We start from the raw sequence: 144,179 nt of genomic DNA on the forward strand, positions 1-144,179 counted from the left end.
TCATTCATCCTGAGACTCGAGATGGGGACAGAAGAAGGCTTCCTCCAGGGAGGGCTCTTCCTCCTGCAGGATGTTTAAATATAAACCCGGGATGAGATAGAGATACATATTTATATATTTCAGCCTCGTTTAAGTATAAAACCAGGGCGTGCACATCCAACCCTCACGATTCTTCCTGCGTCCGACATATTCAACATCTTCTGCCTTTGATTCCAGCCCTGCAGACCTTGTCCTTCACCTGCCTGCCCTCTGTTCCATGGTAGCCATTGCTCTCGGCATCCTAAGTATTACTGTGGTCAAGGAGAATGTTGCAGAAGCCCCACTGAGCCTCAACCGATTGACCCTTGATCTGTGTTTGGGCTGCACCCATTTCAGCTCAGAGTCCTCATATTGGCTCTCATATCCCACCTGGATCTGGCAGCTTCAGCATCAGCCACTCTGGGAGAGAGTACAAGAGCGTCTCATCAGGTGGACCCCGTGGGCGGAAGTGCTAGACCACGCATGGACCTCATGCGCCTGTGTGGCGCAGATAGGAAGAGCGTTGAGAGTAGCACCTGGGGCAGGTGAAGAACTTGGTGACTATGCTGGTGGCTTGTGGCGATGGCCACGTGATGACCCAGAAGACCCCAAGTGCTCTCAGTCTCAGATTTCCATTTTATGTCCAGGATATAAGTCTATGGAAGATCCTTTGCAGCTTTGGGTTGATGTTGGCAAGTGTCTTAGTCCGGGTTGACTAGAGACACAAATCCAGAGACACGCATATGTGTGTAAGAGAGAGTTTTATATCAAAGAGTAATTGTATATTGAGAAAACATCCCAGCCCAGTCCAGATCAAGTCCATAAGTCCAATCTTAGACCATATGTCTGATACCAGTCTATAGATTCCTCTTCAGACTCACGCAACACATGCAATGATGCCGAATGCAGGAAGATCACAGGCCAGTGGGTGGAGAGTCTTGTGGATCCAGTGGTGGAGGAAGTATCTCACACATGGTTCCTCCGGCTCTCTGAGTGTCTCAATAGTTGGAAAGGGAAAGCAGAGAGGGTCTAGCCTCCAGTGAGCTATTTATCTCCAAGGTGCCTCCAAATGAGGTCGTCAGGCTGCAACCTGATTGACAGGCTAGATTCCATCCCTTCGCTCAATTTGACAGCAGATTATGTAACTGCCACAGCAAGGGCGAACACTGCCCTCTCTCAAACTGAGGGTTCTAGAAATGGGGTGGATTTTTCCAGGATCAGGTGGAGTTTTCCAAACCCTATACTCCCCACTAAAGTGAGGAGCCCTGGTGGTGCTGTGAGTTAAGTGTTGGGCTGCTAACAGCAAGGTCAGCTGTTCAAACTCACCAGCCGCTTCATGGGAGAAAGATGAGGCTGTCTGCTTGGGTGAGGACCAATAGTCTCTGAGAGTCAGGACTGGCCCTGTTGCTGTGGAGTTAGTTTGGTTTGCGTTGAGTCCCCGAGAGGGCCACTGGTCCTGCTGTGTTCTGTTTCAGAAAGAGAGGAGCAGGGCGTGGGGAAGCCTGAGACAGAGGAAGAGTCCCCATGCTCCTCTGCCCTTCGCCAGCCCCTAGGGGTGCCCACAGTGTCAACTCCTTCGCCCTCCCCCCCCACTGCTGCCTTGCTTACCCACTGTATTAGTCTTTAGAGAAACAAATACACAGAAACTCATGTATAAGAGAGCTTTATATGAAGGTTAAATGCACATCAAGAAAACATCCCAACCCAGTGCTGCCCAAGCCCACAAGTCCAACCCATATGTCCGACACCAATCCACAAAGTCCTCCTCCATCTCACAAAACACACGCAATGATGCCGACTTCAGGAGGAAAGCCGAGTCAGTGAATGTGTAAGCATCTCAGGGCTGGCAGGGGTCTCCACAGGGCTGCTTCAGTACCCAGGGCTGCATCAGGGTAGGTCCATGTGGCTTCTTCTCAGGGATGTCTTGCAGGAAGTAAGCCTTGCCAGCTGAAGCAGGGAACTGACTAAGGCAGCTGCACCTGGTCCGACCATCAGAAAGCAAGAGACCCAAGAACTGGAAAGGCGAGGCTCACTCAGCCATTTATCTCTCTGCCCTTCAATTAACCCCACATGTGTTTATCGGCCAGGTTGACCCAATAAACTAAATACCTCACGCACCCACCCTCCACGCCTCCCCTTCTGTTATTAGGATGGCTTGTGTGTAAAGACCTAGCCCAGGCTTCCCAAAGCGGGGTCTCAGTGGACCCACCACCAAAAAAATGGAGAGGGATGTAGGGTTATGTGTCAGTCATTGCAATCGGCTCACCTTTTCTCCCTTCCTCTCCCCACTGCTTACCCCAACCCTTCTGGTATCTCTATTCCCACTCCTGTTCCTAGATTCCATGTGTCGTGAGCCCCATCTCTTTTCTATACCTGTGTACATGCTCTGGTCTAGTCTGAATTGAGAAGCAGCAGTGGGGTCATGATAGTGGGGGGTGAGGACACCTCAAGGAACCAGAGGAACGTTGTGTTTCATCAACGCCAAGCACATTTTTAACATGAAATCTTTATGGAAGCAGGTTGACTCCCTCCTGGGGGAGCGGTGGGAGTGGGGTCGCTGGTGGGGTCGTTTGGCCTGCCAGCCTTGCTGTGGTCAGCAGCTGGGTGCTTGACCCACCACACCACCAAGATGCCGGGGAACTCCAAGAAGGGCTTCTCTTCCTTTTTCAGTTACGGCGTTTTCAGATGATTTGGAAGCCAGGAGGAGGCTGGTGACAGAGGCCGTCCTTTGCTCCCTGCAGAGGGTGGGTCCCCCTCAGCTCACGGGGACAGGCCTCAGGGAGCCAGACAGGCAAGGTCGGTTCCCAGCCAAACCCACCGCCATCAAGTCGATGCCAACTCAGGGTGACCCAGTCGGACAGGGTGGAGCCGCCCCTGTGGGTTTCCCAGACTGGAACGCTTCCCGGGAGTAGAAAGCCTGTCTTGGTCTCAAGGACCGGCTGGTGATTCCAAACCACTGACCTTGCAGTTAGCAGCTCAACGCATTACCACAACGCCACCACAGCTCGTCAGGTGAGTCCAGGGGTGAAGAGCACATGGGAAAGGGGGCGCGGTGGGGCAGGGCAGAGACTGTGGTCCCCACGGAGTCTCGGCATCTCTGTCTTTAGGTTTTGCTTGCCTAAGTCTAACGTAAGGGCCGTCCCGAGCCCCCTGGAGAGTGCAGATGTTGACCCTGCTGGGCTGCTACCTGAGAGACCGCAGGTTTCAGCCCACTGGGAGGCACTGCTGAAGAAAGGCCTGGCACCCTGTTACAGAAAACCAGCTGTAGGGATGCAAATGCTGTCACATCGACACCGATCCACAGTGACCCTGCAGGGCCAAGCGGAACTGCCCCTTCCAGTGTCTGCGGCTGTAGCTATTTCAGAGGAGTCCTCGTGGCTCAGTGGTTAGTGCTGGGCTGGCAACCACAGGCCAACAGTTAGTACCCATCAGCCGCTCCTCGAGAGAAAGACGAGGCTTTCTGCTCCCACTCAGAGTTACAGCCTCGTCCACCCACAGGGCCAGTTCTAGCCTGTCCTGTATGGGCCGTCAGGAGTCCATATTGACTCGACGCCAAGTGAGTATTTGAGAACTCTTTATGGGAGTAGAAAGCTGCATCTTCCTCCCGAGGAGCAGCTGGTGGTTTTGAACAACCAACCCTGCACTCAGCAGCCCCATGCCTCACCCAGCTGAGAAGCCACTGCCCTGCTGGCCAACCAGATCCACTGGTCCTATTGCAGGAAGCCCAGCAGCATCTCTGGCAGGCAGCACCGGCCACACAGGCAGCAAGTGCATAAGGGTTGGGGGTGGGGGGTGTCCAATGCAGTGACACGGGAGCCCCTTTGTTAGAGGTCTAAGGGACACTGGTGGCATAATACTGGGTTACACATCGAACTGCTGGCCCCAACATCAGTGTTTGAATCCGCCACTCGGGAGAAAGGTGAGGCTGTCTGCTCCTGTAAAGATCCTCGGTGTCGGAAACCACAGGGCAGCTCTCCTCTGTCTTGTCCGGTGGCTATGAGTCAGCATCAACTTGATGGCAGTGCTTTTGGGGTGCCATTTGGCTGTAGTTGTTAAAAGTCCCTAAGGGATCGAGATGTTTGTTGTAAAGCATTCAAGCAATCGGGGGAGCCCTCTAGAGAGGGGGGTCATGTGGGATTCCTCTGACTGTCCAGATGGTAGCAAAGCCCCGGGAAGGCTGAGGCCAGCACTGGGGCCTCTGTGAAGTTCACAGGGGGCAGCTGCCACCTCTGAGCGCTGGGGGAACTGGGGGTGGGGTGGGGAGGCTGTTCTGGGCAGGCAGCCTCTTTTGTCCTTCCACCCCCCCCACCCCCCTGAGCGACACGTGGCCTTCTGTGAGGCCCCTGTGCTTGCAAGAGAAAATGGAAGCCCTCCTAATTTATATTTTTATGGGGGCCGAATGGAACATGTTCCTTCACCCCAGAAGTCTCCATGAGGCAGCCATCTGAAAACTGCAGGGCCCACGATCACCGTGCTGAGACCACTGATCAGACCAGGTGGTCGTCCAGCCCCTCCCCTTAGTCTATTGGAGCATCCTACGGAGGAGGGAACCCTTTATTCCGTCACAGCTACACCTTCGTTGTGCACAGACCTGGGCATAGAGCCTGAGCTCTCCTCTCCTTCCACTGCAATACGGAAAATCTCTTCTCAACTGCATTGTGTGGCAGCAAGATCGTGGCTCAGGAAGCCAGAGATTCAGGGTTCAAAACCCAGCTCTGCCACTTACTGGCAAATTTTATATCCACTGTCTTTGACCTCAGAGCCCTGGTGGCATAGTGATTTTGTGTTGGGCTGCTAACCATTAAAAACCACCAGCTCCTCTGCATTGTCTACCCCGTAAAGATCCACAGCCTCAGAAACCCACTGGGGATAGCCCGGCCTGCCCTGTAAGGTCAGGGATGAGTTGGAATCAACTTGATGGTAGTGAGTGAGTCATTGTCTCCATTGCAATTCATAACCACCCTATAGGACAGAGTGGAGCTGCTCCTTATGGTTTCCAAGAATGCAAATATTTAGGGGAGCAGACAGCCTCATCTTTCTCCCGAGGAGCAGCCGGTAGATGTGAACTGCCAAACTCTGGGTTAGCAGTCCAATGCTTGACCCACGATGCTAAGTTTCGGGATGGTCATTTAAACCCCTAGTCCCCAATTTCTAATCTCTAAGATAAAGATAATGGCACCATTCAAAGGATAGTTGTAAAGAATAAAATAAAATAACGCACTCAATAGTACACTCGGCTTTCAGATGCTCCATGTTCTTGTCAACACAGGGCTAGAATCTGATTTTTGGTGTATTCGCCACGTTGGACAGGAGTGTCTGGGGCATAAGGTGCAGCTATAAATTACCAAGACTGGTCAACAAACCATCCTGAGTTTCCGATGCACATCATTCACTTCCAAGCTATCCTTGGATGGTCAATTTATTATCCCAACCATGTTGCTGTGGCTACTCAAATTGAAATGCTATACATTGGATTTGACTCTACAGTTGGGTTATTCTTGCCGGTGGAAAATCTTTACTCATCGGTTGGATGGCGCTTTGGTTGTAGGGCGGCGAAGGTGGGGGAAGAACACAAGATAGACTTGTAGAGCTACAGCTGTGACGAGGGAATATTCACTGGAGCTGACTCGATTGGGCTTCCCAAGCCAAACTCACTACCGTGGAGTTGATGCCAACTCATAGCAACCCTAGAGGACAGCGTAGAACTGTCCCTGTGGGCTTCCAAGACTGTGAGTCTTTAATGGGACTAGAAAGCCTCCTCATTGCCCCTTGGAGCTGCTGATGGTCTTGAACTGGTGAGTTTGTGGATAGCAGCCCAATGTATCCAGTACACCACCAGAGAGCCTCATATGTGCTTAGGAGAACCTTCGGGAGGTTCAGAAGATCTCAATTGGGATGTGACCTTCTGTGACCTCCCTCACCAAACTCCTCTTTCAGGAAAGAACATCTTCAAACATCTCGGCTTTCACCAGGGACTGGTCACTCCTGACAACATGTCCAAAGTATGTGTGATGAAGCCTTGCCTCTAAGGAGCACTCTGGACACACTTCCTCCACGACAGAGCAGTTTGGCCTTCTGGCCGTCCAGGGCACTTTCCATCTTCTTCTCCAGCACGCCAATTCACATGCTTCGAGTCCTCGTCAGTCTTCCTGACGCAATGTCCAACATTCACATGCATCCGAGGCCACGGGAAAGCCCATGGCTGGGGTGGACCGAGATATCAGGTTGGAACAAAAGGCAACTCAACATGTTGATGAAGCAAGACTTTAGCTTCCACCGAAGGTGCTGGCCAACACTAGACATGAGCTGACGAATACACGTTGCCCCGTGTGCCGACTCGGTGTGTTGACAAGAGTTGCCTGGAGCTTCCCGATGAGCAGGCTCAGCAGAAAGGGCTGGTTGGTTCCTGACTCAGCGTGGTGCTCAGGGAAGCAAGAAGGGGAGTGGCCGCCTGCCGGAGGGATGAGTTTGTCTGGTGGACTCTGGTGTCAGGTGAGGCGGTCAAGTTCTAAACACCTAAGGTTCCGTCGCATCCACCTGAATTCAGAACGGAACCAAGGGGTGACCCAGGGGCTAGAAGAACCCTCTTAGGCTCAGGATCTCCCTATAGCACCTGGCGGTCTGCTTCTGCCCTCGGTAGGCAGCCATCTCCTCTCAAGATATTGGCGTCCTTCCACTCCTGGCCAGAGGGCTAGCTCACCCAGCGTGGCACCTCCCAAACTCCTCAAAGCCTGGAGAGTCTCGAGTCTTTGCTCCACACTTGGCTCCAAAGCAAGTACACTTCCTACAGGATCAAGGTCAAGTTCCTCGGCAGAGCTGGGCGACCCTAAGGAGCTGGAGCTTAACCCTCAGCAACATCATCACCTTGGGGAACAGCCCCACCTGGCCCTTCCCATAGCCTCTACCCCCTTCTCGTCTGTGTGCGGTGCCCCGGTGGCCTCACTTCTCAGTGACATACAAGCGACAAATGCCACTTAGCTTTCTCTCTGTTTTTCTTACCCTCCCCAGAGAGCCACAGCTCCCTGTGCGCAAGACTGGAGGTTAATTTTGATTTTCATAAAGGAGTTTGAACTCTGACAGACTCATTTGGGGTTTCAGAACATTTGAATCTCTCTTTATTGTACCAGGCTCACCACCAGTCAGTCGGTTACAGTTCATAGCGACCCTATTAGAAGACATGAGTGGAACTTCTGTGGGTTTCCGAGGCTGTAAATCTTTATGAGGACAGAACGTGTCTGCCACCTTTCTCTTAGGGAGCAGCTCACTAGCTGACCTGTGGTTCACAGTCAAACGCGTGACCCACTACACCACCAGAGCTGCTTATGTATTGTACAATAGCTCTTATTTCTGGCCCTTCTCTAAGATAACAAATTGGAACTGCCTGCTCTTTAGCTCCGAATAAAGATGAAGTATTACTTGGTGACCATTCCAAGTTCATGTAATTTGCACTGTTATATCTTTGGGTCAGGGACACCAGGTGAAGTGTAACTTGACCTAAATATCTAGTACAACTACCGTATATACTTGAGTATAAGCTGACCCGAAGATCAGCCGAGGCACCTAATTTTATCACACAAACTGCATTAAAAATGTGCTGAAAAAAAACCTGGCTTATACACGAGTATATATGATACTTTAAGCCAAGCGGGCGTGTATTTTACCTCCTCCACCTCAGGCTAGCTCACACTCCGTTAAAATGTGCTGATTTCTTCATGGGTGCGCAGAGTGAAGAGAGGTGTATGGCATACGTTCTGTTTCTCAGAAACCAGAGGTGATGGAGGAAACTGGTGCCGTTTTTGGAACCAGCAGGTCCAACAGACCCAACGAACAAGTCTAAATGTTTGAGGCACCAAATGTGATCGGCCACTGATAATCAGCCCGAGTCAGGAACCTCCTGCTCACTCATCCTGAGCCCCAGCAGAGCCTACCTCTTCCACAGGAATCCCTAAGCCCATTAGAAATGCAAGCAAGAGGAAGAAGGAAGGACAGAACCTAGGAAGCTCTGTCTTTGTTGTCAGGTGCAGTAGAGTTGCTTCCAACTCACAGCGAGCCTAGCACAGAACAAAACACCGCCCGGCCTCCAGCTTCAGACTCATCGAGAACACGTGCTTTCAGAAGGTCGCCGGGGCTCCAGCGAGTCTTTGTTTCTGGTAAGTTTTAAAACATAGGTCTTTGGGAGAAGAGGATTTGAGCTCAGCCACAGAGCGCTTGGATTCAAATGCCACTGGGGGTGGGATGGGGTGGTGGTTTGGGACGGGGCCTGATTCCCCAGTCACTCTCTGCAGTAGGGACTGTTAGACTCCTCAGGTGGAAATGCCTCAGTCCTTGCTTCTCACTAGAAGGAATTCACGCCAGAGCCTGGTTTGTGATCCAAGTGAGTGTTTATCAAGGATAGAAGTTTCAGGTTTGACACAGACCCCCTCGGGGCACTTCACCCCCACACGTGGACACCTGAGGCCTGAGAAGCCACAGCATGACCGGGAAGCAGCCAGAAAGAGGGCAGTGGGCTCCTGACTCTGACTTGCAGGGCCCTCCGCTGGGAGGCGTGGTCGTCGGTACTGGTTGACCCCATTGGCTGAATTAAGCCCACCTGGCCTCGATTGGGGCCCTGCCAGGTGTGCTGGCTTCCAGTCTCAAAGACCTGAATTTGTGCATGCCCTTTAACCTTGATCAGCTTCCAACTTCCTGGAAAGGGGGAAGGGAAGCCCTAGCATATTCAGCAGTGGTTCTCAACCTGGGGGTCGAATGACCCTTTCACAGGGGTCACCCGATTCATCACAGTAGCAAAATGACAGTGATGAAGTAGCAAGGAAATAATGTTATGGTTGGGGGGTCACCACCACATGAGGAGCTGTATGAAAGGGTCACGGCAGGAGGAAGGCTGAGAACCCCTTGAGACAGAGGGCCAGCCCCTGGCTCTGCCTCTAGCTCTCTAACAAAACCTTTTGACTTCCTCTGGTGGAAAGGTGCCATCACTGACATGGCCGTGACTTACTGACGTAGGCTTGCTTGCATCTTTCTAATCACACGGGCAGCTTCCCCGAGAGCTGTGAAATGCCACAGAGGACTTCTGGAAAGTTCTCGGATCGCCATTTAGTTCCACGGTGATGAATGTAAGCTGAATGATGAAGGCAAGCTGTCAACATCCCCGCTGTGTGACACATTTGCTTTCATCAAATCAGACGATACCTTCACATGTGGGTGAAAGGATGGGTGAAGGGAGACATCGGACAGTGTAAGACATGAAAAAAGAATGATAAATTATCAAGGGTTCGTGAGGGAGGGAGGGGGGAAATGAGTTGATACCAAGAGCTCAAGTAGAAAGAAAATGTTTTGAAAATGATGGCAACAAATGTGCAAATGTGCTCGACACAATGTGTCCATGGAGTGTGATGAGTTGTATGAGCACCCAATAAAATGATTTTTTTTAAATGTGACTGAAGGACAAACTCAGAATGACAAGTACCCCACGGCAGAAGAGCCCCTAATATCCATGAGCACATGCCATTCGTATTACAACCAAACAAACCCATCGCTAGGGAGTCAATTCCATAGGACCGAGTAGAGCTTCCCTTTCGAGTTTTCAAGGCTGCAACTCTTCACGGAAGCAGACAGCCTCATCTTTTCCTCATGGAGCAGCGGGTGGGATCAAACCACCAACCTTCCAGTTAGCGGTCAAGCACTTAACCACTGTGTCACCAGGGACTATACGTCCTGTTAGGTCCTCAGGTGGTTCAAACCATTCAGACTCCACTACTGAAACGGAGCCCTGGTGGTGTAGTGGTTTCACACAGGGCTGCGAACCACGAGGCTAGCAGTTCAAAACCAGCAGGAACTTGGGGGGAAAAGGATGAGGCTTTCTACTACCGTAGAGTTCCAGTCTCAGAAAGGCACAGGGGCAGTTCTACTCTGTCCTTTAGGGTGCCTCTGAGTCAGAATCGACTTGACGGCAGTGAGTTTGGTTTGGGGTTCACTAATCTGCACACATGGAAGCAGCCGTCAAGAGATCACACAATGCACTGCATTGGGTCCATCTGCTGCACAAGACCTCTTGAAAGTGTTGAACAGCAAGGAGGTGACTCTGAGGGCCAAGGTGTGCTTGAGCCAAGCCATGGTGTTTTCAGTGGGCTCAGATGCAAGTGAGAGCTGGACGTTGAATCAGGAAGACCGCCGAAGAAGCGATGCATTTGAACGAGGGGGCTGGGGAAGACGACTGAATGTACCCTGCCGAAAGGACCGCCAATCTGGCTTGGAGGAAGTACAGCCGTGGAAGCAGGACGGTAAGACTTCCTCTCGCGGACTTTGGACATGTTGTCAGGAGAGACCAGTCCCTGGAGGACCTCATGCTTGATAGAGCTGCGGAAATGAAGATGACCCTGGACAAGACGGATTGACCCCGTGGCTCCATCAATGGCTCCCACATAAATACAATTGTGAGGCTGGCACTGGACGGGGCGATGCGCCATTCTGTCGTGCGTAAGGTAGCTATGGGTCGGAGCTGACTCTAGGGCACGTCACAACACTAACTGAATGGTTGGCAGTTCAAGCACAAGCAGGGGTCGTGTGGATGAAAGGCCCGGTAGTTCACAGCCGTGGAGGACGCTATGGCGTGCAGTCCACCCGGATGCCCATGGCCTCTCCGGGAGTTGGTATGTCTCTGTGGCATCTGGTTTGGTTTGGGCTTCGTCAGGATTTCAAACCACTCTCCTCACGTTCGAGGGCCCAGAGAGAGTGACATCGGAAAACCCGACTTGACACTGACTAGCGTCAACAAAAGGAGCCTTGGTGGCGCAGAGGGCTAGGTGCTGGGCTGCTAGCCACAGGGATGTTGGTTCAAGCCCACCAGCTGCTCTGCAGGAGAAAGGTGAGGCTCTCTGCTCTTGTGAAGACTGACAACTGCAGAACACTCTGGACCAGGGCGGGCAGACTTCTGAGACTGAAGAGCCAATCCTGCCCCTCACAATAATTTAAAAATTACTCGAGAGCCAAAAACCCAGCTTGACAAATGACATCATCACCGCTGAGTAACATCCCATTCAATGTAACTGCAGAGTCACGTGTACGTACCGAAAGAGCCGCAAGGGGCTCCAAAGCTGGTGTGCCGATCCCGGTTCGATGACACTCATGTTCCCCAAAGTGGGGATGCCACCCCTGGGGCCAGTGCAGGAACGGTCCAGGGGGGCCGCAAAAGCAGATACCCACCCACACGGTATCCTGGATTATGAGCTATTGTACGAAAATGTTTAATTGCCAGGAAGGTGCTAATTTTTCATTTTTCCCTGAAAAGGAATAAGTAGATCGAATGAATTTGGGAAGCGAGGAGCTAGAATTGATTCGGTGGCAGTGGGTTTGGGGGGGAGGAGGGGTTGTTTGTTTCAGGCAAAAAGGGGGAAACACTAGTGACCAGAGTGACACAACACAAGGACTCGTTTTCTCACCAGACACATAACTACAAAGGTCAGGGAACAATTTTATTCACAACTTACCAAAAAGGGGCCTTACAAAAATGAGTTCTCTAAGAAAACGGTAATTTACAGATGACGGAACACAAAATCCAGTCTGCAAACCAGCACCGACAACACCGAAATCGGCTCGAGCCAGCACCCTTACAGCCACGACCGAGTTCTCTCCTCCCCTACTTGTTCGTTTTTTTTTTTTTTGTCCCCAACAATCACAGACAAGAAATGCAGAGCGGCGGAGGGAGTATCAATAGGGACACTGTCTCTAGGGCAGAAAAACCTATATTCAGAAAACACATTCCATGTACACAAAGATCAGGAACCCCCAGGGCTTCCTGAAGTTGGTTTTCCCAATCGTGCATCTGCGTCCTTTGCGGCTACGCCTCAGGGAGGTCCTGATCTACTGCGAGGACAAGCACTGAGTCTCTCATTCTCTAATGGTCACATCCCGCTCTGGTGCCCTAGCAGCTGGTCCCTTGAGTGCTGCAGGACATCCCGAGAGCCTGGCGGCCTGGTGGGTTATGCCACTGGGAAGCTAACCGCCAGGTCAGCGGTTTGAAGCCACCAGTTGCTCTGTGGAGAAAGAAGAGACTTTCGACTCTCAGAGTTACATTTCTTGGAAACCCACAGGGGCAGTTTGACCCTGTCCTGTCAGGTCATCAGGAGTCGGAATGGCAGCGATGACAGGATGTCCCAACGTCATCCCGTGTCTCTGTAGTAAGACGTGGGAATGGTCTTCTCTTGATAAAAATCGATGGAATTGGCTTTCAACCCTAAGGATCTTTCCATTGATCACAGTGATGCCTGGGGAAGGCAGCATTCTCAGCCCCTTGATCTCTCTGTCCTCAGCAAGTGCCGTCTTCCAAGTCAACCAGGACTCTTTGTGCGGGGACAACATCCAGGTTACACAGAACAAGGCAGAACTGCCCCTGTGGGTTTCTGAGACTGCAGCCGTTCACAGGAATAGAAAGGTCCTGAGGAGCAGCTGGTGGCTTTCAAACTGCTGACCTTGTGGATCCCAGACCAACAGGTAACCACTAGGTCACTATGATTGGAACTGATTTGCCAGCGGTGGGTTTTGGGGGCTCAGGGTCCTGTAAAAGTCAGAAAACCGCCGGGCAGCCAGTGAGACAGTGAACCCAAGTGACTGCACATGGTTGGCTTCAATGCTGGGCGAGAGACGCTGGTTTGGGAATGGGGAGGAAGCCTCAAGCCAAATGCCTAAGTGCCTTCCGATGACGTTCACAGAGCTGCCTGCGGGGACCCCAGAGGCTCATGGGAAGGCGGACTGACACGTGAGCAGTATTTCCACATGGTAAGTGTAGCCAGTTTGAGGGGGCTGCTAATTGCCAGCTGAAGAGAAGGGGCCAGATCTGGTGGTCGGTTTAAGCCGGAGACAAAACCCAACAGCTCCCGCTGACTGAATCTTTCTCCAGGGGATAAGGATTAGGAGCATGGACGGAACCGGGCCCATTCCTTCAGGGCCCTGGGGATGAGCACCAAGCCAGGCGGGATGCGGAGTGCTAACACGGGCACCCGGCTCTCAAATCCAGCATGGTCCAGCTCAGGCAGGGCATCGGGGAGACAGCGGAGTTTAAGGCCCAATGGAAGACTCCACAGGCCATCCACCCAAATGCCTCTTCTTCTGGTTGTGGCTGGGGCAGGCTCTTGGGAGGCAGGCCACATGGTGTCTCCAGGACTCCCGTTCATCTGGGGAATCTGGTACCCGATCCTCTCTCTAGACCTTTCTTCTGGGGCCACTGTAGTCTGAACCACCCATTTTTCAGTGAACAGTTGAGTGGCACCCCAAAACCATGCAGCTCACCACCACCTGGGTAGATACCGACTCACAGCAACCATGTAGCACGGGGCCAAATGGCCCCTGTGGGTTTCAGAGGGCACCACTCTTGACGGGAGTAGAAAGCCTTGTCTTTCTCCCGAGGAGTGGCTGGTGGTTTCGAACCGCTGCACCTGCGGCGAGCAGCCCCTAGACGTAACCTACTAGGCCACCAGGTCTCCCAGCAAGTGTCGCCTGGGGGGCCCTTATTAAAAGATACAAAGAAATACCATTTTTCTAAGGAGAAGACGCCTGGTGTTTATAACTCATTCTCCCGGGTGGCCCTGGGAAAGGCTTGCACCATCCGTGGATTTTCACATCAATGGGCTCTTCCTTGTACACGCATCTCTAGGGTACCTACTCGGAGTGGTTTTGTTTAACCTGGGGCGGGGGTGGGATGCCTTTTCCTGGCTCGATGCCTCATTCAGCCCCTTCACCATCGGCAGCGGCGAGCAGGGAGATGGAGGTTGGGGGAGAAGTGGTTTCTGGAACAGTGGTGTCCCCTCCTCAGTCAGTTTCATCTCATCAACCCAGGGTGTCGCAGGCAGTACCAGGTCCCCGGGGGCCCCCAAACCCACCAGCCGACATGCCGACCCAGGGGCTGCCATCAAATGGAAGCGCCAGCTTCTGAACCCATCATGCAGGACAACAGCGGCCACTGAGAGGGCGTCAACTGCATGTGGGATGGTCGGGGGGCCGGAGTGGTCTCTGCCAGGAGAATGCCAACGAGAAGCTGCCCTCTGGGTGCTGGAAAGCCACGGTCAACGTGGGCAGGCGCCCGGAACGTTTCTGTTTCCTGTTCGATGTCCCCAACCTCCCAGGCTGCAGACTCAATCCCTCGGTCACCAAGACCCAGGCCTGTAGCAGGAGAAGCCACGAGTTCAGACGGGAGGAGGGTATGATGGTTCTCGGCATTCTTGGGGCTGCAGGGCACAGCTGGCCTGGCTCTGAAGCAGACGGTCCAGAGGCCTACAAAGCTGTCCTTCCCAGACCGAGGCCCCGACTCGGCTCAGCCCATAAGCCTTGGCAGCGGGGGTCTTGTGAGCTTCCAGGGACACACCGCACCTCAACTGTGGAAGACAGGGACTCCTTTAGGCATCCTGAAATAAGAGCAGAGGGAACAGTTTAAAGACCATGCCGTGCCGTGCCCACAAATGCTCATCATCTTCAACGGGCACTTCCAAAACCCCTGCCTGGAAGATGTTCTGTCAGAGGGCTCTTTAGAGAGAAGGGTGGCGAGGCTTCTCCTGACATACTGTGGACACGTTGTCAGGAGAGACCAGTCCCTGGAGAAGGACGTCCTATTTGTTAAAGTGGAGGGGCAGTGCAGGAGAGGAAGGCCCCCCGGGAGATGGACTGATACGGTGGCTGCCGTCACGGGCTCCAACAGGACAACCGTGAGGACACGCAGGGCCCTGCGGCGTTCTCCTTCTGTTGTCCTGTTGTGCACAGGGTCGCTCGGGGACAGACCAACTCGATGGTACCTCACAGCTGCAGCACCGGCAGACCTGAATTCCAGAACAGGAGGAGGGCAAGTCGCCCATTCTGTGGGTCCTTCAGCTGTCCAGAGGCCTGGTGCTTTCAGGAGAGAATAAAAGCCCTGGGACAGCATGGGTTAAGCATGGGGTTGTTGACCTGCTGGTAAGGGTTCAAACCCACCAGCTGCTCCGTGGGAGACAGACGAGGCAGTCTGCTTTCAGAAAGACTCTCGGCTCAGAAACCCCCTCGGGAGGTCTTCTGCTCTGTCCTGCAGGGTGGGCAGCAGTGGGTAGGGGTGGATGGAGGGAGGGCCGGATGAAGTTTGAGTCAACAGATGAGAGGAGGCTCTCATGCCTGTTTGCTTTCTTCTTAGCTATCAAAGCACCACCAGCCGTGTGTGTGTGTGTGTCCACTCACAAGAAAACCAGCTGTGTGTGTGTCACACCACTCACAAGAAAACCAGTGTGTAACATGCAAAAATGACTGTGCAAAGAAAGTCACGTGTCGTGCACTAGAGACTGCAGTGTCTCACTGGAGAAAGTTTGGGTATATGGCTATAATTGAACTCACGGCCCTCAGGTTGATCCCGACTCGCAGGGACCCATGGGGCAGACAAGAACTGCCCCTGTGGGGTTCTGAGGTTGTCCGTCTTCGCGGGAGCAGAAAGCCTCATGTGGCTCCCTAGGAGCGGCTGGTGAGTTTGAACTGCTGACCCCGAGGCTGGCAGCCCAATGCGTAACCCGCTGTGCCCCAAGGGTCATCTTGAGTTATGGCTCTAGTTGCCCCTTTCCAGTCTTACCATGTACATTTCTAGCAAATTCTTTCAGGAATTCAGCATGCCGGATTTCGGTGTCCGTGGTGCACTTACTAATTTCGAGGTCACACAGCCCAGAGACGTTATAGAAACTGCCATGGAAAATCCCCGAAGGGGTGACTGAACGGGCCATGGTATGTTCCTCCGGTGGAAGTTTACGCATCAAGGGACAACAACGGTACTCCCTTAATGCCACCGCACGTGGACAAGACCAGAGACCATTATGCTGGCCAAACTCAGTCCATCTCACAAAGATGGATATGCATTGTACGGGTCCGGCCAGCGATGGCTGGTGAGCATGGTGAGGGACCAGTAGCGCTTGGTCCTGATGCTCCTTAAGCTTCTGAAGGTTTAAGCATGGCCCACGGGTCACTCCCTATGGCAATAACCCTGCAGAAAACTTCCCAGCTGGCTCCCCGCACCCCACCAGCCCATCCCCACAGGTGGGAATGGTGTTTGGTCCCCATGGTCTTCTGTCAGCCCACTGGGCACTCACAGCCTTACCTGGAGGGAAGGGGCATCTCCCCATTGTTCTTGCTCTGTCGGGCACCTGGAGGGCGGGGAGTCCTGAGCTGGTCCTGCCGTGGTGTCACTTGGTCTGGAGCAGCCACACGGTTCTGCAGAGCTTCCAGAGTGGGTGTGACTCAGGATGGCTCCCCCGGCCCAATCCTGACTGTCGCTGGAATCTGGCGAGGCGGGGTGCTCATGTTCCGGATGGAGGGCGCCCAGCTCTTCGCCGGTGAGTTCGGGGTACGATTCGCAGAAAGAGATGCTGTCGCTTCCCATCAGACTTTGCATCAGAGGCCAGGCGTCTGAGAACTCGCCACCGACAGGCCGGGACAGGGACCCGAAGAAGGTGGGGATCATCTCCCCCACGGAACCTGCCGCCCTGCACACAGTGGGGAGACGCCTTTAAATGCCACACGGAAAAGGAAAATCACCCCCTGCCCCCGCACCCCAAGCCTGCAATCAATCAAGAGCAAAAACGAGTTTGTTTTAAGTCATAACTCAGTCTCCCAAGTGAAGCGGGATTTCATCTGTAAGTCCAAGGCTTTTTGATAAACTAGGAATGTGGAGAGTCCGAATTCCAGCACTTTCTCCTGTTACAAACGCCCGTCAATACGCTCACTCACTGCCATCGGGTAGACACCGGCTCACAGCGACCCTGCCTATAGGACAAGGTAGAATGGCCCCTGTGGGACTTTCGAGACACTGCCTCTTCTTGCGGGAGTAGAAAGCTTTGTCTCTCTCCCTCGGGACAGCTGGTGGTTTTGAACTGCCGACCTTGTGGTTAGCAGCCCAATGTGTAACCACCATTCTACCCGGGCTCCTTTCCTCAACACACTGAGTCAGGTTACTTCAAAACTATTTTTTAAAATCAATTTTGAATAGCCATCAACAAACTCACATGTTGATTCCGACTCATAGCAAGCCTGTAGGACAGAGCAGGACTGTCCCGTTGAGTTTCTGAGACCAGAATCCTTTATGGGAGGAGAAAGCGCCCCCTTTCTCCCCTGGAGTGGCTAGTGGTTTCAAACTGCTGACCTTGCGGTTAGCAGAACTATAAGAAATCTACTATGCACTTAATCTACACCGTTGAATGAAAACGCTTTCTGCATCATTACAAACTTGCCTCAGTGGATGCCCTAAAACCATACAGGACATGTCAGAAAGTCCTTAATGGTTATCCGAGGCGGAACAGGTGGTGGAGATAAGAAAAATATAACAGGAATAGGCAGGCAGAGTGTACAGAATATTGTATGAAATATTGTTCATCTTGAGAGAGCTACTTTATTCTTAACTCTCCCCTTCAAAATAGAAAAAAATCACTTATAATAATATATATAGATATATTTTAAACCCCAAACATCCCTGGGTGCAGTAACACCCCACCACTTTGGCCTGAAAATGGGCCAACTAGCAGCATCTTTAGGAAGCCATGGTGGCGCAGCAGGTTAAGTGCGGGCAGCTAATTGGAAGCTCGGCAGTTCAGAGACTCAGCCTGGGAAGCCCCGGGCGCGGCTGCAGTCACCAGTGGAACTGTATGTGTGGCTCTACCCTGTCCTATAGGGTCGCTACGAGTAACCCAAACCTGTTGCCGTCCTGCAGACTCTGACGCACAGAGACCCTGTGGGTCAGAGCAGATGCCCCTAGGACTCGCAAGGGTGGCAGAGGGTGTGTGTGTGCGAGGGAACACGCCACTGGAGGGCCCAGGGCCAGACGTACCTGTCGTGGAGGGCGGCCTTGGAGAGCACGGGACAGCCGAGGGCCCGGCCCACGCTGCAGGCTTCCTCTCGGCCCAGGGATGGGAACAGGTGCACAGGCCCTGGGGAAGCCAACACACACTCGCCTTTAGGGACTGTCCCCCAACACCCACGCAGCCCACTCTTCCTACAGAGTCAGCAGGGCCCCCTGGGTGACTTTTTGGAAGATAGGCGTATGAGGCTAAATTCAGCCCCCCAGGTGGCAGGCGATCATGGGGCCTGTGAGATCCGCGTGAAAGCGCCGCTGCCGTGCTGCTGGGGGCACGATGTCTCTGTGCAACGGTCCAGAATACAGAACTGGGACCAGCGAGCCCGGCCTGAAGTCTAACACAGCATACCTCACAAACACCACACACACTGACATCGTATGCACACCCACACTCACCACACACTCACATCATACACACACACACACGGCACACACTTCACGCATGCACACACTCCATACACACACTCGGACCCGGCACCCACCACGCCTATCATACACATGCCCACACCATACATGCCCACACCATACATTCATACAGTACATAAATGTCCTCACATGCCACACCCCCACTACACACACACATAAACCACAGACACCACAAACACACACCACACCCTCTTACACACTCATACATACCAGCAACACCCCACACTCATTCGTATAAACTACACACACAAACACACACCGTACCCTTAGTCCACCACTCGGCAAGCACATTCACACATTCACCACATACCTACCCCACACCCGGGCACACATACCACACACACCATGTACACAGGCCGTAAACAGGCACACGCGCTTACATTCTCACATATCCAACACACAAATACTCACTTCTGCCAGTGCACATACCTGCACACATCTATACCGCTGGGGGGGTGTGGCTTAGGGCGCAACTTGGTGTGTGAACTGCGGCCACGTACATTTGTCTCTTACAAAAAATAATGCAAGTTGACTTGGGAACTTTGGAAAACACGTCCCAATAAGGAACTTAAAAAAATAAATCTTTCTCAGTCCTAGAACCTGGAGTCACTGTCAATATTTTGGTGAATAATCTTCGAGACATCCTTGTCAATCTCTCTTCCTGGCTACCGATCAAACGACCTACCTACCTACAATGATATGTACCATAAACACTTGGAATTCTGATTTTTAAAATGGCGCAGGGACACAGAAGACTTGAGAGGTTCCGCATTGACATGCGTGCGTATAGCTGGACACTGACGTGCGTATAGCTGGACACTGATGTGCGTGTGGGTATACCTGGACACTGACGTGCGTGTGTATAGCTGGACACTGACGTGCGTATAGCTGGCCACTGACGTGTGTGTGTATAGCTGGACACTGACGTGCGTGTGTATAGCTGGACACTGACGTGCGTGTGTATAGTTGGACACTGACGTGCGTGTGTATAGCTGGACACTGACGTGCGTATAGCTGGACACTGACGTGCGTGTGTGTAGCTGGACACTGACGTGCGTGTGTGTAGCTGGACACTGACGTGCGTGTGTGTAGCTGGACACTGACGTGTGTATAGCTGGACACTGACGTGCATGTGTATAGCTGGACACTGACGTGTGTATAGCTGGACACTGACGTGCGTGTGTATAGCTGGACACTGACGTGCGTGTGTATAGCTGGACACTGACGTGCGTGTGTATAGCTGGACACTGACGTGCGTGTGTATAGCTGGACACTGACGTGCGTGTGTATAGCTGGGCACTGACGTGTGCATAGCTGGGCACTGACGTGTGCATAGCTGGACACTGATGTGCGTGTGTATAGCTGGACACTGACGTGCGTATAGCTGGACACTGACGTGCGTGTGTATAGCTGGACACTGATGTGCGCATAGCTGGGCACTGACGTGCGCATAGCTGGGCACTGACGTGCGTACAGCTGGGCACTGGCGTGCGTGCCTATATCTGGGCAGATCCAAATGTCCCTGGAGGACTGTCTCTAGGCACGCCATCACCGTGGCGTCAAGTTCTCTTTTGGAAAAGTCAGTGCTAAATACTGAGACACAAGTGCAAACTAAATGGGATGGCCTCTGCCCTCTCCCTCGCTCCCACGCCGCTCTCACACCCGGACGTAGCCTGCGATGGCCAAGAGGACACAGTCCCCGCTCACTCGACATTCTCCACTCATCTCGAAATGAAGCCAACAGGCAGGGGCCGCCCTTGCAGCAACGGCGGATTCTAGGGGCTGTGTGCTCCCTCGCGGCAAGAATGGCAAGGCTTCGTCTTGTGCACTTTGTACGTGTGATCAGGAGAGACCAGTCCCTGGCGGAGGACATCAGGCTGGGTAAAGTGGAGGGGCAGCGATGAAGAGGGGCACCCTCGACAAATGGATCGCCACAGTGGCTGCAACAATGGGCTCAGAATGAAGACCCGTGGTGAGAACGGTGCAGGACCGGGCAGTGTTTCGTTCTGTGACGGCTGCTAACCGTATGAGCGACAGGGCAGCAGGGAGGGCTACCCTCATAGGTGGGCCTAGTGCTTCTGCTTGTGGCCAAAAGTAAGAACGTGGTCCCAGCATAACAAGGACGTGTCCAGAGGGCACCAGAGCAGCCTGGAGGGGGGCCTGCTGGCTGAGCCACTGAGACTTGGAGCATCAACATCAACTAGCATCGACTCGAGTCAAGGTCAACGCGTACACGAGGGAACTGGGTATACCCTTCCTTCCCCTAAAACACTCGCACAACAACTAATCAACATGGGGTGGGGATGGGGGTGGCGGTGCTCATGGAATGAATGAACCACGCTCGCGAACCCTCACTGCGGTACCGACTGTGGCCATGACCGCCAATGGCCCCTGCCGGCTAACAGTCTCAAGGGGGTTATCTGACCAGTCTGTCTGCAACCTCACACCCACATCCACTGGGAAGAGAAACAAGCCGGCAGACAGTGCAGACGCCCGGCAGACCCACCACCACGTGGGCAGAGCCAAGCTGAGCCCCCACCCCCACCCACCCATGGGGCGGTCCGACAAGAACACAGAGTCCCTTTTTGCCAATCAATCTAAACTGAGAGTCCTGCTTCAACAGTGGAGACACCTCGCAGACGCCTCAACCGAAGTGGGCAGCGCCGAGCTGACCACGGGCCTGGCTGAGCCGACATCCTGACAGGAACACAGCGTCGCTTCTGCTCACAGAGACCCCAACCAGAGGCCAGTCTACAAAACCACCACTGTGGACAAAGGCGGAGCTCACAAACATGTGTGGGTCAAAAGGGGCCGGAGAAACTCCAGGGCTGAAGGCGGCCCTTTGTCTGAGCACCGTCTTTGCTATCACGAACCCGGAGGGGGGCAGTGAACAGTCTTAATGGCAGTGGGAAGATGAGACACCCCACACCCCCTCCTTGAGAGCCCCCCCCCCCGCGGCTGAGCTTACCACAGGCCTGGGTGGCATCTCGGTGACACTGGCAGCAGGCTCGGGGAGGGGTCTCGTGGAGTCCAGGGCGGTCAAAACAGGACAGCTCAGACCCATTGTACTGGACGTCCTGTGATCTTAGAGACCCTGCGAAGGACAGGGGAGGACACGGTATCAGGGGGCCTATCGCCTTCATAAAGGAGACTCGTTAGCATCACGATGCACACCCCACCCCCCACACCCTTCTAGCACGTTCATTTTCACGGCCAAGGATGGCAACCATTCATTTAAGTTCCCATGCTTCCTTCTGACACTGCCATATAAAACCCAAAATGGGGGCACCTGAGCCCAGTGGCATTCCTGGATAAGCGTTGGACAGCCAGTGCAAGGTTAGCAGTTCAGACCCACCAGCTGGGTCCTTGGGAGAAAGATGAGGCTGTCTGCTCCCATAACGGAGTATAGCCTGGGAAACCCTGTTTGGGGTTGTCAGGAGAGAGAATCCATCTAACTGCTGTGGTTGTACGCTGCTGGCTGTCGGGGTTTTGCGTTGGGCTGTAATCCGCGTGGTTGGCAGTTCGAAACCACCAGCAGCTCACAGGAGAAAAACTGGGCTCTGAAGCCCAATGGGGGCTGTTCTACTCTATCTGATAGGTCGTGAAGAGCTGGAATCGCCCGGGGAGCATGGGTGTGGGGGTAAACCAGGGTGCTGTCAGAGCTTGGGCGATGTCCAGCTAGGGCCTCTGCGCTGGCTTTACATGCCCTCAGAGTCCCTTCTCAGTCCCCAAGCCAGCGGGTGATGGTGATGACCCGTGGCTGTTCCACAGGGCCCGGGGCTTCAACACTTACAGCTGGGTTTCTTCTCCACAAACTGCCTCTTGCAATAGATGACGCAGAGGATGAGCAGGGCCAGCAGCACGGTGGCCAGGGCACTGCAGATCACGGCGGCCAGCGCTGTGTCCCGGGGGCTGGAGGCCGCGGATGGGATCTTCACCAGGTTGACTTTGGTGCTGCCTGTAAGCCACAGGGAGGGAGGGAAGGAGGGAAGGGAGGGAGGGAATCAGCTGACCACTCTGGGAGACGCCAACACTCAGAAGCTGGCGGTCCCCAGAGGCAGCAGCCCTCACGAAGTCTAAGTAAAAACGGAGAATGAGAGGGGATTATTGATGATGACCCCTGCCAGACCCCTCTTAGGAGCCTACTTTAACGCAACACCCTAAAATACTGGGCACAGTCCCCGGTTGGGCTGTGACCCGCATGGTCGGCAGCTCGAAACCACCAGCAGCTCCGAGGAAACCCACAGAGGTTCACTATGAGTCCGCAGTGAGTCTGGTTTGGTTTTCAGTCAGAATGTCGGAGCCCTAGTGATGGAGAGGGCTGCACTCTGGGCTGCTAGCTGTTTGCAAGATCAGCAGTTTGAGACCACCGGCAGCTCTGCAGGAGAAAGATGAGGCTGTCTGCTCCCGTAAAGAGTTACAGCCTCGGAAGCCCACAGGGGCAGTTCTATGCTGTCCCACAGCGTCTCTGTGAGTGGGCAGTGGGTTTTAATCTGGATGGAAGCAGACTACAAAGTTCATGGGCACACAAGCCACGATGTGGTGGCAACTCGTTTGTAGTTCACACCCACCCCACCCCCTGGGAGTCCAACTTACAGAGACCGGACAGGGCACAGAGCAGGCTTTCCAAAGCCGCCATATGAATGGAAGCTGACTGCCAGAGCTTTCTCCCAGGGAGCGGCTAGGGAGTTCAAACTGCTCCCCCACAAGTTGGCCGCGGAGCTCTCACCACTGCACAATCAGGGGGCCTGCCACCATGCAGTCTGGAACCCAAACTCACTGCCAACGAGTTGATGCTGACTCGTGGCGACCCCACAGGAGAGAGCAGAACTGGCCCTGTGGGTGTCCGAGGCTGCAAATCTTTATGGGAGCAGACGGCTGCTTCTGTCTCTGGTGGCGTGACTGGTGGTTTCCAACAGCTGGCCTTGAGGTGAGCGGCACAGGTTTGTGTCACCACTACCACGTCACCAGGGATCTTGGTGTGCACACACTGATAGGCGAGTAACTGTACAGGCTCGTGTGCCCCCTGCACCAAAGGTGGCAGACTGCGTGGTGGTGGGAGGGGCTTGGAAATGTCAGCAGATGGACTGGGACCCAAGGGTGAAGCCAGGGCATTGGCACCCGTGAGAAAGGCTGCCCGTTCTACCTCTGCAGCGTTCTAGCAGCCCAACAGCCTGGAGAGGGCGCGAGGAGGCACGGTCACCAGAACGCTCAGCCCTGGTGATGTAGTGCTTGCTTGTTGGGCTATGATCTCATGGTCAGCAGTTCAAAACCACCAGCAGCTCCACGGGAGCAAGACTGGGAGGAAGACTCCTGTAAATAGTTGCAGTCTTGGAACCCCGAGAGGGTCACTGGGAGTCAGCCATGGACTCAAAGGTATTGGATTTGGTTTGGTTTGGGTGGAAACCCCAAGAAACCCCAAGCACCTGTCGGCCATTGATTCTGTTTGAGTCATAGTTACTCGGCCCTACAAGACAGAGTCCCATGGGGTTTCCAGAGCTGTAAACCTTGGCGGAACCCAGCGATGATCACATCACTCTGCTGTCCTGTGGAGTGGTAGGTGGGTCTGAATGTTTTGGGTTAGCAGCTAAGTGCTACCGCCACAGTGCCGACGGGCCTCCTCATGCGGCATAGATCGGCACAACCCTCGTATGAACAAGGATATCAGATGAAAGTAGGGTTACGATTTAAAACTCACTGCCATCGAGTCCATTTCAACTCACGGCAACCCTATAAGACACGAGACCTGTCCCTCTGGGTTTCCAAGACTGTGAATCTGTACGAGAGTAGAAAGCCTCATCTTCTCCCGAGGAGCGGCTAGTGGTCTTGAACTTCAGATCTTGCAGTTGGCAGCCTAATGCACAACTAACTACACCTTGCACAGGGCAGAGCAGAAACACCCACAGGGTTCCCGAGGCGATACATCTTGCAGGGGTCAGACAGCCTCACTGGTCTCAGACAGCCTCACTGGTCTCCCTCGGGCAGCTCATCAGCTGAGTCACAAACCCTCCAGGAAGGAGGAGCGCTTTAATCACTGCACCACCAGGGCTCCTTTCAGGGTTGTGATAGAATCCTTACAGGCAAATTCTGGGCGTTCAGAATCTTTCCAAAATTTGGTAGTCAACATCTTTTGTTTAATATAAAAAAGAACTGCCTCCACCTTATAAGGGGGTGAATGGTTTCCCACGGAGCGGCTAGTGGGTTCAAACCAAACCCCATCTGCAGCAGTGGGGGGCTCAGCATTTCCTTTCCTCGGGCCAACCACAGACGCTGTGTTAACTTGACACCTTTCCGAGGTGGAGAACCGAAGCTGTAATTTCAGTATTAAACTGTCACGATCACATCGCATTGACACCTAGGCATGCCCAATACGCAGCTTCACTATACGCCCCCTCACCCCAAAGTAGCATCTGAGTATGAACCAGAGACAGAGATATGGGTGGGATGGATGGGTGGTTATAAGCGCCGTTAAGAGCCCGCAATAAAATGATTGTTTTAAAAGAGGTTACCAAATTTTATTTGCATAGCAATTTAGAAACAGAGGGGATTTAGTTTTTTATAGGAAGGATACTCTGGTAATTCAATAAGAGGGGTTTTCACGACCCTAAAAGATTTATGAAAGAGGGGTTGATCTTTCTTTGCTCATTCTAATAAAATGATTAAAAGAGAGAGATACAGAATTTGACCTCCCAATTTGCACACATGCGCACACACATACACACACGCGCGTGCCTGGCCACCTTACATACCCCTCTCTCAGTGTGCTCACAGGAAACCAGTTTCCAGAGGCAGTTTCTTCTTTTTATATACAAACAATATTCTTCCTTTTTATAGGACACAACCTCATTGTTCTTACCTTTATTCCATATATAGGTGTATATAATATATAATTTCAAAACCAACCCCAACCCCATTGCCCTTGAAATGGCTCCGGCCCCTGGAGACCCACGTGTGACTGAACTTGCCCCGTTTTCTTGGCTCTCATCTCTATGCCCAAGGACTGCCAGGCCTTTCCTCTTCAGACCCACCGGGCGGGTTTGGGTCTCTGACCTCCAGCCGACCCTCTGCGTCACTCACATAGACACCACCGTTGTGGAAGCTGTGAAATACCGCACCGGCGGCTGCCACTCCCAACTGCTCTGAGAAGGATCACATGAGAAGGTCCTCTTTGAAAAACCAGGATGCTCTTTGAGGACGCAGGTGCGCCTGAGCCCAGCCATGGTGTTTGCAGCAGAGTTGGCCACTGCATAAGGAAGCCCCAAGAAGAATGGACGCGTGTGCATGGCGCTGCTGGAGAAGAGGACCCAAAGTGCCGTGGACTGCTAAAAGGACAAACCCATCCTGGAAGAAGGACTGTGACCAGCGTGCTCCTGAGAGGCAAGGATGGCGAAACTTCATCTCACGTCCTTTAGACGTGTTGTCAGGAGAGCCCAGTCCCTGGAGAAGGAGGACAAGGACATCGTGTTGGGTGAAGTGGAGGGGTGGCAGAAAAGCAGAAGGACCTTGGCAAAATGGACAGACCTGGCGGCTGCATCAATGGGTTCAGGAATAAGAACAACTGTGAGGATGGCCCAGGGCTGGGCGGGGTTTCGGTCTGTGGTCCAGAAGGTCGCTATGGGTCGGAACCGACTTGATGACCCCGAACGGTGTGGGAGAGAAACATGGAGCAGAACTGAACCTCATGAACGAGGCCAGGCTGACCGGTCAGACCGAGGCCGGTGGGGTCTTGGAGCCTCGGGCCCTCCGTCAGCCTTCAGGCCTGGCATGGAGTCCACCTTGGTGCCAGCATCATCAGCCATGTGTGCTACATAGAGAAGCCCTGGGCCCAGGACCAAGGGGGGAGGTTGAGGGAGGAAGGGGGGATGGGAACAGGGAGGAAGTAGGAGGGCTGGCATCACAGGGAGGGGGTGCAAAGGCTGAGCCAACACGAAACGGGCAGGCCTTGTTGGCTGGCGCACTGAAGACCCACCAGCCAACCTGCAGCCGGGTTTAGAACATCTCCAGAAACCCATTCACGCAGATTCCTGGTGAAAACCTCCTTTTTCTCCACCGAGTTTGAGGTGAGGAGGGAGCAAAAGGGTCGGGGTGTGGGGTGGGCATGAGCTCTGGGAAGTGGTTTGTCCTCTACGCAGTTCTGGTCCACGGGGGATCCTCCCTTAGCGGCCTGTCTATGGCATTCTCTACAGGATGACTGGACTGGGACTGGGCTCCAGCTGGGGCTTCCTCCTGCCCACGCGCCTGCACTGGACGTCCCCCGGCCTCGTGCACCAGCCTCCCGGGCCTTCACGGAATGTCACTCGCACCTTATTAGGACTCCGACGGCACGTCAGAGGGGTTGGGAAATAGGACTAATCGCATTCTTTGGAAAGTTTTCACTTTTCCAGCACACAGAGGCACTTCCTCCTCTGGGCTAAGGAGTCAATCCCACTGTCACCTCTGCCGGGCATGTTGGCAGTCGACTTGACTGGAAGAGCTGCTTCCTTGGCTTCCATTTCACGGGGCGTCACTCATTTTAACCTCTGAACCAGAGCCCCTTTGGCAGCACGTCCAGAAATAGACTGTCGGTGGGGCGAGTTCCAGGAGCCATGAGATTGCCAACCATTCCTATCGTTGATCAAATCAGGAGTTAATCTGTCTGATGTGGTTGTTTATCCCCTCCCCCAGCACGATGCAGGAGTCTGGATTGCACAGCAGGCACATCTACAGAACGGTGGGCCACCGGAGTCCCTACTTATCCTTTCTGGAAAGTTCTCCACACCATCCTCAACTCCACGGAGGGAACCCAGACAGGAGCCAGCACTGAAGCTACTCAGGTTCTGAACATCACTGCAACCATGCACAGCCCGTGGTCCACCGGTCTACAAAGATGGTTCTTTTTTTCTGAGTCTCTGCAACCACAGCCATCAGGCGTTGGAATCTCGATGTGACCCCAGGTTTGTCTGACTCTGAAAATGTCGCCTTCTGTGATCATGGTACCAGGCGCACTCCAGCCTTTTAAAAAAATCATTTTGTTGGATGCTCATACAATTCTTATCACAATCCATCCATCCATCCACTGTGTCAAGCACATTTGTACATCTGTTGCCATCATCATCCTCAAAACATTTGCTTTCTACTTGAGCCCTTAATATCAGCTCAGTTTTCTCCCTCCCTCCCTCCCCGCCCCAGCCTTTTAGGGCGAAACCAAACCACCTTGTGCAGGGCTGCTGGCTACGTTCGTCACAGATCTGGCAGTTCAAGTCCCAGCTAACGTGTGCACAAGAGATTCCTCCAAGATGTTGTTGGTACGTTGACCCTGACTCATGGCGACCCCAGGCGTGTCAGGGCACAGCTGTGTGCCCAAAGGGCTCTCAGTGGCTGACTCTGGGGCTGAGGATCACCAGGCCTTTCTTCTAAGGCAGACAAACAGGTAACTGTTTGCCCCACTGGGGTGGGGGTGGGAGTGGGGGGGGCTGTGGGATGGTGCCTCCTTTGGACACGTTATGTTTAAGCTGCCAGTTAGACAATGCCAGGGAGAGCATCAGCAGGTGGTGGGGGAGGTGATGGACAGGCAGATAGATGGATCACCAGTTAATTGTGGTACCCCGGGACTTAGCAAACAGTTAAGACTTTGACCTAGTTTAAAGCACAGACCTAGCCTCCCAAATTGAACACCTGCCTGGCCCCAAGATTAACAGGCCACTGAATTTCATGAAAGGGCAAGCTAACCTAGGGCTTTTGACTTTCATATTTGTTTGTAAAATTATTTTTTAAGATCTATAGACTATGGGAAGGAGGCCTGGTGGCACAGCGGTTATGCACTGGGCTGGTACCCAGAAGGTCAGCAGTTTGAAACCACCCGCTGTTCCATGGGAGAAAGATGAAGCTTTCTACTCCCATAAAGAGTGGCCGCCTCAGAAACCCACGGGGGCAGTTCCACTCGGTCCTGTAAGGTCACTGTGTGTTGGAAATGCCTCTAGGACAGAGAGTTTTAAAAGTATGATGGCCGTTTCCTGGTCTCTGCTGTAACAGCTCCAAAGTAAGTGAGACACCACGCGTGGTCAAGTAGAGGGGCAGCGAACACGAGGAAGACGCTTGACAAGACAGACTGACACCGTGGCTGCAATAACGGGCTCACCCAGAACAATTGTGCAGATGGCGCAGGGCCAGACAACGTTCCCTTCTATTGCACTGTGGCAGTGACATAATCTGTGGCCAACTTGAGACTTTAAGAGTGAAGGGGGGAAGTTTAGCATGTCAGTCAGGTCGCAGCTTGATGACCTCATTTGGAGGCGCTAAGGAGATAAATAGCTCACTGGAGGCGGGCCACATGCTCACTCCCTCTGAGACATTCCTGTTGACAAGCCACATGGAGCTATGCTGATGGCAGCCAGAGCCCTGGAGCTGGAGGAGCCACGTGGAGACCCACACCACCATTAAGATGCTTCCACCGCCACTGAATCCACAAGACTTCCCACCCACTGGCCTGTGATCTCCCTGCATTCAGCATCATTGTATGTGTTGCGTGAGTCTGAAGAGGAATTTAGGAACTGGGCATATGGGAAATATGGGACTTGATCTGAACTGAGCTGGGATGCTTTCTTTATGTACAATTACTCTTTATATAAAGTTCTTTCCTATCAATTTATGAGTGTCTATAATTTGTTCCTCTAGTCTACGCAGACTGGCGCATGCACACAGGGCCACTATGGGTCAGCACTGACTCGGCGGCTCCCAACGAGAACAGCATGGTACAGCTCAGGGAACATCTGAGAACTCCATCAGAGAAGAAGGAGGACAGAATGATAACCTCTCTAGGGCCCGTGTCCACATTTTCCCTAATGCCGGTGGTTCTGATGCATGGTTGTAGCACCAGGAGATGACAGTGTCCTTCTGGAAACTGCTCTGTCGTTGGGAATGCGAGTGCTTTTACCAGCCGATGCCCATGTATTGGTCCATGAAATTAAACCTGCAAGCAATTCTAGACTTCATCGCCAGCGCCCAGGACTCTGACCACGGGACTGACTGCAGAGGGCTCCTCCCTTCTAAGGGAGTCTGTTCCACCAAGAGCGAGACGCCATGACTTTCGTTCTCACAGCTCCAGCTTCGCACCTGGTGGATGATGAAAGTCTCACGTTTGGTCCTTTCATGACCGTGAACACTTGGAAAAGTATAAGCCACACAGGGCAGCACTGGTTGACAGACTCTCTCTGCAGACGTAACAAAAGCCCAAAAGATCGAGACCCCAGGAACAGGGCCCTCAACAACTGTGCTGAGCTCAGAAATCCTCCAGTTTTCACTGGGACGAACAGGAGGGACTGTCATCCGGGAATGGGACACGGATGAACGTTGGGGCCTCTAACTGATCCTGGGCTCCTGGCCCCAGGGGAACCTGACCTGGCTCATCTGGCTTTGGCCTTGAGGAAGACAATGTTGAGAGAGACACACTCTCAACCAACCATTGACCACAAGCGTACGTTTTGTTTAGGGTGCTACCATTGTTCCCCGCACTCCCCCGTAACAGCAGCCCCCCCCAACAACAATACCCCCTGGCTAATTTTGATTTTAACTGTAAACATTAATGAGCAAACACTGCTTTAAAAACTTGAATTTTTAAAAGATCCCTTAGGCAGTGTTTTCAATTTCCCTGGGAAAAATCATCCTATTTGTGACATGAGATGATTGCGTATTGATTGGTTCAAAGAACTGGGTGCTTGTTTCCCCAACAGCATGCAGCTCCTACAGAATCCCTCCTCAACCCAGAGGCTAAGCTCTCCAGCAGCAAAGCCCCCAAGAACAAAGCAAACACTGGGTGAAACAGCCTTAAACAGCAGCTGTGCTCAGGTGCAATAGAGCTTTGATTTTTTCCCAAAACCAATTTGTCTCACCTGCAGTATTTGTTCCGAATCAGGTGAACACTGCTGAACAAGAAACCCCACAATTGACGTTTCTTATCAGCAGGCCAAGGGAAGGATATAGTTCTCCTACACTTTTTGTGTGTTTCTCTCTCTTTTTCCCCCTGCAGGTTTTCAACGGCCCCACGTTATTCAGTGAAAACACCTGAATTCAGCAGCGGTTTGTGTGTTACAAAAAACAAGCAAACAGAAAAAGACCAAACTCACTGCCATGCAGCCAGTGCTGAGTCACAGCGACGCTGCAGGACAGCATAGATCGGTCCCTGTGGGTTTCCGAGACGGAAATTGTCATGGAAGCATAGAATCTCATCTTTGTCCTGTGGAGACAGCACGACGGGTGCCTTTATCTAGCGGGTGGCTGTGTCCCTAACGCACGCCAAGCTCTGTGCCCCAAGAGACAGCCTCATAGATTCACGCTATCACTGACTTCACAAGGAGCCCTGGTGCTATAGTGGTTAGGTGTTGGGCCGCTGACCTCAAGTTCAGCAGTTCGAAACCACCAGCCGCTCTGCAGGACAAAGATGAGGCTCTGGGCTTCTGTAAAGAGTTACAGTCTCAGAAGCCCACAGGGGCATTTCTAGTCCCTCCTATAGGGCAGCAGTTCTCAACCTGTGGGTTGAAGGACCCTTTCACAGGGGTCGTCCGATTCGTAACAGTGGCAAGATAACAGTTAGGAAGTAACAACAAAAATAATTTCATGTTGGGGGATGGGCCCACACATGAGGAATTGTATTAAAAGGTTGTTGCATTATAGTGGCTGAGAAGCACTGATCACCGACTCAATACAGTGAGTTTGGTTTTCGGTGTTTTTTGGGGTTGGTTGACATTGATCATCATTGATCATCAACACTATTTCAGAGATGCATCCCTAGGGTGGAGGATAGTTAACACACACCACCCACAGGTGTCTCGGAAGAAAGGCTTGGTGAGGTGCTGCAAAAGCCCAGCCACGGAAACCCCTGTGGACGACAATTCTACCGTGGCACACATGGGTCGCTAATTGTTACACCAGCATCACAGCACGGGCCGGAGCCAGGATTCAGACTCACAACTCTTCCCCGGGCCTCTGTTACACACCCACATCTGGAGGGGCTCCTGGGGGCCGGGCTTTCTATACTTGGCAGGATACAGAGGAAGCATTCTGAGGGAAACGTCTGTCACGTTGTGAGATCACTCAACAGAAAATGCAGGTGGGGGCCCACACCAAAGGAGGATCACTGGCACCCCACAGTCACAAACCCAAGGTTGGCTGCAGAGAGCTAGTCAGCTCAGTCTGATCCCGCGCCCTGGAAACTGTTGCTGCTGCCGGTCACCCACCGGCAGTCACTGGCCATTTCTCGGGACAGCAGCACCCCCCACCCACACCCCCTGCAAAATGGGAGGAGACACATCAGAAACACCCAAGAAGTTGAGCCTTCTGTTACAGAATGGCCCAGTAGGAGTAGAACTCAAATCCAAATTCCCTGCCATTGAGTTGATGCTGACGCATAGTGACCCTGTAGGACAGGGTAGCACTGCCCCTGTGGGCTTCTGAGAGTGTCACTCTCTATGGGAGTAGACAGCCTCATCTTTCTACCAAGGAGCGGCTGGTGGTTTTGAACCCCTGACCTCCAGGCTAGCAGCCCAACGCATAACCACTGCCACCAGGGCTCCTTGTCAAGTCACTGAGAGCATGAATTTGCGAGCATGGCTCTTTGGGCACAGGGCTTGGAGTTGTTCCACTGCAGATGGAAGGCACCCTTTACGAAGAAGCCCAGGCGGCACACTGAGGGGGCCACTGAGCTCCCCACTCCCATGGAGTCCACAGAGTTCACGAGACTATTGATCTTTACGGGAGCAGAGAGACTTCTCTTTGCCCGTGGAACACTGGTGGGTGAAGCACTGACAGCCCGGTGCCTAACCCAAGGCACACCAGGGCTCTTTTAAAAAGCCCTTAAAGCAGGGGTTCTCAACCTGTGGGTCACGACCCTTTGGGGGTCGAATGACCCTTTCAAAGGGGTCATCTGATTCATAACTCGCAAAATGACAGTTATGAAGTAGCAACGAAACTACTTTTATGGTTGGGGGGTCGCCACCACATGAGGAGCTGTATGAACGGGTCATGGCATGAGGAAGGTGGAGAACCACTGCCTTAAAGAACCGAAAACCCAGCTCCCTGCATCAAGTCCATCCCGACTCCCCATGACCCTGCGGGGCAGCGGGCACCTACATGTTGAAAGAAGATGCCCCGGGAACTGACTAGATCAGTCCAATCCTCTCCTTCAGGAGCGTGAACCGGGAAGAGCAGACCAACGCAGGCAGGTGCAAGTGAGGACAGAACCAGTCCCAACCGCCGTGGATTCGATCCCCCAAGTGTGTCTTAGCAGAACTGGGCTCTGTGTGTGTGTGTGTGTGTGTGTGTGTGTGTGTGTGTGTGTGTGTGTGTTTTGGGGGGGGTTTCAATGGCCAGGGTTTCCCCAAGTGCATTGCCAGGCCCTACTTCTGAGGCACCACCTCTTGGTGGATCCCAGCCTCCAATCTATGGCTAGCAGGGGATCGAATGTTTATTCTCCCCAGGGACTCGGCGGCAGAACTAACAAAACAGAAAAAACTCACTGCCATCGAGTTGATTTTGACCCAGAGAGTCCTTACAGGACAGAGCAGAACTAACTGCCCTGAAGCATTTCCCAGGCGGTGAAGCTTTGTTGTGGTCATGGGTGACCAGGCGTTGATTCTGACCCGTGGCAACTGATGCACAACAGGACGAGCCACTGCCGATCCCGCCATCCTCACAGTGGTGCCTAGTCTTGAACCCATCACTGCAGTCACAGTGTGGGTCCATCCTGTTGAAGTCCCTCCTCCTTTTCCCTGCCCCTCGACCCTACCAAACACGATGCCCTGGTCTTCACAGAAGCAGAGAGCCTCTTCTTCCTCCCATGGTTCAGGTAGTGGTTCCGAACTGCCGACCTTGCCGTAAGCCAAAAGCATAACCCACTAACGCCACCAGGGCTCCTTTGTGGGAAGGCATAAAAAGAGCCCCACAGATGGGGAAAGCCATGCCGCATGGTGGGGTTCAGGCTACAAGAGGGGTCACAGCCCCCGGGCTCCTGAGGGAGAGATACTGGATTCTGAGGATGGCCACTCCTGGGTTCTGAAATGTTCTGACCTCACTCACTGCTGAGTGAGGCCGGGAAATACAACCCATGACTGGAGGGGAGCGAAGTGTGTTACTGTGGAGCAGCAGAGTCTGAATAACACAGGACCCCTGGGGACAGTGGGGCCATTCCCCCCCAACCACTGAAGAAGTAGCTCTTTGTGGATGAGTTACAAAGCCCCAAAGGAGAGAGGGAATGAAAACAGAGGGCGCCTGGCAAAACGTCTCCCAGAGACCTCAAGATCGCCTTTGAAGAGATGAGCTTTGTGCTGGAATTATTCCCAGGCCCGGTGCCAGAGGCTGCAAGCCTCTCTTTACAGAGATAAGAACTGCTGTTCACAAAAGACCCCGGGCTGTCCGACCCCGGCCGGGAAGGTTATTCACTGTGTGGACTGCATGTCTGACACTGGGAAATCACTGCTTTCGCTTTGCTTTCTCTAGTTTCGTAGATGAAGAAATTCCTAAGAACATATGCACACATAAATCTGCATATATACATATATTTAAAACATGCATGATAACTTAAGTACTGCATAAAATACTAAAACAATACATGAAGCTATGCTCCGAGGCTAATTTATGGGGGCTAGGGGCCCTGGTATGGAGTGGTGACATGATGGGCTGTGAGCTGAAAGGTCAGTAGTTTGAAACCACCAGCTGCTCTTCGGGAGAAAAATGAGAATTTCTTACTGTAAAGAGTTACAGCCTTGGAAACCGACAGGGGCAGTTCTTCCCTCTCCCAGTGGGATCATTTTGAGTCAGAATCAACTCGATGGCAGTGAGTAAATCTTAGCTAGTATGGAGCCCTGGTGGCAAAATGGGTTACGTATGGGCTGCTAACCCTAAGGTCAGCGGTTAGAGGCCACCACCTCCCACTTTGTAGGAGGAAAGACGAGGCTTTCTGTGTCCGTAAAAACATACAGTCTCAGAAACCCACAGGGGCAGCTCTACTCTGTCTTATAAGATAGCTGTGAGTTGGCAGCAACTCGATGTCAGTGAGTGTGAAATGTTGGCCACGAAGCCCAAGCGGTGCAGTGGCTTGGCTGCCAACCCAAAAGTCGGCGGTTCAAACCCACCAGTGGATCTGTGGGAGACAAAAGATGAGGCCGTCAGCTTCCAGAAAGATTTACACCTTGGAAGCCCTTTGGGGCAGTCATTCTACTCTGTCCTACCAGGTCACTGTGAGTCAGAATCCTCTAGAAACAACAGGCTTGTGTGTTTTTAAAACCTTAGCCAGAACCCCACAAGCAAAAACTTCCAGTCCCCTGACCTCGGACTGGATTACGTTCATTGAAATGCAGCAAATTACAGAAAGAGCCCTAGCTCTTTCCAGTGTTAAAATGAGAACCATCAGTGTCTTGGTTAAACCCTTGGTGGCCCTTGGGGATGTGTTCCTGAATGCATACCCGGGATTCAGTATTGCCTCTGTGAATGTAATGACTTAAACTGCATTGCAGGTTTGGTCCAAGGAGAATCGACCCATCTGAGTTCTGGGGCTGGCGAAGCATCAGGAAAGTGCCACGGACTGCCAGAAGGACAAACAGATGCATCTTGGAGGAAGTACGGCCAGAGTGCTCCTTAGAGGCAAGAATGGGGCGACTTGCCCTCACACACTTTGGACATGTCGTCAGGAGAGACCAGTCCCTGGAGAAGGACATCGGGCTTGGTCACGGGAGGGGTGGCGAAAGAAAGGAAGGCCCTGCAGGAGATGGACTGTCACTGTGGCTGCAATAATCCCGAGCTCAGCCACAAGAACAATTGTGAGGATGACGCAGGGCCGGGCGGCGTTTCGCTCCGTTTCACAGAGGACTCTGCTGCTCTGAGCTGGCACCAACTTCACTGGCCCCTAACGACAAACCACATTCTGTATACAATGGTAGCTGGGCTCACCTGAGGGCAGGGGGCTGTCGGTGCCTGGCAGGTCAGGGAATGCCCTCCTGAGAGCTGGGCGGCAGGTCTCTAGTGTGTTAGACAACTAGGAATGTTGTGAGGTGGCCTAAGTCGAGTGTGACCCATAGTAACCCTACAGGACACAGAGGATGTCCTCGGCTGCCATCGTTGCGGTAGCAGACTGTCAGGTTTTTCCTCCTCGCTGGTGGGTTTCAGCTTGAGGTACCGTCTCAGAAAAGACTGACCAAAAGGTCAGCAGTTCAAAACCACCGGTTGGTTCTCAGAAGAAAGATGAAGCTTGAGTTACAGTCTCAAAAAGTCTCATCTTTCTTCTGAGAACCAACTGGTGGTTTCAAACTTCTGACTTTTCGGTTAGCCTCATGGCATCGTGGGGAAGAATTCCATTGCTAACCAAGAGGCAGACTGGGGATTGAAACCTACCCCTCCTTGCTCCCCTAGAGAGCGGCTGAGAGTTTCAAACTCTAGATTTTTCAACGTGCAACCCAACATGTAACCACGACTCTCTGAAGGCTCCTGATATGTGAATTATGTGTCAATAAAGCAAGATTTAAAAAAATGATTTGAGAGAAACCCCATAATCATTTTCTTCCACTTTCCCTGAACTTCCTGAAATGGCCTCCTGTCCATATCGAGGGTAAGAGGCAAGACCTGGAACGGAGTCCTTCGGAGTAGCCTGCGGACCCGGAGCCCCCCTCCCTCTCCAGGTCTCTGCACCCTGCACGTTTGCACGTGGCCACTGGTCTACCCGTCTGCCAGCTCAAAAAACAAAACGCTGCAAAGCCAGCCCAGAGGCCCATCTGGCGTTTGGGTAAAGTTCACTCACAGTGCGGCTCGTAGGGAGGTGGGGGGTCCCCGCAGGGCACGCACTCCAGGTCCTGGAAACCAACCAGCTTTGTCTTCCTGTAAAACCTAGGAGATGAAGGGAAAAGCCGGTGAGCGAGTTCATCACAGCTGAGCAAACAGAGTGCTGTCGTAAATGATGGCCAGCACAGATCTATTGTTAAAAAGAATGTTCCCAAAGGGTGCTGATGGAGGCAGCAGGACCCCCTGGGTAACAGGAGGAAGTGTTGCAGGTCTCTCAGCACCTTTGCTGTGCAGGAACACATCCGTGTGCACTCCCCCCAACCCCCACTGTGTTTTCTGAGTCCTTTCTGACTCAGGGGCATCTTCCAGCACTTTCTCAGGCTAACCCCACACCAAACTCACTCCATGGAGCTGAGGCCAACTCATAGTGACCCCACAGGACCGGGTAGAATTGCCCCTGTGGGCTTCTGAGACTGTCACTCCATACAGGAAGAGAAAGCCTTGTCGTGCCCCTCCTGCAGAGCAGCTGGTGGTTTTGAACTGCTGACCTTTTGGTTATCAGCTGAATGCGTTGTCTTTTAAAAAATGAACTATCGGGCCTTTCTTGGCTGACTTTTGAAAGTAGACAACCAAGCCTTTCTTCCCAGTCTTTTTCCGGTTGGAAGCACCAATGAAACTCTGTCCACCATGGGTAAACATGCTTGTATCTGAAACAGCAGTAGTACAGCTCCCAGGGTTGTAGCGTCTTCTAAACTCACTGCCAACGAGTCCATGCTGACTCTCAGCCACCCTAGAGGACAGGGCAGACCTGCCCCTGTGGATTTCGGAGACTAACTCTTTATGGAGCAGACAGCCCAGCCTGTCTCCCTCAGAGCAGCTGGTGGTTTCAAACTGTCAACCTTCCTGTTAGCAGCCCATCATGTAACCACTAAACATCATTAACCAAAACCCCACTGCTATTGGGTCCATTCCGATCCATGTGGCCGGTGATGCTGGGTGTCACGAGTTGGTTCTGGTTCATGGTGATCTCATGCACACCTGAAGGAAGCGCTGCCCGGTCCTGTTGTTTGAGGCCATCGTGGCGTCCCTATGTCAGTCCATCTTGTCCAGGGCCTTTCTCTTTTTTGTTGCCCTTCCCCTTTACCAAGCATGCTGTCCTTCTCAAGAGACTGGGCTCTCCTGGCAAATCCAAAGTTCATGAAATGAAGGCTCACTATCCTTGCTTCTAAGGAGCACGCTGGCTGATTTCTTCCAAGGCAGATCTGGCTGTTCTTCTGGCCTTCCGTGACACTTCCCATAGTCTTCGCCAGCACCATAACTCAAACGCCTCGATTCTTCTTCGGTCTGCCTTTTTCAATGTCACTGCTAATCAAATCGATGCATTCGATGCAAGCTGGCATGAAGCTATACACCTTCACTTGGAAAACGGGGAGAGCGTGAAATGAGGTCCTTCAACTGCATCGGAGGAGGCCAGGCAGAACACCACAACGGAAAAACAACAGTTGCTGTGAGTGGATGCCAACTCACGGTGGCCCCCACATGAGGGTCAGAACAGCACTCTGCTCCACAGGGTCTCTGATGGCCGGGATTCAGGCAGCAGACGGCCAGGCCTTTCCTTTGCAGCACCGCTGAGTGAACTCCAACCTCCTGGCTGCATCATTTGCCTCATTCTTAGGAGCCCTGGTGGTGTCCTGCTTATGCACTGGGCTGCTAATGGCAAGGTCAGCAGTTCAAAACCACCAGCCTCTCTGAGGGAGAAAGATGAAGCTTTCTACTCTTGCAAACAGTTAGTCTTGGAAACCCACAGGGGCAGTTGTACTCTGTCCTACGGGGTCACCGTGAGTCAGCAGCCACTCAATGGCAGTAAGGCTGGCTTTGGGTTTTCTTCAGTCCACGGCTCAGGTTCCTTAGCAGTCTAGACACTTAACACACAGAGCCACCAGGAAGATAAAACAATGGCCTTCCATAGGCAGGGGTGGGGGGGTGGGGGAGGGATACTTTTCTTCTTCCTCTTCTGGGAGCAATGCGAATTCACTGTTTTCTGTTTGCTTTTTCTGTGCCTAAATCTTCCTGCCTGGAGGATGGGCTTCAACTAACCCTCTGCTGACTTTGCAGAAAGAAAGCTTGCTGTCAAAAATGACCAGAACATTCCGACAAGACCAGCTGGCTAAATGTTGCTGTCAGGTGTCGCCTGCCTCCCGAGCTGAAGCTGATTTGGAAAGGTTGTCAGCTGCCTGCTTTGCTGCAGCATGTCTTTGACGAGTGAGCAAACATGCAGAAAACTGAAGCAGGAGGTGGGGGTATGTGGTAGTGGCCTAATCTGGTGTCAATTTAAGGATTAAGAGTGTAGGGGTGGAGTCTAGGCTGTCAATCTGGAGATAGCCAATGAGACTTTTGTGTGGGAATGGCCTTCTCCTGAGAATTCTGGGAAATCTGGTACTTCCTCCTTGGAGATGGAAGACATCTCTCTCTCTCTCTGCTACTCCCTGGGAGACACTGCAGAAGACAAGCTACATGGACCTCGGAAACTGGAGAAGCCACAGAGAGAGCCCTGCCAGCACTGAGATGCTTACAACGCCACTGGATCCAAAGACTTTTCACCCACTGGCCTGTGATCTTCCTGCATTCGGCATCGTTGCATGGGTTTCATGAGTCTGAAGAGGGCTTTATAGATTGATATCGGAAAAATGGGCTAATATCACACTTATGGAACTGATCTGGACTGGGCTGGGATGTTTTCTCCATGTTCAATTGCTCTGGTATATAAATCTTTCTTATACACATATGTGTGCCCATGGATTTGTTTTTCTAGTCTACCCAGACTCACAGAGGGTGACTGTAAGGAGCACGGCTCTCTGTCATCTGAGGTCAAGGACTCTGTCTTCCCACGTCCACTGGGAAACAGAGGAGCCGGCTTCCCAACACCCAGGCCTTGGGCCCTGAGCTCTCCCCGCCCCTCTGGACACATCCCTGAGGAGCAGACACTTCTTCAAGGAGGTAGGATACGGGCAGCAGCCAGGTGGCTGATGTCCAGCGCAAGTCTCTTGACTGTCATTCTGTGCTGTCCAGTCCGTTCTGGCTCAGAACAACCCCATATCTGACACAACAAATCACTGCCCGGTCCTGCACCATCCCCACCGTGGTTGCTGTGTTTGAAGCCCACTGTTGCAGGCACTGGGTCAGCCCATGTCTTGGAGGGTCCTCTTCCTCACTGGCCCTCTACTATAGCAGCAAGACGCCGCCCTCTAGGGTCTGGTCCCTCATAAGGATCCGTTCAAAGAGCACAAGTTGAAGTACTGCCATCTTCGTGTCTACGGAACATCCTGGCTGTGCTTCCACGATGTGCTGTAGGTTACACACTGGGCTGCAGTTCAGCAGTTCGAACCCACCCAGCCATTCCTCGGGAGGACGAGGAGGCTGCCTCCTCTCATACAGACTTTCAAAATTTAAAAATTTCACCGCTTTAGTTAATTATGACCTGTAGTGCTCCTGGAGGACAGGGTAGGACCACTCCTGTGGCATTTCAAGGCTGAAAATCTTTAAGAGAGTACAAAGCCTCCTCTTTCTCCCTTAGAGCAGCTGATGGTTTCGAACTGCTGGCTTCAGAGGCCCACAGGGGCAGCTCTGCTCTGCCATGTGAGGTTGCTAGAAGTAGGGAGCGCCTCATCGAAGGCAATGAGTTTTGAGTTATACATGGGACCAGGGGTAGGAAACCTGGGGTGCTTATCAGATGGCTTTGGGGTTCTCTACACAGGTGGAGTAATAGGTATGCATTTGGCTGTGATCCTCAAGGTCTGGAGTTCGAAACCACCAGCCGCTCCCTGGGAGAAACACAGGGCTTTCTACTCCCATAAACAGTTTCATCACGGAAAGTCACAGGGGCAGTTCTACCTGGTCTTATAGGGTCGGCATCTATAGCAGTGAGTTGTTTTTGTTTGACACGGTTGCCAGTAGTCAGAACCAAAACTGACGGAACTAGCAGCAGCAGTGTCGGGATGCATGTTTATTTCACTTTGGATGTACATGCCAGGCACAGAGAACCAACTGAACACACAGCAAGAGACTAGCGCAGCAAGAGACAAGCCTTTGACAGAAGCCACTCGATTGGCAAGGGAATGAGAGGGGAGAGGAAGAGGCGGGGTCCCCTACTTACCCGGGGAGGCAGATCCCACAGACGGCGTCGCTGGTGGCGCTGCAGTTGGCCTTCTGGAAGCGGTTGACCAGGGCGCAGTCGAGACATGGCTTGCACTTTGGGAAGCCTCCGTCCTCCTTGAACCTGTGTGGCCTGCAGGCCACGCACTCCGCATCCTCCCCGTAGCCAAAGCCACACTCCTGTGAAGGTGAGCAGGCGTGCGAGAGAGAGCCAGTCAGTCATGGCAGGTAGGAAGGAAGAGCGGACCAAGGCCCAGGGAGATCACTACCGAGTGTCCAGCAAGGTTGGCCTATGTGTACACAGAAGCAGAGCTTTAAGGAAATAACCTACCAGCTGTCTAGTCTATTCCAACTCACCGAGAGCCTACAGAGAGTGTCTGAGGCTGTACATCTTTATGGGAGCAGACAGCCTCCTCTTCAGTATCCTCCTCTATGAACCCTGCGGCAGCGTCCTCACTGGACTGAAACAGGAGGAGGGGCCCTGTGGCACAGTGAGTAAGCCATCAAGCTGCTAACTGCAAGGTCGGCAGTTCAAGCCCACCAGCCGCTCCCCAGAGAGAGATGAGGCTGTCTGCTCCCACAAAGATGGATGGTCTTGGAAACCCCAGAGAGCAGTTCTATTCTGTCCACTAGGGTTGCTATGACTCAGAATCAACTCAGCGGAAGCGGCTACCTGAGTCTAAAGGTGGTAAAAACACACGCCTAGCCACTCACCAAACCAGGACATGAGCAGGAAGCTCCTGTCTCCGGAAAGGCGGGGGCAGGCCTGCGAGATGGCCATGGGTGTTTGTACCCCGGAGCTGATCTAGCTGAGGTCAATTAGTAATTCTGTATTTCTTGGGAGCGGAGTGATTCTTACATATCCCTTGAAAGTACACCAAATACTCGTTTTGGTTAAAAAACAACAACTCTACAGTGAAGAACATTCTCCAGTTTCTCTACGTGTGGACCCCAGGACAAGTGTTCCTTCCCAGAAGCAGGTAAAACAAATGGCGCTCTGATCCACATAAGGGCTCGAGAAGGGGAACGAACCATCATGATGGTGGCTCGGATCTGGGCAGTATTTCATTCTGCCACGCATAGGGTCTCTATGGGCCGGGACTGCCTTGATGACACAGCATGATCTACCTAAGAAGCGCTGGTGGTGCTGTGGGTTAGAGGCTGCATTGCCAACCACAAGGTTGGTGGTTCAAGCCCACCAGCTACTCTGAGGGAGAAAGATGAGACTTTCTCATCCATAAAGATGGACAGTCTTGCAAACCCTGCATAGTGTCACTGTGAGTCAGAATCGACTCCATTTGGCTTGGTTTGGTTTAGGTTTTGATGAACATATGGTCAGTTCTATTTGTTCAAGAACTGCAGAAAGTATTTTCCTCTTGTGTGCCAATTCTGGTTCACCATGAGCCCGGGAGAGGGGGGGGCAGGGTAGAACTGACCCACAGGGTCTCTGGGGCTGGGATCTTTATGGGGGCAGGTAGATTCATCTTTCTCCTGCAGAGCAGCTAGTGGGTTTGAACAGCCAACCTCTTCCAGTTGGCGGCCAAGTGCTTAAGCACTGTGCCACCAGGACTTAAAGAAAGTCCAGCCTATCATACAACCACAGAGAAGATGTGTTTGTTGACACAGGTCATGTTCAAGACATTAAAAAAAATAAGTGATAATAATTACAAGCATGATTCCATTCTTTTACAAAAACATTCCTAATATTAAGTATTGGCATTTATAATTAATAATAAATATTAACCTTTCCAGAGAAGCCCTGGTGGTGTAGTGGTTACCCATTGGGCCACTAACTGCAAGGCCAGCAGTTCAAAACCATGAGCTGCCCCGAAGGAGAAAGATGGGGCTGCCCACTCCTGTGGAGAGTGACGGTCTCAGAATCCCACAGGGGCAGCTCCACCCTGTTCCTGCAGGGTCTCTATGCGTTGGCATCGATGAATGGCAGTGAGTTTGAGTTTTGGTAACATTGACCGAGCATTTATTCCATTCCATACCAGGAACTGTGCACGCATTCTCTCACAATCCATACTCCTCCCCAATGACAGACACAAGCATGATCATTAATCCCGTGTCACACGTGGTGGGGTGGGGACTGAGCTTCAGAAAAGGGATATCGCCCCACCAGTGTCAAAGAGACAACCAACCAACCATATCAGTTTCCATGGAGTGAACTCACGGTGACCTTGTGCTGTGGATCAGAGGACGGAAAGCCATGGGGCTTTCCGTGGCTGAGTTTGTGGTTCACCAGGCCTTTCTTCCAAGGTGCTTCTGGGTGGGCTCAAACCCCCAGTCTTTTCGTGAGCGGTGGGGTGTGTGAGTCATTTGTGCCACTCAGGGAGGGCTTCTCCAAGGTTTCAGAGCTAGCATGAGACCCGGGACTTGAACCCACGCCACTGACTTCAGAGGCTGACTGTGATATCACTACGCTACGGAGTTCCTTGGGTTCTTGAGTGTGTCATCATACATATTCACACACAGAGAGAGAGGTCTGGAAAATTACACACTCAAATGTTAACCCTTCGCGAGGTCTCGAACGCTCCAGGTTTCGAACGCTCGGCCGTTCAAAAGAACCTCAGCAATGTTAGGAGCAGCAAGAAGGGCACCAGTGCATTGCATGTGCGTGAGACCTGACTGCAAGGCTAAGGGTGCAGAGAAAACACCTGCCATCGAGTCAATGAGCACTCACAGTGCAGAGAAGGACTGCCCCCGTGGATTTTCCGAGACTTTGAATTCCTCATTTTTTATATCCAAAATATTTTATTTATTTTTAAATAAATCATTTTATTGGGGGCTCTTACAGCTTTAAACAATTATTTTATTGGGGGCTCATACAATTCTTATCACGATCCCTACATACGGCCATTGTGTCAAGCATATTTGTACCCATGTTTGCATCATCATTTGAAAACATTTTCTTCCTACTTGAACCCTTGGTATCAGCTCATTTTTCCTCCCTCCCCCACTCCCTGAGAATGAATCTTGGGGGGAACAGAGAACCTCCTCTTTCTCCCATTGGGCAGCTGGAGGTTTTGAACTGTTGTCCTTTGGCTATCAGCCCACTACATCACCAACTAATCTACAGGCCTATGAAGCATAAAGCATGCAGTAACAGCAATGGAGCTTAAAGCACTCCTTATTACGATCAGTTTTACGAGACTAAATAGGCACCATTTGTCCAACACCAATGAGGAGAGAGGCAGGGAGCGGGGCAGGTGAATAGAAATGGTGGGGTGGAGTGTGGGGCAGGGGGAGGCTCAGGGAGGGAAAGGGACAGTGCTGACTCAGGGTGGGAATTGCAACCCATGCCCTGAGTCCATCTGTGTATGAACTATGGGCTGGAAAACTCATTTGCATGTAAACATTCACCTAAAACACAATGAGGTGTTTGTTTTACCGTGACGTTTTCCCCCACCCTGGTCTTTAACCAGGGGAGGCCTGGTGGCATAGCGGTGACAAGTTGGACTACTAACTTCTAGGTCAGGGCAGAGAGAAAGGAGAGACTTTCTGTTCCCATAGACTTACAGTCTCTGAAACTCACAGGGGCAGTTCTACCCTGTCCCATGGGGTCACTATGAGTCGGCATGGACTTGAGAGCAGTGAGCATTAAGTGATACATAATAATTTTTCAAACAGCTAACCTTTCCGTAAGTGAGCAGCCAAATACACCACGTCAATGTTGAGTAGCTCGCCTTGCCTTGGGGTACGATGACCTAATTTTGCCAAAGCCCACTACCACCGAGTTAATTCTAATTCACAGCAACCCCCAAACTCTTTATGGGAGCAGACAGCCTCATCTTTCTCCCACAGAGTGGCTGGTGGGTTTGAACTGTAAACCACACGTTAGCAGCCCAATGCCTAACCCACACCACCACCAGGGCTCCTTAATGTTTGAACACCAAAACCAAAACCAAGCTTACTGTCATCGAGTGGATGCTGACTCATAGTGACCCTATAGGACAGGGGAGAACTGTCCCTGTGGGTTTCCGAAACTGTAACTCTTTACAGTGTCGGGACAGGCTGCTCTGTAGTAGCAAGCCCTGTCTTTCTCCCGTGTTGCTGCGGGAGGTTTCAAACCTCTGACCTTGCAACCAGTAGTCCAGCGCAGAACCACTCCACCACCAGGGCTCCTCAACTTTGAACAGAAAGGGGCAATTTCCTCTGGTCTATTATATTCCTCGGCAAGCTGGTCTGATACAAGAGCAGAAAGAAGACAAGGTCCGTAGAGATTTCTGATGAGATAAAATGAAAGCCCTTCAAGAAGGGCATCAGCCAGCCACACGCATGGTGTGGGGTTTAGGCTGAATGTAGCAGGTCTGGTATGCACGGATGTGTGAGTTGTATGGGGCTGTGGGGGGCAGCGGGGAGGCTCAGAGGTAGAATTCTCCTCTTTTGTGCAGGAGAGCTTGATTCCACACCCAGACACTTCACAAGCAGCCGCCATCCTCCTGTGAGTGGGGCTTCTGTGTTGCTAGCATGCTGAGCTGATTTCAGCAGAGCTTCCAGACTCAGAAGAACTGGGAAGAAGCCAAACCCATTGTCATTGGGTTGATTCCAATTCATGGCGACCCTACAGGACAGGGCAGAACTGCCCCCTTGTGGATCTCTTAAAAGCTTCATCTTTCTCTCAAGGAGCAGCTGGTAGTTTCGAACCTCTGACCCTGACCTGGAGATTAGCAGCCTGAGGCATACACACGACACCATCAGGATTCCTTCAATTAGGAAGAAAGGCCTGGTGAATTATTTCTGAAAACCAGCCGCATGGCTGACAGGAGTTTGATCTGAATCCACTCGTGGAGCAGGTGCAGGACGGAGCAACAACTGTAGGCCTGGGGTGTCGATGGCAGTAGTGTGTGTGTAGAAAGGGATTAAGTGGTAGGTGGAGGAAGGTAGGGCTGGAGACGAACAAGAGGCAGTCCGTCATGTGACCTGGGCGACAGGATTAGTTCACATACCTCCATGGGCTTGATTCCAACCTGTATGATGGAATAGAATTGCCCCTATGGGGTTTACACGACTTTGAATCTTTACAGTAACCAACAGCCCCATCTTTCTCCCTGGAGCGACTGGTGGGTTCGAACCACTGACCTTGCAGTTAGCAGCTCAATGTACAACCCCTTGGACCAGGGCTCCTTTCAGCATTAGGCTCGTGTGCCGTCATGCAAGCAACACATTTAGTCTTTAAGACACACGGTTGTGTAGCATGGAGTCAATGCCGACTCTTAGTAACCCTATAGGACGGGGTCAAATTGCCCCTGTGAATTTCGTAGGCTGTAACTCTTCACCGGAGTGAAAGTCCAGTCTTTCCCAAAGCTGGACATGGTACTTAACTGGCCATTCATAAAAATAATAACCAGGCCACTACCCTGATCCCACAGGAGAGAGTCTTAGTGCCCCCCATAGGGTTTCCAAAGCTCCATACAGAAGCCCGCGGCCTCATCTTAACCCCCACAGAGGGGTACATACCGCTGACCCTCCACTTACTGGCTGAGCTTTTACTTGAACTCCTGCACCACGTGGCTCCCTAGCCAACAAACCAGCGATTCATCAGCCAACACTTGCTGCGCAAACTGATGTTGAAAAGCCCCGCTACTCTGGGGAGCGATCTGTCTGGCCGAGGGGAGTGATACTGCCCACTTGAACAGCTGGGTCCACTCAAAGGGCCCTCAAAAGACCCGGGCATCCAGTCTAGGAAAAATCAGCCCCCGAAGACACCACCTAGCTCAACGCTGACACCAGTTCCCCCTGAGTTGGGGTGGACCGGATGTGGCCGGGTTTGGTCAGGTCTACCAGTTGGGGTACGTCTTTCTAGCTTGGGTGGGGTGGCTGGGAGTCCACCCCCTTATCTGGGTTCCAGGGCAAGGGGGAGCTTCTTCCAGCTGGGCCACTTCTACCCAAGTTGGCGGCTGTAGTCCCTCTGTCATTCTGTCCAAGGATTTTTTTTAAAGTCATTATTGGGGGCCTTCCAGTGGCAACATGGCTCAAAGCAAACCATCCTGAATCCCCCTCTCCCTCTGCAAACTCAGCCCGTAAGGAAAACACTGGCCGGTCCCACCTCGCTTGCTTTTCAGCTCCGGCAGGCCACTGGGCAGCTCCACACAGACCAGCAATTGTCCCTGAACCGACTTCTGGGGCCTGCGGGCACACGCGCTGTTTATTTGCTCGTCCCCTGAGTTATTAACTCCGGCTCTTTGATCTCCCTAGAGTTAAATGTTAAGTTTCAAATGTGGGCAGAGGAGATGTTATTTGTGGAGAAAACGAGGAGGCAGAAATGGGAACGACAAATTAGATTCATGTCGCAGTGTGTGTGCGTGTGTGCGTGTGTGTGTGTGTGTGAGAGAGAGAGAGAGAGAGAGAGATCAGCTTTTTAACTCGCTTCATTAAAGTATAATTTCCTTCATTAAAACAACCCAACCCCCACCCCACCCCCACTACTTCAACTTTTCGTTGTTGAAACTCTGAGGTTGGGGGTTTTCCCCTCAAAATCACCAGCCTGGACTTGTCGTGCCAAACTCCATGGAATTCTATCAGGTACAATTAGGTATAAAGAAAGGGAGCAACTGGAATTGTCCGGTGAAAGTGAATCCAAAGTCTTTACAGGGAACCTGCGTGCTTTGGAGAAATTCTGTGCTAGAGCCCAGAGCAATTATTTCTCTCTCTCTCTCTCTCTCTCTCTCTCTCTCTCTCTCTCTCTCACACACACACACACACACACACACACACACACACACACACACACACACACACACACACACACACAGCCATCTTTAAACTAGAGAGCTGATGGAGTCCAGGGAGGAAAAGTTTATCCCACCCCCACCCCCTACAGGAACAAAAGTCATCCCGGTAATTGGTTAGAAAAGAGGACTTTGCGAGCCCTGCCAGACCCCTTTCAAGTGCAAAGCCGTTTCCTGGTAGCCTGCTGTGAGGACATCCTAATGCTGAGCACTCCTTTGGCATCCGTCCTTGTTGAGGAGGATTGTGGACCCGCAAATTCTAGACAGTTACAACCCCAAATCGAAAGTGGTTCTCACAAGAGAGCCAAAAATCACCCCCTCCCACCCCCCAACCCCCCATGGCTATGTTTATTTTCAGGAGCCAAAGGAAGGGCCATAGCTAGGCAAAGGGGTAAGGGTCACTTCAGGCTCCAAAAATCGAGCGCCCCGTGGTGCGTCCAGTGAAGCCTGGGGCTGCGAAGGGTCCGGCAGGCAGTTGGAGACCACCTGCAGCTCTGAGGGAGAAAGAGGCGGCTGTCTGCCCTATTCTTCGGGGTCAGAAACGCCAGGGAGAGGAGCTCTTCTCTGTCCCACAGGGTCGCTGTGAGTCAGAAGCAACTCAGCAGCAGTTTGGTTTTGGGGTTTGGGTTAGGCTCCAAGGGACCAGCAGAGTTTAATTATGAGGCAGCATAAACCAGATCTTGTATTTTTATCTCAGACTTAGAAGAAAAGAAAGAGACATTCTTCATTATCTTTCATGTCAACGGCAGAGACCTTGGCAATGCGGTGGCGGAAGGGAGCCACGCTCAAAAGGAAACTCAATCAATCAGATTCCGACTCACAGCGACCCTCCAGGACAGAGTGAGGTTGTCCCATCAGCTTCCAAGGCTGTCACTCTTCCCAGGAATAGAAATCTCGCCTTCCTCTCGTGCAGCGGCTGGTGGTCTCGAGCTGCTGGACTTGTGGTTAGCAGCCCAACCCATAACCTACTTCGACGCTAGGGCCCCCTTTTTTGGTGGAAGGGGGACCTGTCACGTCAACCGCGACAGACATGTGTCGCAGACACTGCTGGCCAGGGACAGGGAGGGTTTGACGGAAGGACAGAAAGAAGGCTGTACACACGGTAAGACAGCCTGGCATGGGCCGCTCTGCTTTGGAAGCCAGAGTTTCCTAAGGAAAGTTCCTCATTGTTGACCAGCCACCAGCACCTAAGGCTACGTCTGCACCAGTTAAAGGGACAGATAATTTCAAAGCCATTTCCTTGGCGATACCAGCCAACATCTCAAGCGCTCATTAACCAGGTACGTGGGCCAGTGGGTACCATCTGGACCCCACAGATAGAACCATTCCATCCCTCCAGAAGGGAGGAGCCCCGGTGGTGCAGTGGTTATCCATTGGGCTGCTAACCGCAAGGTCAGCAGCTCAAAACCACCAGACACTCTTCAGAAAGATGGGGCTTTCTGCTCCTAGGAAGAGTTGTCCTCTTGGGAACTCACAGGGGCAGATCCACCCTGTGCTACGGACTCCCTGGGAGTCAGCGTTGACTTGCTGGCAGAGAGTTTTGTTTTGGTTTCCCCAACAGGAAGCTCTACGGATCAGTGTCGTCCAGACAGCACCAGAAAGGAGAGAGATTGAACAGTGTAAGATATGACAAGATAATAATAATTTATAAATGATCGAGGGTTCGTGATGAGGGAAGGTGGGGGAGGGAGGAGAAAAATGAGAAGCTGATACCAAGAGCTCAAGTAGAAAGCAAATGTTTTGAGAACGATGATGGCAACAAATGTACAAATGTGCTCAGCACAATGGATGAATGTACGGATTGTGATAAGAGTTGTAAGAGCCCCCAGTAAAATTACTTTTAAAAAAAGAAAGAAAGGGCTTTCTCCATTTCTCCAACTGGCTCCTTCACCTTCTATCGATACTGGCCTGGCTCCTTACTACTGACAAATGAGTTCATCTCTGTGCCTTGGTTCTCCCATCTTTGGGAATTATTGCACGTCCTAGCCCAGCAATGCAGGAAGACCCTCCAGGAGATGGACGGAAGCACAGACAGCGGCTACAACGGCTCAACCGCAGTCAGGATTGTGAGGACAGCCACCGGGCATTCACAAAGCAATGTCTGAGAAGCAGGTCCATCTCTCCGGTGATTCACAGCACGAGTCTCACTTCCTATGTGGGAAACCAGAGTTCGAGTCCTGGCAGCTGCACCCCCCTCACGGTCACCACCCGTCTGCCAGCAGAGGCCGAGCATGATTCAGCAGAGCTTCCAGATGAAGGCAGCGGAGGAAGCAAGGCCTGGTGATCTGCAAAGTCTCTGGTCTGCAGTGGGGATGATGCAGGACTGGGCAGCATTTTCTCCCACTGCGGGTGGGGTTGTATAAATCGAGGCCAAATCGAGGCAACCCAAGATAGCTAAACAGAATCTTTTGTTTTTAAATCATTTTGATTGGGGGCTCCTTAGAGTATTCCATACAGCAACCGTATCAAGCACATTTGCACAGGTTGCCCGCCATCATCATGTCCAAAACATTTTCTCCTTGAGTCCTTGGTATCAGCTCCTCTTTCCCCCCCTCCCTCCCCCATTCGGGAATCCTTGGTCAATTCTATATTGTGATGATTATTTCGTCTCTTACACTTGCCTTTGTCTTCCTTCACCCACATTTCTGTTATTCATCCCCTTCCGGGAGTGAAGTTTGCAATGGATTCCCCTACAAATGAATCTTGTGGGACCCCCATTACCGAATAGAGGAAATGGTGTGGCTAGTTCGCAGTCAATGCTGGCCAGCACGGTCTACTTCCCCTGCTTGAAGGGCAGGAAGAGAAGAAGGACATCCACAGGTGTGTTTGAGAGTCCAGCTATGTCAATTAAGAGGCCTCCTTTAGAGCAGTGTTTCCCAAACTGGGAGAGGCACTGCCCCCTGGGAGGAGGCGCTGGACCGATTTTGCAGCCCGGGCAGGGCTGCCAGCGCAGACACTTACACTGGACTTTCATTGCCAGGAGGGCTCTCAGCAATTTTTTTTTTTCCTGAAAGGGAGGAAGTAGGCTGATCAAGTTTGGGAACCTGCGCTTGGGATCAGAAGTGGGGACTATCTGGCCCCAAGGCCCTGTTAAGGCCCAAGAAACCATCAATACCAGCTAACACCACTCAAACTCAACTCATCGCCTCGAGCTGATTGGGACTCCCAGCGATCCTGCACAACAGGGTGGAGCTGTGGTGGTGGGGGGGGGGTGTTTAGAAACGACCACATTTAAGGGGGTAGAAAGGTCTTTCTCCCAAAAGGCAGGAGGCTTCAAACTGCTGACCTTGCATTTAGCAGGCGGACTTGTAATTACTGCACCACAGGGCTCAACCCGATAACAACACCCTAGAGAAGTTGCTCTGACCATCGCCTTAGCTCACAAACAAACAAACAAACAAACAACAAAAGAGAAACCTCACTGCCATGGAGTCGATGCAGACTCATAGTGACCCTAGAGGATAGAACAGAACTGCTCCTGTGAGTTTCCAAGACTGTAACTTTATGGGAGTAGAAAGTCTGGTCTTTCTCCCACAGAGCAGCTTGTGGTTTCGAACCGCTGACCTTGCAGTTAGCAGCCCGTCACATAAATCCGATTCCATCAGGGTTCACCATCATGTTAAAGAAACAGACTGCAAGCTCACTGCCATCGAGGCAATATTGACTCACTGCGACACTATAGGTCAGGGGTAGAACTGCCCCTGTGAGTTTCCAAGACTGTAACTCTTTAAGAGCCTAGAAAAATCTCATATTTTTCCCTCAGAGGCGTGGGTGGTTTCAAACTGCTGACCTTGGGGCTCCGCAACCCAATTGGGTAACCACTATAGCACCAGGCAGGACTCATTCCATCATCCCATTAGGGGTGAGTTAATTAAATGTCTGACAAATATGAACGTACCCAGCCTAGGAGATAGAAACGTTACCATTCACCAAAGTGGCCAAAGAAGGGGAGGCGATTGATCGAGAGAAGCAGCGGAGGTCTTCTGGAAGCTGAGATAGAGATTCTGGCCGTCTTAATAACTGCGATTGCAACAACCGGCTCATAAGAACAAGTGAGGATGCCGGCTGTGCCTCAGCCTCCAGCTGCTTTTAATAGAAACCCACCGATGGCACTCACAGCCCGCACCTGAGGGGGAAAGGCTGACCACGCCCCCCGAAGGGTGTGCCTGCAGCCAGCCAGACTCCTGGAATTCCATTCCAGCACCCACCAGCCAGCTGGGAGTACACGTTCAAATCAGCACGGATCTGACAATGAGCTATGAAGCTCGGCCACTTGGAATTGAAGAACTTCCAAAGAAAATAATAATTAGGAGTACGGAAACCACAAGTGGAAAGTTTAACTACACCTGCTTCCCCCAACGCATTCCCAAGAGGATCCGTTTGTAATTGGAAGAACCTCAGAGCATGAATGCCCTTGACCGGGGTTCGTGATTCCGGACAGAATTATCTGATTGTAGAACCGTGGGCAGGAGTTTGATGTGGTGTTCAGGAAAGCGAAACAAACAACATCACAACGTTAGGTTAAAACCAAAGCTAAGCTCTCTGCCATTGAGTCAGTTCCAGCCCTTAGCAAGTCTAGAGGTCAAAGCAGAATGAATCCTTTGGGGTTTGGAGACTAAATCTTTTTTTTAAAATTTATTTTATGGGGGCTCGTACAACTCATCACAATCCATCCATCCATCCATCGTGTCAAGCACATTTGTACATTTGTTGCCATCATCATTTTCAAAACATTTTCTTTCTACTTGAGCCCTTGGTATCGGCTTCCCCTTTGTTTCCAGGAGATTAACTCTTATGGGAGTGGACAGCCTCACCTTTCTCGGGGCGGGGGGCGGGGGGCGGCCAGTAGAATCCAGGGCTCTGTATCTGTAAGCTTTTCTGTCCTGTAAACATACTCCCCCCCCCACCTCTACGCTTACCATCAAGAGAGCCTTAGTTGTGGCTATCCGTCATTTAACACAACACCTGTATTTTTCATCACTAAGTTTATGTGCTTTAATGATTTCAAACCCCCCAAAATCTCATTGCCCTGGACCCTAAGCGACCCCATTGGATGGACTAGAATCACTGCTGTGAGTTTCTGAGGCTGTAGATCTTCATGGGAGTAGAATGTCTTGTCTTTCTCCCATGGAGCGGATGGTGGGCGTGAACGACTGAGCTTATAGTTAGCAGTTCAGAATGGGCTCCAAATGGAAGTCACTTTGATATGGTATGATGTGCTAGTCTCCTGTTTATTTCTCTTTGAGTTCACCCTGTAACTTACGGAGTACCCCCCCCCTCCCCAAAGCAAGGGGTGGTTATGCACTGAGCTGTGATCCGCATGGTTGGTGGTTCAAAACCACCAGCAGCTCCTGGGAAGAGACTGGGCTTTCTACTCCCCTAAAACAATGAGAGTCTCAGAAACCCACAGGGAGTCACTAGGAGTCAGCATGGACTCCATGGCAGTGCCTTTGAGAGTTTAAAGCAGTTCATTCTTCCTCCAAGTTGCCCAGACTCCCTCTCCATTTATACACTCTCCACTCCCTCTTACTGCTTGGTCACTGTCATTCTTTGCAAATTAACATATCCCTATTTTCAATCACAGCCTTTTTTTATTGTTTGAGATTTCTAAGTCCTGGTTGATTTTCTGGGCAATGCTATCTTGTGTCTTAATCGCTGGCTTTTATCTGCTGCAGCTAATTAGATACCGCACCCATTTCCAGTCTCAGCTCTCTTTCTTTCATCTCCGTGGAAAGCCCAGGATACTGAAAGCCCACCATTGATGGGGCCCAACTACCAGCGAGGGGCCCAGCCAGCTACCAGGAAGCTCTCTGCAGAATGCATCCCCCCTTTGTTTCCTGCTGCGGGCCCAGCATCAAACACCGGGCATGACAAACTCCACTCTGAAGAGTGGCTCTCTCCCTGGAAAAAAGGAACTCCCTTGAAAAGTCACTTGAAAGAAAAGTCGATTGTTCCTTTTCTCTCGGGAAGCCTTTGATGCTGTATTTAGAACAAAGAGATCCGTCAACTCTGCTCAACGGGGAACATCTTCCCCGAAGCTCAGGAAATTAAGAGCCGGGCTAGAAGACTGAGAAAGAGGGGAGACTCCGGAGAATATCCAAGATCCGTAAAACAGACCCAGCCATCCAATGACTCCCCGTCCCCGCCCCCGGCCTGCTAGGAAACAGCGTGTAAAGCAAGTATATTTAAAGTGCTTCTGGGAGTAATGTATGCATGTCTGGAGAGGGCAACACAAGTGCCTGTGTTGTCCAAAAAACCGTTCACTGTCCTGATCAGGGGAGGAGCTACTCTCTATCTTGATTTAAGATGCTGTGACTATTCTCCTGATCCCTGGGCCGGCCATGGCGTGCATTATAAACACTAAGACCTAAGCACCAGTTGCCCCCTCTGACTGAGGGCGGCCCCACGAGTGGAACCAAGCTCCAAGGAGCTTGCAATGGCGGATCTTCTTCTTGGAAGTAGGTCACCAGGCCTTTCTTCCGAGGCCTTTCTAGATGGACTTGAATCTCCAACCTTTTGGAAAGCCTCGGAGCACAGGAACCATTTATACCAGCCAGAGACTAGGGAAAAACTTGCAACGTGCTAATTCTACCAATTCAGTAACAAAATACTGACATTTGTTGGATTCTGGATACTAGAACTCATTTTTTTTTCCTCCACCGAACCAAAACCAAACTCACTGCCACTGAGTCACAGAGACGCTATAGGACAGGGTGGGTAGAATTGCCCCTGTGAGTGTCTGAGACTAACTCTTTACAGGTGGAGAAAGCCTTGTCTTTCGCCTGCTGAGTGGCTGGTGGTTTCAAACAGTTGACCTTGCCCTTAGCAGCTGAACTTGCGACCAATATGCCGCCTGTCGAAAAAGTTCTGATGAGAAAATTGTGTCTCCTTTGGCCAAAATGCCCTAAGAAGCCAAGAACCTGTTCATAATAACCAGAGAGTCAAGGGTACTGGAGAGATCCGTTCAACGGGATGCATTCTGAAACAGGTCCCCCACGCGGCAGGCATTCCCCACGTACCTTGGACAACTCCATGCCGGGGCCACACTGTTTGCAGGGCACGCAGTTTCCAGACCGATCCCGAAATTCCTGTTGTCGACAGTCTCCTGTCTCACAAATCACTTTACAGGACTGGAAAGGGAAAAAAAACACATTGTACAAAATGTGATCCTGAAACACTTGATTATGGTGAACTTTTTTCAAGAAAGGGGTACTGTGTCCTTCCTGGGAAAGTACATTGGAATTTACGCGTGAGTCTGCTGTTGCTGAGGATGGCTGGCCAGACCACATGTGCAGGGAAGAGCAGCTCTACAAGGTTTTCAAGGTTGTGACCTTTAGGGAGAAGCAGACCGCCAGGCCTTTCTGCCGAGGTGACTGGGTGAGCTGGAACCGCCAGGCTGTTGGCTGGTTGTGGAGTGCTTTATCAGTTGCAACACTCAGGAACCCCTGGAGAGACTCAGCTCACTGCTACTGAGTCGATGCCAACTCACAGCGACCCTGCTGGACAGGGTAGAACTGGCCCCAAGAGTTTCTGAGACTGTAACAATTTTACGGGAGTAGAAAGCCCGGTCTTTCTCCCACGGAGCAGCTGGTGGTTTCAAACCGCTAACCTTGAGGTTAGCAGCCGAACACATAGCCACTGTGCCACCATGGCTCTGTTTCAGAGTACAAGTATCATGCAAACATGAGCTGACATTCTGACTGCTGACCCTCGAACCACTTAGGAGGACCCGACCAAGGATCCCCGTTGGCGTAGTGGGCTACTAATCACAAGGTCAGCAGTTCGATGCCACCAGCTTCTCTGATGCAGAAAGAGGAGGCTGCCTGCTCTCGTTGAAACCTATAGCTTCAGAAACCCTAGGGAGCAGTTCACTCTGTCCTAAAGGGTCACTGTGTGCCAGAATGGATTCAATGGAGGTTAAAGTGTGGTGTTTTTGGTTTCTTTGGGGTGTGGGTGTGTGGAATCCAGCCATACATTTTAGTTCATAGCATTAAAAAAATTAGAAGTTAAAACAAACAAACAAACAATCCATCAACAGTGTAATCAAGTCAATCCTGTCCCAATGGCAGCTTTTAAGCCCAAGCAGAACTGCGAGGCCACAGGGTCTTGGCTGTGATCTTTATGGAAGCGGATCACCACTCCTTTCTTCCTCGATGTAGCTGAGCTGGGTTCCAGCAGTCAACCTTTACTATTTAGAGTCCAGCACAAACTTTCTGTCCTACCAAGCAACCTCTGGTTCTAAAGGAAAATCCCCCAAACCCGGCCCACCGCCACGGAGTTAATTGCGATTCATCACAGCCACATACATATAGGGTTTCAGAGACGGTATGCCTTTTATGGGAGCCGACAGCCTCATCTTTCTCCTGGTGGGTTTGAACTACCGGCTTCTCAGTAGCAGTCCAATGCTTATCTTATCCCACAGTGCCTCTGGGTCCCTTGGTTCATAGGATGGGAAAGATTACCCTTGGCAGAAAACCAAGTTTGGAAGCCATTTTCCAAAGCATTTCCCCCGTGATTTTATCTAAAATCAAGCTCACTCTGGGCACTTCCATCCTACAACACAGTGTGCATCTGCTCTTACTAAATAGTATTTCAGGGGAAATGTGGGTGCTAACAGGGTCTCGGAGTTGATGAAGATACTCCACACACCCTCATATGGTCAGTAGAGCTGTTTTCTCAGCAAATGACCATGTTTGGCTAGAATTCTGATTTCCTAAGTGATGATGGGAATCCTAGCGGCGCAGCTGCTAACCAAAAGCTGATGGTTCGAATCCACCAGCTGCTGCGTGGCGGAAGCTTCAGCGTGTGTGTCTGGAAAGACTCACAGCCTCAGGGACTGTCTGCGGCAGATCTGCCCCATCTGCCAGGTCACGCTGAGAGGGAATTGACTCAGTAGCAGTAGGTACAGGCTGCGTTGCTGAAAGGAGCTGACAACCTGGTGAAGCAAGGAGTGGAGAGCCGCAGCGTGCACAGTGCCTATACCCGAGTGAGGTGCACGCAGACGCAAGGCAAATCGTTTAGCGCAAACTACTTCAACCGAGAAGCAGGGCTATCTGTAACCATCTCTGCTGATTTCCTTCCACAAAACCAAAGCTTTCACGCCTAGGACAGGGAGGAAAGGTAATTCAAGGTGGAGATTGGGACGATAGGATGATTTGGGACTACCCAAACCAAACCAAACTCTGCCATTGAGTCCATTCACACTCATGGCGACCCTACAAGACAGAGTAAAACTGGGCTTCCGACACTGTAACTATTTACGGGACTAGAAAGCCTCATCTGTCTCCCTTGGAGCAGCCGGTGGTTTCGAACCACGGACCTGAGGTTGGCAGCTCCATGCCCACTACAGGGCTCCTATTTGGGACTACAGGTCGAGAAATTTCTCCCCACGTCTCTTCACTCCTCCCCGACGACCACGCTGGGAGGGGACTGATGATGGTTCTTGGAAAGAGGCAGGAGTCCTTGGCAGGGCTGGGGATGCTAACCTCTCTGAGAAAGCGATCCCACCTCCTCCCCAGACCCTTTTATTCTAAGATTTGGCAGCTCCAACGACAGAAAGCTTTTCTTACATCTCCTGAATCCCGGAGTCCAGTTTGACTCTTTTTTCATCTTACTTTGTTTGTTTTCCAAGAAGGTTTTTAGGAGGCGACTGGGGCTGCCAACCACAAGGGCAGCAGTTTGATACCACCAGCTGCTGTGAGGGAGCATCCTGAGGCTTTCGGCTCCCGTAGAGTTACAGCCTCAGAGGCCCACAGGGGCAGTCCCCCTCTGTCCTACCACGTCACTGTGAACAGTGATACACTCCATGGCTGTGGGTTTGGCCTCCAGTGAAATGAGACCTGGTGGCACAGGGGGTTACGCTGCGGGGTTGCTCACAGTCGGGTGACTGGATGGCAGTGAACTTGGATTTCATCTTCTCCGGTCCTCTGTCCGGCAGGGTCATTATGAATTGGATGGAACCCACTGGACAGCTTTGGTTTGATTCCGAGTGAAATAATTCTTAATATGCTTATAGATCATCGTTACATCTCCATGTTTAAGTAAGGGTCGATTCGTTTTGAATGCCATTTTGGGGCTTCTGTGTAAAGCTTTCACATATTAAAATTCTCCGTCTGCTTTTAAGCCTTTGGGGGGAACCAAACCAAACCAAACTCACTGCCACCGAGTCCATGCTGACTCACAGCCACCCTACAGGACATGGTGCAACTGCCCCTGCGAGCTCCCGAAACTGTCATTCTTTATGGGAGTAGAAAGTGCCTTCTGTCTCCCTCAGAGGGGCTGCTGCTTTCGTACTAATGACCTGGAAACTGTCAGCCCAACATGTAAACACTCTGCCACCAGGGCTCCACTTGGGGGACTATGCAGGCTATAAATACAGAGAGAAACAATATCTCTTTTAAAATGTATTCTAAATTCTCCAACGGCTGCCTAAGTCATGGGCTCAGAATCAAGAGTTGGGATCTTAAGTTGTTGGCTGCCATGGGGTCAATTAGAACTCTGGGGTTTTCACGACTCGTCTTTCAGGAGACTGCTAGGCCTGCCTTACGTAGAGATTGCTAGACTTGCCTTACCTCTGGGGAGTTCTGAACTGCCAGCCTGTCAGTTGGTAGCCCAGGGCTTACCGATCGACACCATCCAGGGACATCCTGTTGGGGGTCTAGCATGTATTGTGTGAGCTCTAACTCTCAAGTCCAACATAAAATCATTCTCAGGCTACAAGCAATGTACGCATTCACAACTTGATCGAAATTTAAATCAGACGTGCTCAGCAATTGTTACAGGCAGGAAGCCTGAGCACCAATAGTTGACTTATGGGGGGAAAGAGGCGCTTGCTTACCCACGTGGCCAGTAGGACGCAGACAGTGAGAAATGCTTTTTCTTGTTCCAGCAGCGCTTGCAGAGCCATGGCTCTGGTGCGACGTCCTGCTGTCGAGGCGTTCTAAGGGAGACAGGAAGGAAGAGGACACTCTTAGCACGAGGAGGGACGGACGACACACCGTTCTTGCGATATAAAGTTGCTTGCTATTGTTGGGTGTCCTTGGGACTCACAGCGACCCTGTGTGGCAGAGCAGAACGGCCCCTTACGTTTTTTTGTGTTTCCTTCTGAAGGCACCTTAACGGGTTTATTAGGATGAACCTGCACTTGACATTGGAAGAGAATATTGCCAAAGGGGATTACATCTGAACATCCGGGCTGCTGCCCATAAGTAGGAAATTGGTTGCAAACTTTGTAAGCACACCACAATGAGTAACCGTGATTACAAAGAGTTCCATCTAGAGCAAGTGTTCAGATATACAGGAATATATAATTATCCACATAAAAGATGAAATTAAAGCCTTAGCTGTTTTCATTCATACATATTACATTACTAATGTATAATAAGCTCTAAGAACCTCTCTCTTTTTTTAAGGGAGCAGAATGCCAGGACTCTCTCCCCAGAGTCAATGGATGGGCTCGAACTGCCAACCTTCTGGTTAGCAGCCTTGTACTTAACCCTCCTGCCACCAGGGCTACTTCAAATGCTGTAGATCATGTACTCTATATGCTAGAAAATAAGTAAGGTTTGCTTTAAAAAGAACCAACTGTTAATAAGATACAAGCAACACATCACGATTAATTCTTATAAAATGCAAGTTATGAGAATTGAAACATTGCCTACAGGATCCGTTGTTCACTACCACCAGCTCTACAGGCCAAGGCTAGGCATGCTTTTTTCTTTCTTTTTAAATTTTCTACCCGATTCTCTGCTGCGTCCCATCTCACTCACCCAGGAGAGTGGTCCAGGAACAACGCAAACCAGCACTCCTGTGGGTTCCTGCCATGCCAACAGGCTAATACCACGATCAAACAATTGCTCCTTGATCACTGCATGCTAGGTACCGTTGTTTGCATAGGAACATGTCTATCCTCATAGATGCCCTGCAAGGGAGGGCTAGTGTCATCTCCACTTTAGGGATGGAGAAACTGAGGCTCAGAGAGAGGTTCAGTAACTTGCCCACGGTCCCATTCCAGGTACAGGCAGAGTAAGGATTCAAGCCCAGCTGGGCTCACTCCAACTCACGGCCATGGAGTCAATGCTGACTCATAGCGACCCCCAGTGGGTTTCTGAGAATGTAAGTGTTTACGGGAGTAGAAAGCCCAGTCTTTCTCCCACGGAGTTGCTGGTGGTTTTGAACTGCCGACCATGAGGATTGCAGCCCAACATATAACCACAACACCCCTGGGCTCCTCAGGATCCCCATTTTTCTATATGTGTTGGGGTATCAACGAGTTAGTGGTAAGACTCCACCATCTTTTTAATTCCATTTCCCCCCAGAAATGCTTTGGAGGGGGCGGGCGGTGTTGGAAAGTAGCTTGTGAGTCACGAAAGCGTTTCAGTCTGTTTCAATCCCCTTCCTCCTTTGCAGCCCTTCAGACCAGGGTTCAGACCTGTGAGGAATCTGAAGGGGATTTTAAAGCTGTGACGCTTCTCTCTCACTTTAAACATTGTATTCGTTTTTACTATTTCCCACTCTTACTTGTGGAATATAACACAATCAAAGAAAAGCACACAGTAAGTGGCTGCGTAGCCCATCACCTCAAAAACAGCGACAAGATCCCAGTCCACTCCTGTATTCGATTCTTCTTTTTCTTTCTTTGCCCACCCACCCTCTCTCCTTACCTTGCTGTTGCTACCCCCTTCCCCTCCCACCCAACTTTTCGAAGCCCCCTCCTATTGTCACGCATCCCCTCCAAAACAACCCCGACATCCAGGGGAGCTCTGGTGGCAGAATGGTTACTCACTGGGCTAAGTAACAAGGTCAGCAGTTCACAGTCACCAGCTGCTCCCTGGGACAAAGGCAAAACTTTCTATGCCCATGTACAGAGTTCCTGTCTCGGAAACCCACAGGGGCAGCTTTACCCTGTCCTATATAGGCTCAACTTTGAGTCGGCATCAACTCGTAGCTGGTGAGTGGGTTTTTGGGGGGTGGGGTGGGGGAGGGTGGTCATCAAGAGGGTGCTTGAGGGGGTCTTGCACCTTCATCTCTTTTCAAATGGCTAACTTTCAGACATTTATGAATCTGCCCGCATCCAGCACCCTGCCAATGACCTAGGAGCAGAAAGGCCTCCTAACATCCCAGATGGCAGGAAGGGGCCGCAGAGAAGGGCGGATGGGAATGGGAATGGGAGGGTGGGAGCAAGAGAAGAGTGCTCCCACCTGGAGCGCAGCGCGAACGCACGCCTGGCTACCACATGTGGAAGGGAAGCGAATGTGTTCCGTTCACTTTCACCCAGATGACAAGAAAATGTTTTGAAACCAAACAAAACCCTCTGAACATCCTTTTCCCTGACGGAAGCCCGGATCTGATCCTCCCATCAACGTTGAAAGCAAGCCGCTGGACTTTCCCCAGCTGTCAGCTAAACGTCCACACAGATTCCGGTTGTCTTTATTTATTTTTAACTTTTTAGTGTGAGCTAACGGAGCCCTGGTCGGGTAGTGGTTCTGGGTTGGGCTGCTCACTGTGAGGGCAATGGTTGGAAACCACCAGCCACACCTCAGGACGAAGATGAGGCTTAGGTCTGGGCTTACCTTCTGATCACCGGTTTTGTATTCAGCAACTTTAACTACTTATTAGAGCTCCCTACAACTTTCCCTGGCCCCCTGCGATTTCTCTTTTGTAGAACACTATCTCCTTCATCTAGGCCAGTGGTTCTCAACCTTCCTCAGGTTGCCATCCTTTCAGACAGTCCCTCGTGGTGACCCACCCCAACCATAAAATGATCTTCGTAGCTACGTCATCCCTGTCATTTTGCTACTGTTAGGAATCCGGCGACCCTGTGAAAGGGTCGTTTGACACCCAAAGGGGTCGAAACCCAAAGGTTGAGAACCGCTGATTCTAGGCTAACACCTGTCTACCCTCCAGCCAGGTGGTTTTTGCTGACTGGTGATTTATGATGACGCTGGCTTTAGAAAAAGTTCACAACCCCCCTACCATCCCCATCAGTCAGACAGGAAACAAGCGCCCAGTGTCCCTGTAAAGTGGACTCTTTTGTTGACTCCATAGAAGTCACTTTACTGGGGGCTCTTACAGCTCTTATAACACTCCATACATCACGTGTATCACGCACACTTGTACATATGTTGCCATGCTGCCTAAAACCGGAGCAGAGGCCGGAGCTGCACAGTGAGAGCAACAGCGAACCAGCGTATGTCTGTCCAATGAATGCCCGCCTGGGAGAATTCAAACAGCTTCTTGAAAAAAACAAATAAATGAAAGTGTTTATAAGCATTTCTAGCTTCTTGGTCTCTGCTTTGGCCACCACCCCCCCCCCCCTGCATATCTCAAAATCATCCTGAAATTACTGGGCCATACAAACGCTGCATGTGGAGAGCCGGTGGGGTGGGGTGGGGGAGGAAGATACAAATCACACTCCTTGAAAGGAATGTTTCAGATTCCTTCCTTCTTAACCTGCATTTAAGAGAAGCAAAGTCAGAAGATGACAAAATTATAACACTAGCTAATTTTGAAAAGTTAAAACACCTATGCATCATCTAGCTACAGACCCCTGGTGCCCAAGTGGTTACGAGTGGGCTGCGATCTACAAGGTCGGCAGTTTGAAACCACCAGTCGACTCTTACTCCCGTAAAGCGTTACCATAGGAGCAGATCTACCCTGTCCTATAGGGTTGCTATGAGTTGGGATCAACCTGATGCTAGTGAGTTTCATTTAAAGTCAATGAAACAAACTCTAAACTCACTTCCATTGAGTCAATTCTGTCTCATAGCAATCCTACAGGACAGTGTAGAGATGCCCCTGTGGGTTTGTGAGGCTGTAACAGGAGGAGCCTCATCTCTCTCTGAGCAGCTGGTGGCTTCAAACCACTGACCTTGCAGTTAGCAGCCCAAAGCATCCCACAGCACCATCAGGACTCCTTGTGGAGGAAAAGGGGAGCCTGAATGGTGCCGTTGATAAGCACTGTTGGTTGCTGGTTACAAGGTTGTAAGCTCGAGTCCACCCAAAGGCATTTCAAAAGACAAGCCTGTTGATCTGCTTCTAGAAAACCAGCCATGAGAAAATTCCTTTGGAGCACGGTTCTGACATGGGGCTGTCACACGGGGCTGTCATGATTTGGAGTCCTTCCAATCGCAATTGGCTTTACCAAATCATTTACATAAAATACACGGGGTGGGGGGGAAGGATAGCCAGCAGATCTCATAATGGATCAATACTCAAGAAAGAAGGCTCTTCTGTAGGGGTCAAGTATAGTAACTGCTATGGAGGGAAGCCAACTGGCACCCACGCTCTAGTAAACATATATTTAAAGACAATCACAGCCATGCATATCGCACTTATTAAAGTCATGATACCATGACTTTGATCAAAAAGTTCATGGGAAATTCATATTGTGAAAAAGGTATGTTTTGTACGGCAACGCTTCTTTTGCACCCCAACAAGACTTGTACAAACTTGTTACAACATGTCTGAAGAGGATAGACATGAGTTGGAAAAGAGCCCAAATCTGAGTAACATGAAATCTACTGAAATTGAAGGGAGAACAAATATCAAAATTTGGTTAGGAAAATGGTGAAATCAAGGATGCTTTAAGAGAAGTTGACAGGGGTACTGCCCCCAAAGAAAGCAGGAGTTTACAAATGGGTCACTCCCTTAAAGAGAGGACAAGAGGACATTGGAAGTGTTGAAGATGACGCCTTCAGCTGTGGATCACATCACATCCATCTGCAAGGAAACAATTAAGCTCACCCATGCCCTAACTGAAGAGGGTAGCACATTTATAGCAACAAAACCCCAAATAGCCGAAACCACAGACGTCTCAATTGTGTCCGCTTACAAAATTCTGACTAAAAAATTAAAGTTGAGCAAACTTTTGACTGCAAACTAGAGCAGTTCCTTTTCATAAGACATTCTCCACTGGATGCTTGAGGTCTCCATGTGTCACAGGAATATGGGAATGTCACCTCTCTTTCTCTTAACTCCCCCCACCCCCCTTTAATACCAAGAGGCTGGGAAATAATTCCAGTTGAGTGAATAGTCCTCAAAGAAGATGGTTTGCGTGTGGCAATCAGCTTCTCATAGTTTGGGTCTAGTTTTCCTCTTTCCCCATGTGTTGCATAGTAACCACATCACTTGCCAATCAGACCACGAGCAGAGGCAAACACAGCAGGGCCCTGCTCAGAGATGGTGGCCACGACTTTGAATGTGTGTGCGGCTCTACACAGATCTGTCAATAATCCAATCTCCCAAGTCTCTCGATCCATGGCTCCAACCTGTAACTTTCCCTGGTCCTTGGTCATCACTATGGATCAGTTAATTTAAAAAAATTGGAGGTCTGTTCTAGATTCAGGTCATCCATTGCAACTGAACTGGCTTGAACTGGTCTGAAGCCCTGTCTCGATGGTAATACCAGGTTAAATGATGAATGCTGTTGATGCCATCATTGGGGTGCTACTACCGATAACACTTATTAGCGGTGAACTTGAACAAGTCCCTTCCCCCTAAGTTATGACCCCCATCATCTGTCTGTTTGTTGTAATGTGATGGTTTGTTGCTGGAAACGATGTCCTCAGTATTTCAGATTCCAGCAGAGTCACACACAGCAGACTGGTTTCAGGGAAGCTTTCTGCCAGCTTTTATGCATCGCTTGTCAGGTGACTGAAAAGTGGCAGAAGAAATGACAAAGGTAGCCCACAGAGGAGCCCACAATTTGTTGTTGTCGTCAGATGCCGCGGAGTCAGCTCCGCCCCAAAGTGCCCCTTCGCACCACAGAAAGAAACACTGCCAGGTCCTGTGCCCTCCTCACATTTGCTGTTAGGTTTGTGCCCACTTGTTGCAGCCTCTGCGTCAGTCCATCTTGCTGACGGTCTGCCTTTTGTTCACTGCCCCTCCACTTGACCAAGTATGACGGCCTTCTCCGGGGCAGGTTTCTCCCGACATGTCCAAAGAACGTAAGACCAAGTCTTGCCATCTTTCCCTCTAAGAGGCATTCTGGCCGGTCTTGTTCCAAGCCAGATTTGGTTATCCTCTGGCAGTCCACTGCACTTTCCAGTAGGGTCACAGTTTCTGTCTAGTAAAACCCTACTAACATCGTGTAATGATGTGACATTCAGTCCATACGTCTTCCCGATCTGTAGTAACCCGAAGAAAACGTCTTCACAAAGTAAACGATAAAGTAAATGACAGGCTTACAATGTATAAAACCAGCCTTGGAAGAGAGCCAGGGCTATAAACACAGCCTTTTACATCTTCATGCTGGAACAGACTCAGACATGGCTTTAAAGCAGTGCCATGTCCACATGCCAACCCCAAACCAAAGCCACTGCCGGTGAGTCAATTCTGATTCACGGCAACACTATAGTCAAGAGCAGAAAGGCTCCTTAGGGCTTCTGGGATGGTCAATCAATACAGGAGCAAAGAGCTTCAGCTTCCTCCCACAGAGCGACTGGTGTGGGCTTGAACCACTGACCTTGTGGCTAGCAGCCCAACGCTTACCCCACCACACCATCAGTGCTCCTTTCCACTTCCTGAGAAGATGAAACATTCATTCAGACATTTAGATGTACTGCTGGCGGTGTCGTTGTCTGCTAGGCTGCTAACCGGAAGGTCAGCAGTTCAAAACCACCAGCCTCTCCACAAGAGACAGACGAGGCTGCCTGCTGCTATGAAGACAAGACAGCCCCAGAAACCCACAGGGGCAGCAATTCTGCTGGGTCCTATTGGGTCTCTATGACCCAGTGAGTCGGACTTGACTAGATCTTGTTGCCATCGAGTCGATGTCAACTCATGGATCCTGTGCAACTGCCCATGTGAGTTTCTGAGACTGTCACGTTGTGTTGCTGTTAGGTGCCATCCACCGAGTTCCAAATCATAGTGACACGATGCCCAGCAGGGCGCCACACCACCCCGCCCTCTGTCATCCTCACCAGCTTGCTTGTCTTTGAGCCCAGTGATGCAGACAAGGTCTTCCTCTTCAGCGCTGCCTCGCTACTTCACCCAGCATGAGGGCTTTCCCCAGGGAATGGTCTCTCCTGACAACATGTCCAGAGTACCTGAGACCCCGTCTGGCCATCCTTGCCTCTAAGGAACCGTCTGGCTGTCCTTCTGCCGAGACTGATTTGCTTGATGAGCTAGCAGCCCAACCCATAACTCGCTACGCCACCAGGGCTCCTGAGACGCCCAGAACAGTGGTAGATATTCCATACAGAACTATAACCCCCATCCCATCCTGCATTATCCTGACACAGCAGAGCTGGCCACGCTGGGCACGGAAGCGTTACGCAGCGCTGTGCTGGAATAAGAAGCCATGTGTTACTCTTGGCGAGGGACTGAGGACCCCTTCTCTCTCTCGAATCGTGACTTTTCGGTTTTCTCCTCAAAAGCTCCACAAGGCGGACTGCCACATGCAGTATCTTCTTTCCCCCTCGACGTCTGAAAACACGAAGGGCCCGTGTCAGGCTCCTCGAGTTAATTAAAAAGAAAGTGAAGGAGACTTCAACTTGATGAGCGTTTACTACTTTTTCTGCCTCGGAAGTTGTGAATGCTCTCCTCTTTGCTGGAGGAAAACCACTGCCATGCGTGATGTTAGAGCAACACGCGTTGGGCACACGAGAAGCATGTCTATTATCACTGAGGGAGCCGTGTGGTTGTAGAGGGTTATACAATGGGCGGCTGAATCACCCAAGTTGAGTAGTTCGAAACACCTGCCTGCTCCTCGGACAAAATTGAGGCTTTCCACTCCCATAGCGATTTACAGCCTCAGAAACCCACAAGGGCAGGTCCACTCTGTCCTATAGGCTTGCTGTCCCAAGTCAACTCAATGGCAGTGAGCTGAGTTCAAAAGCAATGCAACGTCTGTGTAAACAATCATGAGATGCCACCAACTGCCATCAAGTCCTTGCCAGTTCTCAGTGGCCCGGTGTAGAGCTTCCGAGGCTGCAGACCTTCACGGGAACAGCCAGCCTCATCTTTCCCTGGTGGGTTTGAACTGCCGACTCTGTGGTTAGCAGTCCAAAACTTAGAAAAACGATCAAGAGGAAAACCATTCATTACACATCTATGGGCTTCCAAGCCAGCATACGCTAACTAAGGTTCTTTAACTCATAAATGTTTCTCTAACCCCCAAACAGAAAAAGAATGAGGATGACATCAGTGACGAAAACCAAACTCATTGCCATCAAGCCAATGCCAACTCACAGTGACCCTATAGCAGAGGGTAGAACTGCCCCTGCGCATTTCCGAGACTCACTCTTTACGGGAGTAGAAAATCTAAAAACCGACCTCACTGCCATCAAGTAGACTGTGACTCACAGCGACTCTGTAAGACAGGGTAAAACTGTCCCTGCGAGTTTCTGAGACGGAAACTCTTTGCAGGAGAAGAACGCTCCATTTCTTTCTCCCATGGATGTAAAAAGCCCGTCTTTCTACTGGGGAGCCCGTGGGTCACAGTCTAATGTGTGCCCACAACACCACCAGGGCTGAGGAGGCCTTTAATGGCAGGCCAATGTCGCTTAAAAAAATGACATCTCTAGAACACAGCTGTCTGAAATTCCAGTTGGCAGGAAGTCTGGACAGCCGCCCAGACCAATCTGTCCTTTCTCCATAGCTGCAACGTCCTCTTAGGGAATGAATGTCCTCCGATCACCGCAGCAAGCAGAAAGAGCGGTTCGGTGAGCAGCCGGTCTTCAACCATACATGTTCCTTCTAGTATTTTAAATGAGCGACGGTGCTTTAAAAATAAAATCCCTGGCTGAACATGTTCTGCTTCAAAGGTGTGTATTATGGGATGTGTGGGCAAGGAGATAAGGCAACCCTAATTAAACATCCAACTTCAGAGCGCAAATATCTTAGCTCAAATACGACGGACTCACTGCTCCACCAGCAAATCGTGAAAAGATACTCTTCATCCCATTTGACATTCTTTCCTCTCCAGCCCACAGGGTTCCTTTAAAAAGCCTGTCATTTCATAACTAAGCACCATACCATAAGGCAAATTACACTTAACTGTTTACCTCCTCCCGGACGCTCTTATCTCCTAGGCAGCTGTCAGCTTATCCCTTCAGGTGTATATTTATTTAAGGTGGACTGCTAACTGTAAGGTCGGCAGTTCAAACCCACCAGCTGCTCCCAGGGAGAAAAACAGGGCTTTCTACCCTTGTACAGAGTAACAGTCTAGGAAAACCACAAGGGACAGCTGGAGGAGGAACCCCTTCTGAATGGAGATCAAGCCCTGCCCTGGGCATGTTTGAGGACCAGAGTGGCGTTTTGCATTGCCTCCTTTTCAAACAGTCTGCCTGCACCCTTCCCTTCAAACTCCAGACCCCACTAAACTCTGACCCCAGGGCCTGCTGCACTCAGAGGAACAAGGAACAGACCCATTTGTTCCAGGATATGCCAGCAGGCTCCCCATCGGGAACATTTATAAGGAAAAGAAAAATCACGAAGGTCCCACAGCCTGTGCTCATCAGGTGGCCTTCCTCAAGTCTTGGCCATGGCTAAAAAGAGGGGACTTGTGTCGCCCACAAGAACTCTCAGTGCACTGACACCAAGGCAGCGCTGTCAGGATGGAACTAAATGCCCGCGCTCCGCGGTGTACCAGAAGCTGCTAAATGCTCTCTGCAAAAGGAAAAGAAAAAAAGAATGTACAAGTGGGCTCCCTTCTTGGCATACTCACCCCTTTAGCTACATTCTCTTCGAGTTGGCGAATAAGCAGTACTTGAAAGCGAATATGGATTTCAAAACTTTATGAAAACAGCGTGGGGCTAAACAACACCCCGGTCAACTGTCCAACAGACGACAGACTAAATCCCCAATCCAGAATCCAAGCAAACACTGCCTCCACGCCCCCTCCCTGTGCATAGAAGTATCTGATCATGAAATAAGCAACATCAAAACTGAGTCGGCGGTTTGCCTTTGTTTAACAATAACTGCTTCCTGTTTACAGGAAGAAATGGTTTCCCAGTGCAGAAAAACTAGCAGACAAGCTGCACCTTCTTCCCATGTTTTTTGGCTTAAAACTGTTTTTAATTAAAGAGCTACCGGGCAGTGTCCAGGGTTTTATTTATTTGCAAATTGAATCCTTTATAGACATGTGAAGCAACAGCAAAAAACAACAAACCAAAAAGAACCCCGGATCTTGACATAGGCCCACACAAAAGAGATCAAGAGAACTCTGTTGCTCTCCAAGAGTCGATTTTCCTGCATTTCTATTCCGTGAAGGGACATCAGAAAATGAAAGAAGAAGAAAAGGCCTTTAGGGGGCTGATCCCCTCTCTCCAAAGGACACAGTCCAAACCCATCACACGCCTGGCTCGTTCCTGCACGCATAAACCCGGCTGACATTTAGGAAACTTTCCTTTCCCACCGAAAGACGGCCCCTGGGCAGCTGGCCCCGAGGGCGGGCCCGCAGAGACCGGCTGCCGGCGCCTCCAGCCCCGGTGCAGCAAATAACGCTTCGGCTTCTTTGTGTACTTCTGCCCTAGATTTGTCCATTTCTGCGTGCCAAGCCCTGGCTCACGGGTCCGGGCGCTCACCCTCTCTCTGGCGCTCTCTGCTACTTGGCTAAAGCGGGGGCATCCCCACACCTCCTGTGCCCTCCATGTCCCCCAGGGCTGTGTCCCCTAGGAGGGTGGCCCACCCCCCTGCACCGCTGCCCACTCCCCTCCCCTAACTGGAGCAGCCCCGGTCTGCGCCCCCTCCCCTCCCCTCGCCTACGCACCAGGCAGCTGCCTCGCCTCCCACTGGGGCGTCCCTAGAATGGGGACCTCCGTCGGACACCCTGCGACTCCGCGCTGGTCACCTACCTTCTCTCCCTGTCACCCAGGCGACTGGCTTCACGGGCGGCGCGCAAAGACCCGGCCTGCAGGTGGTGCGGCTCGCGGCCCGAGGCTGGGGTGCGCGGAGGTGGCGGGGCACGGGGTGCCGGGCGCAGCTGGATGCGGGTCCTCTCCAGACAGCGCCCGGAGCCGCTCTCCCGCCCGCCCGGCCGCGCGCTCGGTAGCCCGGCAACCGCCGCCACCCCGGGGTCCGGCCCCGCCCCCGCCAGGAGCCTAGTGCCACTGGGTCCCCCGCCCCGCCCCACCCCGCCTTGCATGAGCTCCGGGAGACGCCCCTTTCTCCTGGGTCCCCTCCGGCCGGGCTCCCTCCAACTCCTTGCGCCCCCTGGCCCGCGGCTGCAGAAGGGAACCAATCTGTCCCTCCCGCCCTCCTCCAGCGACCCCAAGACCCAGAGCTTGGCCGCTTTAAGAAGAAATTCCATCTGAGAAGGCGGCAACCTCCTAGCCCATCCAGGAGTGTCTTCCTGGCATCTTCCCCCTTTGCAGGGTCGTCCGCCCCCTCGCCCCCCAACGCGCTTCTGCAGAAGAGAAACCCAGAGATAAAACCACCAGCCCCACAGCCCTTTGTGCATCCCCACGGGACTCACGGTCCTTAGGTGCCTCAAAGGTCAGCTCCCACCCCTAGCAGCCGACCCCTGGACAACAGACGGAAACACCACCTGGTCCTGTTCCATCCCCACAATTGTTCTTGTTTTGGATCCTCGGTTGCCACCAATGTGTCAATCCATCTCATTGAGGGCCTTCCTCATTTTTTGCTGTCCCCGCCTGACTCACGGTGATCCCACACAGCGTTTCTGAAATGACAAAGCTAAGGCTGCGCTCCCAGAAAACTGTTATGGTGTTAGAAACCCTGCGTCCTGTCCTGTTTCAAAGCGTTGGACCCAACTCTCTGGCAGTGGGTTTGGTTGGATTTGTGTGGCAGTGGTTTTGGTTGGATTTGTGTGTGTTTGTTTTTGAGGTTCACAGCTATGGTGGTGTCAGCCCTGCCAGTGTGGGTTCTGTTGTTGTTGTTGAAGGTTCATAGCTGTGGTGTCAGCCCCCACTCTCCCGGGAGGGGGGTGTTCTGGGCAACCCGCCTCACTAGAGCAATGCTGTCCAGGTTTGCCATCTCTGTGATTAGTTGGAGATAGACGGGCCATTGTGATCCATAGGGTTCCCCTGGATGGATGTTCAAAGTGGCCCTCCAGCCTTTCTCCTAGTCTGTCTTAGTCTAGAAACGCCACTGAAACTGGCTCACGATCACAGCCACACGCAAGTTTCCACGGACAGGCGGGCAGTGGCGGCACGTGAGGTGAACTGAGCCAGGAATCCAACACAAGTCTGCCACGTGCAAGGTGAGCATTCTACCACTGACCCACCAATACCCTCTTCAGAGTCACAGGAGACACCCCCCCCCATTAGTATGTGTTGCATGAATGAGTTGATGTGATGACTTTTCCATATCGCAGGTTGCGAGTCCCTACTATGAGCAATGCCATACAGGTTGACCATGAACAACCTTGGTGTGAACCGCGTGGTTCCACTTGTACGCCCTTTGTTTTGAATGCTAGTTTTGATGCTACTCAGCTCCGCGTGAGTAGATTCTTTCTCCAGGCAGAGATGCAGAGCAGAACAAAGCGATCTCATACACTTCTCCTGGATGGTTCTTGTTTGGGGCAACATCACACGTACATTGTCACGCAGCATCGTAGATGCGCCCCACCCGAGCTACAGCGCTGTCCATCGCCTCATGTGCATGCGCAAGTCAGACAACGCACAAGGAAGACCACAGAAGAAGATGCGCAATCACATAGTGGTGCCGGAGAGGAAGCTTGAAAGTACCATGGACTGCTCACAGGACAAACTGATCTACGCTGGAAGAAGTGTGGCCTGCGTGCTCCTTAGAGGCCAGGATGGCAAGCCTTGGTCTTACATCCTTTGGACATCGTTGGCAGGAGGGACCAGTCCCTGGAGAAGGACATCATGCTTGGCAAAGCAGAGGGGCAGCGATAAAGAGGAAGGCCCCCCATGCGGTGGATCGACACCGTGGCTGCAGCAATGGGCTCAAGCACAGGGACAGTTGTGAGGATGGTGCAGGCCCAGGCTGTGGTTGGTCCTGTTGTGCAGAATGGTGCTATGAGTCAGAACCGATTGGCACCTAACAGCAGGAATAACCATACAGAAACCTTGAATCACACTGTGGGGGGCATAGAAAGGGGGACTACTGATGCTTAAACGTGCTCCCAAGACATTACAAGAAAAAATTGGATGGCTTGAGAAGTGCCTCAGATCAAGGTCAGCAGCTGGGGTGGTCCACCAGTTCCAGATGAATCCAATGTCCATCCAGGACGGCCCAGGATGGTCCAGGACCGTCATGAATAATGGGACCGTTCTTGCATTGAAAATGCGCTTTTATGTGGACACAGCATGGACATACTATGCTCATGGGCATCATATGCTAAAGGCTTTCTTCTGCTCCACAGCTGGCTACGAGTTGTTACATTTGGGGAAGAGTTGAAAGTTCAATGCATGTGTTCACTGTGCCCTCACCCCTTTCTTTATTTAAGGATCAAGCTGTATCTTGAAGAACACATTAAAGATACTATCCCTCCTGTGTCACACCTCAGCCTAATTTGCAAATAACGTACATTAGCTTATTTGAACCTGGGGGCAGGTATGCCTGCCTTTTGCAGATAAGGACACTGAAGCTCAGAGTCAGCTTGCCCTGGTCAGAACTCCAAGTCCGATCTTCCAAGCCCAAATCTGCCCCATCCATTTGCCTTCATTTCAGTGGCAATGCCAGGTAAGCACTGGACTGCTAACCTCAGTGGTTCGAACCCACCGGCTGCTCTGTAGGAGAAAGCGGAGGCTGTCTGCTTCCATAGGATTAACAGTCTCAGAAACCCTGTCCAGGGTCACCATGCTTCAGGGCTGTGGGTAAACTAACCACAGGAGCCTGCTCCGGAGTCTCTGCACTATGGGAATTCAGGTTCTTCTGAGCTGGAAATCGCTGGAAGTGACTTTGACCCTCTCCTTTGTCCCTCTGTCCTACCTGTCAACCTGGCAACCTGGCAATCCTACCTCGCTCTGTTCCTCACAACCATGCTCATTATCACACGATTTCAGTTTGCTTTCCAACCAGACTTCAGTTTCTTAAAGGCATGTCTTATTCCTCTAATACCCCGGAGTCTAGGTCCTAGGTACTCAGGGAATCTTTGTTGCACTTTTCCTTGGAAAAGTCTCCTGCATTCACCCTTCGGACTTGGCTCTCTCTTCCAGCCCCGGGCCTGCCTCCCCACCCACACACTAGTCTCAGGTCCAAATCCTTGCCTCCTCGCTGCTCTGCCCAGTCCCCCTGCCCTCCTCCCTCCACCCCCACCCCACCCCCACACATACATGGCTTCCCTCCCTGGTCAGTTAAAACACTTTAACAGTGGAGGCCTCTCCTGATCAGGAGCCCTGGTGACATAGTGGGTAATGCATCTGATCTGCCTGCTAACTTGGAGTTCGAGCCCACCAACTCCTCTTTGGGAGGAAGATGAGGCTGCAGGCTTCCAGAGAGAGGCACAGTCTCAGAAACCCTAAGGAGCTGTCCTACTCTGCTGGGGCAGTGGGTTTGGGTTGGGTTCTGATGATGTGGACTCTTGGGTCACAGGTTGGGCTGCTGTGCACAAGGCTGGCTCTTCAAATCCAAAAAAGCAGTGCCTCCTCCGGAGAAAGATGAGGCTGGCTAATCCAACAACTTTCAAAAGGAGGGTAAGAACCCATATGTGTATATGTATATGTATATATATATATATACCATATTAAATGAAGGGGGAAGTGCAGAGTGGAGACCCAAGGCCCAAGTGTCGACCACTGGAGATCCCCTCATAGAGGCGTTTAGGAGAGGAGATGGGTTAATTAGGGTGCGAGGTAGTACCGATGAAGAACACAGCTTTCCCCCAGATCCTGGATGCTTCCTCCCCCCAACTACCATGATCCGAATTCTACCTTGCAGGCCTGGATAGGACAGAGGCTGTACACTGGTACATATGAGGGCTGGAGGTACAGGGAATCCAGGGTGGATGATACCTTCAGGACCAAGGGTGTGAGGGACGATGCTGGGAGAGTGGAGGGTGGGTGGGTTGGAAAGGGGGAACTGATTACAAGGATCCACATGTGACCTCTTCCCTGGGAGAGGGACAGCAGAGAAGGGGGGAAGGGAGACTACGGATAGGGCAAGATATGACAAAATAACGAGGTATAAATTACCAAGGGCACATGAGGGAGGGGGGAAAGGGGAGGGAGGGGAAAAAAAAAGAGGACCTGAGGGGCTTAAGTGGAGAGCAAATGCCTTGAGAATGATTGGGGCAGGGAATGTATGGATGTGCTTTATACAATTGATGTATGTATATGTATGGATGGTGATAAGAGTTGTATGAGTCCCTAATAAAATGTAAAAAAAGAAAAGAGGAGAAAAAAATGAATAGGGCAAAGACTGTACAGATGTGCTTTATACAATTGATGTATGTATATGTATGAACTGTGATAAGAATTGTATGAGCCCCTAATAAATTGTTAAAAAAAACAAAAAAACAAACAAACAAAAGAACCCAAAACCAAAGTCACCGCCATCTCGGTGATTTTGACTCCTGGGAACCAACCCTGTAAGGCAGGGTAGGGTAGATCAGATGCCCCTTTGGGTTTCTGAGACTGGAACTTTAAGGGAGCACAAAGGCCCATCTGTGGAGCAACTGGTGACTTTGAACTGCTGACCTTGAGGCTAGCAGCTCAGCGTGTAACCATTACATCATCAGGGCTCAGCACTATCACTAGGTGTTGGAATCAACTCCAAGGCAATGCATTTGGTTTTCTGCGTTCTTCTAATAAAAAGTGACATCTTCATATCTGGGACTAACATCGGGGGACCATCAGGCCAGCACTTTTTCTCTCCCCTGCAGACCACACCCCATATTCTGGTGACGCTGGTCTGGGTGCCTGTGCACAAGCTTGTCCTTGCCTTTGCCCTTGAAGCGCCCCTTCCCTCTATGACCCGAGCCCTTGCTCCTATTTTCAGGCCCAGCTCAAAAGTCACTGTGTGCTCTCTCACAAGGCTTTCCCAAGGTTCCAGCTATAATGACCGCAAGCTCCGCAGCCTCCCCGGGACTTGTTACCGTCATGGCAGCACTTGGCACATGCGGCTCAGTGCTGAGGCCATATGACAGAGAGCAGCAGCTACGGCAATTCTTGTTTCACATTGTTGAATGAACCAGTGCAAAGAAACGGTTGGCATGTGTCTGCCCCATCACCTCCCTAAAGGTAACAGGAAGTAACTTGCTGTCTCTGCCAGACCTTAATCCGATGGCTTTAGGTTCTAAGGACAAGAGGGTACACACTGTTTGTGGGAAAATTCCATGAACTTTAAGATCCATTTTCCCACAAACGTTCTAGAGCTCCCTGGTATTTGTGTACTTTGCTTTCTCCAAGGAGTTATCAAGTCTCCTGCAGAGAAGCCACAAGACCAAACCAAGCTCACGGCCGTGGAGTTGACTCTGAGTTATGGCAGCAATGCTATGGGACAGGGTAGAACTGTCCCTGTGGGTTTCTGGGACCCTAACTTTACAGGAGCAGAAAGCCTCGTCTTTCTCCCTCGGAGCAGCTGGTGGTTTTGAACTGCTGGCCTTGCAGTTAGCAGCCTGAAGCATAAACCTGTCCAAAGTATGTGAGGTGAAGCCTCACCATCCTTGCCTCTAAGGCGCGTGGTGGCTGTACTTCTTCCAAGGTAGATGTGTTGGTTCTTTTGCCTGTCTGTGATACTTTCGACCTTCTTCACCAGCAGCATCATTCAAGTGCACCCCCTCTTTGGTCTTCCTTCCAACTTTCACAGGGGATCGAAATGTACCATGGCTTGAGTCAGGTGCACCTTAGTCTTCAAAATACCATGCTTGCTCTTCAACACTCTAAAGAGGCCTCGGGCAGCAGTTTTGCCTAATGCAATGCATCCTTTAACCCCCTGACTGCTGCTTCCGCGAATGTTGATTGTATCCGCTAGTGGTAACGGGAGCACAAAGAAGAAAAAAGTCATGTAGTAAATGCCTCTCAGGTTCATTCAGAATGAATTGAGGGTGAGAACTAGGGTCCAGGGGGATTTTCTCGTGTTAAAATGCTGGGTATCATTAATGGTGGGAATTCTTACTGGAATTGCCAAGAGGATCTAGGCCAGGTGTTTATTTTAAGATTAAGCCAAGGGCTCGTTTTGTGGAGCAGCTAGGTTGAGCAGTATCTGAATTGATATAGAGTACATTTGCTTTAAACATTTTTCCACAGTCATTTAACTCCTGGGGCAATGTGCTTCTTGAAAATGAAAAAGAACAAAAGCTACAGTGATAAGCTGGCCCATGGAAGCCAGGTGAATGGTCAAGTGTTCGACCTCCGGTAATTTTTCCTGCCCGCCATTGTTTCTCAGGGAAACCTCCGGGGTGGAGGTTGCCTAGAAGATTTTGTTTCGTCTTACGAGCTGGACGGCTAACCGCAAGAGCGGCAGTTCGAAACCATGCAATTCCGTAGTTCAATCACATCAGGAAGGGCCGGACAATCATCACCACAATCCGTTTCCGATCATTTTCTTCATTCCGGTGCTCATCGTTCTTAGCTGCCCACCCCCCAATCTCCCTCACCATGCCCCTGGAACCATTAATCCAGTTATTGTCGCTATAGATTTACGTATCCTGGATTTCAGATGCAGAAAAACATTGAAAAAACCCAAAACACTGACAACAGTAACAAAGTAAAAAACACATTAAAGACCTCAATCGAAAAGAAAGCAGAAAATATTAAAAACTAAAACAAATTTAAGTGCATCATGAGGAGGAGCAAACGATAGGACCCCCAATGTTAACCTAACTGCACGGGCTACAATCCACTTTCTGATGCATTCTGCACGATAGGGAGGCTATTCACACCCCTGGGCCGCAGCCGAGGGGATTCTCCAGGGGCTTAAAATCCACATAGATTTCCCCTTCACTTTTCAAAAATCTTTATACTGAAAAAGCTTTAAAATGGGTCAAAAGGGCGATTAAATGAAAAGATCGGGCTCTCTATTCCTGTAAAGAGTTAGGGTCTCTGAAACCCACGGGGTGGGGGGTGGGGGGCAGTTCTAGCCTGTCCTGCAGCCATGAGAGGGCATGGCCTCCAGGGCACTGGGTGACTTCAATTTGCCCTTTGGTAGAAGAGGGAGGAAGAGCAAGTGTGAGGATCCCAACTAACGCTATCACAGTGTTCTTTTCAACCTACACCACACACTCTCTCTCAGACACATTCTGAGGAGCACGGCCTGTCCAACGTGCCTACTATTTTGGTGGCCCAGTCCCCGGAGCTGCTCTTAGGCAGCCAGTCTCCTACTTCAGCCCCAGGGGAAGGCGTCCGCCATGTTGATCTGGGGGGAGCAGAGTAGGCTAAAGAGGACCTGCTCACACATCAAATGAGAGGGGTCTAGCCACCGCGAGTGCCAGAGGAAGCGCTGCCAAGAGCCCAGGCACACGGGTGCCCACGCTGCCATTTGCACCTTTGCTCCATAAGTGTAAGTGCGGGGCTCAGACATTACATACTCTAAATAAAGAACCTCCTTAGCCTTTTTCTGTCTATCAGTTCTGTGCACTACTGGGATGGGGCTCCCTTCCTATGAACTTGATGTGTGATCCTGAGCAAGCCACTTGGCATCTGGCCTTGTGATTCCTCCCCAGCCTACACGCAGAGGCTATAATTGGCAGCAGTGGGTGGTGGAAATGATTTGAATCGCTCCTTCTCCTCCTCCTCCTCCTCCTCCTTTTAAAAAAAACTCACTCAGTCACTCACTGTCATTAAATCCGTGGCCATGACCCAAAGGGTCAGCAGTTCAAACCCACCAGCTGCTCAATGGGAGAGAGATGAGGCAGCCTGCTTCGGAAACCCTATGGAGCAGTTCTACTCTGTGCTGTGAGGTTGCTGTGAGTCAGAATTAACTAGAAGGCACTGAGTGGGTTATGTTTAAGGGCAAGGAGCCCTGGTGGCCATCTAACCAAAGGTCAGAGGTTTGACCCTTGCTAGCCGATCTGGGTCAGAAAGACCTGGTCCCATAAAGACCGCAGTTTAGGACATCCTATGGGACAGCTAGCTCTTCTTCTCTGAAACATGGGGTCACTTTGAGTGAAATCCACTGCGGGGTTCTCAACAACAAGTGTGGAGACAAGAATCCTGCTAAGTTTGGAGTTGGGGTTTGAGCTAGTTGGTGTCGTTGGACTGATAACAGGGTCACCACAATCAAATGGCTTAGGACCAAAGAAAATAAGTAACAACAAAAAGCCACATCCAATGCGGTTGAGTTGACTCCTACTCCTAGCTACCTGATGGGACAAAGTAGAACTGCCCGCAGGGGGTCTAGGGTCTTCCTCCTATGGGGCAGTCTGGGTCCCCACTGCTGACTTCTCATTCAATAGCCGAGAGCTTTGCTGGTCTATCACCAGGGCTCCTGGCCCGGCACCAAAACTACTGCCATCAAGGTGCGGCCACCTCATCACAGCCCTCTCCAGGGTTTCGGAGACGGTGCGTCTGTCCAGGAGCAGCCGGCCAGCCCTATCTTTCTCCAGGGGCTGAAGGTTTGAACTGCCAATGTGGCGAATAGCAGCAGAAGGAGGAATCTAGCACAGCCATCAGGAATCTCCCTGGCAGCTTTTCACAGATCTCAGAACAACCGGACAACCCTTCCAACCCTTCCAAGTGTGACTCCTTAAAACACCCAAGGGTGAATTTGCCCTGGGGGCCTCGGACTGCCCAACCTAGGGTGGACCCTGGCGCACAGCCAGATCCACGGAGAAGGGTCAAACCTCTGACCTCTGGGTCAGATTGTCCCATCAGGGTTCCTTGCCCTTAAACAAAACCCACTCACTGACCTCCGGTCGATTCTGACCCACAACCACCTTAGAGGACAGAGTAGAACTGCTCCTGAGGGTTTCCTATGAGAATGAATTAAATTACTTTTTCCAAGAAAAAATTTTTAAATGGCCAACAATGATTGGAATGATGGCGTTCAGTCCTGAAGCAGAAGATGGGGCTTAATTTTTTGGACCAACTGATGGGAAACCTACTACATCGTGACAACAGCTCTCAAATATCAGACTATCGTTGCCATTGTGACTGTGTAGACTCATAGCGACCCCTTGTGGCTTTCAGAGACGGTAACTGTTTACAGGAATAGAAAGTCCTGTCTTTCGAGTAGCTGCTGGTGGTTTTGAACTGCCAACTCTAGGAATTGCAGCCCAACTTATAACCACTACACCTCCAGGGCTCCATTCAAACATCAAAAGGAAGGGGAAAAAACAAAAACAAAACACTGGAGGCTACTTCTTGGCCAACATTTTGACTATAGTTGTTACAAATCGGTAGTCTAGTTCCACTCAATGTCATTCCTAGAGTCGAAAAAAATGAACGGCCTAGCTCTAGGGAAAATGAACCCATAATTTGAAGGCTAGACTGAGAATCAAATCTAATTTTGCAGCTTTATTTGACATATGACCTTATCCAGATTGTATAACAGAGATGAAAAAAAAAACAACAACAATCCTTAGTTGCAAATTTAAGCCCATATGGAAGAAGCACACCAGCCGGTGTGATCACGAGGTGCCAAAGGGACCAGGTATAAGGCATGATGCAAAAAAAAAAAAAAAAAAGGAATATATATGTGTGTGTGTGTGTGTGTGTGTGTATACCATAGTGAATAAAGTGGGAAGTGCAGAGTGGAGACCCAAGGCCCAAGTGTCGGCCACTGGAAATCCCCTCATAGAGGGGTTTAGGAGAGGAGATGGGTTAATTAGGGTGTGATGTAGTACCGATGAAGAACACAGCTTTCCCCAAGATCTTGGATGCTTCCTCCCCCCAACTACCATGATCCGAATTCTACCTTGCAGGGCTGGATAGGGCAGAGGTTGTACACTGGTACATATGAGGGCTGGAGGCACAGGGAATCCAGGGTGGATGATACCTTCAGGACCAGGGGTGTGAGGGGTGATGCTGGGAGAGTGTAGGGTGAGTGGGTTGGAAAGGGGGAACTGATTACAAGGAACCACATGTGACCTCCTCCTTGGGAGATGGATGGCAGAGAAGGTGGGGAAGGGAGACTCCGGATAGGGCAAGATATGACAAAATAACAATCTATAAATTATCAAGGGCTCATGAGGGAGGGGGGAGCAGGGAGGGAGAGGGAAAAAAAAGAGGACCTGATGAAAGGGCTTAAGTGGAGAGCCAATGCTTTGAAAACGATTAGGGAAAAGAATGTACAGATGTTCTTTATACAATTGATGTATGTATATGTATGGATTGTGATAGGAGTTGTATGAGCCCCTAATAAAATGTAAAAAAAGAAAATGATTAGGGCAAAGAATGTACAGATGTGCTTTATGTATATGTATGGGTTGTGATAAGAGTTGTATGAGCCCCTAATAAAATGTTAAAAAATTATTTTCATTGCTACTTCATAACTGTAAGTTTGTTACTGTTATGAATCATAATGTAAATATCTTATATGCAGGATGCATTTTCATTGTTACAAATTGAACATAATTAAAGCATAGTGATCAATCACACAAAAAAATTAAACAGAACTATGGTTGAAAAATGATTGTTGGAGTTCCCAGCACACAAGTCCTTAATGAACATCAGTAACTATGAGATATAGTAATACTTAAAATCTCTGTCAAGCTTTCTATGACCCCTTAAGAAAGTGAAAAACTTGCTTGAAGTGAGTTATTTGACCTCAAGAGCAGTGTATTTGCATATAATTGACAGCTAACAGCTAAGTTACATCAATTTTGTACCACACAAAAGAAAACTATTTTGCCAAGAAAGAGGGGAAAATGGAAAGAATAATTGGAAATCCATTCTAAGGATTCATCTTTTTACAATCAAAAGCAGCATGGCACAAGTACCCTAAATATGAAACCCATATTGAATTTTCAAACTGAAACATCACAAACACCACCTGGTGAAGCTGCCCTGAGGAATAACGACATCTGGTTAACAACCTTTTTATGAATTCCACTGGCAACCTCTTAAGAAAATATTAATTCCTTGTCCTTGAAAACACAAATGTGACGGACTCTATCTTCAAATTGACATTGATCAGCTACCCAGCACATCTGTTTTAACGATGGCTGGGACACAGGCCACGCATAGTAGGTTCTTAAGGGCAAGGGACAAGGAACGAGAAACCCTACCCAAGGAATCTTAATGAAGCAGGCTAGTGGTTTCTCTACAGCCTCAGTTTCCTCCTCTGCAAAATGGCTATAAAAATCCCAGCCCTGTTTATGTCACAAAGACAAGCTGATCAACCCCTGCCAAAGCAACTCACTTAAGGTCACACAGCTAATCAGTGACAGAAACAGGACTGAGAAGAAAAGCCTTTGAAGATGTGGGCTTTCTGGGTGAACAAAGCACTATTGATGCAATAGATCTGAAAAGGCTGCCGGGCTGGGGGGTGGGGGTGAGGGGAAGAAAGGGCTTCCTTCCGTGTAGAATTATCATAGTTTCTATCTATTTGCATCAAGATCATCTTGTAGCCATTCATGAAAGCCCTGCCCTTTTGAAACAGTACCTGTATATTTAGCAATAGGCATCTCCCTTAATTTTAAACCCCAAACCCCGTACAATCGGTTTCATTTCTCAACCACGACTCAAGAAGTAAACAATTAACTGAATTAATTCAGACTCGGAAGTGGATTTTCAAGGACTTGACTTGCCCCTGCTAGTTTTCCTACTAAATTCATCAGATAATTGCTAATTCTCCCATGCTTTGTTTTGGGCCCAAGGAGCAGAGGCTGAACTTGTTCAGATGAACCTGGTAACAGCATCAAAGGGTCCTGTTAAAACATCTCCTGAACACACACTCTTCCTTTGGACATCTTCTCCCGTCCTTATTCTAAAAGGCTTGTTGCCTTTATGCAAATGGATCATTAATGCGGTTTGGGGAAGAGTTTTAGAGGTCTTTTTAAAGCAAACAAATGAAACATCAGCATTGACTCACAAAATGACATTAAGGAACCCCAAACAACCTCCCGCAGGGATGCTCCAGGATACCAAGACCAAGACCTGCCCCATTGCGAAGACCTTCAGAAATGGAAATGTCTTTTGGCAAAAGAATAAAGACAGCAGCTAGGGCTTTGCCATGACAGTCTTCCTGGCTCTTGCTTTAGGCAAACCCAAGGCAATGCAGCAGCCCGGGCTTCAATGGGCAGTCCTTGCTTGCCATCAAGAGTTTTAAAATTAAGCAAACAATGCTAATCGCGCTCTTTAATCATCAGGGGAAGAAGTTTAGAAAGTCATTTTAATTAATTGGCTTTGGAAGATTAATTGTACGTGAAATGAAACTCATTAGGGTCCTTCTTTTGTTCTATCATAATTCCAGACAGGAAGAGCAAATGGGCTTTCTTTGCTCTGGGTTCGGCTTCAGACGACAAACTCTCCTCATGCCTGGGAAATATTTTTGGCCGAGTAATGGGGGGGTTGGGGGTGGTACAACGTGAGAAGGGGCACCGTGAACAAGGGTGTTCCTACTGTACCGAGTACTTGCATCTCAATGTTAGTCACTTTCTGTCTCCCCCCCTCCACCACCTCCCTCCCTGATGTATGAAGTGTGTGTGTGTGTGTGTGTGTGTGTGTGTGTGTGTGTGAGAGAGAGAGAGAGAGAGAGAATCGATGAAGAATTACCTAACTTTTAAATTCCGTGTGATTTCACCCGGCCATGTCGGACACCAGCCAAACTCGAAATGTGACTGCAAACACTCGGTGTAATGTAATCACAGGGGATGAGTCGGCTTTCATAAACAGTTGGTCACTATAAATTTTAAGTAAATGTTCATTTAGGAATATTAGCTTTGGGGCCATGGTTGCCAAGAGGCTGAAACTTAATTTTCTGAGTTATTTATAAAAACAAATCCCTCCACGTGCAATGTGACCGTCACTCGTTTATTTTACACCTTCAGTTCCCTCCTTCAGTTTGACACCTAAAGGTGTTAAACGGTAACTCAAAGCCTTCCCAGGGCTCCCCTGGTATGTACACACCACATGAAGATTTGTCTCTGCTAAGAAGAGAGAGATTAAATAAAGAAGCAGCATTGCTCGCGATGCAATTTATTTCCTCTTTCCTCTAAGAGAACACATAAAGAAAAGGAGCGATTTGCAGTAAGGGCACTTCCAGGGGGCTGCTTCTAAATAAAGGCACTCCGCGAGCAGGACAGGGGGGTGGGGGGGGTGGGGGTTCAACCATCTCAGGGGCCGAAGCACTGTTTGCAGGCAGAAGCTGGCCCTCGTCCTGGAGCCCTGTTGGAGCGACTCGCTTCCAAGTAAATTTCCCCTGACACTGCAAATCCCTTTACACAAACTCCTAAGAAACGGCTGCGTTTCGGATTTAGTCGGACACATGCATGCACCATCACGCACGCTAAGCCTGGAGCAGCGTTTGCTTTTCATCGGCCTAGTGCGTCTTTTTTTTCTTTTATTAGAACACACACGCACACACACACACACACACACACAGAGTACAGGCCAGGCTGCTACCACCACCACACCAGCAACAACTCCCCCGCCCCCCCCCAACCATGCCACCATACCTGCAAGCTTGCTGAATCCTCCGCCGCCGCCGATCGCCCTTTTCAGGCAGCTAACTTTTCTCGTTGGCAAACCCTCCTCTCGGTGCCCGGAGAGCTTCCACCTTCCCAAATATGTGTGTCCGCACAAGCCCAGACGTAAACTTCAAATCCCGGGAAATGAAATTAACCCGGCAGATCAAAGGCAGGCGAGCTGGGAGCTGAAAATGCCTGTAATCTGATCGGTGATCAGTCGCGAGACATCAAAGGCAGGGCAGGGTTGCCGGGATCTGCAGGAGGATCTGCGAAGTTCGCCGGCCAGGTCGCCCCCCCGCCCGCCCGCTCGCCCGCACATTCTTTTGTTAACCACAGGGTCGCGTGGTCGCCCTCCGCCGGCTGGCACGGGGCGGGGGTGGCCGCAGGCTCTGTCCTGCTGGGCTGCGTGGCCCGATCCGCGGCCGGGTCCGTTCCCAAGCCGAGCGGCGGAGGGAGTGTGTGTGTGTGTTGGGAATTCTGCTCCCGGCGCCCGCGGCCTGCGCGCCGCGCTTTCATCTCGGGGCCGCGGATCCCATGACGTCATGGGGCGCTGCAGGACCGGGGAGGGGAGCAGCTCGCCAGCAGCCCGGCCCTGCTCGGGCGGGAGGGGGGAATGGTCTCTGCGTCTCTGGGTCCCAGCTGGCAGAAGAGAGGGCGGCTGCTTGCGCGCGCGTTAGCATCCCTGGCAGATCCTTCCGCAATAGCAGCGTTGTAATTGCCTCCTGCTTCCCCTCGGATAACGATCGCGGGTTTGCACAAAGGCTGGCTGTCCACTTGTGGCATTCCGCAACACGTGTCGGGAAGAACCCCGGCCCTCGGGAAGGACGGAGGGGGGCCGTAGGGGCGGGGATGGTCACACCTAAGGACTGTCTCCATGTTTTAAAACGACCCTGCCCTTGGAAAAGTTACATGGCTTCGAATGGGATCGCCCCATCACACAGTGGCATTTTGATGGAAGCCGGCGGATCCCACCCTCACCCCCCTCCCGCGCGCGCTCCCGCCCCCAGTTCTATAGCCGTCGTCTGCCACCTTCTTGCTAACACCCTGGGCAGAAACCTGATCAAACGTAGCCTCGGATTCAGTCCAGTTCCTGGGACTGGTTCTTTTCAGTCTTCGACACACAGATGGTCCCGAGATATTTTCTATTCATTCAAACGCCTAGGACACATCAGCAATACCTGCCCGGGCATTTTAAAGGCAGAAAGGTGTGGCAGTTGGCTTCCGAAAAAACCGAGGGTGGTGATGAGTGTACAACTCTGCTGGATGTCATTGAGCTACTGAATTGTGTGACCGTGAGTTTCATGCCCATAAAGCCATTGGAAAAAATAATAAAAGTAAGCCAGCGTGATTAGAATGAAACAAAAAGATGACACCTTTGGAGGCCCGTAGGTTTCCAAATTGATTTGGCCTAACCGCCGCTGGTGGTGTAATGGGTGGTTCTGCTCCGTCTACAGAGTCCCAGGGGGTTGGAATTGACGCATGGCAGCGGGCTGGTTTCTTTCTTTGTTTTGGAAGCATGTCAAAATTCACACAAGAAGGAATTGTAAAGGGAAAACCACACGCCTTATGGGTACTTGAAAGCTGTGTTCCTTGCTTTGGGGGCATTTCTCCCACATCTGTAGTTTGGTCCCTTAACTAAAAGAGCCCAACGTAGAACTCGCCTTTTTTCAAGTGAAGCGACCCTGTACGGCAGGGTGGACCTGCCCCTTCGGGTTTCTAAGACTGTAACTCACTAGGGGAGCAGACTGCCTCGTCTTTCTCCTGTGGAGTGACTGGTGGTTTTGAACTGCAGACTTTGGCTAGCAGCCCAAGATGTAACTCACTATATACATAAAGAGTCTCTGATGGTGATGATGGGTGAAGGTTGTACTGCTGTGTCAGTCTGGGTAGACTAGAGAAACAAATCCACAGACTCTCGTGTGTGTATAAGAAAGAGCTTTATATACAACAAGAGCAGTTGAATATTGAGAAAACATCCCAGCCCAGTCCAGGTCAAGGCCCTAAGTCTGATATTAGGCCATTTGTCCGTTACCAGTCTATGACGTCCTCTGCAGATCCACACTAGGCCATTTCTGATTGTCTGTAGTTGTGAGCTATCCTCCATTTGGTTCTGACTCATAGTGACCTGATGTACAGAACAAAATGCCCCCCCTTCCTGCACCATCCACATAATTGTTATATGTGGGCCCATGGTTGTAGCGACTGTGTGGATCCATCTCCTTGAAGGTCTTCCTCGTTTTCACTGGCTTTCCACTTTACCCAGCAGGAGAGCCTTCTCCGGGGACTGGTCTCTCCTGACAGTGTGAAGTAGCAGAAGGAGGCCAGCGTGGTTGGCTGTCCACACGCCTGAAGCTCCCCTTCAGGAGGTTGGAAGAGAATCAGGCAAACCCTTAGCCACTAAAGACTAACTGGGCGGCCAAACTAGGCCCATGTGGGCTTAATTCAGCCAATGGAGTCAACCTATTATACCTTTGACCATGCCTCCCAGCCAGAGGCCTCATTTACCTGGATCACAAGACCACCTGTTCGAAGTCAGCTCCCGTCCTGCTCCTGGTGCGCTGCGGTCTCTCTGGCCTCAGGCTACCACGTGTGGGTGTGGAGTCTCACGAGGTTGCCCATGTTCAGTGACTGTAAAACCTGAAACTTCTCCCGTTCTTTCTATAAACCCACTTGGATCACAAACCGGGCTTCCGCGTGAATTCTTACTCGTGGGAAGCCAAGAACCGAGGTACTTCCCACCCAAGAAATCGAACAACTGCATGTTCAGAGTATGTAAGACAATGTCTACATGGCTGGAAAAACAAACAAACCAGAGGATGGTTTTCGAAGGGAATTCTTTGTTTAGGTAAGAATTAAAAGTTAAGTCTGTACTAGTCTTTTGACAGTACCTTGGGAATTAGAAATAAAACCCCCTCCAATTAGGAAATAAAATGTGTGTGTGGGAGGGTGAGCGTGCGTATGCGTGAGAGCACGTGTGTGCGAATGGGTGTGGAAGTGGTGGAAAAGCCCAGCATCTTGTGACGCTCCTCTTTCCTTCCTCGAGAGACCAGTTCCCAGTGGGCATCTCCTCAGCACAGGATCATGGTGATTCTTTGGCCCACGTCCTAATTTAGGGCCTTAGTTCTAGTTCCCCCTGAACTCTTTGAAGGCTCCTGTGGGTCAGGGGAGAACTGTGCTGCACGGGGTCTTCAGGGACCGATTTCTGGGAGATAGATAGAGCGCCAGGCCATTCTTCTGAGGCAGTTCTTGGTAGGCTTGAACAAACTCACCCCACCCCCTCTGGTGCAGCGGCTGAGCCCGTTAGCCCTCTGAACCACCAGGGACAGAGAAATGGTCTTGCTTTGTAACTTTTGGTTGTGAATCGTTCCTGCCCTCTCTTGAACGGTTTAGGTGGCAGCTCCTGTTGAGTCTCCAGGAACGTGGGGGAATGCCAGGGAGCACTCATTGGTCCAACGCATCTGCAGAGTGGAGGTGATTTCTCATTCACAGCAGCGCCTGCTACTGGAGGAGCCCCAGAGGTGCAGGGGTTTACCCCTCGGGCTGCTAGCCCTAAAGGTCAGCAGTTTGAACCCACTTGGCTCTCCCCAGGGGAAAGATGAGGCTGTCTGCTCCTGTCAGGATGTACAGCCTCAGAAGCCGCAGGGAGCAGTCCTCCTCTGTAAAGCAGGGCACCAGAGGGCAGGATCGACACCGTAGCACTGCACACAGTGGGCTACAGCTAGGCTGCCTTCAAGTAGACTCTGCTGCATCGTCTTCATCTCCAGTGAACAGAGGAGGAGATGGAGGGTCGCCAGGGCTAAGCAACTTTCCAAGGGCAGCCAGCTCAAATTTAACTCCGGAGTGTGTGGCTCCATATCCGTTGACACTGGTGTACTTGTCAATGTTGTTTTCTGTTCATAAAGTACCTTCCTGAAGTGCTCTTCGGCTGTTTACATATAGGGAAGCCTATGAATGTCCGTGGCAATCCCCAAACCCAAACCCACTGCTATCCCATAGAGGCTGATGTGTAGTGATTGCGAGGTTTGTGTCAATGCAACGGTGCCAGGATTCTCATTTTTTAAAAATGTATTTTGTTATTGAGAATATACACAGCAGAACACACACCAACTATTTTTATGACATTGACGTTGTGAAGCATTCTCATCCCGTGTTCTGAGTTATTCCCTCCCCATGAACATCAACTCATCGCCTCCTAAGGTTTCTATTAATATTACAAAATGCTGTGGTCAATTTGACAGGCTGGATTCTCGTTGGTTTGCCAGCTAAAACCTAGTGATTTTCCTCGCGAGATGGCCTAACACAATGCACAACTCCACAAAGAGATCTACTACGAATAGCCAATTAATCTTGAAAAGATTAGGGTGAGATGTGACACTCTTACTCCTATCACAGCCCTGATGCAAACAAATGAAAGGATCATCTGTTTCCAGTGTAAATGGATGCTCTGGAAAGGCTTGCTTTCTGTTTGCTAGGTCTGGATGCTGCATGTGGCTCATTGACCTTCAGGTCTTTGACCTTGAGCCAATAACTTGTCCTATTGCCTGCCGATCCTGGGAGACATCCATGGGCTGATATCTGATGGGGCCGACCTTGGATTCATTTGCTTCTCCAGTCACAAGCCTGGCCTGCTGACGTTAGGTGCATTCTCCTCTGCAGTCACAAGCCTGCCATCTTTCTGTCCATCTTGGTTCATCAGCCCCCATGGCTATGCAGGTCAGAAGAAGCCTTCAGCTTCACATCTGATGCTTGGACTTGGACTCACTCGCCCACCTCTCTAACTGTGTGAGCTCTTTTCCCCCCATAAATATATATTTTCTATATATAGACGTCACAATGTTGCTTCTCTAGAGAACCCAGCTTATAATAGAGCCTGTAGAAGAGAATCAAACAAAACAAAACTGATTCATAGGCTTCAGTGATTAAATAATTATAAGAGCAGACAGCCTCATCTTTCTCCTTCAGAGCAACTGGTGGGTTTGAGCCACTGACCTTGAGGGTAGCAGCCTTTTTTAACCCACTGCTGCATCACCAGAGACCTGTAAGTAGTAAACGATCCTGTAAATTCATCTAGACCTCTGGTGCCTCAGGAATCCCCAACAGACTCTGGATTTCTTTAAATCCAGTGTTAACTTTCAAATACTGTGGGGTTTTTCTGATTACAAAGTCATAATAGTATAGAGACCACAGCTAATTAGTTCTTATCAGGGGATGGTGGGGGGAGTTTGGGGAGAAGAATTTACTCATGGGGGCACACTGAGCTTCTATGAAAGGTGACAGAGATCTGGGGACAGAGGATACTGATGACTGGACAATACACAAGCATAACCAATGTCACTGTATTGTGCACGTGACAGCTGCTGCAGAGCAGCAGATCTGTTACAAATCTATTTACCAGGATAAGGAGGCATATATTTATGACAGAATGTTGAAAGTACTATGGATTTCCAGGACACACCAATCTGCTTTGGACGAAGTACAGCCAGCATGATCTTTAGAAGCGAGCATGGTGAGACTTGGTCTCACACACTTTAGACATATTGTCAGGGGAGACCAGTCTTTAGAAAAAAACACCATGCTTGATAAAGGGGAAGATCAGGAAAGAAAAAAAGGAGTATCCTCAACAAGATGGTTTGTCACAATGGCTGCACTGGCCTCAAACATAATAACATTGTAAGGATGGTGTAGGATTGGGCTGTTTCATTCTGTTGTCCAAAGGATCGCTATGAGTCAGAACCAAGTGGATGGCATCAAACAACAATAATATTTATAGGAAATTGGAAAATTACAGATTAATCAGCTCTGTGCTAGGCTGGGTTCTCTAGAGAAGCAAAACCATTGACATATATACACATGCATATGCTTATATAATATACATCAATATAAATTTATATCAAGAACATTGCTCATACAATTGTAGAAGCAGACAAATCCAGTCCAGCTCAAGTCTGTGAGTCAAATGTTTAAGCTTGAAGTTTCTCCTGATTCTCCTGGCTAGAGGGGCTGATGAAGCAGGACGCTGGAAGGTGCAGCAGGAAGACCACAGAGTGATGGACACAGAGGCAGATGAAACCAGCATCAGCATGTCAGGCGTGGCTCTTCAGAGTCCATCGAGCCAACATTGGCAGGTCAGATGTCAGGCTGCTAATAGCTCCCAGGATTGGTGGGCAATATGGCAGGTAGCTGGTTCACATCTGGAGCACAGGAGGTTGATGAGCCAGACGCAAGATCCAGGCCTTTAAGAAGGCAACAAGCTCTCCACAGAATCTGTCCGTATAGGAAAGGGGCCACACTCCTGAGGAATTTCATTATGTCTGGACGAAGGGAATTGCACTCCATGGTACTTCCAGAACTGCTTGGCTGCATGCACAGATCCGTCATGGATTTGATTACATGATGTTAGGTCCTATCATGGGGCATTCCTAGGCCAAACCAGCCAGGTTAACATAAAAGCTAACTTTCATATGCTTCAGAAACCTTCCCATAATTCACAATACTTTTGTTTTTAAAGGTAAAGCCAAATTCACTTAGTGGGGTTCCTACATTGAGTCCGTCTGATGTGGCCTATGAAGGATATAGTGCACGTTAAAAGAACAGACTCCAACTTCCCAGAGCTTAAATTGTGAACACCTGGTTTGCAGCAGGCTACGGATGACACTGGAAGCCCGGAACCCATTTGTAGGGTCCATGCATGGCTTAGGTGTCTGATCATAGTGGAGGGACGTGAATGACCTTGTTATCAGACAGACAGCACACAGGGTAAAATGTAATGTTTTATCATTTGATCTCCCTTTTGACCCATTGTAAAGTTGCTTCGGTTAAAAAAAAGGGGGGGGGGATACTTGTGGATGAAGCCTCTGGTGACTCCCCTCTGGCTGCAGCCCAGAGCCTTTCTGGAATACAGCATGCTTTGGAAAGTGGATTCCTACAGACCAGTTGGGTTAGCATTTAGCACCCTGTCGTGTAATCTCCCTTATGGCTATTTGACATTCAGTTTTCAGGATTTTCTGCTTTCTTTTCGATGGCCATTTTCCTCTGCTTTACTTTGTTATTGTTGGTAGTTGTACATGTTTGTCTGCATGTGAAATATGCAGGAGAGGCAAATCTATGGAGACGGTCATGGAGGAATGGCTCCTTGGGGGTAGCTATGGCAGGAGAGGTTGGGGTGAAACGGGGAGCTCATAACAAAGAAAACGGGAATGAAGAAAATGCTCTGAAACTGGTCATGGTGACGCCTGTACAACTCTTCTCAATATGGTTGAACTAGTGAATCAAATGCCAATAAGACTGTTAAAAAAGCATTTTTTAAGTAAGAAATCACTCAAAGAGAAAGAAATCACTCATAAGCTCAGTTTATTCTTCTTTCTAAAAATTGCATGGACTTCAATCATTAAAGCAAGAAGCAAACTCTTGCTCCATCGCCCCACCTCCACCCCTGAGGTAACCGGTGTTTCAAGTTTGGGGAATATGCTTGTAGACAGATCTCTTTGTGACTTCAGAGGACTAATGTCTCTGCTCTTCCTGGTGACACACACCTTGCGAGGGCCTTTTCCAGGCCTGACAAATGCTCTAGTGAAAGCGTGCTCTCTGCCAAGTGTGCCCTTCCCCTGTTGATTTAACCTTCAGGCTGGTATCTGAAGTGCTACTTCAGCACGATATCCAACCCCACAAAACGCGCTGCGGTGGCGGCATTATCGCCCTGGTGCGCGGCTGTGCAAAGCTTCATGAAACAAGGGACTCTGACCATCACCCCCCATATTTGCACCGTCTCAGGGCACTGGCGGAAAGATTGCAAAAGAAGAGGCTGTCTGCCAACCAGGCTCCCAAGAAAAAGATCTCTTCTGTTGGAATTAGCATGGAAATTGCACCATTTCCTCTCTGAAGGTCCAGCAGGAAAAAGTGATCCAAATATCAGAACAGGGGTCTGTAATGAACATCTCAGAGGCTGACACGTGTGCTGGGACAGCACGCTCCTTCCTGCCTGGCGCCCACTCCAGTCCTGCTACACAGAGTCCGTGCCAGGGTGGCCCTGGGTAGAAGCACCCACACTCACACACATTCTCACAGGCGCACGTGCTCACACACACACACACACACAGTCATACATTCTCAGACACACACACCCTCTCACACACACAGCCACATTCTCACAGGCTCACATGCTCACACACTCACCCCCCCACACACACATGCTCTCACACACACATTCTCACATGCACACACACACACATTCTCACAGGCGCACATGCTCACACACACACACAGTCATACATTCTCAGACACACACACTCTCTCACACACACAGCCACATTCTCACAGGCTCACATGCTCACACACTCACCCCCACACACACACATGCTCTCACACACACATTCTCACAGGCACACATGCGCACACCCCCGCCTCCAAACTCACACATGTGCTCACCCGCCCATACCTACACGTCCATATGCACACACTCCCATACATCCAAGCATGCACACAGGCACACACATGCTCAGACACACGCCCACACGCTCCCACACATTCATGCGCGCATATGCCAAGTGCATACAAAGGGGCTTCAAAGAGTTCTTGGGAAAATGCCGTGATGCTTTCAATCCATTTTTCCACGAATATGTTGAAGCCTCTCATACCCATACGCAGTATATACCCTCGCACATGCGTGCACAAACTCACACACACATGAATAGTACACATGCATATGCATATATACACTGAACCACATACACTCACATCTGTTCATCTACCCCATGCACACGCTCAGGCTCCTGCACATCTACCCTTGCACTCACACATCACATGGGCACCATCCTCACACACTTGTTCACACACTCGGAGTTACTAGTGGGTTCGAAACTGCGACCTTGAAGTTAACAGCCCAACACTTACAGTAAATGAGAGCACAGCTCATGTATTTGTTCCCATGTGCTAATATTTTGGTAGCAACGGTTCCTAGAAGCTGGTTAGGTCAAATGTTGTACGCCTTTAGTGTTGGATAGCGTTGTCACATTATCCTAGAAAAGTTTTAACAATTCATGGTTGTCATCCAAACCAAAAGCAAGTGCTCACTGCCACCGAGGTGGTGCTGACTCATAGGGACCCCATAGGACAGGGTAGAACTGCCCCTGTGGGTTTCCGCGACTACCTATCACAGAATGCCAGGTTATTAGAATAAAATGTTCTTGCATTCAAGGGAGACTTGAGTACAGGCCCAATATCCATCTGCTACCTTGATATTTAACCTATAAATATATGTACATAGACCTATATCCCTATCATTATATTAATATATTGACATATGTATATGCCTATGTTTATACCTCTATAAATGTCTTTTGCCTCCTAGTTCTTTCCTATAATTCCTTTTACCTTTTTCCTGTCCCACTACCATGTTGGAGCTTCATTTAGCTCTGTGTACTTCCTCTCGGCTCCATTGCACTTGATCACACCCCAGCAGGCATCCTATGCCCTCCTCACCATCAATGTTAGATCTCTTGTTGTTCCGCCCTTTGCTATCATCATTGCTCCTTCCACGGGCATTGATCTTGAATCCAAGGGAAATGACATTTTTGACAAGTTCAACCTCTTTCCCCTGTAGCATGCTGTTGCTCGTTGGTCTAGTTGTGAGGATGTATGTGTTCTTGATGTTGAGGTATAATCCATACTGAAGGCTGTAGTCTCGGATCTTCAACAGCATTTGCTTCAAGTCCTGTTCAGTTTCCACAGGCAAGGTGAGTGTCATCTGCGTATAGCAAGTTGTTAATGGGTCGCCATTGTCAAGTCTGTAAAGACTGTCCTCTGGAAACCCTGCAGCGCAGTTGGAGTTGGTTCTGTAGCATTGCTAAGAGTTTGAATAGACTGAAACAGATTTCTTTCTTTCTTTTTTTGTTTTGGGTAATAAAGCAAAAAAAAAAAAAAAGAATGGGTAGAAAAAGAGTGGCTCAGAAGTAAGTGGAGTTATTCAAAGTCACTTGTGCTATGGGCATGGTCGATTTGATGCTTCACATCCCATCATTTTGCAAAATCACTCCTGATCCCTCTTTGTGGGAAATATTTCCTGAGAGCCTAGCTGCAAGGTTCTTTATTTAGTTTTGACTTCAGTGTCTCACACTATGTCATCTCCAAGAAGACTAAATAAGAACTTGCCATGGTTGGGGTTAGTACATTTTAAAGATTTGTAGACTCTTCTCAAGCACCCAGCATCCCTTCCCCACCATCCCTCGGCCAGTCCACAAGCTGTCAGATATGTTTGCTCTTAATGCACAAGTTGAACATTTGATTATTTTGGTGCCTTGTTCTGAACCGTTCAACTTTCTCAACTTATTCCTTTTAACAGCTACTGTTCTGAGCACTCCAATTGTAGTCTTGTATATATGTGCAAATATATGTACATGTGTGTGCATATATACATGGACATTTATACTCATATACACACATATTAGTGTACAACAAACAACCCACTGCCATCAAGTCAATATTGACTCATAGAGTGATCCCCTTGTAGATTTCCAAGACTGTAACTCTTTACAGGAGTAGAAAAATCCATCTTTCTCCCAACAAGCAGCTGGGGGTGTCAAAGTGCCAGCCCTGGAGGGGTCGCAGCCCAATCTGTAACCACGACACCACCAGGGCTCCTCTTTCTACATACGTGCGGCGGCTGCTAACAATGAGGTCAGCACTTTGAACCCACCAGCCACTCCTTGGGATAAAGACGAGGCTTTCTGCGAGTGAGTGAGTTTATAAAGATATGACATGTAAATATATGCAATATATAAAAATTGTCTATAACACGTACCGAAGACATCTGTAGATAAATGAAAATTTAGTACCATGTACTCACTGCCACTGAGCTGATGCTGGCTCAGAGCCACCCTGTGGCACCCTGCGGGTTTCTGAGGCCGTCAGTCTTTCCAGGGCAGACAGCTTTGTCTTGCTCCCACGGAGTGGCTGGTGGGACCTTGTGGTGGTTAGCAGCCAACTTGTAAGCCCTTCACTGCGAGAACTCCTTTGTGTGTCAATGGGTATTCATACACGATATATAACCTATCTACATCTCTCTGCCATTCCATTAGATAAATCCCTGCAAATTTGACCCGACTTGAAGCATTCTTTTTCATGATAACGAATGGTATCTCGACTTTACGGTGAAAGAAGCTGCCCCTCTAAGTCCTGAACGATAAAGTGGAGGGATTTCAGGGTAAAAGAAAAGAGTCTTTGTTTTCTCCCTCCTGCTGAGAAGTCTGTCTCCCCCTCGTTCTGGTTTTCCAAGTGCTTCTATGAAAATAGCTCTCAATATACGTCAGACCTGGAGAGGCTACAGTGAGTTAAATTCCTAATCAAAATAGTTATAATATTCATTCACCTATTTCTGATCATCCGTTCTTCATTCTGATGCCCACAAGGCAGAGAGAGGAAAAGGTGGAAAGGAGGCTGCAGAATGAGGAGAATTTGCTATTGGTGGCCGTGTGGGTGTTCAGGGTCAGCTGTGCCTTACAGTCTCTTTAGGGCAAGAGCAATGTCTTATATTAAATTGATGGGTGGAGCATTGTAATCGATTGAATGGCAGTGGATTTGGATTGGGGGGTTGGAATTTAGTGCAGAAGGAGCCTCAATAGTGCAGTGGGTAAGTGTCGGGCAGCTAACCACAAGGCCAGCAGTTCAACCCAGCAGTCATTGTCGGGAAGAAGAATCAGGCTGTCTGCTCCCATTAGGATTTACGGTCTTGGAAACCCTAGGAAGCAGGTCTCCTCGTCATTTAGGGTTGCTGTGAATTGGAATTGACTCGATGGTAGTGGTTTAAGTTTTTAATATAGTGGCTGTGTTAGTTTGGGTTGACTAGAAAAACAAATCCATAAGCACTAATGTGTGTAAGAGAGAATTTAATATCAAAAAGCAATTGTACATTAAGTAAACATCCCATCCCAGTCCAGATCAAGTCCATAAGTCTGATATTTCCCTATATTTCTATACTAGTCCATAAATTCCAGACCAAGTCCATAAGTGCGATATCATGTCTGATGCTAGTCTATAACTTCCTCTTCAGACTCATGAAACACATACAATGACACCGAATGCAGGATGCTCACAGGCCAGTGGGTGGAAAGTCTTGTGGATCCAGTGGCAGTGTAAGCATCTCAGCCTCAGCGCTGGCATGGGTCTCCACGTGGGTCTGTTCCTCCAGCTCCAGAGCTCTAGCGTAGCTCCATGTAGCTTGTCATTCAGGGATTCGAAGCAGAGAGTGAGTGTATTTGGCCTCCAGTGATCTATTTATCTCCGTGGCACCTCCAAATGAGGTCATCAAGCTGCTACCAGACTGACGGGCTAGATTCCACCCCATTCACAAGTGGACAGGAGATTATATAACTGCCACAGTGGTCAATATTTATTGATAATAAGATGAAACAAAATTAAATGTTTTCTGTTTCCCCCCTCAGTTTTAACCACCTTGATCTCATGACTCTTCTAATGGAGGGATCGGCATTTTGGGTTTTTTTTCTAAGATGCGCCTTCTTTTGTAGTAGTGAGTCCTCTTGGTCTCCTCTAGGATTCCGTTGGCATTGCTCTTCAAACACAACTGCTTTCCATAATGCTTCTCTGTTCCCTGTGACCATTTCACCCACCCACCGACACCTGTTTTGCATCCTTCCAGAAGGAAAGATTGGCTTTAATTCAGAAGCATTGCTTAACCTACTTAGGGCTTTCTCATAAGGATAACATCTTCAAGCACACATTTTATAGTCCCCGAATTCCAGATTTCTGCCTTAGCAGCAGGAACACAGCCTGATGCTTTCATTGCCATGGTGCATGTGTACCGGAAAGCAGAGCTTGCGAACGTCTTTTATTTGGTTGCCGAGACGATGTGGCTTTGTAGATTAGCATCAAACCCCCTTTGAGTTAAGCTTCACGGTAAAGTAGAAACCTCTGTCAGAGGCCAGAGGATCCAGAACTCTGCCCGGTTCATTTTCCCAGCAGCCCAGTGGTTGAAGTCCTCAAGCAAGAAGCAGAACAACTTCACAAGGATAGGAACCTTGGGAATTGCAAGGGACAGATTTCAGGGCAGGATTGCCAAAAGACTCAGCTATCTGAAAACATTTTGAAGTTAGAGATGGGCTTTTCTGCTCTGATGTATGTATCGGGCAAATCGGCAACATCTCCTTCAAGTGTTCAAAAGCAAAGATGGCCCTTTGAAGATGAAGGTGAACTTGACCTAAGCCATGGGTATTTTCAATTGCTTCATATGCACACAAAAGCTGGACGATGACGAAGGAAAAGCACAGAATTGAAGCCTTTGAACTATGGTGCTGGAGAAGAGTGTCGAAATAACCATGAACCACTAGAGGAACAAACAGTTCTGCCTGGAAGAAGTACAACCAGAATGCTTCTTAGAAGCAAAGGTGGTGAAAATTAGTCTCACATACTTTGGATGTGTTATCAAGAGGGACTAGTCCCCAGAGAAGGACATCATGCTTGATACAGTAGAGAAGCAGGGCAGAAGATGGACGGGCGCAGTGGCTGCAGCAATGGGCTCAAGCAGAGTCACGATTGTGTGGATGCTGCAGGACCAATGATGTTCTGTTCCATTGCTCTGTGAACCAGAACAGATTCCTAGGCACTGGATAACCAAGATACCTTCATTCAGCCATCTTTATATGCTCAAGGGAACTGCTTTCCAATAGGGATTGGCGTTCATTCATAAAGTGATGTGTTTTGTTTTTGCATATAAAATTTTTAGTAAAAGGTCTCTGTCATGGTCCTTAAACTTGATCAGGATTATTCAGAAATGTTTGTTATGTAGAAGGAAGGAAAATCAATGGATCCAATGGTACCGGCTTATTTTTTGGAGTCCCCCAAGTTTGAGGAGTTTGACTGGATGCAATCTTACTGCTTTGCTATCACCCTTTGGTAGTCGGGAATTGTGTTAGCCCAGGTTGACTAGAGAAACAAACCCAGAGACACTCATATATGTTTAAGTGAGAGATTTATATCAAGAAGTATATGTATCAAGCTAGCATCCCAGCCCAGTCCAGATTCAGTCCATAAGTCCGATACTAATCCATAAATCACTCTTCAGACTCATGCAGCCACATGCAATGATGCAGAATGCAGGAAGATCACAGGCCTGTAGGTGAAAAGTCTTGTGGGTAGTGGAAGCATCACAGGGCTGGTGCCTCTGAGTAGAGTCTCTGAGTGGCTCCCCAGCAGGAAGGTAGAGGAGAGAGAGAGAGAGACAGAGAGAGAGAGAGAGAGAGAGAGAGAGAGAGAGAGAGAGAGAGAGAGAGAGAGAGAGAGAGACATGCCCACAAGTAGTCACTATTTGGCTATGACCTAATTGATAGGCTAGACTCCACGCTGGCACTTTTATATATCAAGTTGGCATGGAATTACATAACTACCACAGGAATATTTCTGTTCTCCTCCGACAAAGCAGATTCCGGATTCCACAGGTCTCACTGTACTTTAAACACTAAACCAAAATAAATCAAACTCATCACCATCAAGTTAATTCTGGCCCATGGCGACCCTCAAGGACAAGCTTGTCTTGTGAGTTTCTGAGACAGTAACTCTTTATGCGAGTAGAAAGCCTTGTCTTTCTCTCTCAGAGCATCTGGTGATTTCAAACTGCTATCTTGATGGTAACAGTCCAACACATAACCACTCTGCCACCAGGCTCCTCTACTCAACACAGAGGGCAGGAAACATCGCCTTGATCTTAAAGAAGCTTCCAACTCCTGGTGGCAGAGAGAGGCATGTGCCTAAATACCACTACCTCACTCTCCCTACCATGGAGTCGATACTGACTCATAGTGACCCTCTAAGATGGTAGAACTGCCCCTGTGGGTTTCAGAGACCCTAACTCTTTACTGGAATACAAAGCCTCATCTTTCTCCCAAGGAGCTGCTGGTAGTTTCAAACTGCTGACCTTCGGGTTAGCAGCTCTATTCATCACCCACTGCACCACCAAGGCCCCTGGTAAATAGCACCAAGGAGTGAGCAAGATGGGAATCAGCAGAGAGCATGGAAATGAGGGCACGATGTGGAACAAATGAAGCTCCAGACTTCAAACTGAAATGCTGATATTGGAAAGTCTACTGAAGGATCCTCCGTGGCTTGGGGGATTAAACAACAGTTTGCGAATCAGAAGGTTGGCGGTTCCAACCCACCAGCTACTCCATAGGCGAAAGATGAGATATCTGCCCCCATAAAGTCTCAGAAACCCAAAGGAGCAGTCCTGCTATGTCCTAGAGAGTCACTCAGACTCAGAATCAACTCAGAGGCAAGTTTGACTTTGAGGTGTGCGTGTGTGCGCGCGTGTGCGCGTGCGCGCGTGCGCACGCGCACACATGCAGTTAACCATGTAGGTCATTGGAGGCACAGTTTTCCTCTGAGAAAGTAAGGATTTTAACATCCCTAACTTCTTCCTAAGGAGCCCTGGTGGCACCGTGCTAAAGCACTCGACTGCTAAGCTAGTGAAGACAAGGGTGCTACAGTAAAGTGTGGTGGAGAGAGCAGATGGTGCCTGGCTATCAGTTGGAATAGTGTCTGGGGTCTTAAAGGCTTGTATTCCAACCAGCAGCCATCTAAGTGAGGAGTCAACTAAGTCCACATGGAAGAAGCACACCAGCTTGTGTGATCCAATGATGATAATTACAAAACTTGAATACAGTGAGGAGAAATGCATCAGAGCCAAAATTATGAACACCCAATTTGTGGAGGGCTGTGCGGGACGGTGAGAGCCCCAAACCCATCTGCTGAGTATCTGGTCAGACCTAGCTATTGGCAAATCCACTCTAGCCACACGCAAGAGTCTCCATCTTACTATCAGACATGCACCACTATGGTCTTGATGATATTGGATCAAACTGGACACTTGGCCAATTGACCACCCTGTAGACTTGACCTGAATTTGTCTGGGTGCAAATATTTCTTATTGGTTCCATGATAGAAATTTCTTTCCTGGCTTTTGATTATTGTTAGTGGTCTTTCCCTTCTTTTTTAGTATTATTAGTATTTTATCTGCATACTATTTTTACCCTTACCACCTTAGCATGATTGTGTTTCTTGCTTTCTCATGGGTCTCCCAGCTGTGCCACACAGTAGGAGTGGATGCACAATGATAATAACAGATACCCGGTGATATAGGGGACGCAGGGGTGAGGGGGATGATAGGGAGAGAAAAGGGATTTCGGGAGTAATTAATGAAGCTGGGAGTGGGGAGGGAGCACCGAAACAGATTGTGACTGCTACAATCATCTTAAAGGCAACTTAACTGTGGGGAAGTGGGGGATGCTCTACAATGGATGTAGGGCTGAGTGTGCAATTCTCTAGGATATGATTGATTCAACTATTGAATGGTATGTAAGTTACTTGGTAATACAAAGTATAAAATGAGAAGCAATGTGTTGTTTTTTTTTGGAAAACAGTTGTACTGAGATTATAATAAGAATATCATACAACTAAATAGGTCAGTCATATTTTAAAAGATTGTGTCACTACCATTGCAATCAACTTTGGAACTTTTTCTTCCTGCTTGTACCCATTGATTGCTGTTGACTCTCCATTCCCCGGAAACCTTCCCTCCCATGCCCCCGGTCTTTATTCATCAAGTTTCTGCCATATAGGCACACATCCTGAATTTCCAATACAGATAGAACCACACAAAACAAAAAAAGGGTTCAGCAACAATGAGCAATTAAAATGGAAAACAAAAACCCAAACCTTAATCAGAAAAAAAAAAAGAAAAAAATTCCTTGTATATTTTTGACAATAAAATCATGTTATGAAAAAAATAAAAATGAATCAGCCTTGGGAGCCCCAGGGGGCAGCTCAGTGCCTATCTTTCTGGGTTGCTAGGAATCCGTTGAAGGGCAGGGGGTGGGTTTGGGGCACCTCTGCCTGTTGCCCAGGTAACCGCAGGCCTGTGAATTGTTAAGCCCATTAAGTGCATCCATCCTCCAGCTCATTTCCTCCCTGCTGCTTCTGTGTCAGCCTTGCTTCTCAGTACACTGATCAAAAGGCCTGGTCCCTCCCACCGCTCTTCCTGAGGCTCAGGAAGCAAAGCTAATGCTCTGGGCTCCAGGAACTCACTGCCCTTCCCCCAAAGGTGAATCTGGAAGGTGGGATTTATCCTAAGACCTGAGCAGGTGCGGTGGACGCTGACTGCATCCCTTGTCCCAAGTTCTGGATCCAGAGCCTCCATTGCCCTTGCTGTGTGCTGCCGAAGCAACTGGCCATCTCCACCTATGGACACCTGGCTGAATTCTCCCTCACCCAGACCCATGGCAGAGAGGGGCTTCCTGGGCACCAGCCCATGACAGGTAAGGGAAGGTGCGTTCAAAATAATGGGTCTGTTCTGAGTGATGTAGGACAGGAGCCCCGAAGAGCTGAGTCTACCTCTCTGGAAATGATTCTTCCATATAGATCTTGTAGTTAGATCGAAGTTCATATAAATGAGACAAAACCCCAAAAGACAAAATACGAGGGAAGAGAAAGATAGGGGAAGAAAGGATGGAAACAAGAGTGTCCCTTTGACCCTCCACATATTCCAACGAATTCTATCAGGAGCACAAGGAAAGGCTTTCCTTCCCCACCCCTCTCTTTCCATTTTTGTTTTCAATGGAAACTTAAATTAGAAATTGTTTCAAATATCCAAGAGCATGCAGTTGGAACCTCAACAAAATTTAAAAGGCTACGGTGGCAGTTACATAGTCTACTGTCAACTTGAGACTATTAAGAGTGAAAGGGTGGAGCTTAGCCGGTCAATCTGGTCACAGCTTGATGACCTCATTTGGAGGCAGTAAGGAGATAAATAGCTTACTGGAGGCGGGACACTCACTCTCTCCTTGTGAGACATTCCTGCTGACAAGCCGGGTGGAGCTACATTGATTCAGCCAGAGGGCTGGAGCTGGAGCAGCCACATAGAGACCCAAGACAGCCAGAGATATTTCCACCACTATTGGATCCACAAGACTTTCCACCCACTCACCTGTGATCTTCCTGAATTCAGCATTCTTGCATGGCTGCATGAGTCTGAAGCAGTATTCATAGACGGGTATTGGACATAGGGGCTAATATTGGACTTATGGACTTGATCTGGACTGGACTGGGATGTTTTCTTAATGTACAATTACTCTAGCTCTAAAGTTCTTTCTTACACATAGCTGAGTGCCTGTGGATTTGGTATTCTAGTCAACCCAGGCTAATACAGCTACTCATCAGAAACGCCACTGAGAGCAAGCCATAAACTGCCTGCCTCACTGCCATCGAGTCGATGCTGACTCCTAGTGACCCTGGAGGACAGGGCAGACTGGCCCGGTGGGTTGCTGAGACTGGGTATCTTTATGAAAGTCGAAAGCCTCCTCTTTCTCCCGCTGAGCGGCTGGTGGTTTCAAACTGCTGCCCTTGCAGTTAACAGCCCAATGTGTAATCTGCTGTGCCATCAGATCTCTTCCTAGCTCTAGACTAGAAGAAGATAGTCCATTCATACACTCATCACAGGCCAAAGTAAAAGTTCACCAGTCTGAAGAAGCCCTACAAATCAGTGGGAAAAAGTCAACCAGCTCCTAGCTACTCTGGACACTTCACAAAAGAGGGACAAGTCTGCCCAGATGGCCAGCAAACAAAAGGGCTCAACAGCATGACTCTTCAAATACCAAGCCCAATGGCAGTCTGGTTGATTCCTACATGGAGTTCTCAAGGTTCTCAAGAGTGTCAATCATTATGGGAGCAGGCAGCCCCATCTTTCTCCCACAGTGAGTCTGGTGGGTTTGAACCACCAACCTTATGGTTAACAGCCCAATTCTTAACCCACTGTGCTACTGGGGCTCCCCCTCCCTAGTTGGACTTTTCAAGCTGGGGCTACCTGCACTCCCAGACCAGCAGCCTGTGCCCTGGCTGTGCCTGGAGGGAACGTTATTTTGCCAGTCATTGTGAACACCTGTTCTCATCTGTCTAGGGGTTATTGATTTCCAGAAGTTTTCCATCAACTGAAATGGAAGCTTGGTACCATTTAAGTGATCACTTTCATTCACCTGTCTCTCCCACCTCTCTGCTTCCCTGCCACGGGAGACCACTAATGTACTCTGGTCTCCATGCGTTTGCCCTGTCTACATATTTGGTCATGTTATGTCTGCTATTCCACTTAGCCCGTCACTAGTCTGTCAACTTGCTGTACTGTGGTGGCTTGTGTTTTGCTGTGATGTTGGAAGTCAGGTCACAATCATCTCAAATGCCCGCAGCAGGGTTACCCAAAGTAAGCGGGTTTCAGCAGAGCGTCCAGACTAAGATTTAAAAAAAAAAAAAAAAAAAGGAATATATGCTGCTCACTTCAAAGGAAGTAGCCATCAAAAACTTTAATTAAGCATAGATTCCAAACCTTATCAGAAACGGAAGGCCTAGTGAATGGAGCCAGAATATTGTCAGAGATCATGCTAGGGCATGGGCCAGAGTGCTCTGTAGGGGCCAGGATGGCTAGACTGTCTTACATACATTGGACATGTTGTCAGGAGAGCTCAGGTCCTAGAGGAGGGCATCGTGCTTGATACAGTAGAGGGGCAGCAAAAGAGATGAAGGCCTTCCTCGAGATGGACGGACACAGTGGCTGCAACAACGGGCTCAGGCACCGAACAACTGGGACGATGGTGCAGGACCGGACAGTGTTTTGTTCTGTTGTGCACAGGGTCGTTATTGATAGGGACCGATTTGCTGGCACCTAATAACATGCCACCTAGCAAAATGCTTGCGAGCGTGTATCTGTATCACAGTGCAGATGAGTGCTTCATTCTTTTTATGGCTGTGAACAGTGCTCCACCGATTGGCCACACAACAGTTGTGTTTATGAGCGTGTCTGCTGCTGAACACGGATTGCCTTTGCCTTGACTGTTAAGGATCCTTCGGCAACCAACACTGGTGTCCAAGGAACTGAGTGAGCCCTGCATTCAATTCCCCGGAGAATGTACCCAAGAGAGGCATTGCTGCCGAATGTAGCTAACCCCACTGACCCGAGCACTTAACTCAGTTGGAAGCGCAGTGCAAAGCACCGCTGACGATGCCATTAAGTTAAAATCATACACGTTATCGTATGATCTCCCTTTGGGGCCCGTTTGAAATTTGTGCTAGTGTTTAATATTCCCTGCTTGCTTTTCAGCTGAGATTTTCACTCTTTTACTTTGGGATTGTTACTGGGTTTGCTTGCTGTTTGGGGCATATGTTTTTCGGTATATGATATCCGGGATGGATAAAGCTATGGAGCCGGTGACAGCACTGAAGGCTCTGGGGGTGTGTGGCAGGCACTGAAGGCTCTGGGGGTGTGTGGCAGGCACTGAAGGCTCTGGGGGTGTGTGGCAGGCACTGAAGGCTCTGGGGGTGTGTGGCAGGGGAGGCTGGGGGAAGCTCATCACAGCCAGTGCAGGAAAGAAGGAAAATGTTCTAAACGTGATAGCGGAGGTGTATTTTCACCCATTAAAGGACCACAATAGCTAGGGTACCACTTCAAATGCAATCACAGGATTTTTCTCTTTTCATTTGTTAATGGGATGAACTGCATGAATCTTTTTTTAAACTAACTTGCTTGAAAGAAACCCAGTTTGGACAATTCTACACTCATCCAAGTCGAACTGCTTCTGCATAAATGTTAGGTTCTGTTTGTAAACGGCAGCAGCTTTTGAAAAGGGAACAAGAGTTAGCTCCTGTCTGCAGGGCTTCCAACCACGTAGAACGCAAACGAATCTCAGGCCGCATTCTGCCACACGTACCGCGTTTAAGACAGAATCTTTGATGTGAAAAGGAGGTGCAGAAACATCCAGACACCCTGTCTCCTAATCCTCAAGGCATTCCAGCCTCTGTACATTGAGATGATCCAACTAGCACTTAGCAAAGAAAACCATGACAGCCTTTCATAGTTGGTGCCAGCCCTGTAGAAATCCCCCTACACCAACGGTTGGGCACAGAAACTATTTTATGATTACCCCGCCTAGAGCCACCGAAAGCAAAACTTTTTAACAGACAGATTTACAGAGTGAGAGACACAAATGTCAACAAGCACAGGAAAAGCTGCCCAACTGGCCACCAGAAAAGCACAAAGCCACAGAGAAACGCCACTACATTCCCAGTAGCATGGCTAAAAGTGAGCAAGCTGACAATACCAAGTGCTGGTGGGAACGTGGAGCCTACAAGGCTGTAAAGTTGTGTGACCTCTTTGATTTGCTGGTTCTTTTTTAATTTTCAACATTAAAATATGTTATTCTATTTTGTGTGAAGCTCTGTACCATAAAATAAATTTTCACTCAAGAATTGATTCGTGGCATTTATTGCATTCTTCACATTGTGCTGACAGTCTAATTACTTCTGTTCCAGTCATCCATCTCCAATTACATGGTCTTTTTGATCCCCTTGGTTCTCATTGATGCATTATGCTTTTTGATGACCATTTAGTCTTCTGTCACTCACTGCTATCAAGGGGACTCCAATTCTTAGTGACTCTACATCTACTCTTCAACATCCCCTTACCATTGATGCTGTTGTTGACTCGGTTCTAGATGCTGTTGAGTCCGTTCCGATGCATAGCAACCTTGTGTACGACAGAACAAAACGCTGCCAGTCCCGGGCCATCCTTACGGCGGTTCTTCTGTTTGACTCCATTGGTGCAACCGCTGTGCCAATCCTTCTCGCTGAAGGTGTGTCTTTTTTTCGCTTCCCCTCTCCTTGACCAAGCGTGATGTCCTTCTTCAGGGACTGGTCTGTCCTGACATGTTCAAAATACTTGAGGTGAAATCTCACCGTCCTTGCTTCTAAGGAGCCTTCTGGCTGCGCTTCTCCCGAGAGCAATTTGTTGCTTCTGGGGCAGTCCATGGTACTTTCCCTATGCTTCCCCAACAACGCACTTCTAATTTTTTACCCTTATCATATAACCCAGCAATTGCATTCCTAGCTAATAGTCCAAGAGAAATTAAAACAAACAAATATGCGCATACATCTACCCCAAAAGATTTGAACATGAATATGTCAGTAGCAGTGTCATTCACAATAGCCCCCAACTGGAAACACCAAACCCTGTTGCTGCCCAGCTCTCCACAGCAGCCACGCCAGAGGGCACCTCATGCTTGTCCTGGCATAATCTGTATCTTGTAGCTGAGCAAAGTGGGACTAGAGCGACCGGCATGGTTTTGCTTTCCTGATGCACAGTTCCCATGGCCAGTATCTGCAACAGCTCTCTGCCTTGTTGGCCAGAATTTTGTCAGGCTGGTAGGACCGCTTGACCTCCCCACCTCTCTTCATAGGTGCCCACTTCCAAGAAAGACCTTTCATCCCAAACACCATCTAAGCACCTGCTTCCAGAGAACCCAGCCCCCAAATACCCCATGCCTCTTAGCCGGAGAACAGGCCGGCAACTTATGGTCCATCCATACAATGATTGCATCTTAGGGTGGATGAACAATCTGGAGGAGAAAACAACGGGACCGACAGTTCCGGGGTGCATAGAATAGGGGGAGGTGTGGGGAAAGGAAGTGGTGTTAACAAACCCAGGGACAAGGGAACAACAAGTGATCCAAATTGGTGGTGAGGAGGGTGTGGGAGGTCTGGTAAGGCATGATCAAGGGTAATGTAACCAAGAGGAATTGCTGAAACCCAGGTGGGGACTGAGACTGATAGTGGGACAGGGGGAAAGTCAAGGGAAATAGAGGAAAGAGCTGGGAGGCAAAGGGCATTTATAGAGGGCTAGATAAAGACGTGTACATATGAAAATATATTTATATATGACGATGGGGAAATAGATCTATGAGCCTATGTTCATAGGTTTAGTATTAAGGTAGCAGAAGGCCATTGGGCCTCCACTCAAGTACTTTCTCAATACAAGAATACTTCCTTCTATTAAATTGGCATTCTGTGATGCTCACCTTCCCGACACAACCGCTGAAGACAAAGTGGGTGAATAAGCAAATGTGGTGAAGAAAGCTGATGGTGTCCGGCTATCAAAAGGTATAGCGTCTGGGGTCTTAAAGGCTTGAATGCAAACAAGCGACCATCTAGCTCAGAAGCAACAAAGCCCACATGGAAGAAGCACATCAGCCTGTGAGATCACGAGGTGTCGAAGGGATCAGGTATAAGGTATCATCAGAACAAAAGAAATCTTACCATAGTGAATGAGGGGGAGACCCAAAGCCCATTTGTCAGCCACTGGAGATCCCCTTGCAGAGGGGTCTCAGAGAGGAGACGAGTCAGTCAAGGTGCGATGTAGCAACGATGAAAAATACAACTTTCCTCTAGTTCCTAAATGCTTCCTTCACCTCACCACCACTATCATGATCTGAATTCTACCTTGCAAGTCTGACTAGACCAGAGGATGTACACTGGTACAGATAGGAACTGGAAACACAGGGAATCCAGGGTGGATGATACCTTCAGGACCAGTGGTGTGAGGGGCGATACTGGGAGGGTGGAGGGTGAGTGGGTTGGAAAGAGGGAACTGATTACAAGGATCTATATGTGACCTCCTCCCTGGGGGATGGGCAACAGAAAAGTGGGTGAAGGGAGACATCAGACAGGGCAAGATATGACAAAATAATAATTTATAAATTATCAAGGGCTAATGAGGGAGGGGGGAGCAGGGAGGGAGTGGAAAAATGAGGACCTGATGCCAGGGCCTTAAGTGGAGAGCAAATGTTTTGAGAATGATGAGGGCAATGAATGTATAGATGTGCTTTACACAATTGATATATGTATGGACTATGATAAGAGTTGTATGAGCCTCTAATAAAACGATTAAAAAAAAAACAAAACAAAAAACCAGACTCACTGCATCAAGGTCACTCTGACTCATAGGGACCCCATGGGACAGGGTAGAACTGTCTCTGCGAGTCTCCGAGTCTGTTACTCTTTACAGCGAAGCCTCCTCTTCGTCCACGGATCGCTGATGCTTCAACTACTGACCTTGCAGTTAGCAGCCCAGCATGTAAACCTCCTCTGCCACCAGGGCTCCTTGGTGGGTCTGGCTGGGGCCAGGAGATTTGCATTTCCGTCAAGTTCCTAGGGGATACTGCTGCATCTGGCTTGGGGAGCATGCGTTAGGTGTCGCTGGATGAACTGTTTCTGACAAATCCGTGTGAGAGAGCTTCTCTGGTTACCCTGAGTTTACAAGTGAAGAAATGAGGCGCAGAGAGATTTTGACACATGCCAACACACCCCTCCACGCTCACCACTAAGGGCACGCAGAATCTGGATTAGAATCCTGATCGCCTAGTGGGCTACGCACTGAACTGCGAACGGCAAGGTTCGTGGTTCGAACCCACCAGTTGCTCTGCCAGAGAAAAGTGAGGCTGTCTTCTCCAATAAACAAAATCTTGGAAACCCAAAGGGGCAGTTCTATTCTTTTCCTAAGAGTCGCTGTGAATCGGAATTGACTCGATGGCAGTGAGTTTGGTTCAGAGACTTTGGTCTGACACTGAACCTGGATATCCAATGCTATAATTAGTCACATTAGGGAAATACCATCCACCAAGGCAGATTCCTTGCCACTTATATATCCCAACAATATAACTCCAGGGTGGCGGCATCTGTTTGAGAACCACTGGTTTGAAAATCTTGGTTAAAAAACACACCATTGGAATGACCGGTCATGCAAAGTAATGTGAACTCCATGCCCAAAGGAGAGACATTAGCATAACGAGTGGGTAAACCTTATAAAACCTTCAGATCTTCCTGGAATGTCGGAGTTTCACCTTGACTGCCGATTACTGTTTGTAGTGACTTGAAAAGCTGTATAACATCTGTGTACGGTTTTTCTGTTCTCTACCTCCTGCGGGCTGAGCAGGTCAGAACCTGTCACACACTCGGCAGAAACCATTTTGAAGTTAAATTGAGTTATTGTGGATCCTAGCACCCGGAGGCACAGTGCAGAGAGAAGGCATTGCAGATCTGAGCGTGCGGGTGGTTATTGATCTAAGCGAAGGACAGTATCGGCTAATTCATGCATGCCATTTGGTAGCAGAATGTGTCATTTGCTTCAAAGGCATTTCCCGACATGCCTCACAGCGAGATAAGAGAAGGCCCTGTTAACTATTTTTGAGAAACAAGAATCGGGAGATTTGCTGATGCCAGAGATGGGTCATACACCATTAATCACCAGAAACATGGGCACCTGGCGTGACTCAGGGACTGGCAGAGGTTTGAAAATCCAAACCCCCTTCTCCTGATCTTTGTTTTCTGCTGCTCACAGAGTATGAGCAGTCCGCCCCACTCTGTGAATCACGTCTACTGAAAACTATGATCAAAATGCTTGGTTCCGAGAAAGAAGGCTTATAACTGATGTCTGACAAAGTTAAAGTTTACGGTTAAACGAGTGACAAGAATGTTCCCTGAAAGTGGGGGCGGGTGGGGGCGGAGGAGGACAAGGTCTGTGTATACGGTTGATTTGTGCATAAAGGCTGTGATGGGAAATAGATATACTGACATGAAACATTTACCCGGGACTCATTCATAACCCTGTCCCTCTTGCATGAATCGCTCTCTCCCCGTCTCGGCTCTGGGGCACTGGACTCTTACCAGGGGGGAGTCCCCCCTGCTTCAGCTGTGGTGAAAGCAGCAACGGATGTTGGAGCTCCCAGCCTTCGGCGGGTATCACAACAGACACGATTCCCTCTGAAGTCAGCGTAAGGAGGACAGCAGATGCAGAGCATCCCAGTTCTCCTGGTGGCACAGGGGGTACATCTGAAAGGTCAGCAGTTCGGAACTACAGCTGTTCCAGGAAAGAAAGACGGGGCTTTCTGTTCCCATAAAGAGTTACCGTCTGGAAACTCACAGGGGCAGTCCCTACCCTGTCCTGCAGAGTGGATATGAGTCAGAGTCACCTTGATGGCAGTGAGTTTGATGGTGTTTGTGTGTGTTTTAAATGTTACTATCACAGAAAGCCCACAAGTGGGTAGCATTATCAAACAGAAAATTTGGAAATTAGAAGTATGGGGGGAGCGGGGGGAGAGAGGGGGAAGGTTCTAGGTCAGCGGTTCTCAACCTGTGGGTTGTGACCCCTTTGGGGATCGAACAACCCTTTCACAGGGGTCACCTAAGACCATCGGAAAACACATATTTCCAATGGTCTTAGGAACCGAGACACCGCTCCTCTATCCGTCTCCAGGTGGGTTCGCCCACATGCAGATACACCCACATATGAGTACCCGGCATGAAGACTGCTACCCCCATACTACACCATGCTTCAAGACAAAATTTCATTTATTTGTAATTAGAAATAAATATTTCACAATATATAATTACATATTTTTGTGATTAATCACTATGCTTTAATTATGTTCAGTTTGTAACAATGAAAATACATACTGCATATCAGATATTTATATGGCAATTCATAACAGTAGCAAAATCATAGTTAATGAACTAGCAACAAAAATCATTTTATGGTTGGGGGATCACCACAACATGAGGAACTGTATTAAAGGGTCACAGCATTAGGAAGGTTGAGAACCACTGCTCTAGGGGGTTATAACCATATCCTTAGAGATTAGTATTTTAAAAATATTTTTATTGGGGTGGGGAACATAATTTAAATCATATCGCAGAGTTAATATAAACTAAACAAATAAACCAAGCTCTTTCCCTGCCACCACATTGACTGTGACTCATCGCGACCCAACAAGACAGGGGAGAACTGCCCCTTCAGTCTTCAGAGGCTGTATGTATATCGTTAAGGGACCAGAGAGCCTCCTCTTTCCCCCTTGGGGTGGCTGCCGGGTTTGAACCACTGCCCTTTTTGTTAACAGCTCAGCGTATCGCCCACTGACGAGGGGAGAACCTGTCCAGATCAGAAAGTCAGAGGGCTCTGAGAGAAGCCTGTCTGGGCCAGCTTCCCACCAGCTCCTGTCAAAAGGAAGAACAACCAGTAAAAGGCCCTGCAGGTGGGCTGTGAAGTCGGGAAGCGTTTGCAATTAGCATGGGACTGTAACTTCACTGCAACGTGAGCCTGTGGACAACCATCTCCAGGATCTCGCTGTGTTTCTCTACATCCAGAGACTGGGGAAGCCTGCAGACAAATACAGTTCAGACTCTGGCAGTGGCTGTCAGGAAACCATTACTCCAATCTGCTGTAAGTCCCTTTAGGTACTAGAAGACGGGCTACAAAGATTGGTTGGCACCATACAATAGTCTCACCAATGGACTTGAGTCTCGTCATGAAGATGGCATGGGACTGAGCAGTCTTTCATTCTCTTGGCCATGAGTCTGAGCTTACTGGACAGCTAACAACAACAAGATACAGTTTAGACCAGAGATGACCATCCAGGACCTAATATCATTTTAGAAGGCTGTTTTGCATTGCCCCTTTCTCTCAAGAAGCACCTGGTGGTTTCAAACTGCTGACCTTGAGGTTGGCAGCCCGATGCATAACCCACTAGCACGTCATTCGGACCCTATTAGTTAACTCCGCATAAAATTGTTACTGGAAGTTCTGTGAACCTCTCTTATGTTAAAACTCTCTCTGATTCCAACTTGATTCAACCTGAATAACTAACCTATTGCCAACCCTTAATTCAGTACTTTACAGAGTATCTGTCACAAGGTAGGCAAGCCTTTAATAAACAAAACTTAGAGTTCTCTAGACTACTTATTGTTGAACCAGATGATTTTGTACACTGAAAAAAAATTACAATTAAAAGATATACTTGAGTCTCTATGGATAGGACTGTATTTACCCCTTTTCTCTAATTCCCGTGCCGCCTAATTAGAGGGGCCAAAGCTTGACTTCACCTGTCTCAGTTAAAGATCGATAAAGCATCGCTCTGGACTGGCCCACGTTGCAAGAGGCTTAAGCTAAAATGTAAGCAGCTTGATGGCCAGAAGCCTCCGAGGTAGACGCCTCCTCTCGAGACCACAGAACAAGACTCCCCAAAAGCCCCTGAAATTGTTGGATCTTGTTCATGCTTAGTTGCTTTTGAAGGCATGTGTTTTCACCAGCTTAGATTTGCCAACAGATAAGAACTTTCCAGAGAAACAATTGATGTTTTCCCAGGTTTTTTTTTTCTCATACTTACAGCAATTCTTCTTTCAGATACGGTGGTATTGCAGTCTTCTAATAGTACCCCTTGTTTTGCTATTTTGTTTGTGCCATGCAAATTAATTTTAAAAAACCCTTCATTATGAAGTTAAAGAAGGTTTTTAAAAAATTTTTATGCGACTTATCCTAATTTTTGTGGAGACCTGGAAAGACAATCTACTTTTAAGCTAGTGCAACCAGTAGTCGACACAAGCTGAATCTACAGTTTTGGATGATTATCTGTTTGTGTGGACGTTGAACAAGAGATTGCCTGGAACAACTTAAACAAGCCATTCTTTCTCCATCTATCTATCCCAGAAACAATATGATTTGTGCCCCACAAGATGATGTGATTTTATGTGGGGGATCAGATTGTTTTAACCTAAGGCAACGGAACCCGGGAGATGAACCTTAGGCGCGGGCATTACCCTCCTTAGATAGAGCATCCAGCAGGCCCATCTCTATTAGATTTGTTTGGAGTTCTTATAGATCTTCTCTATCACCATGAAAGTGTCCTTAGATCAAAAGTCCCAAATCCTGCTCCCAAGGAGACACAGCAGACACTGGACAGAAAGCCCTTCAGGTGAAAGGCTAGAGGCTACCGTATCTGGAGTCTCTATTTACCTATTTATTTATTTATCTATTTATTTATTTATTTATTTATTTTTATCACAGGTTGGTGTCCCTCAATTTGTACAAGCAATTCACAGTGTATCTGTCACCAAGTACCAAGTGACAGGAAAACTTGCTAATAGCATAGAGGCTCAGCACCGTTCTTTAAATTCTTCCACTCGAGTTGTAGTAGACAATGTACCTGCTCTACATTTTATTGCGCAATTGCAAACAGTTCCTGTTGCGTGTACATAAATACTGTAGGAGAAGTGGAATTGACTATCAGAGGAGTCTGACCGAAAAACTAAAGGGTTACGTACTCCCCTGGCTGCCAAATGGCAGTCTATTTTCTGCATGGAGCTACTTGGCGTAATTGCTGCCATAGCAGATGAGGCGTTCTGTGCCTGTAAAGACTTACAAGGCCTCAGAAACCCCATGTGGGGTCACTATGAGTCAATGGCAGTGGGTCGGATGTTAGGCCTAGAAACATGCCTTAGAAAACACGAGTATACGTCAGATTCTTGTACCCCCACATGCAATCCCACTCTCCGTACAAAATATAATGCACTTTGAACAAAAACACTAGGTTCAGAAGAGTTTGACCTCACCTGGTATCCAGCGTCCTCCCCTCTGTCGAGCCGTTTCTTCCGGCCTGAGCTACTTCTGCGCATAGTCTCACCCTGAAAGATCACAGAAGTGGAGGCCCAAGATATGGCAGGACAAAAACAAAAGAGATGGCGCCTGGTTACCCTCTAAAGGGTAGCCCCTGGGGTCTTAACCATCTGTTTCGAGTAAGCAGCCAGCTCATCAACTCAAGCAAAGCAAATTTATGCTGAAAAAGCATTCTTATAGTAGCCATTTACACATTTCTATGGAAATTAATGATCAAAAGGATGGAACGATAAGGGTGCTTTCCAAATTTTACAACCAAGGAATTTGGCTCAACTAAGGCTTCTGATTGAGGGGTAGATGTGATTCCATTTTGCCAGTTTGGCTGCTTCTCAGAAGTTGCTCCTGCTTTGTAATTCACAGAAAATTCATCTGCTGGGTCAAGTGTTGATCACTAGGTGTCCAGGTCCCCCCCACCCCCCGCCCCACGCAGATCAAGACATGCCTGCAGGTGTCAAGATGTGCTTTTAAGTACGATTATTTGAAAAAAAGTTTGAGGAAACTTGTGGGTGAACTAAATTTATAGCCTGCAATTTTCTTCTGTGTTTCATTTCCAATTACTGAACAGAATCCTTGGTAAACAAGTTCATGTAATTGCCGGCCCAGCATCTCACTCTTCAATCTGTCTTTCAGGTTTGTGGTTTCTGTCTTCCTACACCCTGTCATTGAATGTCTCAGGAGGGCACTCTGAAATTAGTTCCACTTGGTGTTTCCCCTAGTTTAAGCTCTCCATGGATTCCTCCATTACACTCTTTAACTTGAAGAGACGTGAGTTACAGTCAAGGCAACTATGAGCATCTGTTGCATCGGGGTCTGGATGAACTTGCCTCTGTGTTACATTAGACACACACATCTTCCGTTGGTTGCTCTTAGTTGCCATCAAGTTGACGCTGACTCTGGTCACCCCATGGCCAACTCGATGAAACATTGCCTGGTCCTGCACCACCTTCATTCTCATTGGTATGGTCCAGTCTGTTGGGACTGCTGGGCATTTGGAGTGCCTTCCAACCTGGACCCTCATCTTCCACTACTATGTTGGACAATATTTATTGTAATCCGTGGGGTTTTCCCTGGCCAATTTTTTTCAAGTAGATCACCAAGACTTTTTAGTCTGTCTTAGTCTGGGAGCTCTACTGAAACCTGTCCACCATGGGTGACCCGTTAGCCTTTGGAATACTGATGGCATAGCCTCCAAGATCATCACTACGTGCAAGCCACTGCCACCATTGACGAGCTGACAGATGGGTGGCGGAGTCTCTGTTTGTTATATATTTAAATGGACTCAATTCTATTCCAAGGCATTCCTTGCTTGTGGGTGGTATTTTAATCCACTCATTCTCTTTTAGCAGGTTGAGTCTAGTGACTTCCCGTGATAGGTTGTTTTAAAAATCCACAGGCTTTCCAGCATGGATACAGAAGTCCAATAATCAGAGAGTGTCTTTAAGCAAAATGATGACAAAACGCAAGCATCAATACATCAAAGCAGTGGGGAAAAAATGAAGGATTAAATGAAATAGCCATTCATTAAGAGAGACTTTCAGAGCCCTGGGTTGTGTGTAACTTTCATGAAAATGAGAATGGTGACTGTTAGTCAAGGTAAAAAATCATTTTATTCGAGGCTCATACAACTCTTATCACAATCCATCCATCCATCCATCCATCCATTGTGTCAAACACATTTGTGTATTTGTTGCCATCACCATTTTCAAAACAGGTTCTTTCTACTTGAGCCCTTGGTATCAGCTTTTCATTTTTCCCCTCCCTCATAAACCCTTGATAATTTATAAATTATCATTTTTCATGTTTTACAATGACTGATGTCTCCCTTCACCCACTTTTCTGATGTCCATCCCCCAGGAAGGGGGTTATATGTAGATCCTTGTAATCGGTTCCCTCTTTCCACCCCACCCTCCCTCATTATTGTTCCTGAGGGATTTATCTGTCCTGGATTCCCTGTGTTTCCAGCTCTTATCTGTACCAGTGTACATCCTCTGTCTAGCCAGATTTGTAAGGTAGAATCGGGGTCATGATAGTTGGGGGGAGGATGCATTAAAAGAACTAGAGGAAAGTTGTATGTTTCATTGGTGCTATACTGCACCCTGACTGGCTCGTCTCTTCCCCACGACCCTTCTGTAAGGGATGCCCAGTTGCCTACAGATGGATTTTGGGTCTCTACTCCGCACTCTCCCTCATTCAAAATGATATGATTTTTTGCTCTGGGTCTTTAATGCCTGATACCTGAACCTATCAACACCTCATGATCACACAGGCTGGTGTGCTTCTTCAATGTTGACTTTGTTGATTCTCAGCTAGATGCCCACTTGTTTATCTGCAAGCCTTTAAGACCCCAGGCACTATATCTTTTGATAGCTGGGCACCATCAGCTTTTTCACCACATTTGCTTATGCACCTACTTTGTCTTCAGTGATCATATCAGGAAGGTGAGCATCATGAAATGCCAGGTTAACAAAACAGTGTTCTTGCATTGAGAGAGTACCTGAGTAGAGACCCAATGTCCATCTGCTACCTTAATGCTAAATCTATAAATGTCTGCACATAGATCTATTTTCCTATTGTCATATATGACTGTATTTATATATGTACATGCCTGTATTTAGATCACTATAAATGTACTTTGCCTCCTAGTTCTTTCCTCTATTTCCTTTTACTTTTCTCTTGTACTACTATCCTGTTCAGCCTTCATTTGGGTTTCAGTAATTCCTTTTGGTCACATTGCCCTTGATCAAGCCCTACCAGACCTCCCATACCCTCCTTGCCATCGATTTTAGATCACTTGTTGTTCCCTTGTCCCTAGGTTTGTTAACACCCACTTCCTTCCCCCACTCCTTGACCACCCCACCTCCACTTTTTCCATGTCCCCCAAGAACTATAGGTCCCATTGTTTTTTCCTCCAGATTGTTTATCCTGCCTATCTTATCTGGATAGACAAACAGAGATAGTAATATGCTAAAAAACAATACAGAGTAAAACAAAGCAACAAAAGAAAACAAAACAACAAGAAAAATCAACAACAACAAAAAGAAAGGCCTATAAATAGTTCAAAGTCTGTTTGTTGATCTTTGGGAGGGTTTGTCAGTCAAGTCTGATGGGGTGCCATCCCCTTGTCCCAAGCTCTATTTTTGGTTTTTCCTGGGGACTTTGTTGCTCTGCTGCTCTTGCTGTTCTGTTGCATGCCCTTAATGTTTTGCCTCGGTGTGGTGAGGTCAGATCAGGCACAATTCCTGCACTATGTCTACAGTGTTGTCCCCTGTAGTGCTATGGGTTAGTGAGGGACATCGTGTCTTATAGTGGGGCTGGCCCTATGGTCCTCTCTGTGCATTGGCTGTTCTGAGCAGGGGTATCATCCTCAAGGGTTGGTGGGCCAGGATGTGTTCCACTCTCTCTTCTTCCCCCTTCATTTGCTCCTGTGTGCTCTGATCTGACCTGTCCCTCTCCTTGAGCTGTAGCTTCAGTGCTGCCCTCTGATGTGAATTCTTCTGGGGGGCAAGAGGGGCTGTCTACATAGTTGGGATTTGGGCCTGCCACTCAAACAAGGTAAGATCTTGAGCAAGATTTTCACATTGTTCTTCAGCCTTCATTAATTACAACCTTGAACCACCAGATAACCCTTTGCTCCTTTCGAGGGAAGCATGACCTCCCTGGGCCATCTTGAACAACTCTGAAGTAACTTTCGCGGGGTGAGCACTGAAATCAACTGACTCGAACTTTCCCCAATAGGCTACTCCATAACCTTTAAATAAGGATCCCTGGTGGTGTAGTGGGTTCTGCGTTGGGCCGCTAACTGAAAGGTCAGCAGTTCGACTCTACCAGCTAGTCCTATAAAAATTTACAGCCTCAGGAACCCTAGAGAACCATTCTACACCATCCTACAGGGTTGTTATGAATCAGAATCTACTTTAGGGCAGTTGGTTAGGTGCTTGGGGTTGTCTTTGGAATAAAACTCTTATTATGGATGTAGGTGTATGACATCATTCTGTTTTGTGATCTGTAGGTAACAGATTAAAAGAAGCAGGTTATTTTTTGGTGATGGATGCTCTCCATCATAATGAAACATCAAATACTCACACACACACACACACACACACATACACACACACACATTATTCTTTTACTCGTTTTTTGTTGCACTGTAATAGTGTGTATAACAACCTGGCCCAGGTCTTAGAATTAACAGCAATGTTATCATTAATTCCATTTTATAGATGAGGTAGTCAAGTTCTAGAAGGTAAAAGCAACTTACCATAGTTAACCAATCAGTCTTCAGTGGAGGACACATAACCAGATAAACTGTGTCCAATATCATGTCTTAACAAGCACATGCACTCTAGAAAAATAGGTTAACCTCAAACTACAGATTTAGCTATGAGGTTTGGGTCAAGCTGGATTGACTAGAGAAACAAATTTATTGATGCATATATATGTATAAGAAAGAGCTTTATATCAAAGAGCAACTATATATCAAGAAAATATCCCAACCCAGTCCAGGTCAAGTCCATAAGTCTGATATTAGCCCATATGTCCAACACTTGTCTATAAGTTTCTCTTCCAACTCACAAAACATATGCAATGATGCCAAATGCAGGAAGATCGCAGGCTGGTGGGTGAAAAGTCTTGTGGATCCCGTGGTGGTGGCAGCATCTCAGCGCTGGCACAGGTCTCTATGTGGCTCCTGGAGTGTCCCACCAGAGAAAGAGTGTGACCTGCCTCCAGGAAGAAAGGGAGAAAGTTCCCAGAATCCTCATGAGAAGGTCACCCCCCAGGAGGGATCATCGAACTGTGACTTGATTGACAGGTTAGACTCCACTCCTTCAGTCTGTTTATCAAGTCGACATGAGATTATATAACTACCTCAAGGTCTTTGTGGTTCAATGGTCGAATTCTTGCTTTCCATGTGGGAGCTCAAGTTCAAGCACCACGGGCCAATGCACCTCATGTGCGGTCATCACCCATCTGTTAGTGGACGCTTGTGTGGCTATGCTGCTGAGTTTCGGTGGAAGTTTCAAATTAAGACAGGCTGGGACCAAAGGCCTGGCCAACAATCCTGAGTCGCAACTATGTGATCTGCAGAAAGACTGGCCTTTCCACTCCCATAAAGAGTTACAGTCTCAGAAACCCACAAGGGTTGCTACGAGTCAGCACTGACTCGATGGCAGTGAGCATCTGATCTGGGGGATGGTGAAGGACCAGGCATGGTTTTGTATGAGTCTGGGGCTTACTTAGCAACAGCCAAGTACATCCCTTATGGCTAGCAAACAAAGGCTTGCATTGTGAGCCTTCATTATGTGGTGGCAGGGTGTAGCTTTCACTCTGTGTTCACAATCTCTCATCTTGGCTTTCCAGCGGGCAAGCGTCTAAATGAAATCACGCCAGGGTTGGAACGAAACATCAAGAAGCACTCTAGATAGTAACGTCATTAATGGATGGTAATGGTGTGACCTCAGTGGGCTCAGTTACAGCTATCTGGCCCTGCAGCATGATGTTCAGGTCCGGAGAGACACAATGCCTTTGGTTTCCCTCTGCGCTGAGTCCTTTGAGTGGATTGAACCAACTCCCTGTGCTTTTCTAAGCGAGGGTGGTATGTGGGCCTTTGGGGCAGGGTGGGGCAAGCTGGCTGTGGAAGTGGTCTTCCTGCTATTCGAGGAAGCTTGGGAGACAGGAACAGGCACGTGGCCGGAAACTGCACCCCCATTTCCTCGACACCAGTTCACTACTTAGACCCCCTTTATTTTCACGACTTCTCTCTCCTCTTGTCCTGAAGATCACTAACCACTCAACACTATGTCTCCCTGTCTTTCCTCTCCCTCTTCATCCGTCTTGATGGGAGGGGGTAACTAGGACATTTCTGGACAGCTATGATTTTCTTGACCCACATGGAGTTGACAGTCATGCTTTTAGCTTTTATTTTTTAACTTGAGTTACGGCCGGAGGCTTAATATTTGGGGGCAAATCAAGATTTTGGCTTGACAAAAAGATCAGGTATATATTGAGACAATATTCCACATGGCAGGCAATGCTTGAACTGAGTACTGGCTCCCTGAAGATGTAACCACACCTTAAGCTGTAACTAGTGACCCCACTCCTATTGTGTCTCACCACGCTACCTTCAAGCATGTCTGGTTCTCAGAAGCGTTTGAGTTTCCATTACTGCTCCTTTATCAGCATACGACACTGCTGCCCTCTCCCTTGCTGGAGGGAGGAAATAAAAGATAAAAATAAATTAAAAACAATTTTGTTGGCATATAACTCACATATGGCCCAAGTCAATAGTTCAATCATATTAAGAAGAATTGTGCAATCATTACTACAATCAACTTAAAAACATTTAATCTTTCTTGTACTCATTGTAATTAGCTCCCCAATTCCACCCACCCCAAGCTCCCGTAGGCAAGAAACCGTGAATCCAGTTACTACCTCTATCAGTTTACCTCTCCCGGATTTCCTTTACAGGAAGGTATACAAAAACAACAACAACAACAACAACACACACACACACACACACAGAACCCCAACAAGAATAGCAGAGGAAAACCTCAATCGAAAAGACAGCAGGAAATATTAAGAATTAGAACAAACTTTAAGTGGGTCAAAGGGGAGACCCAATGATAAGGGGTTAAGTTTTAATCTACCTGCATCTGCAATAATCCACTTTCCATTACATTCTGCAGGATAGCAAGGCTATGGACACCCCTGGTCGATGGACGGAGGAGATTCATGGGAGGCTTAATCCACAGGTCTTTCCTTCACCTTTTTTTAAAAACTAAAACAACTTTGAAATGGGTCAAAAGGGAGGTCAAATGATAACTATTCCATTTTAACCTAACTACGCCTGCCATGATCAACTTTACAATGCTCTCTGATAACAAGGCTATTGACAGCCCTGGACAATGGTCAGAGGGGTTCCTGGGAGTCTTAACCCATACGTGGACCCTGCAAATGGCCCTGGGAGTCTTAATCCATACGTGGACCCTGCAAATGGATCTTGGGTTTCCATTGTTATTCATGTTGTTGTTTGGTGCCATCGAGTTGGCTCCGACCCGTAGTGACCCTCTACACAACAGAACAAAACACTGCCTGTTCCTGTACCATCCTCACAATTGTTCCTGTACCTGAGCCCATGCATGCAGCCACTGTGTCCATCCCTCTCAGTGAGGGCCTGCCTCTTCTGCCAAACATGATGTCCTTCTCCAGAGGCTGGTCCCTCCTGACAGCATGTCCAAGTATGTAAGACCAAGTCTTGCCACCTTGCCACGAAGGAGCCCTCTGACTTTATTTCTTCCGATACAAATTGGTTTGTCCTTTTAGCAGGTACTTTCAATACTCCTTTTCAGCACCGCAATTCAAGTGCACCGACTCTGCCGTCGTCCTCCCTCAGTACCCTGAGGACGGAGCATGAACTCCTGCTGCATGTTGAGGGCAGTACTCAGTGCACTGAGTAGTAAGTTCGATCCTGGCCTCTTTTGCGTTTGCCAGATCAGAGGATCCTTCCTTTAAATCAGTGGTTCTCAACCTTCCCAGTACCACGATCCTTTCATACAGTTCCTCATGGCATGGTGACTCCCCAACCATAACATTATTTTTGTTGCTACTTTATCACTATTATTTTGCTACTGTTATGAATCGGGTGACCCCTGTGAAAGGGTCGTTCGATCCCCAAAGGGGTCGTGACCCACAGGTTGAGAACCGATGTTTTAAATGATCCCAGAGTCCACACCGCCGTCTTCAGTTCTGGAGCGATCAGTTTCCTCTATCGCTCGCTGTTCTCCACCACGAACCTTGTGTTTCAGTAACAAATGCACCTCAGTCTCCTTCAACCTCCCCTGCCGCCTGCCTCCTGTGACTTAGGCCAACTGCCTCAACTGTCCTCCCCTGGTTTTACTTTCTTTTGCATGCTTTGTGGTGAATCGGCTGAAGGCTTACAGAGTAGAGCATCAGTTGATGTTGAATGATGGGCACTCGTTTTATATCACCGATTGCAATCTGCTCAATGTATTGTACACGTACACCACCTATCCCAATTCCACCTGTGTTTCCTTGGGTAAATGCTAACCTTTTGATCTCAGATGGGTGACTATTTCAAGGTGAGCATACCCCCAGTGTTATTGTTCCCCTGCTAGACCTGGCTATTTTTGACTGGAACTTGAGTTCATGGACATGAGTTCAGGTTCAGATCTGAAGGGTGACTAAGGGCCATAGTCTTGGGGATTCCACCAGTCTCTATCCTGTCATTCAGCTGGGACTCTTTCATGAGTTTGAGTTTTTCTCTATCTCTCCTCAGGACCTTCTACTGTGATCCGTTTCAGAAGAGTAGTTAATGGTAACCAGGCACCATCTAATTCTTCTGGGTCTCGGGGCCATGGAGACTCAGGGTGAAGTGTGTGGTCGCCCTTCATTTTGATCGATTTATAGGCTGCATCCTCCAATGACACAAGATCTATTCCTCCACGGTCTCTTTGCCGATTCATTTTCTGACCTCTGGTCTCTAGCCCTGCACTCAAGGCAGGGCCAGCTCATGGTAGATTTGTTTCTTTCCAGGGAGGAGGTCAGATTTGATTCCCTCCCAATGCAACCCCCGTGTAGCTGCCACCACCTGCCCGTCACTGGAGGCGTGCGTGTCTCTGTGATACTGAACTGTTTTAGTAGATCTTCCAGACTAAGATGGAATCGGAAGAAAAGCCTGATGGTCTACGGAGAAGTCAACCAAGGAAAGCTCTGTGGATCCCAGCTGTCCCCTCATGGAGGTGGCGCAGACCCAGGAGGCTTTTTGTCCCCTTGTGTGTGAAATCGCCTCGAGTCAGGCACTCGCTCTCTGGCAGTTCCCAACATCCCCGCACTTGATCAGGACAAAACTCTCCCCTCTTTGTGTTTCTAAACCACCGTTTATGTTTATAGTCTGACCTCATCCTGAATGTTCGCACAATTCTTGGTCTACCCTTAATCTCTGCCTTTCCTTTGAGAGACAAGCTCTCAACCAAGGTGATACCAGGGCTCCTTTTGCTAGATAAACTCCTTGAAGGCAGAGAATCTTTCTGCTTTTTTCTTCATTCCTCTGAGGCTAAGCTCAAGGACTTCTAGCCGGTCTATAATGAGCAAACATTGGCTGAATGTCATGGGCATGATGAGAAATGATATCTGGGCCATGGTAGCAAATGTTGGCATCTCTTGGTGGCACAAACAGGTAAGGACTTCATACTAACGGAAAGTTGAAGTTTCAAACCCACCCAGAGGCACGTTGAAAGGAAGGCCTGATGAGCTGCTTTGGAAATACCAGCCACGGAGAAGGCTGTGGTGCACACAGTGGGCTGCCAGGCTCCAGAACCTGTTAGGTATCTCAGGGGAGAGATATAGCTTGGTCCTTGGCTCCACGCAAGAAAGAATTCATGCCGAAGCCTGGTTTGTGATTCAAGTGGGTTTGTAGAGAATAGTAGCAGTTTCAGGTTTGTACAGTGAACGGAACACAAGCCAGACAGAGTCTGTGGCACAGTGGCAGGACTGTGGTCTGGCTGCTCCGGACTGCAGCCCGGCTGTGCTACATGGTGTAGCAATTGCTGGGAGAGAGTGAGACCAGAGCAAGACCTCTGGCCTTTTCAGGGATCCTGTTGGGGGGGCGTGGCTGACGATACTGGTCGACCCCATTGGCTGAATCAAATTCACCTGGCTCAGATGGGCCAATCCAGGTATGACACCCACCTAGGTGTCCGCCCCTTCCTGGCCAGAAGCTGGAACCTGAGCTTGCAGAATGGACACCCCAGTCCCTATGCTAGCTATCTAACAAACTCACTTGAGAGGAACTGGTCTGGTGGCATCATGGTGGCCAGTGGGGCTCCTGACTCCATTAAGAAGCCAACAGTGAAGTCGGCAGTTGGGAACCAGCAGCAGCTGCTCTGGAGAAAGTGGCGGCTTTCTACTCCCAGAAAGAGTGACCATCTCAGAAACCCACAGGGCCAGTTCTAGCCAGCTCTGTCGGGTGGCTCTAAGTTGCCATCAACTGGATGGCAGTGATTTTGTTGTTGGTGGTGGTGTTTGGACTCTTCATTTGATAAACTTAATGCAAAAGCAGTTGTTGGTGGGGGAAACTCGGTGAAAACTCAGCAATGAAAAGGGGTACATATCAGTCCCATCGAGCACCCATAGTTTTCAAGCTTAGTTCTCGAACAAAGGCACCCTGGTGGCACAGAGGTTTCAGCACTGGGCTGCTAACAGCAAAGTTGGCCGTTTGAGTGCATCGACCACCCCTCAGGAGGAAGATGTGGCCATCTGCTTCTAGAAAGCTTTACAGCCTTGGAAACCCGCCAAGGGCAGCCCTCCTCTGTCCTGTAGATTAGCTTTGGTGAGTTACAGTATCCTCAATGACTCTGAGTGGGATGAAAACATTTTAGGGGCAAAATATTTCCTACAAGACGTCATCTGCAAATATAACAGGAATCCAAGGTAAATGTGAGTCAGTTTAAAACATGTCTCTGCATACACATTCAGCAAAACTCATTTATTAGACAAAAGTCAGTGTTTGTTCGGAATCACATCGGAGCAAGTCATTTGACGAGGTGTATCTGAGCTGCCTCCAGCCAGGCTGTAGAAGATAGATGCAGAGAATCTTAAAGAAACAGCAAACTATCACCGTCTGAGCCCAGAAGCCAGGGTGAGAACTGAGGAAGGGAGGTGGCAGTCAGAGTGAGAGAGCGAGGTTGCTAGGAGCCAGTTGGACCAGACTGGAATGAGATGCAGATAAGAGAAGTCAGCCACCAAAGTCGGAGGACCAAAGTGGCCGGCTTTGAAGCTGAGGGGGCGGATCTTGGATGAGGTCCTAATGATAGTGAGATTTAAGAGGTCTATCTCGGTTAGCCAAGGATATCTTAACTTATCCACTCACCAACTTGCGTCCGTCAGAGTATGTAAGGAGTCCCCTGTGCCGATAGAAGTTGAAAGAGCACAGATCATTGATTTCTGGGTAGGAGTCCAATGACTCTGTGGCCTTCAGCAGGTCCAGTTCTTCCAGTATCGGACTCTCCTTTGGAGCGCAATTGGGGAAATGGATGTTGTAAGGTGAGGGACAGGACTTCTTCCCTTCTAGGCCAGCAGCAACTAACAGTGTCATGCCCAGAGGCCAAGCTAGGACCATCAGCCTTTCCAGCCCCCTCCTCCCTGTGGGCTCACTCCCATCTGAACGCCAGACGTTGTGAGTCAGGATGGAGCCAGCATATAAAAAGGCATGTGCTGGGAGACAGAAGTCTTGGATTTGAATCCGGGCACTTCCAGTGGGACACTTCTTGGCAGAGGCTTGTGAAAGCCCACAGAACAGTGTCTTATCACAGAGACCCAGTCTCCATTCAACCAAAGATGTCGACGTGGCACGGTGGTTGGGTTGCGGAAGGATATATCTACCTATCTGGAAGCAGCATGGTAAATGCAGAGCCAAGCCATCATGAGAGCCAAGTTCATGGACAGCAAGTGAACTCAATGTGAGACAACGCTTGTTCCCTACAGTGTTGGGCAATCGCTTTTGCACCACTTGCTGGCAAAGCCCCACGATCCTCCCTTTTCCTGAGAGAGCCTGTTGCCGGTGCTTCAGCTGCTGGCACACCAGGCCCGGGGAGATTCTGATCAGCTTGGTTTATTGGGAAAGAAATGTAGCCCCCCTGCTAATCCCTTGTTAACAAGCTCTAAAGGGTGCCGGGTGATGTGCTGTCTTTCTGAAAATGTCCCAATAATAGGAAAAGATGATTCTGGACTGAGCTAGTGGGAAAGGAGGATTGTTTTCCACAATTAAGAGAGATTGTAGCGCACCTGTTCGACCTACAGGCTCCTCTTCTTCTTTGTGTGTGTGGTTTTTTTTTTTTTTGGAAACATCTCCAGGCACCTCTCCTTTTAAGATACCGAAGCAACACTATTGGGAGGGGGGTGCTTATTCATTGCCAAGGAAGCGTTTAGCTTTTTGCGATTAAGCAACGCGTTTAGAACGATCCAAGAATATTATGTCCTACCTGTGTGTTTGAAGTGGCTCTTCTGGGTGGGATTTTGAACCACATACAGGGATGCTGTCATTGGGTTTACTTTGCCACCTGGAGCAAATATGGTCTTCCTTCTTTTTTTCTTTCTCCCTTCCTTCCTATCTACCTACCTTTCTACCTCCCTATCTACCTACCTCTCTTCCCTCCTCCCACCTTCCCTCTCCTCTACCCCACCCCCACCCCACCCCAAATCCAGTAGGGATGAGTCTGAGCTAACTTAACAGGGAATCAAACAGAAAAGATTTTACCCCTATTTCAGATTCAGTGGTTTTCTCTGCTCTTGGAAATTTGGAACAGTCTGATAAGTATTCGCTAGATGACAACTGACAGCTGTCCTTGAGTGTGACTCGTGGCAGGAAGCCCCGTGTTCTCGGGCTTTCAGGGCTGGGCCCTTTCAGAAGCAGGTCACGAGGCTTGCCTTGTGAGGTGCCTTTGGGTGGGTTAAAGCCACTAAACTTTCAACCAGCGGTACGTACTTAACTGTGTGCAAGACCCAGGAACATCTTTGCTCTCTCAACCTCCTATCTATCTATCTATCTATCTATCTATCTATCTATCTATCTATCTATCTATCTATCTATCTAGCTATCTAGCTATCTAGCTATCTAGCTATCTAGCTATCTAGCTATCTAGCTATCTAGCTATCTAGCTATCTAGCTATCTAGCTATCTAGCTATCTAGCTATCTAGCTATCTAGCTATCTAGCTATCTAGCTATCTATCTAGCTAATCTCTCTATTACCTGCAACAACTCATGCACATTTTGTTGCTTTTTTGAAACACGGAGGAATCCAAGCCCACTTCCTCCTTCTATAGCCTCTCAGACCAGTGTTTCCATCTGAGGGGCAAAGGGTCTGGAGTGTGTTTAAGGCTGTAACCCTTTTCTCTCCCTTAAGAAAGTTTGCCTGATTGTCATGAATTTCCGTTTTTATTACATCATCTGTAGCTGCTGCCCAGCTCCTCTTCTGACGGACATACCGTCTTGGGTTTCCTTCAGAGAAGAATACATATAGATAGGATGCAAAAAAATATCCTTATTTTTCCATTTTGCTTGTGGAATCGACTAGTTACAAAGAAAAATATATCCTGTGTATTTGCACAGCCCAGCTCAGCAAATCAAATAATTAACAAGAGCCCATGAAACACCCTAGAGCAGAAGTTCTCAACCTGTTGGTCAAGACCCCATGGGGGTTGAATGAGACCCCTTTCACAGGGGTCACCTGATTTGTAACAGTAGCAAAATGACAGTTATGAAGTAGCAATGAAAATGACTTATGGTCGGGGGTCCCCAGCACATGAGGAGCTGTGGGCCGTATATGTAGTTATTCCCCCTCTCCCGCTGCCCCCCCCCGCTCCTAGTCTCCTGTCCCACGTCTCCCCCACCCGAACCCCACCTCACCCTCAAGCTCCTTATCGTCTTTAAAGTCTTACCCTTTGGTGTCGAAGCCATTGTTCATTTCCCTTGTTTTTCTTTACAGTGACAATACACACATATTTTGTCTCAACCCACCTATTACAATACTTTCTACATGCTTTTCTCCTGCCTGCATTTCATGTCTATTTCTCTTTCTTTACTCAGCCTTTGAACGCTGTCCTTGGGTGAACGCCATTAAAAACATCTTCAATTGCTGATTATTCTAACACAGGGGTTATTCCGTTTCCGACCTGTAGGGCGACTAAGGGTCATAGTCTCTGGGGTTCTCTAAGTCCCTTTCCAACTACAAGTTTGAATTTGCGTCTCCGGTTTGCTCCCACTCTATCCAAGACCTTCTAAGGCAGCGGTTCTCAACCCGTGGGTCGCGACCCCTTTGGGGGGTTGAGCGACCCTTTCACAGGGTCGCCTGATTCATAACAGTAGCAAAATGACAGTGATGAAGTAGTCACGAAAATGACTTTATGGTTGGGGGTCACCATACCATGGGGAACTGTATGAAAGGGTCGCGGCATGAGGAAGGTGGAGAACCACTGTTTACTGTCAGGTGATTCTTTTCAGTCATTGGTAGTGGCTCCCACTCTCAATGTAAACAGACTTCTCTCCGTGCCTATCTTTCCTTAATGGAATGACTTTGTCCAGACTCAATTTCTTATCTGTTCCTGTCACCCGTTTCCTTCTCCTAAGGTACAGGCTTGGTGCCCTCCTGGAGGGGTAGAGGAAGTAGGCGTTTCATGGACTCTGTTCAGCTCCTTTTCTGGCCGGTACACGCCGTCTTGGATTTCCTCGGGGAAGAACAAGCTAGTGTTTTTAATCTACAAAAGCTGGCACGGTGAATGATAAGCATTGCTTCAAACCATGGAGCGCAGTTTGTTATGTTAACGTGGCATCAGGAAAAATGCTTTGGAGCTCAGACTGAAGCACCCTTCACTTGCCTAAGTGGTTCCACATGACACCCAACGCAGGGGGACGGGCCGTGGGAGGCGAGTTCAAAGCAGGAGGAATTGAATTCATGTCTGGTGGCAGCATCAATGTCTTCCAGGCTCCCTAACCACCCTCTCATTTTCCAAATAAAGCCACGAAACAGATGTGACTAAAGGGCGTGGAAGAGACGCCAACTGCAAGTGAATCGACCATGTTAAAAGCAACCGGGGACTTCCATGAGGGAGGATGTGCAAATTGAGCACTGTTCTCCAATCACTGTCTTTAGAAAGGAAGGCGGGAAGGGGGGCGGCATTTGGAAGCTGGGGGCACAAATCTGAACAGCAGAAGTGGACGGAAAGAGTCTTAATGGTTTTCTGACAAAGGAGTGCAGTGAGAACAAGGGCCACGGCTCCCTCGACGATCATGTTTTATGCTTTCCACAAATTACAACTCCTGTGATCAAAGACCGTGCTCATGAATACAAGGAAGGGGGTGCATTGAGCGAGGGCATGAGACAAAGTCAATGAACATTTAAAAAGAATTAGTTCCCTTTCCTCCCTTTACCACCCCTACCAAATATTTACATTGAAAATAGTTACTACGTCTGCCCTGGCTTATGTGCAGAGAAAGGATGTCCGATCCTGTGACATCACCCTGATGGCTGCGCTCCTTGAGGCCGTTTTGTGATGTCGTGTCAATTCATCTCCTTGGGGGTTTCCTCCTTTCCAGTGGCCAAAGAGGATCGATCCAGAGGTTGGTTTTTCCTGATGATGGATCTAAAGTCGTCTCCCCATCCTCTTGTCTGAAGCCACTTCTGGTTGTGCTCAGAATTCACTTTGAGACTCCTGTTCAGAGTAATTCTTACGAAACACACCATCAGTTAATTAATAAAGGTTAGTGAGCAGGAGACATGAGAGAGGGACATTGGGTGGCCTGCTATACAATGTAAGGAAAGCTAACTTCTGCATCCAACAGTTATAGGTTGAGGTGTAGTTGATTGAGGTAAAACAACCATACAGCAAGCTTCTCCTCTTCCTCCTCTACTATTTCTTCTCTGCCGCCGCCTCCTGTTCTTCTTTATAAATGTGTTTAAGACCAAACACATGGTGGGTAAGCCAATTCTGACTCACAGCAAGTCTGTGGGGCAGAGTAGACCTACCTGCCCCTTAGGATTTCCAGATCTTTACGGAAGTCAAGGATCTCTTTCTCCTGGGGAGCAAGGTGACTCACCCACCTTGCGATAGGTAGCTGAGTATTTCACCCCTGGGCCATCAGGGGTCCTGAAAACCATTTCCTTGCACTTCACTGACCATGTCAAAGCACTGAACTGTGTGTTATAGCACATTGGGGGCGATGTTGTGAAGCATGGGAACTCCAGAACACTCCAGGGTGGGTACTCGTGAGGAGCCTGTACCCAAACTAAGAGGCAGTCACTGGAACGGAACAAGAGGATACTGTGTAGTTCAGAATCAGGAAAGGTATATTTCCTTTCCCCATCCTAAGTAGCCACCTGCAATCTGTGACTGACCGAACCTTGCTGGCTGAAATCTAGGAGGGCTTGAAGCACTTACTGATGAGGCTCAACGCCTACAGCCTTCAGTATGAATTGTACCTCAACATGAAGAAAACAAAAGTCCGCACCGCTGGGCCGATAAGTAATGCCATGGTGAGGGCCGGAGAAACTGAAGTGGCCGAGGACTTCCTTTCACGTGTGTCTACAACCCAGGCCATGGGCAGCAGCAGTCCAGACATCAAAGAATGCATAACATTGACGATATCTGGAGGCAACTGGACATCCCTTACAGAAGGGTCACAAGGAAGAGACAAGCCAGTCAGGGTGCTGTATAGCACCAACGAAACATATAATTTTCCTCTAATTCTTTAATGCTCTCCCCCCACCACCACTGCCATGACTCCAATTCTACCTTAAAAATTGGGCTAAATCAGAGCATGTACACTGGTACAGATAAGAGCTCACAACACAGGGAGTCAAGGACAGGTAAACCCCTCAGAACCAATAATGAATGTAGCGATATCAGGAGGATAGGGGGAAGGTAGTGGGAGAAAGGGGCGACTGATCACAATGTTTAACATATACCTCCCTCCTGGGGAGACGGACACCAGAAAGGTGGGTGAAGGGAGACAGCAGTTGGTGTAAGACATGAAAAAAATTAATTTATAGATTATCAAAGGTTCATGGGGTGGGGGATGAGTTGATAGCAAGGGCTGAAGTAGAAAGAACATGTTTTGAAAATGATGATGGTAACAAATGTACAAATGTGCTTGACACAGTGGATGGATGGATGGATGGATGGACTGTGATAAGAGCTGTACGAGCCCCCAATAAAATGATTTAAAAAGAAAAAGGAAAGCAAAATTGTCACACTGCAAACAAACCAATTTGTGAATCCTCTGTAAAGATGTCACTTTAAAGACTTGATCAAAGGCACGGTAGAGTTGACCCTTGAACGACATGGGTTTGAACAACATGAATCTGTTTATATGGGGATTAAAAACACAAAAGCTATTTGATGACAATTGCTTTTGAATCACACCATACAAAATGCTACGTGTGATGCTTAAAGTGCTTCCAAGAAGCAGAGAAAAGCCATGACAAGACAAGAAAAAGTCTGGACATGTACATAGATTGAGGCCTGGAGCTTGAGTTTCCCCATATTTCAAGATCCTAAATCAGCGCAAGCACCACTGTGAAAAAAGAAAAGGAACTCCATGGCGAAGTCATGGCTGCAGCTGTGCTAGCAATCATGAAAGCCTTGCATTTTCCCCAAGATATGTTTATCTCATATTGAAAATAGGGCTTTTATATATCATAAACTGGGTGCAGGATATGATGGGGCTTCTAAAAGTTCATGGAAAAATGGAATGAAAGGGTACTGGGATCCCCCCGACCCCAGATTTTTGAAGCCCTCTTGTGTAACACATATAACACCCGTGTTTTGTTGATGGATTATGTATGCTATCCATAAAACTCCCTTTAGCTCAACAGTAGGCCAATGGTGGTTACGTCTTGGAGAAGTCAAAAGTGAGACCGAGCTTTTTGACTGCACAAAGAGTCAGATCAACTGTGTTTTCAGTGGCCTCCCTCACATGCATGCAAGAGTCAGACAAGGAATAAGCAAGACCGGAGAAGAATGGATGCCTCTGGATTATGGCGCTGGCCATGAACATAAAATGCACCCGGACTGCCCGAGAATGAACACATACATCTGTCTGAGAACACATCCAGCCGGAATGCTCCTCAGACTTGAGATTGCGGAGATTATTCTGCCTCACATAACGTTTGAACATATTATCAGGAGAGACCTCCGTGCTTGGTAAAGGAGAGGTCAGTGAAAAACAGGAAGGCCCTCCATGAGATGGGTTGATACAGTGGCTATAACAATGGGCTCAAACCTAACAACCATTGTGAGGACGGTGCAGGACCGGGCAGCGTTTCCCTCTGTTGTGTGTGGGATTGCTTGGAGGTGGGACTCACTAAATAGCCCCTAACAACAATCGCCATTCACGTCTTCTCTGGTGAGATGTGGACTAATTGCCTTCCAGACTAAGGTGTCCCTTGTAAACTGCAAAGGGGAATTTGCAAAGCTGGGCCCATGAGAGCAACAAACTATCCTTTTCCATGAAGTGGAGTGTGCATGGAAAGGGTGTGGTGGTTACATAATCTGGTGTCAACTTGAGACTATTAAGAGCACAAGGGTGGAGTTTAGCCTGTCAATCAGGTCGCAGCTTGATGACCTCATTTGGAGGCACAAAGGATATAAATAGCTCACTAGAGGCCAGATACAGGCTTTCTTCTAGCGAGACATTCCTGTTGACAAGCCATATGGAGCTATACTGATGGCAGCCAGAGCCCTGGAGCTGGAGAAGTCACGTGGAGACCCACGCCAGTGCTGAAATGCTTCCACTGACACTGGATCCACAAGATTTATCCACCCACTGGCCTGTGAGCTTCCTGTATTCGGTGTCATTACATGTGTTGTGTGAGTCTGAAGAGGAATTTATAGATTGATGTTGGACACATGGCCTAATATTGGGTTTATGGACTTGATCTTGACTGGGCTGGAATGTTTTCTGAATAAACAGTGACTCTTTGATATAAAGTTCTCTATTACACACATATGAGTATCCATGAATTTGTTCCTCTAGTCAACCCAGACTAACAAAGGCTGTGCTTCCTCTGCCGATGGCCTCTCCAAGCTGCTCTTTCCAGGGACCATCAGCTCCGAGTGGCCACCAAGGAACTCGCCTGAAGGATCAAGGGGGCCTCTTCTCACTATGGTTCTTAGCCAGTTGAGGCAACTGCCTTACACTCCGCCCAGCTCCCCTGCCACAGTATCCAGTTAGAAGGTATGTGCATTCTGATATCCGCTTGTAGGCACTGGGCTTTATACATTTTTTCTTCAGTCTTCTTTATTCGTTGTCAAGCCTGCATATATGTGCGAGGTGATTGGAATGACTATGGCTCATATCAGGGCACTTTAGTCCTCCACGTGACATCTTTGCTTTTTGGTATTTATAATTTAAGTGACAAAAACTCCTCCAGAAAAAAAAAAAGCAGCATGTGGCACTGTAACACGGTCACCGTATTTATAACTTTTGTATAAGGAAAAATATTCGTCTGCAATTATTTAAGCATACGATTACTTGGTTCCTAGAGGAAACTATGTAGTTGGAAAAATAAGCTTTTTATTGTGACTTGGACGAAGGTTTGCAGAGCAGATCAGTTTTCAATTCAAGGCTGTAGACTTCTTGTCTCGCTCCACTGATTGCCACCCCCTCAGTGTAGCATCACATATCCCACTTCCTCCCCGTGTCTCCCATTTGCATCCCTCTCTTTCCAACTGAATTTTGACCTTGGATAAATGCTGCCCCCGTGCTCTCGATGGTCAGTTCAGGGAGTGTGTACCTCCGTAGCCATACTGTGGGTGCTCCCTATCAAGGTCTATGGTGGGAAACTAGAGAGTTGGGCATGAGTTCCCCACCAGACCGGCAGGGTGACTAAGACCCACAGTCTCAGGGGCTCCACAAGTCCCTATCAGACCAGCAAGTCAGCCTCTTTTATGATTGTGGGTTTTGTTCTACCTTTTTCTCCCACTCTATCCAGTAACCTCTGATTGATCCTGACAGCTGGGCACCATCTATTTCATCTGGTTTCAGGGTTATGGAAGCTGGGGTTTCCAAACTGTGTAAGTGTGTGTGTGTGTATGTGTGTGTGTGTGTGTGTGTGTGTGAGAAAGAGAGAGAGAGAGAGAGAGAGAGAGAGAGAGAGAGAGCAATCTTCAAGCAACCTATAAGGAAGTGAATGCTGATTGCACTGTTACAGTCTGATAGCTCAAAGGAACTTTAAAATGTTTTTTCCTGTTTCCTGGTCTCATATAAACAAACTGGAAACACGACTTCAAAAGGACAACTTCACACAGGCGGGGAAAAGATGATTAAGTAAGTGTGGAGAGAACTCTAGTGGTGGTGCCGTGGTCTGCACATTGGGCTGCTAACCACAAGGCCAGCAGTGTTCGAATCCACCAGCCACTCTGCAGGAGAAAGCTGAGGCTGTCTTCTCCTGTGATGATTTAATGTCTGGGAACTGCAAAGGGGCGGTCAGCCTTATTCTGTTCTGTAGGGTCTCTGCGAGTCAGGATCAACTTGATGACTGTGGAGTTATCGGTAAATACAATTGACAAATGGTCTCCATTGTTTTTGTTTTTTTAAAAAAGTAAAGTAACACCAGGAAGCTAGGGGTCTTCCATTTTCTATGTGACTTCAAAGTACATCTTCCGGAATCTTAAAAAAAAAAAAAAAGAGGTTCTAGAAAAAGTACAAATCTAGTTGGTGCCAATCTACCCAAGGCAGGCAGGAAGGTTGAATTTCTTCAACTCGGCCAAGTTGATCCAGTTACTCAATGTGACCGACTAAAATAATTAATCTTGCCTCCTCTGTGTACCCAGTAGGCTTTGCATGCTGATCTTCAAAGCCTCGGTGGTGAGATGTTTTGGGCTCTCGCCAAAACACAGCCCTGATGTACAGGGTGATAGACTCACCACCCTAGCTTACAATCTGCTGGAAGCAAGGCGTGCAATCTCCCAAGGCTGCCTGGTTACCCAGGTGCGGAGCCCAGTGCCAATACAAAGCAAGGTTGTGGGTTTGATCTGTACATGCACTCTGGCGACAGATCAAAGCCCTGGCCCTGGCCAGTTACAGTGTGTTCCTCAAGACAGAAGGGCTGCAAGTTTGAGGTCAAGGTAGAATTGCTGCCGAGCGTTTCTGAGACCGTAACTCTTTACAGGAGTAGAAAACCCCATCTTCCTCCTGCAGAGTGGCTGGTGGTTTCAAAAGGTTGACCTTGCCGTTAGCTTAGCAGCCCAGTGCTTAACCATTACGCCAGGAGTGCTAACGGCAAGGTCAGCTGTTTGTAACGAGCAGCCACTCTTTCGGAGAAAGATGAAGCTTTCTACTTCCACGAACAGTTATGGTCTTGACAGTGGTCTTTTCTTTCTTACTCATTATCTGGATTTTTATCTTTATATTATTATGGGTTTGCCCTCACCACTTTATTTTGGTTGTACTTTTTGTTTCTGTTGGATTTCCCAGTTTGTGAAGCACAGGAGCACAGAGATGATAACTGATGCCAGGATTTACAGGGGATGGACGGGAAGGGGGTGGGAGACAGGGAGGGTGAGGGGATTTGGGAAGTAAACAGTGAATGTGGGAGGTGGGAAGGAACACTAGAACTGATTGTGATTACACAACTCATTTACAAAGTGCTTTAACCATGGAAGTGTGGGCTGTGTGCATATTGTAGCAAGAAAGCCACGAAGAGAAAGAAGAAAGAGACCAAACTCGACCAGTGATCACCACAGGTGACGGGCCAAGGGCGGTTGAGTAGGGACCGCTGGGCTTTATCAGTGGTGGGAGGATAATGTGGAAAGGGCATCAGGAGTGGCTGTGCGCCCCGAAGAGTATAATTAGTGACAGACCACAAATTAGACAAGTAGAAGTTGCGGAGTTGGAAAGAAAGAAATAATATAATTACCTAAGGGCACGGCAGTGGGTGGGGTGTGGTGGGGAAGAAATGTGTCTCTAGCAACAACGAGTTTGAGAAGAAAATGTTCCGAAATCGATTGTGGTGGTGATTGCGCAACTCCCCCTAATAGGGTGGAAGGATTCAATTCGAGGACAAGTGCGGTGCATGCAAATAAAATTACTGGGGGGATAAAAAGAGTTACAGTCCCCCAAACACACAGGGGGTGGTTTTATCTGGTCCTAGAGGCTCATTGTGAGTTGGCATGATCCCAGGGGAAGTGAGCTATGGTTGGGGAGGGAAGCCGCCATCTCCAGATGTGAGATAGGCTGTGAACCACAGGCTATGGTTCAAACCCACCCACTGCTCTGTGGGAGCAAGATGAGGCTGTCCACGTCCATACCGACTTAGCGTCTGGGAGACTCTCTGCAGAGGTTCTCCCTTGTCCGCAGATGTTGCTCTGTGTCGGAAGTTCCCCGATAGCAGTAGGTTTGTTTTCAGTATGTGAGATTAGAGACTCGTGTATACATTTCTCTCCCAAACCATGTGCCCAAAAGAGGACCTGATGCAAAGGGCTTAAGTGGAGAACAAATGTTTTGAGAATGATGAGGGCAATGAATGTACAAATGTGCTTTACACAATTGATGTATGTATGGATTGTGATAAGAGTTGTATGAGTCCCCAGAATTAATTAAATAAATAAATAAATAAATAAAACTGAGAAAAAAGAGAACTATTCAGAAAAGATATTTTTTAGCAACTTTCCTCCAACTTATACTGTTGGAGAATCCTTTGAATTCACTATTAAAGGAAGAAACCAACCCATCGTGAGGTTTTCCTTTTTCATCACTGGACAAAGTAACCCAGTTTATTGTGAATCCATCAATGGGCCCCAGAGGGCCACAGGTAAAGAAGCATACAACTATTACGTGCCAATGGCTTTGGGACGCATCAAGGAAAGAGCGCCAGGACTCTGTGAGAGTACATGGCTGTCACTTACCAACATAAGAAATGATTCTCCAGCTACACACCTGATAGTCTTACCATTCATTCATAGATAATCCCTTCTTGTTGGGTTTTTAAAGAAAACACTTTGCAGTCCTCAACATTTTGGATCACTTCGGAGAGTGATCGATTCTCCCGGAACAAGATACTACAAGGTGTGATGGGGACCAACGACTGTTTCCTGAGCTTCTGGGATCTCTTCCCGTGTATCAGTGATCTACTCATCAAGGATTCTTCTGCTGGTTTTTAGTGAAAAGAAAATTCCATGATTTCTGCAAGCGTCTTTATTGATGTCAGTTGTTGCCATGATTACTTCCTGAGGATGAGCGGATTTTTATTTCGTAAAATAAATGGAAATAAACCATCAGCTGTTGGTCTTTCATAAAAAACGGCAGAACGACTCACCTGGCTCTCCCCCTACCCCTCATATCAATGGTGCAGAAATGGTTTGTAATCCAATTAAGCCAGGCCACAAGTCAGTACCTTTAAAACGTTGCTTTAAACATTAAAAGAAAAACATCTGTTTCTTCTGCTGGGCCCCTGGCAGGGTCAGAGAGAAAGAGGACCAGAAGGTCTCTGTTCTTCCAGAAATTCTGAAGACAGAGGAAAGACACTTTTACAGGACGCAAGATTTAGCATCAGAGAAAGGGGAGCTGCCCAAAAGATGCTTCTAAAATCAAGGACGTGCATAACTATGGAAAAACTCAAGGAAGAAAGGCAGATCACGTACAAAACTTAGATTTGAATGCGAGGCGGGAACAGCTGGCACCATCTGTGAACCTGGATCACCCCGCCGCCGACACTTGCTCTCAGGACCAGAGCTATCCGTGTGGGAACTCATAGGTGCAAGCGGTGCCACACTCTCTTGCCCGTTCATCTCGAGCCCTTGTCATCACTAACGCGGCTTCGGTTCATAGTCTGAGGATTGTGGAATTGTACTTTGTGTCCAAACTCTCCAAGTGTACAGCCATTGACTTGAGCCAGGTTCATTGTGCCCCTATAGGACAGAATAGAAACTCTTTGAGTTTCCGAGGCTGTAACCATGTATGGAAGCAGAAAGCCTGGTCTTTCTTACAAGGAGTGGCTGATAGGCTTTAATTACGAACCTTGTGTTTAGCAGCCTAACTTGTGTAGCCACGACACCCCTGCTGCTCCTTCATGAGGGTATTCAAACTGGAAGTCAGTGAATAAACTGACCGGAAAACCTGTCCAGCTACCCTGCGAAGTTCAGTCGTGGTAATGGATCTTTGTTCTTCAGAGGGCTCTACTTTTGAGAATCCTCAAGGTTAGCTTCGTGTAGTCTCTCTGAAGTCGTATCACTGCTGGCCAGTGCAGGATAAACGATAGGTGTAGGGTACGTCCATGTGCCGGGTGAAGAGAGAGAGAGAGAGAGAGAGAGAGAGAGAGAGAGAGAGAGAGAGAGAGAGAGAGAGAGAGAGAGAGAGAGAGCTGACTCTACTCTGAATTTTCATTTCCAAATAACTAGAAAGGAGCACGTTTCATATCAGCCCACATTTATGTTCTGAGATGGGACAGGGTCAAGTTGCTCGCATTGTTGACCATCTTGGGAGGAGGCATCATCTTTTAAAAATCATGCGCTTTACTTTAGACATAATTTTAGATTAGTCGAGAAGTTTGCAAAGATAGTATAAAACGTTCTCATACGCCTCTCGTCATTTCCTCCTAGAATCGCCATCTTACGTTACCATGGTGCATCTGTCCACAGGACGACACCAGCACCACTGCGTTACTGTTCCCTAAACTCCAGCCTCTTCCGGTTTCCAATGTCTCCCCGTTCATGTCCTCTTCCTGTTGCAGGATTCAATCCAGGACCTGGCACTGCACCAGCTTGTCTCCAGCTTCTCTTGATTATGACAGTTTCTAGGGTTTTTTTTTCTTATTTTCCCCAACAAACAGCTCGACTGACTACCGATGTTGTGAACAATCACCGATGCTTGGAAAAACAAAAAAGCAAGAGTGACGTCCCCCTCTCGTCACATCACATGAGGGGGTCATGATCTCCACCTGAGCTCACTGGCGATGAGAACCCTGACTGCTGGGCTCAGGTGGTGTGTGTGTGTCAGGTATCGCTAGTGTGAAGTTATTATTATTTCCTCCCCACTGTTCATTTTCTGCAGGCCAGTCACTGAGTCCCAGTCCACGTTCAAGGGAGGAGGATTAGGCTCCACTTCCGAAAAGGTGACTATCTATATTTATTAGATATTTATAATTAGAATTCTCCTCTGAGAAAGATCTGTTACTTCCCCCTCATTTAGTTATTTGCTCAACATTTATTTATATCTTGATAGATTCCTGCATTTTTATTTTACACTTTTGGTTATGATCTAGTGCTACACTGAAAGCTCTAGCAACAGTCCCAGATGGATCAAGTAGAGTAACACAGCAAGTAGATCAGAACACCATGTGATCAACTCCTGAATGGGATCTTCAGCAAGCAGCCAATCCGTTGTAAGAAAATTAGGGTAGAATGCACCTCAGGTCATAGACCTGATGCAATTGAAAGGACACGCCCTCAGAGGTGTGGCCTGCTTCCTATATAAGTATATTCTGTGGAAATGCTTGCCTGTGTTTTTTTTTGGTGGAGGGCAGGGGTGGGGGTGGGTGGGTCTGGATCCTGCATCTGGCTCATCAACCTCCAGGTCTGTGGACTGGAGCCAATGGCCTGCCATGTTGTCTACAGAGTCCCAGAGCCATCCCCTGCCTACCATCTGACTTGCCATCTAGCCCGTCACCTGGATCCCTCCTCTGCAGCTATCAGCCTGTAGTGCCCCTGCCAATCTTGGGTTTATCAGCGCCCAATCGATACACGAGTCAGGAGAAGTTTCCCGCTTACCGTTTGACTCACAGACTTGGAATCTGCCTGGACTCGGACTGGGCTTGCCCACTTACACAACGGTGGGCGACATTCTCTTGATGTAAATTTCCCTCTTTATACACACACACATCACAACCACTATCACCACCATCTCCACCACCACCACCTCCACCCCATATACGTGTCACTGATTTTGCTTCTCCAGAGATCCCCGGCTGAGATGTCTTTCTTGAACTTGTCTGTGTCTCCTCTTCTTGCCTCCATTTCTCTTGTGAATTAGTAAGTTATGAGCTACTTACTACGAGGAAGCCACCTGCTCAAACCTATATTTCCTTTGAGACAACTGACGAATCTTAGGGAAATAAAATAGCTCTCAGAATTGTGTGCACATTAAATCAATGGTGGCTGTTGAAACGACTAATACCTGGAGCTTTCACTCCAGACGAAATAGGAATCTTGAGGGGAAGGGGATGTGTGACAATATAATTTTGTTGCTTAAAGTGTTTTGCCTTGAGCCTGTATTCAAACCGAGATCCCTAAAGAGATACCAGAGTTGTTTGTGTATGCGTGTGGCTTCTATGAACCTAATTCTCTACAGTACATGCAATGTGCATACATCCCATTCTTTATAAGCTTCTGGAAAATCTATTTGAGATGTGGTGGTCATTTCCCCCTTCCTCTTACTCCTCAGTGCATCCCCCAATTCTTCTCTACCTCTGTCTGAATGTTGGGGGACTGACCGCCTATGAGCGGCCATTGTCAGCCGAGTTTAAGGCACAACCAGTGGTTGAAGAGCAGGGACTTTTCCTCCTGCTGCTCCCTGCTTCGGCGCCGTGGTTCAGGTAGCGGATGTGGCTACTCCGCTGGGCTCTGGTAATGTTATTTCCTCTCCTCGTTCCTTGAAGGATGGCTTCCCAGTGATGGAGTGGCCAGCATCTCTTCATCTTCGGGGACTTCCTGGATGCTGCCCCTTCTGTAGGGTTTCGTCATTCAGATCTTGGGAAGTGGGTCCATTGAGTGGACGCTTATCTCCTGCTGGACGGATACACAAGCAGTTAGAATTGTATTTTCCCTCAGTGGCTTATGAGATTAGAGAAAGAAGAGAGACTAACCTATTGCAAATAAGAAGCCCAAGGATAAATGATCTGTGAAATGCTAAGAATTTCATGCTTTATGAAAGAACCCAACCCCCCTTGTTTATGATGGTAGGCAGCATTAGGATTTGTTGTGTAGTTGGAGTTGGCTTGATATCGGACTTAGAAGTAAATCAACCAAATAGCTAGTCTAGCATTTCTAAGTCTGATGGAGAAATCCTGAGTATAGGAAGTGTTCCCAGGGAATTTTCTTTCAAAGTACTTTTTTTTTTGGAGGTGGGGGGAGAGGATAGGTGGGGTGGGTGGAATGTTTCTGACAAAGCAAACAAATAAACAAAGAAAGAGATCTTATCACGGGAATCTCAATATTTTCTTGATGTCCTTCCAGGCTCAGAGGTTTTGGCTTTGAGGTTTTACAGTCTACACCCCACCCCCATCACTTCCATAATTGGTTTATTATCTCCGTTTCAGATTACCCTGCCAGCCTGAGATGAAATGCAATTGTTTTGTCAGTGTTTCCAACTTTGCTGGCTAAGTAAGATCCAATAAATCCAAACAGATGGGAGTAGGATGGCCTGCCAGTCATCGGAGGGCCCACCTTCTGTTGGCATCATTTGCTTCTACTTTCTGCAGTTCGTGTCTGATCTGGTCTTTTGGAGTCGAGGTTCTGAGTGGTGCTGTCTTCTCCCCCACCCACAGCATTGGTGGCATTTCCCCATGGCTTCTTCTGGATGATTACTCTGGACTTCTAGAAGAAACCTGAATGCAGACTGCCAGAAGACCAACACGCGCCCCTTGGAGGAAGTGCTCCCTAGAAACGAGGGAGTGAAACTTTATCTCACACCCTTTGGATGTGTTGTCAGGAGGGACCAGTCCCTGGTGAAGGACAGCCAGTGGAGTCAGCAAGACAAAGGAAGGCCACCAGGAGATGGTTTTACACTGTGGCTGAAACAACCGGCCCCAGCACTGGTTGTGAGGATGGGGCAGGCAAGATCAGTGTTTCATCCTGTTGCACTATGTGAGTCAACTGACTCCACAGCAGCCAACAGCATCAAGAACCTATTTTTAAATAATCAAAGAAGAAGAAGAAGCTAATACACAAGAGAGCTGTGTACTGACTTAGGTATTAACTGTATGAACGCAAAAGCTATCTTTCAGGATATAGTTGTTGTTCTTCTAAGAGTTAACGTGTTAAGTGTTTAAGTTAACTATTAAAATTGTCATTAGGGCAGTGAACCAGTTATTCAATTATTTGAAGCCCATCGCCATACCCTCATACACAAATGAAAGAGAACCAAACTCCACAGCCACACATAACTTTAGAATGTACGGCGCGCACGCGCACACACACACATACATACACACTGTTCATTTGATGATATCTTAGTCTCCGTTGCTATTCATTGTATTACTAATGTACTTGAATATCAGAGTACTGCTGAGAGGAACGTACATCGTTAATGTCCCATTGACTGGTCAGCATCTGTCCTGGTACATTACACGTAAGACCCATGCACATTGGCAGTCAAGGATGATTCCACCCACCTCCTCCTATTTCGGGGAGAAATCCCGCAGAGTGTAGTCATGTGTATTGTTCAGTCTCAGGCAGCTTTCCCAGACATGACGAACATGCCATGAGAACTAACCCAAGGTACATGACAACCTGCTTCGCGGCTGGATTAATATTGTCAAGGAAACCTTCTACTATTCTCGTGTGTGGAGGTGACTGGAAAGGTTTTCCTGTACAATTCATCAGCATGCTTTCTTAGGCCCCTCCCCATTTCCCCCGTGGGTAGTCAGGTGGTGATGTAAGCCAGTTGCGAGGTGAGACTGAGTCTGTAAGGGTAAGAATGGCCCTGGCGATGGAGGAGTGGTCGGGTTGGAATCCGAAAGGCCACCGGGGAATTGTCAACATCAGCAACTGATGCAAGACCATGGTTCTGAGGGTCTGCATTCCAGGCTGCCTCTGAGGCCAAGATGGTCACTGTGTGTACCGCCTCAGCCCCAAACACACAGGAAAACGCCTACAGGGACCCCTCCCCTCAGTTCACAAAGTATTCACTCTCTGCCATCGAGTGAATGCTGAGTCATAGCGACTCCCTCTGGGTTTCCACGACTCTAGCTGTTCATGGGAGCAGAAAGCCCAGTCTTTGTCCTACAAAGCTGCTGGTGATTTCGAACTGCCTACTGTGGGCATCAGTGCAGCCCAACGGGTAGCTACCCTGTTTCCCCTAAAGTAAGACATCCCCCGAAAATAAAACCTATGTACTGAAATATAAGGCACACCCCCAAAATAAGACCTCCCCGAAAATAAGGCTCCCCAAAGTTACCGTGACTCTGGACTCTGGACCTTAGCAGTAGGCACCTCCACACGCAGCTCACTGTTGGCCGGAGTAGACAGGAAGTGTGAGTTCTCTTTTAATAAAACAATAAATAATAAATGTGCACCGTATTCTTCTTCATGGAAAAGTAAGACACGCCCTGAAAATAAGACCTAGCGCATCTTTGGGAGCAAAATTTATTATGAGACACTGTCTTATTTTTGGGGAAACAGGATAGGAGCAGGGCTCACCGAAGACAAAGGAAAACACACGCAGGCACCCCACACCTACCCAGTTCACAAATAAATCCGGGACAACACCAAGCTCCTGCTTCTTCGCTCGTGGTCATTGGCTTTCTCTTAAAATTGCCCAAAAGACAATGTTAAATCAAAACAGAAATCCGGGAGAGCAAAACCAACAAGCAAACACGACTGCGATTAGACCCTCATCACTGAATGCCGTTCGCTCATTGGGATCAAGTCAGACTTCTCCACCCAAACCGGCGGCTGCTATTTTATCTGAACAGCAGCCACGCCATCTCTTGCTTTAAGAGCAGAGTGCATGTTCAAAAAGTCGCTGCAAGAAAACCCAGAGGTCCTTTTAGCGTCCAAGGCTCGATGCGGGAGAGTTTGTGAACATTCTGTTTCACGTTTTAGTTCAAAGGAGATGGAGATGGTTTCGCGGGCATTTGCTTCAGCTGGACGGCAAGTGAGACACTTGGAAGCCGGTGGAACACGAGACACGCACACAGCCCAGGGTTTGCTTTCAGTCTGAGCCCAGAAGCTGCCTTCTACCACTGGGTTATCCCAGGTCCCCATCCTCGCTTTTCAACTTGCTTTGGGGTGCCTCTTCATGGCCACATCTCCTCGGGGCTATCCTGCACCTTGGCTGCCTTGTCCCCTCCTTATGACCCTTCTGTGAGATGTCCAATTGTCCACAGATGGGTTCTGAGTCTTTGCTTGGACCCCCCTCATTTGCATCCAAATGGTTGTTTGTTTGGGGTCTTCTGATGCCTGATTCTGATCCCCTCAACACCTTGCACAGGGTTGGTGTGCTTCTTCCATGTGGGTGTGTCGCTTCTCTGCTAGTTGGCCGCTTGTTTATCTTCAAGCCTTTAAGACCCCAGACGCTGTATCTTTTGATAGCCAGGCACCATCAGCTTTCTTCTCCACATTTGCTATGCACCCATTTGTCTTCAGCGATCTGTTGGGAAGGGGAGCATCACAGAATGCCAGGTTTTTAGAACAAAGTGTTCTTGCCTTGAGGGAGGACTTGAGTAGAGGCTCGATGTCCATCTGCTACCTTAACACTTAGCTTATAATGATATGTACATGGACCTATATCTCTATCATATATTGATATATTTACATATGTACATGCCTGTGTTTATACCTCCATAAACGTCTTTTGCGTCCTAGTTCTTTCCTCTAGTTCCTTTTATTTTTTTTTCCTGTCCCAATATCATGTTTGACCTTCATTCGACTCTATGTACTTCATTGGCTCTTGGCTACATTGCACTTGAGAAAACCCCACCAGACATTCTTCGCCCTCCTTGCCCTCCCTTAAATATACTTTTTTTCCCCTCTGAGAGGAAGAGGAGGCTATTTTTCCTTGGAAAGATTTATACTCTCAGGCACCTGGCGGGACAGTTTTCCTGCATCCCATAGGATCGCTACGAATTCGAATCCACTTGATAGCAGTGCGCCAGTGAATCCGTGAGTCGCGTGATTGGCTCAGCGTGGTCTTTAGACTCAGGCGGACCTCGTCCCTGATGACACATTTCTGTTTGTTTCCCATCTTGGTTGCATCTGCTGAACGAAATCTCTTTTCTTCACTACAGAAGAGTTCACTGACACAAACTGGCAATTTCCCTCGGGGCCAACTTTTACCCCTGATGTCTGTCTTTGGTTGAATGGAATAGTAGCAAGGCAGGTACGTTCCCAATGCCCATTGCCTCATGTTCAGGAAAAACTGGCCCCAGTCATGTAACTTCTTGGTTAGATACAGTCGCTATGTTTGATTTTTTATTATTATTATTACAACCATAGGCAGTCTTCAAGGGAGTTGGTGTCTGAAAGCCTTGGGCTACTGAACATAAACAATACTGGGAAAACACCCACACGCTCCCTAGCAACCGTTTCCTGGGTACGTGGAAGGCCGAGCCAGCTCTACGGCCATCACGTCACCCGTCCAGGTCCTTCTGACCCAGCGCATAATGTGAAGTCTCCGAAGCAGTGTCCTGACGCTTGTTTTCCACAGCCAGCCATCTCTCATCTGCTGCCCTCTCCGTTTCAGCTCCTGTTGGAAAAGGCGGTGCCATGAGGCTTAAGACCGAGCTAAGCATATAGATGGTTTCTTTGGCAGCATTCTTACATAAACACATGAACACAGCTGATCCCATTAGCAACATCGCGTGTCATCCGGCTTCCTGGGGCCCTGGCTTCCCCGAGAATTATTTATGTTTGATACACCGATCCATGGCAACCAGGGAGCACAGCTGAACCAATGTGTTCTCAGGATCGCCCAGGACGCCTTCTCCGTTACACTGTTCTATTTTGGTTTGGGGTGGACTTTGGACTTCGCTCTCTAGACGTGGTCGCCAGTCAAGAACAGACGCTGTGAGAGTTTGCCACTCAGCGTTCATCTCTCGGAGGATGGATAAACCGTCCTCACGGACACAGAGGGCATCTCACGGAGGTTTACCGGGTACAGGATTCAGAAGCAAGGCATTGTTTTGTTTTCCCCTGAAATATCCAGTACTTCTCTTTTGAGGCGCAGACTTGTCACGTCATGGCTTAGATCTATAAGGTACATTCCATCAAACCCACTCGTTTGAAATGTCCTATTGAAGGGACTTGAGAAACTTTACAGAGTTGTGCAAACATCAGCACATTCCAGTGGTCAGACCTTCCCATCACCCCCAAAAGGTATTTGGTAGCTATTTGCAGTCACTCCCATATTTTAGCCCAGCCTTTGGCAACTGCCTGTCTCTAGTCTCCGCGCTGCCATGCTGTAGGTTACTTGTGACTCTTAGGCAGGATGGGGTAGGCGTCTGTAAACCAGTGCTCCCTGTCGCCCCCCACAGGGAACTGGGAGATGTGCTAATAGTGCAGAGGAGGAGCGTGGCACCCGGGGGTGGTGGGAGCAGCTCTCCCCTTATTCTTATTCCTTGGCTGGCGGCCCGTTTTTGTTTTTTCTCTGTAGAAAATGTAATAGTTATGAAATCCTGCTTGGGATTCGATGGTCTTATTTGATCTAAAAAAAACACAAAACCTTTTGATTCTGAGAAAAATTTTTTCCCCTTACTTTTTAAAACTTTTTTTTTCCTGGATGATTTTCTTTTTATTTCTTTATCATCGTTGTTTAGAATTTATATGATCAGATATGAGACCTACCGACTTGGATTTTTCCTCTTCCAAAGACCCACTGTGATCAGTTGATTTCAACTCACAGCCACCTTGGTCATATGCATTGAGTTGGGTCTGGCTCATAGCAACCCTACAGAGCAGGGTAGAATGGCTTCAGTGGGTTTCTGAGACTATAACTCTTTACAGGAGTAGACTGTCTCATCTCTCTCCCTTGGAGTGGCTGGTGGGTTTGACCTGCTCATCTTGGCTGGCTGACCTTAGTAGCTAGCAGTCTGACACACAACCCACTATGCCACCAGGAGCTCCTTGAGAGTCACTTATATAGGGCTAATGAGATTGCATGGGATTGCATTATGGGAGCAGACAGGCTCATCTTTCTCCCATAGAGCCACTAGTGAGTTTGAACCACTGACCTTGTGGTTAGCAGTCCATCCGTGCCAAACATTTTCCCATTTCTCTTGCTCACT

At 49.0% G+C, this 144,179-nt stretch overlaps 1 protein-coding gene across 1 annotated transcript; it reads right to left on the minus strand.

The window, feature by feature from the left end:
* Positions 1-11,483: 11,483 nt before the first annotated feature.
* TNFRSF19 (TNF receptor superfamily member 19) lies at positions 11,484-82,977 on the minus strand. Its single transcript, XM_075562823.1, has 10 exons — positions 82,343-82,977; positions 57,752-57,853; positions 53,934-54,044; positions 40,182-40,360; positions 36,048-36,133; positions 22,080-22,244; positions 21,255-21,380; positions 17,834-17,933; positions 16,112-16,496; positions 11,484-14,414 (listed from the first exon to the last, which is right to left on the minus strand). The coding sequence occupies exons 2-10, from the start codon at positions 57,818-57,820 to the stop codon at positions 14,406-14,408; spliced, it is 1,230 nt and encodes a 409-aa protein (XP_075418938.1). The 5' UTR covers positions 57,821-57,853; positions 82,343-82,977; the 3' UTR covers positions 11,484-14,405.
* Between the last annotated feature and the right edge of the window lie 61,202 nt (positions 82,978-144,179).

The sequence above is a fragment of the Tenrec ecaudatus genome, chromosome 11, assembly GCF_050624435.1.
Source record: "Tenrec ecaudatus isolate mTenEca1 chromosome 11, mTenEca1.hap1, whole genome shotgun sequence".
Classification (NCBI taxonomy): Eukaryota; Metazoa; Chordata; class Mammalia; order Afrosoricida; family Tenrecidae; genus Tenrec; species Tenrec ecaudatus.

What these genes read in the sequence shown, in the direction of transcription:
- TNFRSF19 (XM_075562823.1), bottom strand. Translation starts at nt 57,820, where the DNA reads ATGGCTCTGCAAGCGCTGCTGGAACAAGAAAAAGCATTTCTCACTGTC. An exon ending in CCGGCATGGAGTTGTCCAAG is followed by an intron (nt 40,361 to 53,933) that starts GTACGTGGGGAA and finishes TCACCTTCACAG; the next exon opens with GAGTGTGGCTTTGGCTACGG. An exon ending in AAGGCCGCCCTCCACGACAG is followed by an intron (nt 16,497 to 17,833) that starts GTACGTCTGGCC and finishes CACTGTGTGCAG; the next exon opens with GGCGGCAGGTTCCGTGGGGG.